The 144,179-nt window shown below is 42.1% G+C and overlaps 4 protein-coding genes across 5 annotated transcripts; 3 read left to right on the forward strand and 1 right to left on the reverse strand.

Annotated features, from left to right (window-relative positions):
* Positions 1-26,910: 26,910 nt before the first annotated feature.
* slc8a2a (solute carrier family 8 member 2a) lies at positions 26,911-45,426 on the forward strand (the record flags this gene model as incomplete). The annotated part of the gene is made up of 12 exons (XM_083986233.1): positions 26,911-27,252; positions 28,587-28,724; positions 30,740-30,967; positions 31,054-31,323; positions 32,906-33,340; positions 33,443-33,804; positions 37,483-37,586; positions 37,934-37,951; positions 39,851-39,963; positions 40,748-40,847; positions 43,632-43,889; positions 45,050-45,426. 12 exons carry the CDS (start codon positions 26,911-26,913, stop codon positions 45,424-45,426), a joined length of 2,745 nt encoding a protein of 914 aa, XP_083842359.1.
* A 4,527-nt stretch (positions 45,427-49,953) lies between these two features.
* Positions 49,954-68,717, forward strand: hnrnpl (heterogeneous nuclear ribonucleoprotein L). 2 transcript variants are annotated; one of them, XM_083987156.1, is made up of 14 exons: positions 49,954-50,042; positions 50,510-50,628; positions 52,027-52,264; positions 54,194-54,279; positions 54,400-54,496; positions 54,601-54,673; positions 59,745-59,780; positions 60,022-60,090; positions 60,196-60,452; positions 65,348-65,469; positions 66,921-67,122; positions 67,207-67,264; positions 68,194-68,289; positions 68,365-68,717. In XM_083987156.1, the coding sequence occupies exons 1-14, from the start codon at positions 49,959-49,961 to the stop codon at positions 68,442-68,444; spliced, it is 1,617 nt and encodes a 538-aa protein (XP_083843282.1). In that variant the 5' UTR covers positions 49,954-49,958; the 3' UTR covers positions 68,445-68,717. The 2 variants fall into 2 exon arrangements, with proteins under 2 accessions (XP_083843282.1, XP_083843283.1); XM_083987157.1 differs by having other exon boundaries at positions 68,386-68,716.
* A 1,771-nt stretch (positions 68,718-70,488) lies between these two features.
* On the forward strand, positions 70,489-74,937 carry LOC310996973 (interferon regulatory factor 2-binding protein 1-like). Its single transcript, XM_083986534.1, has 2 exons — positions 70,489-72,529; positions 74,044-74,937. The coding sequence occupies exon 1, from the start codon at positions 70,720-70,722 to the stop codon at positions 72,502-72,504; it is 1,785 nt and encodes a 594-aa protein (XP_083842660.1). The 5' UTR covers positions 70,489-70,719; the 3' UTR covers positions 72,505-72,529; positions 74,044-74,937.
* A 100-nt stretch (positions 74,938-75,037) lies between these two features.
* Positions 75,038-84,556, reverse strand: micu2 (mitochondrial calcium uptake 2). Its single transcript, XM_083986535.1, has 12 exons — positions 84,338-84,556; positions 83,980-84,109; positions 82,065-82,096; positions 81,889-81,964; positions 80,615-80,662; positions 80,415-80,497; positions 79,784-79,837; positions 79,036-79,133; positions 77,879-78,050; positions 77,670-77,778; positions 77,430-77,587; positions 75,038-75,543 (listed from the first exon to the last, which is right to left on the reverse strand). Exons 1-12 carry the CDS (start codon positions 84,533-84,535, stop codon positions 75,442-75,444), a joined length of 1,260 nt encoding a protein of 419 aa, XP_083842661.1. The 5' UTR covers positions 84,536-84,556; the 3' UTR covers positions 75,038-75,441.
* Between the last annotated feature and the right edge of the window lie 59,623 nt (positions 84,557-144,179).

A 144,179-nucleotide genomic window follows, 5' to 3' on the forward strand; every position in this document is an offset into this window, starting at 1 on the left:
TGTTTCAATTAATTTCCTATAGGACCAAAATTGCAGAAAAAGTTAAATATTTTAAAAAGTATAAACAGTTGAAAAGAGGAAAGATATAGCCATATTGTCCTGAAAAAGCTACACGTTTTGATATATGAATTGTTGAAAAAGCACAAAGTATGAAGAACGAGTTAAAGGACAAAAAAGAGCGGAAGGCCCAATTCCAATCCGACCCCTCACGGACTCACTGACTTAGGCGCGTTCACGAGAAGTCCGTGAGAGTGTGAGGGCTGTTCCGTTGTCAGATCATCAAGTCAGTGAGTCAGTGAATGAGCCCTTACTGCCCCCTTACCGTAAGTCAGCACCGATGCTGACTTTGAGTAGGGGAATTACCCACAGTTCATAGCGTTGTGAAGTCAAACACATGGGATGCCGTCGGAACGCGAGTGTAAAAAAAAAAGAAAAGAAAAGTAAATTAACACACATAGTCAGAGAGAGCTCCGCCAGTCTGTTTATTGTTAATGGACAGGAGCAACAACAACAAAAAGAAAGAAAGAAAGAAAAAAAAGTTTACTGTCAGTATTAACGTGCAGTTTGTGATTATTGATGATAATTTGATCAGATCTGATCCAGGACCATTTAGTTTTGAGTCTGCGTCCCTCACACACGTTGTGAGTGTTGAAAGTACGGTAAATTATCGGCCCAAGACCGGAGTCAACAACATTTTGTTGTCAAGGTAACGTGAGAGTGGGTAAGTGCTGTTCCATTCATGTTTACAGCATCTGGACCCTCACAGACTCTCACAGGGTTCAGGGCTTGAGTCTTTAGGGGGCGGATTGGAATTGGGCTCAAAAATCTCAAAATTGATCAGTGCATGAAAAAACAGTGTTTTTGCCTGTAGTGTGTTGCCTTATTAACAGAGAGAGACTGAGGGACGGACTATAACATCTATAGTATATATAGATATTGATGTATATCTATGATATGACGGAATATTTTGACACCACTTTACCTATCAATACTTTTATATTGGGCCACCTTATATCCTTATATCCTCCTTTCTGTCTGTTGAGTTGTGTTGTGTTTGTGTTTTTTTTTTTTTTTTTAGCCCTCTCTACTTTCTTTCTTAATTTGGCTGATGTAACAACTAAATTTCCCTGTTGTGGGATGAATAAAGTATCGAATCTAATCTGAAACTGCAAGAAAGGAACAGACAAACACTCACTCACTCATCTCCACAAGAATCTGTGAACGTCCACATTAACTAACGCTAAAAATTCACTTATATAGGCTACTTGTCAGATCATGAACGAGTGTGTAAACACATTAACATGTATTGTGTGTGTAGTGTGAGTATTGTGTTTGTGTGTGTGTGTGTGTGTGTGTGTGTGTGTGTGTGTGTGTGTGTGTGTGTGTGTGTGTGTGTGTGTGTGTGTGTTTCTGTCAGTCACTTCAGTGTGTGTGTTCACTCTGACCGTCAACAACAACAGAGGAAACTCTTCCACTACTTCTCTCTCACTGACCAGATGAGTCCAGTCCAATTACCACAGCAGCCGCTCCGCGCACGCGCACTGCACTCCACCGGTGCTGCGTTCACTTTTCACGCGTAAAATACAAACTCAACCACTTTGTAACTACATCACCATCAATAACCCGCGGTTCAAATTGCACTTATTCTCTTCCGTACATCACGTGCCACTCACACGATGACTTCATTATGACTCCAGCCTACAAACACTCCGACCGGAGCGCTGACATCCTCCCAGTATGCCGGTTTGGAGAAAAGTTGGGAGGAGACAGTGAAGGCAGCACGCAGTCCTCCCCTCCCTCCCCCCACCCTCCACGTGAGCTCGCCTCGCAGCATCACCGCTGTTTGTTAACGGCTATGTTGAGTTAACGGGAAAGTTCATTGTGTGAGTTGAGCCGTGCGTCGGGGACGGGGATAGTTTTTACCGGGCGTGTGTTTTCCAGACGTTCAGAGGCGATGCCAGCCCGTGGTGGAGCTGTGCCATAACGCAGAAGGTAAGAGACAGAAACAGAGGAGAGGAGAGGCGCACTGGAACTAAGTGCTGCTCAGAAACTGGGCTTTGATGGGGCTGCTGGTTGTGAGAGGGAGGGAGGAGGGGGGGCTCTGCTTTGGATTGGTGTGAAATAGATGATTTATATAGAAATAAAGTCACTGCTTTAGAACCATGCACAGGAGGAGATGTAGAAGTTGTGGTGATCTGATCTCTTGGTTCTGTAGAGATTCAACATGGACACCAACTTTGAAGTCCAGTACTACTTTACTACTACTACTACTACTCTTAAACTCATTGCTTCTATCCTGAAAGCTAACACCCTGAACAGCAGAGTTGACATTTACCTGACAGGTTCATATCATTCATTCAGCAGAGGCCTACACTGTCTGTCCCCCACAGCCACCCATCTCTTTGTGACTGCTTACAGCTGTGTTAGGAGCTAGTGATGTGTGAGAGGGGAGGTGTTGACTGCAGATACACCCCCAGTGCCAGTCCATTATATTTGATCGTGCACATGATATGGTTTGTATCACTTTTCACATCCCAAGAACTAACTGGCTTCACATTCTGTCCTCTTGTATGTCTCCATTCAAGGCAAGAGTGGATTATAGTAACAGAACTCCGCAAGAAACTTTATTTATAATCATTGAATAGAACAAAGGTAATAGACGGTGTCTTTATTGAACTAATACAGAATGTATATTGTTGATTATTCATAGATTTTCACATAAAGTTCCAGTTGTATGAGGAATGACTGATTAGACTGTAGTAGGGATGTCACGATTACTTGTTTTCACAATTAATCGCGGTATTAAACGCCACAATTAATTAATTAATCATAAAGATTCCTAAATACCGTCACTTCCCAAAAAAGATTGTCGGAACCACATCAACAGATGTGCGCCAAAGTAAAGGTAAACACACAGATACTGGTCCCTAACGTAACATTGAATTGGTAGGAATTTAAATGTTAGCGTGTCATTTGTATTTTTAAAAAACAACAAAATAAAACAAAAAAACATTAAAATAGACATAAACATTTGGTATAGAAGACAATTTATGACCTGAATATTTCAAACGCTTTCCCTGGGGAGTTAAAATTGGTCATATATTACTTGAAATACTTTGTGTAAACAATGAGAAATGTAATTATATTTTGACTATATTTGATTTTACACATTCATAGTGTTGTGAAATTAATTAAAGCAGAAGTAAGCAGAATGTTTGTGTTAATATAAGTCTTAAATAGTTCTATCTTCCGACAGCAATCACTTACATAGAGTGTCTGGTCTGAAACACGGGTCTGTCAGTCACTCTGCTCTGCTGTAAGCCTAGGAGAAAACTTTCCTTGTATCCTACAACTTTTATCCAATGAGGAGAGAGAACGGCATAAAGGGGCGGTCCTCTCTGTGTGTGCAGCCAAGGGATGCGCGTGAATGTGGTGACGTAGGGACGAGGGCGGGGACTGCTAACTCCATCGGCTGACAGGAAGTTAGCCAAAACCACCGGATCGCTTACTTCTGCTTTAATTAATGCATAATAATTGTGATAATTGTAATACCGTGATTATTTCTTTGACAATAATCGTACTAAGATTTGTAATCGTGACATCCCTTAGACTGTAGATGATCACACTATCACCGCTTCAGTGAGAGGAATTTGACTTTTATTTTATTGGACTATTGACATTGTATAAGGTGCCTTAGTATTTGAAAACTACAATGGGAAAAATTTCACACAAAAGAAACACAAATCAAGAACATGTTTGCAGGGTTGGGTTTTTCTATACATGGAGAAGAGTATGTGTTATTCATAGGCTAAATCCAGGCGCTCCACCACCAGCACCGGCCTTCACTGACACTCACCCTGAAATGCAACCTCCTCCCCACGTCTGCCACGGCACAAGTAAACCAACGCTGCAGTATTGTCTGCAGCCACCGGCGTGCTCGCCAATCACAGGTGCCACGGGACAAAGGGGGCCACTCTACACCTCACGTTTCTCTCACATATCCCCACCATCAATCAGTAGCACCGTTCATTCAATCAGACCGGCCTCCTCAAAACCTTTTCGCCCTATACCACGTCGGTGGACGACGCGTCCCCGTTCATTTTGTTAGTGATGTGTAAACGCTGCTGTAACTCCCATCTTAGTGTTGTTTTAATTTCTCTATCTCATTATCTCTGTAGCGGTGGACGACGTGCAGTAATGGATCATATTCAGCCCGTCTCCCTGTGAATCCCTGTGTGTGTTTATGTGTGTGTCTGTGTGGGAGAGGAGAGTGGCTGCTGCTGCGGGGGTCTGCTTTGTTTTCATTGACTCTGCTGCTCCATTGTGTGGTCGGTCGGGCCCGCTGGCTGTCTCTGCACATTTTGTTAACATTTTGTTGGTGTGAACTAGATTGTTGCCCCCGGATTCAAGCTGTTGTGGTCAAGACTAAACAGACAGGCTCATCCGCAGCCACCGCAGTGTTTCAGTCAGTGGTTTGTGTGTTTGTTCATGGAGTTAACTGGGTAATGTGTAGAGGTTTTCTCCTTAATGTGTCACATCGGGGGGAAAAAAGCAAGTTTCAGAGATTAAGGATTGTTCACAGGGTTCAGTAGTGACAGTCTGGATGTAGTGTGATGGCTGCAAAGTGCAAGATGTGTCTGTGCATAAGTGAGTGGCAGTGCTTATACTCATTGAATAGTTAAGTATGAGTCGGAAGTACTTTACTTTTGCTTTATGTCTCACATCGTCTCAGCTCTCTGTTCATTTTAGATATTAAAATGTAATCATAATTCATTTTATTTATAGGCATCTAACAACACAGTAAAAGATGAAATGCAATTATAAGGCTTAAAATTCCAAATAAACCAGATTAAGTGTAATTGAATAAAAACAAAAAAGTAACAGAACAAAATACTTGTGTGTTGGAGGAGAGTTTGATGAGGTGTTGAAAGGTGGGATTTGAAAACAGGAAGACAATATAAAAAATGTTTTAAGTGAGTTCCAGAGTGAGGAGGTGACATTGGACACCACAGCAATCAATCTGTGAGGATGGAGATCAGACAGATATGTATTGTAGGTGCTAGGTTGTGAAGTTACTTTTTTCCTTTCTTTTTTTTAATTGAACACAAAATAAGTATTTACAGAAAGAAAGAGATGAACAAGGAAAAATAACATTTTGCTAGCTACTGTATCATTAAACCATAATAACCAGACAAAACGTGAGCTTAGAATTATAAGGTTTTATCTCCGTTTAGGGTAGTTCCGAGATATTGAGCATCAAAGTTCCAACTCGGCTTGTGTTTTGGTTGATAGAACCTCTGTATTTTATGAATAACTAATCAAAAAATGTTGAAATTTTAAAAATAACACCACACAGGCATTAACAGACCACTAATGGATGATATTATGCAAAAAACTAAATTTTGAAAAAAATGGAGATAGAACCGTATAATTCTAAGCTCACGATAATGTCATGAGACTTCAAAATTCAGGCAGAACATTTATACATCACACCTTTTCACAACTCAGCATGTGATTCAAACAAATAAAACAAAACAAAAAAGCTGTAAAACATCAAACATGCAGGAGGGAGAAAATGAATATAGGAGAAGATGCGAGAAAAAGAATGCAGAAAAAGCTGTAGAAGTTATTGGTGTGTGAGTTACTGTAGCGTGTGTGCATGTGGGGAGGTGTGTGTTAGGACTGAATAACACAGACATCTGTATGATCTATTAGCAGGTTTTTCCTGTGGGTGATGTTGAGTTTATTTGTTGCTCTCCAGGAGGATCGCTTCTTCTCTTCCTTCTTTTTAAGTATATATTTTTTTAGGACAGCTGTAGAGACAGGAAATGGGGAGATAGAAGGAGGGGAAATGACATTCTTTTTCCCCCTTAACCTTGTCACCTCCACTCAGGTTTATCTGTATCTGAAGAGGTTGAGAAGTAAAATGCCTCTGAAGCACATATATATGTATATTAATAAATCAGTCATGTATCTCTACTTATGACACTTCAGTCAGACAACTCACGATTAAAAATGTTTATTGCAGCTTCATTATACATTTGAGTTTGGCATCAAGGCTCCGACTTCATGGGAGTGATGAGCGACTATCTTAAACCAACACTAAGGAACTTTTCAACCTTCATATATATTTTCATAACTTTTGTGATGGTACATCGACTTACAACAGGTTGAATGACACCTCTGTCATGGCCTGAGGGGGTCTGTATCATTATGGTCTGTCTCGCCTTCACTGGCACTAAGCAGCTTTGAGGAGCATGGTAGGAACCCGGCTCTCACTTAAGTTTCACTTTCACTTTTGCGAGTCACGACGAGGAGGGAGCAGCAATGCGGCACCTTTCTGTCGGATTGTGTATGTGTGTTTACTGAGAAATGATCCGCTGGTAACAGAAACTTAGTTTGGACGTCTTCTGTTAATTTCCATGCACCGGGAGATCAGGATGTTTACGGCGCTACGCGCTAGTGCTCATGGGAAATGGAGTCTTCCTTCAGGCAAAACACTACCGCTTTGGGCCACTGGTGCCGCCAAACTCAACCAAAACTGAAAGTTACTGCTTTAACCCGGAGCCTGCAGGTGGAAACTGGGGTGGTGGTGGGGCAGAAAATAGGGTAGCGCTGAGAGATGCTGCTGTGTCATAGACGAGCAAAGAAGGCGATGGGTAAAACGCCCATCTTAAATAGACCGCCAGATTGAGAGGGTGTGTGTATGATGTCATGAGAGTGATGCAGCGCAGCTCGAGTTGGCTGCCTGAAATAGCTCGCATGCTTCGCTCCATTTTGAGTACATTTTCATGAAAATGTATAAAAAAGTTAAACATTTCTTATCGTGATATTGTTTACACTGCAAAAACTCAAAATTTTTCCAAGAATATTTGTCTTATTTCTTGTCAAAATGTCTAATTTCTAGTCAAAACTAATTGCTTTCCACTTAAAATAAGACTCATCACCTAAAAATCAACTTGTTTTTAGATAATTCTCACTTGTCTGAAACAAATTTTCACTTGAAATAAGTAGAAAAATCTGCCAGTGAAAGCAAGTTTTTTTTGTGCTTGTAATAAGAAAGAAAAACTTGCTCCACTGTCAGATTTTTTTACTTATTTCAAGTGAAAATATCCTTGAAAGAATTGAAAAGTGTCTAAAAACAAGCTACTTTTTAATGTGATGAGTCTTATTTTAAGCATAATGAGATTTGTTTTGACTAGAAATTACATTTTGACTAGAAATAAGACAAATATTCTTGGTAAGATATTTGAGTTTTTGCAGTGTAGCCACAGTTAAATACATTTCATCCCTCAAATAGCCGCTGGAAACAGAAACATAGTTTGGACCCGTTGTCTGTTAATCAAACTCCACACGACCGGGAGATCTGGGGCCTCATTTATCATTGTGGATACATGCTTTTTTACACGCTCTTTCCCCCGTTTTGTGCGTACGCACTTTTCTCCGCCTAATTTGGGATCTATCAAACCAAAACCTGTCGGGAGAAAGTGTCGAAATTTACGACCAGTCCGACCATGGCGTACCGGCATTTACACGCTTTTTGAAGAACAGGAGGAATTGGCGACGCCGCTGCAGAGTCAGAGAACTGCAGTATGCGAGGGAGAGAGGAGCGCGGACACTGTTTGAAGTAGCAAGTGGTGGTGATGATGACCCCCCCCCGCACCCCCACCACCACCGCACACGTGTTGACGTCGGCACTTTACATGAAAAGCACAGCGACTCAGATTTTTCCCCTGTACATTTACACTAGTTTGCTCCTAAATATTGGCTTTATAAAACGAATTTCGTTTTCTTTTGATATCATATTGATATTTTTCCCCTGCATGTAGGCTACACCTCTTCCACAACCAGTCTGTCCAGTCTGGAAAATAATTTCTGCGACGTGCGTGTGTTACATAGCCAGACTGGACACACACAAGCAAGCAGCAAGCCCAATAATGTCGGCGCAAATCAAAGCAAATGAGAAAACATGATCGATATTTTTTGTGTGAATAATATTTATTGTATTTAACAAAAATGGGTGCTGCCCAACATCATTTTAGGAAAAGTCACAGACTGGTGGACTTCAATGTTTTTTTGTTTTTGTTTTTTTTTAATATATAGCTATGCACAAATGAAAATCAAAGGGGTGCAAAGTAGTACTAACTGGCAGTGGAAACCCTGCTTTAAATTATTATGACATAATCTAAAATAAGGGGCAGAATAAATATGATTCTTCTTCTTTCTGTTCTGTTTCATTTAGATTTTGGAGTTTTTTGTTTTTATTGTAGCCTTTCAATGCAAGATGATGTTTCTGACTGATATTGCCGTGTTACCGTGTATCTCGCTTTCAGAGAAATTCCGCTTCTTTCTCCGCTCTCCGTCCGTCTGTTGTCTTCACCGTCTTCCACTGACGTCATTCCACACGTTTCCAGAGTGCACATGGCTACTTAATATGCACGTAACTGATTTGCATTGACCATATATGGTTGTGTGGGGCCGTTTAGGGGGCTGGGTATGAGGTGTGTTCTCATCCATGCTTTTCTCAGGTCCGGTGTGATTTATCAAGAGAAATACCGTGCAGCCGTGTGTACGCGGAGTTTGATAGATCTGAAAAGAGTGTATATTTTTTGGTCGTACGCACATTTTGCCTTTCCGTCGTACTGAAAATTTAAGAGGACTTTTACACGCTCTTTGATAAATGAGGCCCCAGGATGTTAACGACGCTACGCGCTGGTGCTCATGGGAAATGGGGGTCTTCCGAAATGCCGGAACGCGTCCTAATCTGTATTGCTGCTGTGCATCTTATAGAGAAAGTGTAATCACTGAAACCTTAGAGTGAGCACGCCGAATCTACCTTTTGTCTTCCTTCAGGCAAAACACTACTGATTTGGGCCACAGGCACCGCCAAACTTAACCAAAAATGAAAGTTCTTTAGTATTGCTAAGAATTTGAATACAGGACGTCAGCGGAGTGTGTGTGTATCGTTGCACTGGTCCTTGTTGGTATTTAGTATTGTATGATACTGTGGCCTCCCTCCTCACAATGTTGACGTTTCCTGACGATACCTTGAATATTGAAGAGCCCGGTGTCCCTGTCTGGGTTCAGGCTGAAGTTGAGAATGCTGTTCCTTCTAAGGTGACAGGGCTGCCAGCGTCTGAGCAGGGTATCTCAGGTAATGGAAACCTCAGGAGCTGCTGTCTGCTGGCTGTCAGTCGTACGTCTGACGCCCCCCCTCTCTGTCTACCTCACCCCCCAAGGCCCCATGCAGCCTCTCTCCTCTCTCTGTCCACCTGCCTCCTCCTTTACACTGGACCTACCTGGGGGGGGGGGGGGGTCTCAGGAAAGAGGCAGCGAGTAGCAAAGGGGGAGACGAGACAATAATAGCTTTTACATGTCAGATAGATAATTTCCCTCAAAGTGAGTCAAACTGAAGATGCTGAACTTCCTCATCACCCACAAACAGGGCTAATGGAGGCATCAAGCAAAGTGTTGATGCCTCAAAAATAATACAATGAAGCTGAGTCTCTGTCTTCTGTTGTGTATTTGAGCTTGTTGCAGAGTGAATATGAGACCAATCAGATGATGGATAAGATTTTAAACATTAAAAGTTCCACTTGCGTCACTTTGTCAAAGATCTGCAGATGCAAAGAAAAGAAAAATCAGTTATCAAAGTACTTTCCAATTTATAAATATTAATAAATAATTATTTAAAAGAAAAAAACAAATTCAGCTTCAGTCAGAAAAATTAGAATACAAAGCATTATTTTCCAAGAAATAAAAATTGTACTTTCAAAATAAAAGTCAAAAAGAAATTCTCACAGGGTCTCTAGTGACAGAAGGAAACACTACGTCATGCTGTCACTCACTTCTTCTCGCTTAATTCATCAAGTGGAATTCTTGTTGCAGCACATGTTATCTTAGTTCTGGGGTCAGGGAAGTGGAGTTGAACGGTGGTCACTGAAAGCAGTTCACCATATGTGAGGAGCTGAGCAGAGCAGCGTGGCAGCGTGCCCGCGGTGCTGTAAACTAAACCCTATGTTCAGCCAGGCTTGTACTGCTGCGCTCCAGATTGATGGTAATTCTGACCCAGTGGACGTGGAGGGAACAGAGACTGTACACGGCTTGGCTCGTCTTACCCCTCGCTGCGTATGTAGAGCACATATCGTCTCTAAATCCAATCCATCCCTCTTGGAGTACTGATTGAACCAGTGGAGTTAATTGATACTGTACACAGAGCAGAGAGATGCTGGAGCACAGAGAGACTTTCTAATGGTGACGGTTACTCTGTCTCTACGTCACATGTGGAACATTTTCATCATGAAAATAATTAAATACTAGGACTGTCATAATTTAATGGAATTTTTTAATTGACGTTAAATAGCCGTATAAATAGTTGCGATTAACAGTTTAAAGGGGAAGTCCGGTCTCTTTTCCATTGTTTTGCTAACCCTCCTCTTGGCATTTGTTTTCAATGAAGCCAGTGAGAAATCCAGGGTTCTTATGGATCCTTAAAAAGTCTTAAAAGGCATTGAATTCATTAATCTAAAAACAAGGCCTTAATTGGCATTAAAATGTCTTAAATACATTTTTCAAATGTCTTAAAAATGTTAACACTTGGTAAATGGTATTTTATTATTGTAATTAGTCTAAAATCTCAAAATAATTGGTAACATTCCAACTAAATTTCTCACCGCCACCAGCTCCCGAGTCAGGTTTTTTTTCCCCCGGACTTTTTATGCATTTATTTTGAAAGGACAGCTGGAAAGAGACACAATCCAACCCAGGGTCACTGCAGCGGCCGTGCTCTACCAAGTGACCCTAACCCATCTTTCATGTAGCAGTCACTTTTTTGTGCGTTTGTGTTTATTGTGAAGTCGGTCTTAAATTTCATTTCAAGTGGCTTTAAAAACGTCTTAAAAAGTCTTAAATTTAACTTGGCTTAAGCTGCAGGAACCCTGGAAATCAATCAATGGAGCGGTGGATAACGTTAACTTACATATCATATACGCGTTATGTGTATATTTGTGTAGTCTTCTCTGTTATAAACAAGAGACTACAGGTTACGGGGCACGTTTGTGTCGCAGTGCACAGAGACGAAATGTGGCACACCGGGTTGGAGGCTCTGATCTTACAAGGTTGGTTTTCAGCCAAGAGACACTAGGTGGAAGGCAGAGAGCCTCCATTCTCCTTGGAATAAGTTACAAGTCATTTATTTGTTAACCAGCACTACTCTGAAGCTGTTTAAAAATGTAGCATAGTTAGGGTAAAAAATCATGCATAGTTCCTCTTTAATTGTCTTTTTCTGATCATTTTATAATACACACACACACACACACACACACACACACACACACACACACACACACCTGAAGAAGAAACATTTATTGGCTTTGTAACTAAATCCATGATGCTCATTTCAATAGATGTTCATCAAAATGCCGTCGTTGAATATTAGAAATGAAGCTCCTCCAGATAAACAGTTTGTGTTGCTCCACTCATGTGGAAGGGGGCCAAAGGAGATGATGTCAGTAAAAGAGGACCAGTCAAACCTCAAACCATGGAAAACAGCAAGGAAACAGTGATGAAGTGTAGCATTTCTGTTAGTTTCATCTAGATGTTTTTTATACAGATGAATGGAAACGACTGCAGTCAGCTCAAATAATTGCGATCAGGAGATTCTGTGATAATTGTGACGGGCCTATTTAGTGGCTTCTACCGAGACATGGCTCACAGAGAAAGAGACAGAGATCATAAAACCAGTTTATGTTTTGATTTGTAGTAAGTGCACTGCAAAAACTCACTTACCAAGAATATTTGTCTTATTTCTAGTCAAAACAATCTCATAATAAGACTAAAAAGTAGCTTGTTTTTAGACCCTTTTTACTTATTTCAAGCATATTTTCACTTGGAATAAGTAGAAAAATCTGATAGTGGAGCAAGCACAAAAAACTTGCTTTCACAGGCAGATTTTTCTACTTTTTTCAAGTGAAAATACATTTGAAACAAATGAAAATTATCTAAAAACAAGTTCATTTTTAGGTGATGAGTCTTATTTTAAGTGAAAAGAGTTTAGTTTTGACCAGAAATGAGACATTTTGACAAGAAATATGACAAATATTCAGGATCCATGGTTTGTGCTCCTGTGTGGGTCCAGTAGTAGAGGGTGTCCCACAAACTGTCTCATCAGCCTGTCTCATATCAAGGACATTCATAGATGTCCCGTCCTGTACCCAGTGACTGATCTAACATCACTAAACCTGTGTGTGAGAAGTGTTTTCACTGTTTAAACATTTGCGGAGACCGTGCCCTGGAAAATGGAACATAACGGAAACAACCTAACTAGATAACTCTTTAACAAAGCCTGGTGTGCTTTGCATTATGAGAGGGATCTGCTCCGTCAATGCAGGAAAATGCTGCAGTGCTTCATTTGTACAAATATAATAAGTCACATATTTCTATTTAATTCAGCCGATCAGCATTAAAAGATGATATCAAAATAATATTAGAGCTGAAAGATGATCTATTTTCTGATTTGGGCTGTTGTTTGTCTAAATGAATCATTTCTAAGACCAATTGCAGCCGTGTGGATATGTTACTGGGTTATAAGGTCAGTTTAATGATGCAGAAAAAGCAAGAAATATCATTTACATGTATGTTTACATCGAAACCACCTGAGATACTTCGATACACGTTTGCCATTTGGCACAGTCTTTGTCGGTCTGTCTGTGTGTGTCTGTGTGTGTGTGTGTGTGTGAGTGTGTGTGTGTGTGTCTGTGTGGCCCGGTGGATTATCTTACACTCTGATTCATCTGGTTCATTAACAAGCCCGTAGCATCCAGCCAAGGCCCTGTGTTACTTATTAAAGGGACAGATCCCTTGCCTTCCTTTTGCCCGGACTGAAAACAGAGAGACTGTCTAACAGAGCTGAACTCTCTAACTGTCTGACCTGGACTAGTCTGATAACATCATAACCAGCTGGAAATGAGCTAGTAAGACTCAGGTGTCCTCTGTTAAAGTCATTTGTCATCTTCAGTATGTTGGGCCACAGCCCAGCTCTAGCCTACATCTCTGGAAGTCTGAGTTGAGTTTATGAAGAAGTTAAGAGACTTTTTTTTTTTTAGCTACTTCCCACAGAAGAGAGAGTTGCCAATGTTGCCCCATGAGATCGAGTCAGACTTTCCTTCTGCAGGCACACCTCTCTGAAGATGTGTCTCAATTGTTTTTCAGTTCTATCTAATGGGACAACACTGCAAATAAAAGTGTGGTCCTCAGGCTGTTTGCTGAAAAATGAGTAATATAGTGGTATGTAGAGGTTTTAAACGGGAACTATGCCAGTCTGTTTGCTTTTTCATTGTTTTGGTCACTTTTGTAAAGTGTCGTAGAAACTCATTGCTAACCCTCCTCCGTTCCATGTGCATTTGTTTCCAATGCAGCCAGTGAGAAGGCAATCCATGGAGTGGTGTCTACCGAGGAGGGTAACGTTAACAAGAGATTACCTCCCGTGTTTGTGTTGTTGTAGGAGCTGATCTTGCAAGATTGGTTTTCAGCCAAGAGATGCTAGGTGGAAGGCCTCCATTCTCCCAGTAACAAGTCATTTAACCACCACAATTACTCCAAAGCTGTTTAATTAAGGTAAAAAAAAATATTGCATGGTTCCTCTTTAAAATGGGACAAGCTTGACAGCTCGAAGCATGAAAGCTGGCATAGACATGAATGACCTTCTTATCAAGCAGTACTTGACTATACATGGCTCAGTGACATACCTGGTCTTATTGAAATAACAATAGTTAGTTTTCTTGTAGTTTTTTTTAAAGAATGTTTTTTCTCTCTCGGTTCTAAAAAAAAAATGCAGTTATCAGAGCTATTATTATGTTATATGGTTATTGTGAGTCTCGTTGTAGCAATCTGTAGTAGCCACTGTCAAAAAACTAATGGGAGATAATAAAAAACTGACAGAGGATTAGGACCTTGAGATGAGAACATCTTCCAGCTCGTTGCTTAGTTTGGGTTGACTCCTTGTTTCAGCAATACTGAAGTAGATTCACCAGTGGCTAGAGACACACCTCCTCATAATGGGATAATGGGGTCATTCCTGTGTTCCCACAGCCCTATATTCCCACATTTCTAACTTTTGTTGTCAATTAGGCCCTATGTTCCCACAGCCCTTTGGTCCCACCATTGGTTGGGTTTAGGCAATGAAGAAAAGAGTTGGTTAAGTTTAGTAAAAAGACCCGGTAGAGGCTAGACAGGCCAGATAAAGAGAGTCTAGATAGGTAGAGAGAGTCCAGTAGGAACATAGGGCCTAATTTTGAGAAAAATCTTAGAACTGTGGGAACATAGGGCTGTGGGAACATAAGGCTCTGGGAACATAGGCATGGACCCATAGTAATAATAATGCTGCTGAGTCCATTGGATTTGTGCTCTGCAAATATCTGCTGACATATAAATGATATCAACTAATAGGTGATAACATGTCAGTGTGTTGTCCACATCTTGTTGCTCTGCCACCAAGCGAAACAAAAAACAATTCAGTTGTACATGTTATAGAAATGAATGTTCCTCTGGTACCAAAGAGATAAACATTATAGGTTTACAATAGTCTAAGGTTTTATTCTCAGGTTACCTTTGATACAATTTGATGTGAACTGCTCAGAGGTGTTGGCTCTATGGACTCCATATGTCTTCATGTATATTTAGAGAACATCAGGAAGGTTCTCCTCACAGGGCTGGAGGCTGTCAATGTTCCCTGAGTGAGTCACCTGCATTAAACTCAACGTTGTGTGTGTAGGGTAATGTTATACTGATGAGTGTGACCCCCCCTGCTCTGGGTTTTAGCACGGGGCTGCACTGGGTGACTGAGTGTTTAAGATTAGGTACAAACACGGGTTTTGATTGGCTGGCTGTGAAACCGATACGGGGCATGTTATTGGTTTACCTGTGCATGGAGGTTACATCCTGGAAAGGCGATCTTTGTCAATCTGTATACAGGTTAATGTTCAGCCTTCGTGCTCCATGCATTCCTCATGCTGATGGATTGGCGATTGAGGATGAGTGTGTGTGTGTGTGTGTCCTTACTTCAGAATACACTGTAAAATTATAACTAACTTCTGGTTTCTTTGAGTGAAACACTTCCGAAAATCAGACAGTTACTAACCTGCACCCTGGACTCTTTTCATCTTGCACTATTGAAATGCCATTTTTGCGCTAGTCACACAATTCTGTTTTTGTCTCTAATACCTGGGTTGTATTTATACAGTTTGCCTGTATTTTATTAATTTATTTCTGTCTATTTCTGTACAAACTGCACAGTTAACTCCTATACACCACTCCCCCCAACTGTGCAATATTTTCCAGCCTCTGAACAAGCAGTACCGCATATACAGCTCTGGAAAAAATTAAGAGAGCACTTTCACAAGTGTTTCTTAAAAGCATCTCTACATGTATGACAGTCATTCTTTTCTTTTCTTTTTTAAACACCAACACAAACACAACTCATTCTACTTAATGAGACACCGATGAGGTCATCACCTGAACCACATCTGGTTTTATAGGAAGATTATAAAAACCACTGCTGGGATTAAACATTGACATTATCCCACAAAAACTGATTTATAAACTCTTCCTGAGTTAAAATATTCTTGCTGTGTTCTTTAGGAATAAATATGAACATGTTTTCTTTGCATTATTATTATTATTCAAGGTCTGAAAAGACTTGATTTTTCTGTTATTTAGACTAGTTTAGTCATTAGCCAATAAAAGCTCAAAACATTTTTTTTTTTCAATTTTGGGAGAAATGTTGTCGGTAGTTGACAGAATAAAACAAAAAAAATGTAATTTAATTTTACTCAAACACATACCTATAAATAGTAAAACAGACACTGATCATTTTGGGAGTGGTCTCTTAATTTTTTCCAGAGCTGCATATATACAGTATATACTGTATATATAAATAGGCCTATATGTATATATGTATATATGTATATATGTATATATATATATATATATATATATATATATATATATATATATATATATATATATATATATATATATATATATATATAGAGAGAGAGAGAGAGAGAGAGAGAGAGAGAGAGAGAGAGAGAGATATACAGTATTTGCAAGTATGAAGAGAGAGAGAATTTCTGTACAGTTTTTCTAATGTACTTAAATAGTATATACAGCTAAATAGAATATATTCAGCTTTATACTAAATAGAATATATTTATTATATATATACACAGCTTTATACTAAATAGAATATATACAGTATATATATACAGTATATATATATATATATATATATATATATATATATATATATATATATATATATATATATATATATATATATATATATATATATGCTGTACGTATGCACATATATTCATCTACTACTAAATATTCTATTTAGTAGTAGATGAAGAGATAGAGAGAGAAGCTGTATTACTTGAATTTATACCTTGTTTACCTGTTTACCTTGTTGTATCAATAAATAGTCTTATTGTGTCATAGTTGAGCTGCAGGTTGCACTACTTTTACCTCTGAACTGGTGAAGCAGAGAAGCAGTAAAGCAGTAAAGCAGCACCCTGTCCTGTCTGTCAGACCTACTGGGATCATCTCCTCCACTATAAAAGTCCTCCAGTAAAACGTCGGCAGGTTAAATAAGAGAACGTTTATTTCCTGTTATTGCTGTCTGAATAATTCATGTCCGTCTTGCTCTCACACTCGAGTGCTCTGCATGTCAAGGTGGGGGGGGGCAGCCCTCATGAGACCCTACCCCACCATTAAGGTAAAGCAGGAAATATTAAACTGTTACAGGTGCTAAGTAACCTTTTTTAATGGAAGTCCTATGAGGGTAAGATAACCCCAGGCAATCACTTATCGGTGGTGCTGACTGATAGTGGCCGTGTCAGAGGCAGTAAGGGGAGATGAGCTATCACCCAGCTCACTGTTCCTGTGCGAGAAGTGGACACACAGACCTGTCAACGCCTCATGACCCCTTCCTCCACGCACAAGAAAGCCTTGTAAGAAGAGTGCACTTTTATTCTTTACATTTAACGCCCTCAACATTCACTGTGCTGGATGTCTGTTTTCTCCTTTTGGAGTAAAAGTCTGATCTTAAACTGAACAGTAAACATCACTTCATCACGTCTAAAAGAGTTGAATCAGTGTCCCTGCTCTGATCCGAGGCCTCACCTGCCAACTTATCGCCCTATTTACTCCACCTGTCAGCCTGAGAGACTCAGAAGTACGGCCCTTTATGTCCCGCTGATGAATCTACAGGGCCCGAGGATGTTTACAGCGCTGAAAGGAAAAGATCTGCTATATTTAGGTGAATGTGTTAATCAATAATGCATCCAGCTCTTCCAGCGTCTTGATCAGCCAGCCGTCATACACTGGACTGCCCACCTTGGCACGGCCGCCTCCTTCACATCTGACGAGTCGGGCCGTTCAGTCACTCAGGATCACAGCTCCTGCTACGGTGTGATACAGGATGTAACGCAGGATGTAACGCAGGATGTTAGGAAAGTCTGTGTCCTCTGGCCCAGGTAATGAGACTATGAAAAGGTGAAGGTGTTTAATTGATACTAATCAGTTTGCTGCTGTGCTCTGTGTTACTTGTTTGTGTCTCTGTTTGTTGTATATTGGAGATTTCATGTGGAAGTGTGGGCAGTTCCAGTGGAAACAAGGCTGGAGCTCTCATTACAGCCCAGTCATTTTAATGAGGCCTCATGTAAGATGCATTTTTTCCTATCCTGACTCCCTGCTTTGCTCTGCGCACCACAGTTTTATAAATATGGACACTGAAAGTTATTTTTCGAGCCTACCCCCCCCCCCCCCCCCCCCCCACCATTAGCAACCGCTGGTGTAAGGTGGCCCTCTGTCTGAGGTCGTGGTAACCATAGCAGGCCTTGGAAAGTGAAATGTGATGCGGTGGGCCCTCTGGGCTGTGTTTCTGAATCACAACTCCATAATGAGCTGGCAGAGCTCAAGCTGCATCAAAGATGCAGCACCCAAGTATCTGTTTCAACTCACAGTGCACAATAGTGCAGTGTCACCTGTACAGGTGGATGGAGGTGGTGGAGGAGTCAGAGGCTGAACGCTCTCCTCCGTCCTGCTGCACTCACATCCAATCAGGCTCCGCTCCGCTCGCACTGTGACAGAAGTGCTGGTGTGTCTGTGTTTCAGTATTCTTTAAACCAGAACACTCACACAAGCTCAGACGTTTCCCTGTTCTCCTACAGTCAGAGCATATTTTATTGTTAAAGGGGTAGTTCACCCAAAATTGAAATTTCACTCATTATCTACTCACCGTCATGTGGACTAAGGGCTGGGAGAAGTTTCAGAGTTATCCGTGGCTTCTCTGAGTTACAGGGGGTCTCGGCGTAGCAGTGCATGTCCATATAACGGTTGCAAATGGATACCAACTGTCTTCGTAACAAAAAGACATACCAAAAAACATCCAGATACCTCAATGCTGCTGGTATGTAATGTCCGTCTTGTATTGAAGCCCCGAAATGCGAAATTGTCCCGAAAAAAATTAAACAAGTCTATATTTCAAGCTTGTTTGCAGCGGAAGCTTCTCAAAGCTCCTCTTCCTGGTTCGTCAAATTTGGACAAACTGGGAAGAGGACAGACCCTGGTTCGTCCAAATTTTGTTTTATTTTTTTTTTTGCCTTTTTATTTGATAGCACACAGTATAGATAGACAGGAAAGGGGGAGGCAGAGAGAGGAGGAATGACATGCGGGAAAGGTCTGCCCGACGCGGGATTCGAACCGGGGACATCTGCGTTGAGGACTGTAGCCTCTACATGGGGCGGCTGCTTTAACTACTGCGCCACGCACCGCCCCGGTTTGTCCAAATTTGACGAACCGGGAAGAGGAGCTTCCACTACAAACAAGCTTGAAAAATAGACATATTTAATTTTTTTCGGGACAATTTTGCATTTCAGGGCTTTAATACAAGACGGACATTACATACAAGCACTATGGAAGTATTTGGTGTGTCTTTTTGTTACGAAGACAGTTGGTATCCATTTGCAACCATTATATGGACATGCACTGCTATGCCGAGACCCCCTGTAACTCAGAGAAGCCACGGAGGACTCTGAAACTTCTCCCAGCCCTTAGTCGACATGAGGGTGAGTAGATAATGAGTACAATTTCAATTTTGGGTGAACTATCCCTTTAATGGTTCAGTTGATATGAACACGGTTCAGTCAAAGTCTGTCTTTTTCATTCTGTCAAAATACTGGATGAAACTGTTGTTGTTGATGGGGAACAATGTCAGTGAGCTGTGTCTGTGGTACCAACAGAATGTGTGGTAACATCACATCCCATAAGACTTGTAATGTCAGTTGTTAACAAACACGTGGGTTTAGCAGTTCAGTAGTGGCAGGTGTCAGAGAGGAGAGATGGCAGAGATTAAAGCTGTTTGAATAAATGGTGTGGGTGAATGTTCAGTTCTGATTGGCTGCAGGGTGTCTGTTAAAGGGATATTTCAACATTTTAGCAAATTTGCCTATTGCCATAGTCCCTTTAGGAGTAGTGGGTTAATTACCTTTAATTGTCGGTGCACTTGTCATACAAATCAAATGTAGTACAACGTGCTTTACACCATAAAAGCAGACAAAACAAAGCAAAAGTAAAACCCAAAGTCATGCAACTACACACACAGACACACACACAGACACACACACACACACACACACACACACACACACACACACACACACACACACACACACACACACACACACACACACCCCACACACTTACTCTCAAAAATTTACTGTGAGAAACACCAGAAACTGGATAAAACCAAATAAATAAAAGGACTAAAAGTTAACATAAGTGCAAGGACATGATAAAAATAACTAAAAGTATACAATAAGTAGTCTAAAGACTAGAGTAAAAGACTAAAGACTGAAAGACTAAAGACTAAAAAATCAACGATAAAAAATCGGATAGGAAAAATAGTAAAACCTCTAAGTAAAATCCAAGTTTTCTGCAGCGCATCATGACCACTGGAGTCTGTAACAGACAAGTCTGAAGTAATACTTTGTGTGTCACGTAATGTTAAGCCATCGCCTCACTTCCCTTCACTGATCAACTATTAGGCTGCAGCAGAGTCTCTGTGACTCTGCCGTGGCCACAGTTTCCTTTTTCTCACCTGCAGACGAGAGATGTGTATGAAATAGTCTGCTCAACTGTGGCTTGAGGAAATACATTAAAATATAAGTAGCCTACATTAATGCCTGATAATCGCACACCTCGTCAGGTATATTTTCCTCTTCTCCTGTGTTTTGTTTGAAGTGTTAATCCAGAAGAAGATTTTTTTTTTTTTTTAAGAAAGACAAAAATTCAGTGTAGTTTTACATCTCCTCTCTCTTGCTTTACCCTGGAGATCTACTAACAACAGGTCAGCGAGCCAATCAGAAGAAAGGAGGCCAGAATCCCTCCCCTTTATACTTTATGGACCTTTGCTGTTGGCCTGAGGGGAGATGATTTGGACAATAGACAGAGCTGCTAGACTCCTTGGTGCATTGTAGGCTAATAGTACAATTACTTATTTTTTTTTAAAATAGGAATTTAGCCAGTTTGCACATGGCAATAGCACAATCCACTCATAAGTCTTTATTGATTTAAGGCGAGACACTACAGGCCAAAACATAGTTTTTTCATACAGTGATCAATTTTGCAAATGTTGGGCTATTTTTCTTCCTTAACATGTATTCTTTCAGAATAGCGGAAACAAATGGTAGAAAATCCACATGCACAACATATGCACACCCCCTCTAATGCGCAACATGGGTCTAAAATGACCCGCATTCATTTTCCATGTGAATTCATGCTGGGTGAGTGTTTCTTTGTGGTATCTTTTAAAATCAATATATTTTATGATTGAATCCTCCAAGTATAATTTGAATATCTTGTTTTTAATTAGTACAGGGTGTTATTTCCATTTTCACTTTCTTATTTTATGAACAAATAGACAAAAAGTCTCAGAGAGTGGACCAGTTAGCTAGCTAGCAGTTGACATTTCTACATTCTACTGTATTAGTTAACTACAGTAGAACATGTCACCAGCTAGCTAGCTAGGTAGCTGTTGACATGTTCTAGCTGGTGTCTACAATAGAATATTATTCTATTGTTGTCACCAGCTAGAACATGTCATCATGTTAACAGTTAGCTAACTTGCTAATATTAAGGTATTTCCCTTTATGACAAGTAATGTAGCTACTTATTCAAGGTAACTAAAACCTTATCAATTATGCACAATCTTTAATGAGTCATCAAATGTTTCTTTAGGTAAATTGGAATACTTGTAAAACAAGTAAATATGATTATATGTGCTTAAAAAAGAATATTTACTGAAGAAAATGATAAATACTGTGCAGTGATTTCAAAGATATAACATTGAAATAGCCTACTCAGATAGAATAAACTATGGCTAGCTGTTGACCACAGTAGAATATGTCAACAGAGCTATTAATGGGGAAAAAGGACAAGTAATGACTAGTCATTATTGTAATCAAGGAAACAATGGTCTGCTGTTGGTATAGATAGTGAGGGAATGCTAAAATTAAAGTATTCTTGCTATACTTGTTTTTTTAACTGGTCCACTCACTGAGACATTTTTGTTCACAAGTAAGAAATGAAAAATGGAAATAATGACCCCACTAATAAAAAACAAGATATGAAATAATAATTGGAACATTCAATCATAAAATAGATAGATTTCAAAAGTTACAGCAAATAAACTATCACTCAGCATGAAATCACATTGGAAATGAATGTGGGTCATTTTAGACCCATGTTGCGCATTAGAGGGGTAGTGATACAAAATGTGTTTTCATTAAAAAAGTGAAAAAGTAAAAAATAAAATAAGGATGTATTATGATCAAAAACAAGTTAATTGAGGAATACCTGGAATTCTATATGATGAAATAAATTTTTCGCAAAGATATAGCACAAAAAAACTCACTCGGGTCTATTTAGACCCATGTTGTGCATCAAAGGGTTAAGGTGGTAATTTTACTTCATTTTGTCAGTAGATTTCTCCTAAATTCACCAAAGGTTAACAACTATTGTGCTGTGCCTGTTGTCTGAGCCATGTCATGTCAGGGATCATTGTAAAGATCTCACTCTCCTGAACACTGATGGCTCCATGAATTGGTTCTATGCACAGCTCCACTACTTCCTGAACTTAAGGCAGCTCCTTTATTTCCTGTCTTACATTATTGGATAAATTGATTAATCCAGGTGTGTCTGACCATTGGGACTACTCAGACACACCTGGATTAATCAGTTTGTCCAATAATGAAAGACAGGAAATAAAAGAGCTGCCTTAAGTTCAGGAAGTAGTGGAGCTGTGCATAGAGCCCATTGTCATTTCCTCCGTAGCAGTAAAAGTATGATTTACATTAACAATCTATAGAATTTTACAGTACAAGTCTTTAAAGGCCGTTTTCTCGAAATTAGTTTTTCCTCAGACTCTGAGCCAGAAACCTCCACTTCAGCAGCACTTACAACGTTTTATCTCTAAAAACATGGTGAAATTTGATTTTAGGACTGGTATTTTCTCATTTACAAAGTGATAAAAAGAGATATCCAAAATCCCCTCTGTAAAGCCGTCGACTCTATGTCAACAAAATAAAACAAGAATTTTAAAAGTAGCTTTGTCCAATGTTTAGATTTCTGTTCTGGAAATGCAAATTAGGGCATATTTACTGAGACATTGCCTCGTTTACATATTTAAACATAAAATTTGACCAAACTTGTTGTAATACAAAAAAATAATTGTCTTACAGTTTTTCTCTGTTGGTTTGGCTCATTTCTTGAAACAGAAATTACATTCTTAAAACTATAAGACCATTTGGCCAAACAGTCTTACAGTTCTGCACAACATTACAGCTCACTAGCAAAAGCGCATATCTCTCCCAAAACTGTTCACACATGCTTCAAAACTAGATTCCTTTACCATGTAAAGTGTCAGTACCATCAAAATGGCAAAGATCTTTCTCAATTGCTTTTGGCTCATTTGCATTCACTTAGTGCTTTTACCAAAAATAAACTGGATGGTTCAGCATAACACCATGGATGAGCTGCAGAACCTCATATCTCTCCCAAAACAGTTTACTTATGTGTCAAAACCAAACTTCTTTCTCATGTAAGTAGTCAGTGCCCCCAAAATGCATCATCCCTGTGGCATTCTGTGAGCACTGCAAGTCAAAATGCTTAGATGTTTTGTCACTATGGCAGAGACGTATAAAACCTAAGAAAAGGACTTTACAGTAAGGGCAGCCTCCAAAGTTTGACATCACACACACTGCACTCATATTGCCAAGGAAATTGTAACCATTTTTATTCACATAGCCTACATAAAGTAACTCAAGATTATGTACTGTAAAAACAAAATGTATAGGCCTACAGTTCTCTGTACATGTATGAAATATGAACACAAAAAAAAACACCAAGCCTTTGGTGCAGTAAACAAAGTTTCACGAGTAGAGACATTTTCACTGGTCATCACTGTCATCGCCCTCTGTCTCCTGGCCACCATCTTCATCCTCCTGACCATCCATACGCTGCGCTCTGATTGGCCACATATTTTCATCAACATCACAGCGGATATTTTCCCTTGCGTGGTCTATAATTGTGGCCCGAATTTCATCAGGCACAACTCTGTGTCTTCTTGCTACTCGGCCTCTTCCGCCTATTCCACCACGCATCCGCACTCCTCCTCTTCTTCTTCTTCCTCCTCTTCCTCTTCCTTGAGCAGGGAGTTGCTCATGATAATTTTCTTGGCCAGGTACCTCCCTGTTTATACTGCAAAAGGTACAGGCCCTAGCCCTATATATACGCGTTTGGCAGCATTCACAATCATAGACAGCACCAGTCAGGTAGCTAAACAGCTGATCTGAACTCCTCCTTCGTTAGTCAAGTTCTAATTTCACCTGACTGTCAATTACTGTCATGAATTTATGTAATGCTGCAAGAAATTCATATGGTTTTCATGGTATTAGCCTACAGTATGTTGACTAATTTTGACAATTGAACAGACTATTGTGCATATGATGATTTACACAGTGAAATCATGCTGACATGTTTTGGAGAGAGCAACCATTAGACTGAGAATCAACTAATCAGCTTAGATCAGCAAGATCTATTCATTTGGAAAATGTGCTAAATGTATGCTCATTGTGCTAACTCTAGGGTACTTGTACATAACCATTTGCAAAGATGCACTAAGACACTTGAGACATGTACTAAGACATTTGCAATTTGATGAAATCAATGAGAAATGCCATTCTGTTGTGAACATTTGCAAGGTGGTTTGGAGATTTGTCCATGTTATTTTGAGAATGTAATTTCTGTTTCAAGAATTGAGCCAAACCAATAGAGAAAAACTGTAATGTAAGTGATAAACTTGGGAAGTTTCATGGTGATATCTATTAGTTAGATATTTACCCTATTCACCTGTAGTGTCTCACCTATGTGTAACATCCCAATAGTAACTGGTTTCATTAGTTTGGCTAAAATGTTAATGTCAGAGGTTGACGCAGTGATGCAGCAGATAAACTGTGTGACTGTAAAGTCGTGCTTAGTCACTCTTACCACCGATTAGTGGCAGATGATTCAACCACAGGAGCCGCTGGCTTTAGTTTCTAGAGGTGAGTTTAATATGCTATGAAGATGACTCAGAAGGCTCAGTTTACCATCCACTTCTCATGACAAGCCTTTGTTCTGGTGGTGGTGATGAAAAACAACACAGCTTGTATCGGAGCTGAACGTGAGGACTGGAGGGAGACTTCTGAGATAGAAAGGGGGAATAACTTTACCATGAGGAAGAGAAAAAGATCGGTCTATTTAGAATTAAGAAGGAAGGTTGTAATTACTGTAAATGCTTCACTAGCATTATAAAACATCAACCCTGTGTGCACACAGGCCATGCAGCCTTCTCTCCACACGTGTATCACTGAGCCTGGCCACTTCACCGCTGTTCCTTCCTTGCACATCACATGCCTTTACCTTCTCTAGAGTTGATTAGTGCAGTTCTCTCCTCACTGGTTCACCAAACCACTAGACAACTACAGCTTACTCAAATAGTAACTCAAACTAAGTAAAGGTATTACTCCTTAACTGGCCTTATAGCTCTCAGTCAGTTAAGGTTTTACTTACAGTATTGTCCAGAGGTCATTACTGTAAATGGTCTGCATATGAGCCCAATAGGTCTGTAACATCTGGAGCTGGTCAGTTAGTGGGAACAATGTGAGTAAAATAATCTGTATTTTATAATGATTTATAAAGAACACAGATTTATACAGTGTTTTATTGTGATACTACCTACTTTTAATATCTGTGTTATACTGTTTTGATATGCTTCTCTTATGCACCACCTCTATGTAGGATAATGTGTTTGAATGAAAACCATAAGCTAAATGCTAACATCAGCAGGCTTTCCTTCTTGCTAATATGCTGATGTTACTGTAAACAAGTACTAATCAGCACTGAACACAACATACAACTGAGACAGAGGAGAATTTGTTTTGGTAGATTTTGAGTTAGGTGTACACGTTGAACTTTTGACCTGAGGCTCTAAGGTCTGTCATTTACAGTAATTCAAAACTATAAATGTGAGCTGTTGGATCTTCAAAGACACCAGCATCATCATCCTCTGGCTGGAATTTCATGACAATCTATCCAATAGACTTACAGATATTCACATTGATGAAAATCTATTTCAATATCCAAATAATTTGTGTGTTTCTAGAAATGTTAAAGATTTTTAGACAGACATTATTACAGTAACAGTATAACACAAGCTGCCTGTTGCTATTTATTCAGATTGATAGATTGATGGATGGATGGATGGATGGATGGATGGATAGAGATAGATAGATAGATAGATAGATAGATAGATAGATAGATAGATAGATAGATAGATAGATAGATAGATAGATAGATAGATAGATAGATAGATAGATAGATAGATAGATAGATAGATAGATAGATAGATAGATAGATAGATAGATAGATAGATAGATAGATAGATAGATTGAACAACCTATTTTTAAAATGCACTTGTACCCGTGTTTCCAAATTCCAGTGTGCGTCACTGTCCGCAAAGTTCACCAGCACCAAAACAATTTGATTTTCAGAGTAATTTAGTCGACACATAAACTTTCTCAAAACAGTTTGAAGAGTGTTTACTTAGCAGTCACAAACATTTAACTGGCAATGATCCATCTGGGCCTTTTTAACAATATTCTTAGAGCATCACTGTATGACTGTATGCCACTTTTTATAGTTCGACCACAGATGTGCAGTGTACAATATACTTTTACTGTAACAGAGTCCTGTTCAGTCTGTCTAAAAACACAGTTTTTATTTGGACCTCCAACTCACGTATCCCTCCCGCCCAGGGATGTGAAAACTGTGTTTTTCCTGCACTTTGAGGGGCTGGACAAAAATTATATTATAGAACAATGGAACTGTGTATTTTTTTTCAGGTAAAACCTCTTTTAGGCCGCGAAAATAGGCCGTTTCTTTGGGTCTGTTCACAACACTGTATGTTGTAAATCTCTGGGCAGGGCTATGGGCTGGCGTTGCTAACGGGAGGAGTGCAGAGAGTCTTCTACTGCAATTAAAGTACTTAGGGGCTATTTGTAGATCATACAACCCCACTTTAAAAAAAAATGCTACTATCCCTTTAATTTGATGTTATAGTAAGGAGAGAAGACATGGTAATGTTATATTTTTTAAATTACATATTCATTTGTTGTTATCGTAATTTTATGACTGATTACTTCTTGGGGACACAAAACTTACCGATTTGATGTGCCTCTGTGTCTATAGGAGAGTCTTTTGCCCCAGCTGCTCCCCCAGTGACCACCGTGCCCCTCCTGACTCTGGGACATGATGGGATCCCTCCCTCTCCAGCTCTCCCTGCTCCCCCTGCTCCTCCTCTCCCTGCTGCTCCTGGCCCCCCCCTGCACCTCCTTCAGGCCACAGCTGGTGGAGCGGGCGTCCGGCCCCGAGCCGCCTCAGACCACCGGCAACTCCACGGCCACTGGAAAGTGTGCGGACGCTGTGGTGTGTAGACCTGGTATCCTGCTGCCGGTGTGGCTGCCACTCAACCCTCCACTGGGGGAGCAGGCGGGGAGGGCCATCCTCTACTTCATGGGTCTCATGTACTTATTCCTGGGTGTGTCTATCATCGCTGACCGCTTCATGGCATCCATAGAAGTCATCACCTCCCAGGTATTACTCAACAAATATCTCAATAGCTTGAAAGCATCACAGTTTCAAAGAGTTCTTTTTAAAATAAAAGTATAGCTACTATTGTATTTATATAGTATTGAAGTTTGTATATCAGAACAAATATATATATATTAAAATGTATAATTTGCCACATTAAATCACACATTTATTCAGTCAAATAAAATAAAATAAATAAAATAGAATTTGCCAAAATTATATTTGACCTCAAAATATCAAAAAAATTGAAAATGTTAGTGTTAAAACTCCTGAAAAAATCATTCTGTGCAGTCATTGGTGTAAACTGTTCGTATGTAAAGAGAGGGAACATGATATAGTGACCAGTCATTATAATATTCCCATACAAAACAGCAAACACCAGCTATCAGCCTCAGGAAGGACAGGACAGAATTCAACTGAATTGTAAAAAATTATAAAAACTCCTTTCAAACATAAACTGTAGCCTACCTGTCCAGTAACTCCTGATGATAACAGCCTGTTGCTAGAATGGGCTAATATGTCCTACAATCATCAGGCTGGTTGATCAGGGGAAGCCCCTCCCACATATGGAGATAACATTTGAAATAGGGAATTAAGTTGCTGAACGTAATTTATTCATTAATGTAGCACAGTTGTATTCGCTGCTGTGATTTTACAAAAAGTTATGAAAATTTAATTCACACATGCTGTTATGTGCACCATTAATTAAATATGTATGTGTATGTGTTCATTATATGTATGAGAACACAAATTTAATGTCTTTACATTTTCTGGCTGATTTCACCACCTCACCATCTACATTGCTAATTTCTAAGATTTATAAAATTAAACTTGACGGGAGAGTGTAGCCTGTATGCCAACTCTCACTCGTGAATATTTTGGTGTCAGGGGAAGTTTAGCAGAAGAGAGGAATTCAAGCTTCATTTTGTGTATGTGTGCAGTGGTTAGAAATAAGGTCCCTAGTTTCCACTTGGGCACCTTTAAAGAAGGAGAGAGAGCAGCAGCCACATGAGAAACCATCTCTGATCTCTGAAATATGGAAACTTCCATGTTCATGATGAAACTGCATAAAACTGCTGAACTAACCACACAAATACAGCACTGGTGACTCCTAATAGACATGAATCAACAGGAGTTAACAAGGCCAAAATGTCAAAATACAAAACAGAAATTGGGTGACATATAATCCTGTTACACAAAAATTCAGATACTGTCATTTTTACTCTCTAGACTCATAACCATCTAATTACTGTTATTAAATCTGGTTTCCAGGTTACAGCATCACTTAGTTCTGGTTGTGTTGTGTTGACCTCTGTCCCAAATGTTTATCTGTGCAGGAGAAGGAGGTGACCATCACTACACCCAACGGTGAAACTACTGTAACGACAGTGAGAATATGGAACGAGACTGTGTCCAATCTGACTCTCATGGCCCTGGGCTCCTCTGCACCTGAGATCCTGCTCTCTGTGATCGAGGTACATCAACCGTCACGCGACACACAGCTTCCTTTAAATTTGAATGTGGTGTTCTATTGAAAAGTTCTTCAAACATGTGCAGTGTTGGGGAGACTTAAAGCAGAAATAAGCGATCCGGTCGTTTTGGCTAACTTCCTGTCAGCGGATGGAGTTAGCAGTCCCCGCCCCCGCCCCCGTCCCTACGTCACCACATTCACGCGCATCGTCCTCAGTCTATGCAACTGTCCCCTTGGCTGCACACACAGAGAGGACCGCCCCTTTATGCCGTTCTCTCTCCTCATTGGATAAAGGTTGTAGGATACAAGGAAAGTTTTCTCCTCGGCTTACAGCAGAGCAGAGTGACTGACAGACCCGTGTTTCAGGCCAAACACTCTATATAAGTGATTGCTGTCGGAAGATATAACTATTTAAGACTTATATTAAAGCAGAAGTAAGCAGAATGTTTGTGTTAATATAAGTCTTAAATAGTTCTATCTTCCGACAGCAATCACTTATATAGAGTGTTTGGTCTGAAACACGGGTCACTCTGCTCTGCTGTAAGCCGAGGAGAAAACTTTCCTTGTATCCTACAACCTTTATCCAATGAGGAGAGAGAACGGCATAAAGGGGCAGTCCTCTCTATGTGTGCAGCCAAGGGATGCGCGTGAATGTGGTGACGTAGGGACGAGGACCAATAGATCCATGACGAGGGCGGGGACCGCTAACTCCATTGGCTGACAAGAAGTTAGTCAAAACGACCGGATCGCTTACTTCTGCTTTAACCTTGTTGAACTACATAGCTTAACTACGATTTGCTGTAACTTGCTGGTAGTAACATTGCGGAGTTTTTCGGCCTTAAAATAATGTTTCCAGACTCACTGCAATGGTAGAAAAATGGTTAATAGGATGAATGGTGCTGCCGCCGCAGCCTGTAACTTCCCTGCACGGGTACGAATCACCGCCCCCCCTCCCCTCTGCGTCGAGGGAGAGACGTGGAGGGTAAAGGCGAAACTTACGGTTCCCCTCCGGTCGTCGTCGCCGCCGCCGCATCCCCCCCCCCTCCCCCCTCCCCTGACCACCCGCCACACAGTCTCCTTGCAAACATGTTTGAAATACTGTCCTTTATTAATGGGAATAAACGCTGGATGCGCTGGCTGATAAGTTTAGTTTTCGTCAAGTTTCGTTTTTCCCACCAGATGGTGGAAGCACTGAGCTGAAACTCCGCAATGTTGCTTTAAACTTCATTCATATTTTGTGCTGCGTATTTCAACTACTTTTTGTAGTTTAACTACTCAATTTACAAACTACAATTTTGGCCAATAACATGAAATATTTTCTATATTAAAAAAAGAACTATATAAATTGTTCCAGAATTCTCTTTGAAAAAAGGCATGCATCATGTCATGACATGCCAAGCCACTGCCTCTGATTGGCTGGTCCTGGCGTTCCTGTCATGGTTTTAAACATTGTTGTTCAAGACACAGCGATCTAGAATATGTCGACCTCTTGGTATTTTTTATTACGTTTTTTGTCGACTGATTTACATTTCTGATTTACCAGTGGGTATTGGGGTAGGATTTAATTTTCTCTTTATATTACCCAACATGTCTATGGTGGTGGACCTACAGTATGTTGACCAACAATGTCAGCATTTTTTCTTTAAAAAAAATTAAACTGAGTTGAGAGGCATATTTCTGCTGGCATGTGAATTTTTTGTAGGCTATTATATTTTGTTTCATTTACACCACATGTAGATTTATTTAACACTGAGTTCAGTGAGTATAATTAGTAGAAGTAGTTGCTAAAGCTACTTTTTTACAAAATACATTTCTCCAGGGGTAGACATTTAGTTGGTTCAAACTCATTTAAGCTACACTTGCAAAGCAGCTTCCCCAGCACTGGTCACCAGATACTTTTACTAGTGAATAAATGAAATATATAATAGTGTAAAGTTAAAACCAGGGTGAATAAAATCTTTGATTTCTTCTTTGTAATGGTTGTTCTGTCTTTGTTCCTGTAATGTTTCACTCTGACAGGTGTGTGGGCACAACTTTAATGCGGGGGAGCTGGGCCCCGGCACCATCGTGGGCAGTGCTGCGTTCAACATGTTTGTGATCCTCGGTCTGTGTGTGTGGGTGATCCCTAATGGAGAGTCGCGCAAGATCAAACACCTGCGTGTGTTTTTCATCACGGCTTTCTGGAGTATTTTTGCCTACGTTTGGCTCTACCTCATACTGGCTGTCATCTCACCCGGGGTCGTAGAGGTGCGTTTGTGCCGACTGTATAATATATTTTTCTAATCAGTCACATGTGTAAATGATGGGATGCTCACACTTGCCTGTGTCAGCAGGTGTGGGAAGCCATAGTGACGCTGCTGTACTTCCCCGTGTGTGTGATCTTGGCTTGGATCGCTGACCGTCGCCTGCTCTTCTACAAGTACATGCACAAACGTTACCGTGCCGACAAGAGGCACGGCATCGTGGTGGAGATCGAAGGGGACCTCGCGCCCAAAGGCATCGACGTGATCATGGATGGAAAGCTGTCGGACAGCCCCGGAAACTCCTCCAGTGTCACCGTGTCTGTGCAGACAGGAAACGACCTGGACCAGAACAAAGACGAGGTAAGACGTGTGGAATGCTGCTGCACACGATACAAGACTGAGTCATATGGGATATGGGATATTGGTTTAAGGGGTTATTTGCAAGTTTGGCTATTGCTATTGCTACGTATATCCAGAGGGCCAATAGAATAGTGCGCCAAACCGATCACGTGCTTCACAGCAAATTCAGAAAAAACAACATCTTTATGCAAACTTTTTTATTACTTCAGCCGTTAAAGGGATATTTCAACATTTTGGCAAATTCACCCATTGCCATAATCCCTATAGCCATAGCAGTAGGTTCAATACCTTTAATTGTCGGTGCAAGCTGTTTTTCGATTGGCGGGGCAGAGATACGAACTGCTCAGAGCTACGCTACGGAGGCATATGGTATTTCCGGCTTTCCCTCATCAAACTCATCAAATATACAATCCAACAACTCCAAAACACTCTCGTAGGAAAGTTGTGACCTGCACATTCACTACGCTATGAGATAATAATGGAACGTTACGAGACAGAGTCGTTTTCGAGGCAAATGCGTAGCCGGAACTACATTCCAGACACGGCTGCTGGGTGGAGTGATATCAAAAGCGCAAGTGATTCTGAGTATTTGCTTCATGTGTCGTGATGTTACATAATTATATGTTATGTATTATGTGCAGGTCACAACTTGTCCACGAGAGCATTTTGGAGTTGTTGGATTGTGTATTTAGTTTGATGAGGGAAACCTGGAAATACCGTGCTGGTCTATGCAGCTCATGTAGGCTACTCCCCCGCCAATCAAAAACCAGCTTGCACCAGCAATAGGCAAATTTGCCAAAATGTTAAAATATCCCTTTAAATGCACAAAATGCATAACAAGCATAACCCACTGATCTCGGTTCTGGCATCTCGCTTTTTACTGTCTGTCATTGGTTGGTGCTGATGTTGTTGTTTGGATGACAATGCTGTTAGGATGCTTGATTGTAGATTGATGTATTTATTGTTGTTGTCTTTTTTTATTATATCTACTATTTATGAATGGGCTGACTGGAGAAATGAATTGCCCTTTTGGGATTAATAAAGTATTCTGACTTAGCATGTTAGCTTCAGGTGGAGAAAAGAAGCGCTAGAAATGAAAGTAATGATGTTTGTAAGAATGTAGTTTGAATGTTTCTTCTAGACAGGTAAGAATATGCTAACAACTTAGACTAAAGCTCCTTTATGTTTTGTTTGGGTGACGTAATTAGAAAAAAAAAAGATTCTTGTTTTTTTTGGTTTCACTAAATTGTTTTTTTATAAAGAGGAAGGAGAACCTCTGTATTCTGAGGAAAGGACAAAACCGCAGAGAAACATGTTCTACCCTGACAGGAGCACTGCTGGTTCTATGTTTTTATGATTTTAAGTTACTTAATGGATCAGCTTTCCCAAGGCTGGTAGGATTCAGTCCTTGAATGGTGGGAGTGCAGAACGTCTTGATGTTAGTTTAGTCCAATGCCAGTAGACTACTTTTGTCATTATAAACTGGTTTGTTCAAATTCTAATGTGAACTGAAACTGCTCTGCATCTACATCTCTTATGGACGCGGTGTGTAACTTAACCATCAGTCTTCTGCCTTGGACAGGTGGTCCGCATCCTTAAAGATCTGAAGGAAAAACATCCGGACAAGGACCTGGACCAGCTGATCGAGATGGCCAACTACTCTGCCCTGGTCCACCAGAAGAAGAGCCGAGCCTTCTACCGCGTCCAGGCGACGCGCATGTTGATCGGCGCCGGTAACATATTAAGGAAACACGCCGCTGAGCACACGCGCCGTCCGCCGGGCGACGAGGCCGACAAGGCCACGTGCTCACACATTTGTTTTGAAAGCGCCCAGTACCAGTGCACTGAGAACTGTGGCTCTCTGAGCCTCTGGGTGATCCTGGATGGAGGCACGGGTCAGAACACTTTCTATGTAGACTACTGTACAGAAAACGGCTCTGCCAACGCCGGGGCAGACTATGAATTCACTGAGGGATCCCTGGTGTTTAAGCCAGGGGAGACCCGCAAGGAGATCAAGGTGAGCAAGTAAAGAGGAAATGAATGGTGATCATCTGCTGTTATATTTTACATCCTGACTCTCCGTAGTGTCCATTCAAACAGTTTCTGCTTCTCCCTCTAGGTCGGTATCTTGGATGACGACGTCTTTGAGGAGGACGAGCATTTCTTTGTGCGTCTCCAGAAAGTGAGAGTAGAAGAAGGCGGCGCCGAGGGGGCGGGAAATCCACCCAAGGGCCGATTAGTGGAACCGTTGGTCGCCACCATCACCATCCTGGACGACGACCACGCCGGCATCTTCACCTTCGGCCAGCGGGTGCTGCGGGTGAGCGAGAGCACGGGCATTTTGACGGTGACCGTGGTGAGGAACTCGGGCTCCAGAGGCACCGTCGCTGTGCCATACCATACAGAAGATGGCAGTGCCAAGGCCGGGGTGGACTACGAGGAGACCAGAGGGGAGCTGGAGTTCACCAATGAACAGACCAGGTGAGACAGTGACAGTAGTCGGTTAGTCTCTTTTCCAGGAAGGAGGCAGTGTAGACTCTGTGTTTCTGCTGCTTTCAGTCCGTTCTGATCCAAACCCCGGGTTTCACTGTAGATATAAACTTTAAAATGGTCTACCTATCCACAAGTTTCTGAATGTCATCTATGGTCAAAACCGGACCGTTTACGTTTCCATGGTTTTCAGTCGTTGTCATAGTTGCGGTAAACGCATGGATCTATTAACGCTGGCTTTTAACACGGATGTCAATTTGTGTGATATGATATCCACTGTTAAAAGCTGGTGTGATGATCCATGCGTTTCACAGATTTTCATTGTAAAGAGAGAAAAAAAAGAAATTCATTCATTTACCAAGACTACCGAAACCATGGAAACGTAAACATAAAATTCCACAGGAAGAGCAAAACCGGCAAAACAAGCTTACGTTTTTGACGTTCGGAAAAAGGTGGATAGCCATGCACACATCATTCCATGGAACTTTGTCAAATTTGGCTCAAACATTCACTAGTGCTGTGTCTCAGTTCGAATACTTCCATACTTAAACTAACTATTTTGAGTATGTAGGTATGTCAAAATGCAGTGTACTGTAAGAACCCGGATGGCGCACTCAAAACGGTCCAAAAGTTGAAAGATCACACCCTCAATGATCGCCATCTCGGCTACGTAGCAGAGTATGTAAATCAACATCCCGTATGTTGATTTACATACTCTGCTACGTAGCCGAGATGGCGATACTGGCAGATGTTTTCCGCCGGTAAGTGGAGCATTAAACAGGTGGCACACACGAGCAAAAAAAAAGAAAAGTTAAAAAAAAAGGATGAGTTAAGCATTCATTAGCTGTCGCTAATGGAAATAACAAACAAACCAACGTAGATGTGTTGACGGACGATAATAGCGGTTGATTGGGAGTAAAAGCTCAAAGGTCAAGGTCAGTGACCTCAGAAAACATGATTTTGGCCCTGCTGTGAATACAACTCATCCAGACTTACCTTAGGAATCCATTCAACTTTTATACAAATGTTCCCTTGGACTCAATGACCAGCTAATTAGAAGGTCAATCAAAAACACGGTTTACCCATAACTCAAGACTTAACACAAAACCACACCAGAGGTTCATATTTGGATAAGATAAAATAAGATAAGATGCCGTTACTATCACTGTATTTAAAATTCAATGAAATTGCTAGTGCCCAACACAGTGGTATTTATACACACATACAATCATGCCTGATCATAAAAAAATATACAACATAAAACAAAAAGGAGGTAGGTTGAAAATTTAAAAAGTTAAAGTGCTGAAAGTACAAAATGTTGCATTCGTAGGTACTGGAGTGGTGATATATATTGCACAATATGAATAGATAAAGAGGAGTTGCAGAGTCACTGTGTTTGGATGGGTTTGGGTAAAAAAAACTGTACAAAAATCTGTACATAAAGGGTAAAAGGATCACTATAGCAGGACACTAGAGTTTGGTTTGGAAGTTCAAAAGAATAAAAAAAAAACTAACAGCAGTTATTATATTGCAGTATAATGTGAACAGTAACAAAACAAAATACAGCTGCATCTTTATGTTTGGGCCAACATCTAATGGATTAGAAACTTATTTGCCAGCTCCAACATTGCATTCTTAAAGAGACTGCCTTCTGAAACCCAGCACCCCCACCGCTTTTATATTCATGAGTGTTTTTAGGAAAAGGCCACGTGAACGTGAATGAGAGATTACTATGGGATAGCAGTCACCCACTTTAGGTGGATGAGGTCCTTTTAGACTGAATTAGCTAACGACTTGACACCCAAACACAATCTAGCCCCCGATCAGGTGTGGGATCCTCCAGGCGCCCCATGTAAGCTGACAGATCCTTTTCACATTAAAGTTTCAGGTTATATAAGCTGTGTTTGCCCATGGACTAATGGTACACTTAGTGAGAGACCCTGTTATGTAACATGGACAACTGTTATGTCTGACGAAGAAGAACAAGAAGACAACAACGTGTAGATCGTGGTTAATGAGGAAGTGTATGTATGTATGTGTGGGTGTGGTTAGTTTTATATTTAATTCCTTTTTTTCCACAGTGATCATGACAAAGTGTTTCTCTTCTCTATAGCAAGTCATTCATATCTTCCAGGAATTAATCACACACTAAGTTGCAAGTCATTATTTTTGCACTGTTTCTTTGGCAAGCTGAGGAGCAGGAGCACACTATGTTTAGGCCTGAATTATTCACAGCTCCGTAGTGATGAATTATTTAAGTCACTCCAATTTGCGATGTGATTTAGAAGGTAGAGGAAATATTTAAAGGTCCAGTGTGTAAAATGGGAGGAAAACCGTTATCAACCAGTGTTCAGATTCTACTCGCTCGCTCGCACTAGCCCCTCCCATCGGCAAAGTGACGGTGGCCTCCGAGGACAAAAAACTTGTTTACCACGACTGGGATGTCTGCTTTTTCCTCCTCCTCCTTCTTTCCTTCAACCTTCTCCTTCATTGGGTTATTTATGAACGTGAAATTCGCAAAACATGCTCTCTGATTGGCTGGATTTTCTGTTTGAGCTGCCGTACCAACATGGCGGCACAAGATGGCGACACTCTCTAAAGCATGAGCCTTGCTATATGTATATAAAAGAAGAATTATAAGGCAACGAAAACCAAATTAATTTTATTTTATAGCGATTTTAAGTACGTGATCTAAATGACTCCTCGCAGCGATACATTCACGGCCCACACTTTGGGAATCACTGATGAAGGGATAAATTGACCCATGGCAACCCAGGTTTGAGTCCAACCCATGGCCCTTTGCCTCACATTTTTTTCTCCACTCTCCTGACACAAGAAGCAGACAGTTGATGAACACTGGGACGGATAACAAAGGGTCACAAATCCAGTTTAAAGGGATAGTTAAACATTTGGGCAAATTGGCCCATTGCCATAAGCCCTATAGTTTTAGGAGAAGGTTCGTTACCTTTAATCGTCGGTGCAAGCTATTTTTAGAACAGCGGAGCAGAGCCGCGAGCTGTTTAGAGCTAACGCTACAGAGGCTAATGGGATTTCTTGGTTTCCCTCATCAAATACACAATCCAACAACTCCAAAACCAGGGTACCCACGGGGTCTTAAAAACTTGAAAAAGTCTTAAATTTGATAACCATAAATTAAGGCCTTGAAAAGGTCTTACATTTAGTTTACAAGTCTTAAATTTCGTTCTCAAAGGTCTTATTTTTTAAAAATCTTTCTTATCTGCATGATACATCGCAACAACATAACTGTATACTAAGTAAACTGGTGGCGTTCCAATGCATGTTTCAACTAGGAGGTTGGAAAATCCAGATTTCCGAGTTTTCTAGAACGCAGCATTACTTTGGAGTGTGTGCAGTCCGCCGCTGACCCACTGAAGTGCCGCATATGACTGGGTTCAGTCATTTGAACACATTAGCAAGAAAACCGAACAAATCTTATTTTCTAGCGATTATACACTTATACAAATATATTCATGCGTAGTAGATTCAGATTTTGCAAATAAACCTTGCCAATTATTACACACTGAACCTTTAAGGTGTGAAGGTCTTTTGTTTTTATGCACCTTACCACCTATCAAACAGAACAATACTTACCTTGTTAAACAAAACTAATTGTGTGTATTGTGTGTGTTTGTGTTTGCATATCTGCAGTCAGACACTACAGGTGAAGATCATCAATGTGGAAGAGTACGAGAAGCAGGAAAACTTCTTCATCGTGCTGGAGGATCCCAAATGGCTGAAGCGAGGAATCTCAGGTGAGCGTGACATTTTCCCCTGTGTTGTCTGAATGACAGTAAAGCTGTGCAGCGTGAGACGGGAGTCAAATAAAAATAGTAAATCCTCATTGACATGAACATAATAAGGTACACAGTAAAGTAGTAAGGCCACGGCAACGACCGAGATCAAATGTCAAAACAATAACAGCGGCGGCGCAGGTGGGTTGAGGCCGGGCGCCTGCGTCACAGCCAGTAACCCAAGATCCCACGCTGTCATTCACCTCACTGCTGTCTCTGTTTCACTGTAGAACAGTATGACTTTAGTATCATGGAGCTGCCCCATGTGTTGCTGTGTGGTACTGAACAGTTGTCTGTTTTGTCCACAGCATTGCTGCTAAACCAAGGTAACGTCTGACTGTTAAAGGTGCAATGTGTAGCATTATTAAGTTTCTATCAGATCTTTATTCTTTGATTGTGCTGGTTGGGGGCGGAGCTTGTTACTGCATGACCATCTGACTGACCCCCCCCCCCAACCTGTTTGAACAGGAAGCACGTGACATTATGGATGCTACACACAGCACCTTTGAAATGTTCATTGCAGTGTGTGCATCTGTGTGTTTTAGGTTTGAGCCTGTACTCTGGGCTGAGGTGAAGTGTGTGTGTTTGTATGTTGTGTACATCAGTAATCCTGTGTCTCCAATGCATCTGTACCGGCTTCAAATGTTTATGTACGAGAGATGGTGCATGTGTCTATACATTGTATTTCATAGCTCATTTCAACACTTTTTAAGTGCGTGATCTAAATGACTCCTCGCAGCGATACATTCACAGCCCACACTTTGGGAATCACTGATGAAGGTATAAATTGGCCCATGGCAACCCAGGAGTCCAATCCATGGCTCTTTGCACCACATTTTCTTGGGAGAAGTAAACGCTCTCACATCTTGTAACAAAGGGTCACAAATCCAGTTTAAAGGGATAGTTAAACATTTGGCAAATTGGCCCATTGCCATAATTCCTATAGCCATAGCAGTAGGTTTGTTACATTTATTTGTCAGTGCAAGCTATTTTTAGATCGGCGGAGCAGAGCGGCGAGCTGCTCAGAGCTACGCTACGGAGGCTAATGGGATTTCTTGGTTTCCCTCATCAAACTCATCAAATACACAATCCAACAACTCCAAAACGCTCTGGTGGACATTGCACATTCTCCATGCTATATTGATAATAACGGACTGTCTCGTAACGTTCCATTATTATTTCCACCTTCCATCACCCCCTTGTTTCCTCCCATCTCTCACATGATAACTCTGCAAGTCTCGTCTATAATCAGAGCTGCACTCTAACAACCGCATCTGTGTCAGTTGTGTTTGTTCTGTTGGACCACTAATTTCCTCTGCCACTCCTTCGTTTGCTCTGCATGTTTACATTTAGAATCTCATATGATTCAAATGTAAAAAGCCCTACAGTGGCTGTCTCACTGTTAACAGTAAAAAAAAAAAAAAGTTTAAGGACAGGCTGAACACAGAACAATCTTTTATTAATGATCAGTTGGAAACCATAAAATGGAAGATTCAATTGAGTTCAAATGTCTTTATTGGCATGAACATAAACATATTGTTACCAAGATGAACCCAATATCACATATTAAATACAGTGGCATGAAAAACTCTGGGCACCCTGGTCAAAACTTCTGTTAATCTGAACAGTTAAAACAAGTGGAAGATGTTTTTTTCTTCAAAGGGCATGATGTTAAACAGAAAGCATTCCATAACTACACACTATTAAGCATTAGTTAAGCATTAAATACTGAATTCATCATTTATAACACATGAATACTCATTAGTATGCAGTTTATAAGCACAGTTAAAAATGTTTTACTCATCATTGATAAACACTAACTGTATTTATAGTGTGTACTTATTATAAAGTGTTACCAGAATTCCTTTTCAATATTTGAAGCAATATCAGTTCTTTTTTGTTTTGTTTTCAACAATGTTAAAATGAAAAAAATGGAAAGCAACACCCTGGTGTGCCCAAACTTTTTCATGCCACTGTACATCTGTCAATACTGATGCTGATATACTGATACAGTCCATTGGATTATATAAATGACTGTTTAATATCTATATAAATATTTTATATATTTCACATCATACAGAACTCTAATGTTGGGGATCTTGCTGTGAGTCTCTCAGACTGCGGCAGGCACTAAGCTGCAGGTTTATCCTCCAGGGTCAACATCTGGAAGTTATGCTTTGTATCCATAAACATGATGATTAAATATCTATGTGCTGTCCTGACAGGAAACCCCACCCCCGAGGAGGAGGAGGCCAGGAGGATCTCTGAGATGGGTAAACCCATCCTAGGAGAGCACAGCAGGCTGGAGGTGGTCATAGAGGAGGCCTGTGAGTTCAAGGTGTGTGAATGTTAATGCACAAATACAACACAGAATACAAGGAGCAGACAAGTGTTCATGTATTCACGGGTTTGTTAGTAAATAGTAGAGGTAACATTCAGTAGTTAAGTTGTTTTAATCCATTAACCACATGCTGCCCTCTCACACCTCAGACTCCCAATGGAGTACTGGACCAGGTACGCTCACTGCCTGCATGTCGTGTCAGTGTCACACGCTCACTTCACCTATTCTCATGTTTTAGATAGAGATTTACTGAGGTGATATGTGTGTGTGCCAGTGTATGTTTTTGAGTATAATGCAAATTCTAAGACTGTACATCACCCAAACTCACTCAATTATCATCTTTTATGTATCTATTTATGTATCTGGAATGTATCTCGACTCTGCATCCACTAGTCCATAGTAATCCTTGTGAGTGTGATGTGATATACAGGTGCATCAATTAGAATATGATGGAAAAGTTTGTTTATTTCAGTTGTTCAATTCATTACACACAGACCAAAATGTTTCATGTCTTTATGCCTTTTAATTGTAATGGTTAAGGATTACATTTAATGAAAACCCCAAATTTATTAAATCCAAAAATCTAAATCTAGTGAAAAAGTTCACACTCTAATCAGCTGATTAACTCCAAACACCTACAACGGTTTCCTGAGCCCCACTATCATGAAGACTGCTGACCTCCATCATATTCTACTTTACTGAGATGTGCCTGTAAATGTGTTCATCCATATGAGCTGTGATTGTCTCTGTCTCCTCACTGACCTGTCTCATGTGTCCTCAGAGCACCGTGGACAAACTCCTGAAGGACACAAACCTGGCTGTAGTGATTGGCACTCACTCATGGAGAGAGCAGTTCATTGATGCCGTCACCGTCAGCGCAGGTCAGTGGATATTTTAAATGAGATACTCAGTAAAAGTACATTAGGACTGGTTTTTTTTTGTTTTTTTTTTAGAAAATTCTGGCTTTTATTCTACTACACTTAAAGCAGAAGTAAGCGATCCGGTGGTTTTGGCTAACTTCCTGTCAGCCGATGGAGTTAGCAGTCCCCCGCCCTACGTCACCACATTCAGGCGCATCCCTTGGCTGCACACACAGAGAGGACCGCCCCTTTATGCCGTTCTCTCTCCTCAGTGGATAAAGGTTGTATGATACAAGGAAAGTTTTCTCCTCGGCTTACAGCAGAGCAGAGTGACTGACAGACCCGTGTTTCAGACCAAACACTCTATGTAAGTGATTGCTGTCGGAAGATATAACTATTTAAGACTTATATTAACATAAACATTCCGCTTACTTCTGCTTTAAAAGACAAATGTTTTCCTTTTTTTTTAATAATCAGATATTATTTTATTTTCTGAATTTACATATCAACAATGCTAACAATGCTCAACTAAGCATACATCATCATGTAGTGGTCTGAGCTAAGTGAATAAGCAAAATTCAAATAAAGTAGAATATGAAAAGAAAAGAATAAAGAGAAAAAAAAGAGACAAAAAAGAAAAGGAGGGGGGGAGAACAACCAAAAACAAAACAAGAAATATGTGTCCTTGTACCTATTAGGAAATATTTCTCATCACCAGTCAGTCTGGTACTTTCTAAGCCAGTGTTGAATGTTTTCCTTTTTAATTTCTGTTAAGCAAACTTATTCCTCCACTGTCAGTCGTGTTAGAGCTTGTCAGTGTTCTGATGATGCTGTTAGATGAAGATGAGACAATGATCTGATCTGAGGTCTGTGTTTGAAAGATTGCAAATAAGGAGAGATTCATTTAGTTTTAAATATTAATGTTTAAAGCAGAAGTAAGCGATCCGGTCGTTTTGGCTAATGCTGCGTTCCAGGCAGGCTTTTGAAACCGTAAGTTACAGCTTCAAGTCACAACTTACGACTTTGTAGCGTTCCAGGCAACCCGCAACTCGCGTTTCTCCGACCTGTTGGCTGTGAAAGTCACTATAACGGCCACTCGTAACTTCCGTCCCGTGAACTCGCACCAGATCGAACTGGTACGACTTCACAGGTCGGAAAAACACGAATTACGGGCTGCCCTGAACGCACCATAACGTCTTGTCAGCCGACGGAGTTAGCAGCCCCCGCCCTCGTCATGGATCTATTGGTCCTCGTCCCTACGTCACCACATTCAGGCGCGTCCCTTGGCTGCACACACAGCCCTTCATGCCGTTCTCTCTCCTCATTGGATAAAAATTGTAGGATACAAGAAAAGTTTTCTCCTCGGCTCAGAGCAGAGCAGAGTGACTGACAGACCCGTGTTTCAGACCAAACACTCTATGTAAGTGATTGCTGTCGGAAGATATAACTATTTAAGACTTAGCCTATATTAACACAAAAATATCGCTTACTTCTGCTTTAACATTACTAAACTAAGAGAAACAGCAATTTGTTGACTGTTTCAGTGGTATTTTATGGCTCTTTCTTTATCCTTTGAGGTTCATGCTGCAATCTGTTCACTCTGCAGGTTCTACAGTCAGTCAGTCAGTCAGTCAGTCAGTCAGTCAGTCAGTCAGTCGGTATGGTTCAGTAGATGTGGAATAATACAATGTGTTGCCATTAAAAAGAATATTCTAGTATTTCTATAATGAAGTACTCACACAACTTATAAAAACTATGAATTAGTGTTAGGTTTTGTAATTAATTTAAAATATTTAACCCATCAAAAAAAAAAACATTAACATGGCATGTTTTGTTCATGACATTCATGTGGTGTCTGGGCTGTAAACTGTCACTCACTCTGCTGCATTCATCAGTGACTCTAAAGAATGGGTGTGCGGTCTCTGTTGTGTGTTTGGTTTTGTTCATGTCAGGTTGAACCAGCTGAACATGTCTGACACCAAATATAAATACGGGTTTAACAGCATTGCATTGCAGGAAAGTATTTCTTACAAATTGCCGCAAAGTGAGTTAGCCTTGCATTAACAAGAAATGTGGTTTGCTGGTTTAAAGGAAGCGCTGAAAATACGCAAATCCCTTTTATTTCCAGTGTCTAATAAACTAAGCTCAGCATTTAAAGAGAAAAGTGTAAAACTGACAAGCTATAGTTGGACATGCTGGTTTCATTGAGCTTTGTATTAACTGCACAGACACAAGAGTGGTGATGATCTCCTCTACTCATTGCTAGAAAAGTGAATAATAGTGTTTTTTTGTATTTTAAAAAAATCCCATAATGCTGCCATAACAAGCAGAATCCTCTCAATGATTATTCACTTTATATGACTGAGCAACAAGAGCTGTTCTTATTCATCAATTCATCTTTTTTTTGCTGCTATTGCTATTTATTATCTGTGCTATACATTTCTTTGCTATTGTCTACTGCAACCTTGTAAATTTCCCCACTGTGGGACGAATTAAGTATTACCTGATCTGATCTGATCTTATCTGATCTGACCTTATCTTATCTTATCTAAAAAATATTGTTTATACTTTATGGTACGACCTTCTCCAGGTATGTTATTCATTAAGAATAGAAGTTCTCCACATGGTGAACACCTTGACCTGCCAGTCACCTGATCTCAAAGTCTGACTCACAGAAAAGATTGAGATATTTGCATCTTAATCATGACGTAACTAACTATCATGAAAAAATGTGATTGAATCATCTGTAACTGATGCCTTTTGTTGCTTTGTTTTATTTCTCTTCACTCTGCCTTCGTTAACCAGGTGATGAAGAGGAGCCACGAATGCCGAACTGCTTCGACTATTTCATGCACATATTGTGCATTTTTTGGAAGATTTTGTTTGCCTTTATCCCGCCTACTGAGTACTGGAACGGCTGGGCCTGCTTCGTAGTGTCAATCTCCCTCATCGGTCTCTTGACAGCCGTTATCGGAGACCTGGCCTCCCACTTCGGCTGCACGGTCGGCCTGAGAGATGCTGTCACTGCAGTCGTTTTTGTCGCACTTGGGACTTCACTTCCTGGTGAGTGGGTTTCAAGTTATCTTGAATTTAGATTTTTTAAATAATATATAATATAATATTATGCTGCCCTACAAAGGCAAAGTGCAGTATCTGCATTTTTTCTTTTTTTTTCGACCAATCAAAAGTGTGGCTTAGTTATTGGGCTTTTTATTTTGCTGTCCATCCAAAAAAGCACCGTGAAACCAAGGCAAAGTTCAGTATCTGCAAAGAGTAACTGTAACTGTAACTGTACTCCCTACATTCTAGAATTGACTCTATGATTCCATTGGAGTAAAACCAAGGCAAAGTGTCGTATCTGTAGCTAATACTGTACCAAGCCAAAGTGCAGCATCAGCCATAAAACGGTCAAAATTGGTCAGAAAGACAAACTGCAAAATACATTTAGGTCAGTCCACCTTTATCTAATCAATTATAGACTTGGTTGTTATTCATAATTGATGCTTAAACCTGACAATGAAAAACACAAAAAGCTGTTTTTCTCAGTTTGGTATTTTTACAGATAGGCTACTGCAATTTGCCTTTGTAGGGCAGTATGGATATCTTTATTCAACAGTGCAGTGTGTACATTTTCATGACAATATTACAAAATCTGAGCGTGAAATCAAGAAATCATGCCCTCGAATTGATCAAATATTTACTTGATGAATGAAAGGAAACAACTCCATAACTGGAGTAGGGCTGTTCGATTAATCGATTTAAAATCATAATCGCGATTATTTGGAAACGTATAAATCGATTTTTTGAAATCGTAAAAATCAATTTTTTACTCTAACTAGGGTAATTACGGTAAGCCCCCTACATTCATGAATCTGGGCTGCGCTGAATTATCGTAATGACTGCTGCCTCCTTCCTCCCATCACACTCTCCCACTGTTCTCCCCACACACTGTAAACAAGCATGTCGGCATTTTGCTAAGACCAGTGAGGATTTCGTTGCCAAAAAGACCAACGGCCCTTTTCCACTACACAGTTACAGCTCTCACGGTCCATTAGGTCCATTTAAAAAGACACAAACAGCACACAAAATAGTTTGTCATTTAACAAAAAAATCGTAATCGTAATTGGAAATCGATTTTTCAGAGAAGAAAATCGAGATTTTATTTTTGGGCAAAATCGAACAGCCCTACACTGGAGTTTCACTAACTTTCATTTATTTCCCAGATACCTTTGCTAGCAAAGTGGCTGCTACTCAGGACCAGTACGCTGATGCCTGTGTGGGAAACGTGACTGGCAGCAACGCGGTGAATGTATTCCTGGGCATCGGCGTGGCCTGGTCGGTGGCTGCCGTGTACTGGGAGGTGAAAGGCAAGGTGTTCCGCGTGGACCCCGGCTCGCTGGCCTTCTCCGTCACACTCTTCTGCATTTTTGCCTTCCTCAGCATGGGAGTGTTGATGCTACGCCGGAGGCCGTCGGTAGGCGGCGAGCTGGGAGGCCCGCGGATCACCAAAATCCTCACCTCCATGCTTTTCTTTGGACTCTGGTTTCTCTACATCCTCTTCGCCAGCTTGGAGGCCTATTGCCATATAAAAGGCTTCTAAGAGTGCGCACGGTCACAGTTAATTAACACACACACACACACATCACCAGGATGTCGACCTGGACGCTACTGTCGCAGTTACCCACTGAAAAGACCTGTCACCGCTCGACAACTGCTGCCATGGTTCATATCAATATGTACACTACACACACACTACATCAGTTCCACTCCAGGATAAATTCAAGACGTTGATTTTGACAGAACTGATGACTTTCACTTCAGTGAACTAAACCTACTGAGACTGTTTTTGGATAAAGGAGAGACATCCTGTGACTTCATAGACAGCGTGTCTGCGGAGTCGCTGGGTTTCCCTTCACAGTGGCTTCGCTTCACCTGGCAGCTCCTTTCATCTTGTGTCTCCTTGTGCTGACAGAGGCTGGATCTACACAACAGACTTTCTCCAAGTAACTACATTAAAAACAAGTGGCAAGTGACTCCAACGACTGTCGTTAGAAAACAATAGGGCACTAACGAAGTCGAAACCAACTTCCCACCAACGACTGTCACTCCAACGACTGTCGTTGGCACTTGGAGCACAAAAGGGAACCAGTGACATCATCACCCTTGTGAAACGCCCACACAAGAGGTTAAATAGTGAGTCTCCACACCAGATAGTTGGACCAGTCCCAGCCTGGTCAGCTGCGTACATGAACTGATGAAGCCTCTTGGATGAGAGGTGAAACGTCTTCCTAGACAAATAACTAAGTCCAGTTGCTTTCGATTTAACCTCCTTTGAAATACTATGACCTGGACAAATGAGAATATGCACCGGATTAAAAAAAGCAACGACGGCATCACACAGATATGAGCAACGTTTGGAGTGTTGATCCATTACAAAGTGTACTTGTGGTTTTAAAGGGATAGTTCAACATTTTGGCAAACTGGCCCATTGTACATAATCGCTATAGGTTCGTTACCTTTAAGTGTCGGTGCAAGCTATTTTTAGAACGGCGGAGCAGAGACGCGAGCTGCTCAGAGCTGCGGAGGCTAATGGGATTTCTTGGTTTCCCTCATCAAACTCATCAAATACAAAATCCCAAAACTCCAAAACGCTTTCGTGGACAAGTTGTGACCTGCACATTCACCACGATATGAGATAATAATGGAACGTTACGTTGAGGTAAATACAAAGTCTGCTTGCTGAAAAACTGTCCCTGAACACGCATCAGCGGTTTTGCATGAATTTACCTCTAAAACAACTCTGTCTTGTAACGTTCCATTATTATCTCATAGCGTGGTGAATGTGCAGGTCACAACTTGTCCACAACAGCATTTTGGAGTTGTTGGATTGTGTATTTGATGAATTTGATGAGGGAAACCAAGAAATCCCATTAGCCTCCGTAGCGTAGCTCTGAGTAGCTCGCCGCTCCGCTTGGTGGTTCTAAAAATAGCTTGCACTGACAATTAAAGGTAACGAACCTACTGCTATGACTATAGCGATTACGGCAATGGGCCAATTTGCCAAAATGTTGAACTATCCCTTTAAGAACCAAAAACCGTTTCAATGTACTTATTCATCTCCTCTCTCCGGCTTCTCTCTGGAGCTGTTGTAACAACAGGTTGGGGAGCCAATCAGAGGAGAGGAGCGTCTGAGTCACTCTTTTAATTGGCTGATTATTTTCTGAGTGATCCAATAAAAAAATAGAGCAGGTTTTAGGTAAAACAAAGTTACAAAAGTCCCGACGGCTGGTTTAAAGGCTCAGTTTCTGAATACAGGCTGTGTGCGTTTCTCTGTGGACTGAGGTTTTGGATACTTTCACAGTATTAATATAGAACCTAGACCTACATAAGTCAACACTAAAACACTGTTGTTCTGGCTACCTCCAGTTGTTTCTTATAGCTTTAAAAAAAAAAAAAAAAAAAAAAAAAGTCAAACTGTTGATGGGAAGTGGTTACAGTCTGCAGTCTGGGAGATAAGATGTCAGAAATTGATCAAATGTGATGCGTTTATGTGATATACTGCACCTGCTGAAGCTGATCTCACTGTGAATATTAATTATGGCAATGATCAGAAATGATCAGATCAGAAATATTTCAATGTATAGATGACACAATGAATTTCTAATAAGATGTGGAATGAAAAAGTACCTAGTATCTGCCATTTAGTGTTACTGTTTGAACGTGATTCATTCACCTCTGAAGTCTTATCTATTTATTTATCAATGGTGTAATTTAATGTCTTTATAATTTTATGTATTTGAACTGACATGAACAGAGATGTATTGTAATTTGTTAATTACATTGAAATTTGGGTGTCTGCATTGTATCCATAACCCACACTGGTTGTTTAAATGAATTCCTCATTAGAGCAGAATGAGGTCTGCAAACCCAAACACATTTGGCTTTGTGTCCTGAGAGTATCGTCAGTCTTCAAAGTAGATAGAAGTGAGGAACTGATGTTGAAGAATAATTTCTTTTAGAGGCTGTTTCCATTATCAACTGATCCACTGATTATGTCCACAATTATTTGATTTGAATCATCAGATAATAAAAAAAAACACAGATTATAATTATTATTAGCCAAAGGCAATTATTATCAAATACAGAAATGAATTAAATCCTCTTGTTTTTGTTTTTTGATGAAGAAAATGATAAATTGACTCATTATTCCAGCTCTGGTCAGTATTTTTCATTTACTTTTTGATCAAATTTAATTTAATTTGAATTTTGATAAAAATCCAGTCAGAGCTGAACACTACAGAGGAAGAGCGTCACCACTACTCAACTTCATGCTGTAGTTTGGGCTGTTTTTCCGCAGCCATGTTAGAAATGTGTTTCACAGTAATAAAAAGACACTTCATTTTCACAAAATGCACTGCTCTTTTTATTACACTGTTACCATAACAAAACTTCATGAAAAACATTAAGAGGAGAAAATCTGAATATTGTTCCATGTCTAATGAAGAATAAAAACACATCTTGATTTATGTTCATAATTTGTATGAAAGGCTACTGACAACATGTTTATAAATCGTATAGAGGTTGAAAATTTTAAGTTTTCATTTTTACAGTGTATGTGAACTCCAAGCAAGGTTGTGCTCTGTTCAAGCAACAATGTTTGCTTGATAAATGTGAGTCTACATTTTGTTTAATATTATTTTGATTTTGTGTGCCTGTTATTGGACATTAGTTTGTAATTGTCCCCAACCTGTCAGTAATGCACGGCTCATCCTGTGTTCAGGTAAGTGAGGAAGGTGAGTTTACTGTAGCGGGTGGGGTCATGAACTGTGCTTGCAGCAGTCAAACAAAGTTAACAATAACTTACAGGGAGGAGGGTATAATTACTAGCCCATCATGAATCCCCTCCATCTGCCTCTCAAAAATCTACATAATCAAACTAGAAAGTGTCCTACTTCTCAGCCCAGAGGTGTTAAATAACTACCACCCATTGGCTGCAAATTGTAGCTGGAAAGCTGATAGTGACCCCAATGGTGTAACATTCCTGCTGCTTTGAATATATGTTCCGTGGATGATGATTAATGCATTGTTTATTATTTAATTGTTATTTTTGGACATTTTCAATTTGTGATTAACTTTGTCATATTTATTTTGATAGTAGAGAGTTATGCATTAATACCTTATTTCATTTATCAATTACAGCAAAACTGAAACATGTTTGTGGGTTTCCATGATTATTGCAAGTGAACATGAGTCCAGAATGTATCTGGATGGTCCAGATGAAAGGATGCAGGCCGGACAACAAGCATAAAATACAAGATTGGAAACTACCACCCAAATGTGTGTAATGTGAGTAAACAATACAAGAGTGAGGGGCAATGAGTAGGTTCTCCCTTAAAACCTTTAGTCCAAACATAGAGTGACCTACATATAGCCTAGGCCTTTTGTCAGCACAGGCCCTGATAAATAATGTGGTCTTGTGAATACGTCATATTTAGTTTGACAAAATGACTCATTTCTCCAACTCAGACTGTTTCATTGCTGCTGTTTATTTCATGAAAAATGTGGATTCTCAATTCGGTGCACTTTGGTTCCTTTCAACTTTCAAACAATGAAACAATGACTCAATCATCCCATACAGTCTATGCTCAATCCCCTAACCATGATAGGCTATTTGGTATGTGTTACAGTTACAGGGCTGTAGGTTACAGGGCTAAAAGTAGCCAAAAATATTAGTGAAGGCATGTAGGGTCACATGACTTTAGGACATTTTTTTTTTAACATGGTTGTTTTTTCCTAAAAAAAAATGAACTGATTGAATTAACCCTGGTTAACTGCTGTGGGATCTACAGCTGAAAGTGTCCCATCAGGGCAGCAGGGGCCATGCGCTAAACTTTAGACTCTGAAGTCAGACTCAAACGCTAATGTCAGAACAGAGTTTATAAGATAAACGCATTCGTATGGTTCCCATAACTTATGTAATAATGTTAAGTATTATCCCCAACAACCAACGGGAGTCTTTAAAAAGGTTGAATTGTGGCATACTGGCTCTAAGCACAGAAGAGCTGTCAAATAGTATCCCGTTTTTCCCACACCCCGTGAACGCAGCAGCAGTGGTCTGGTTGACAGGACAACATGGCTGCGGCTGCGGGCCGATACTACGGAGAAGGTGGCAGAGCGACGAAAAGACAGAAAACTGAAGAGGGAGGGATGACGACGGTGAGGGTTCTTACATGCTTAAAGAGTCAGTAGTTGACAGCGTCAAAATGCACTAGGTTTAGCTTTTCCAGGAGAGGACGTTAGGCTGACAAGTAGTGCTTATCGCCCGCTTTACATGAAGAAGCTAACTTGCTAATTTAGTTCATTGAAGCAAACCGGCTCTCTTTAACGGCAGTTTGCTCGGGTTAAGACAGAAATACGTTTACTGTCTTCAGAGTTGTTTAATGAACGAGCTGCACAACGACACATAACTTGTGTGGGGGGAGAAAATATGTCGTTCATACTCTGTTTATATCAACATGAAATCCATCCACTTTCATGTCACGTTCAAGTCACGTTCATGACACTAGCTAGTCTGTGGTCTGGGTCTTACTCATCTCCAGCGGTGTGCGGCTGCTTCACCTCTCTCCACCAGCGTCCACAGGATCCTCTGAACCCACCAGCATCATCTTTGCTTTGCTTTGCAGGAGAGCTACGAGGACCCGCATAAGCCGCTGCCCTCCCCAGTGGTGCACATCAGGGGGTTGGTGGATGGTATAATGGAGGCTGACCTGGTGGAAGCCCTGCAGGAGTTCGGGGCCATCAGGTAATATCAGACCACCCAGGATCAGATATATTATTCAGATGGTTAGGCCCGATGCCATCTTAGCAAACTGTTAGTACTATGGCAGTTTTGATTGAGTTGGCAACAGTTATCAGTCCATTTTGTCTCTTGGTCTGTTAGGTGCTTTTGGGTGTTTTTCTTGAAATTTAACCACTTTTTTCTAGAATGTTTAAACTTTTTTTTTATTTTTTGAGAATTTTATTTATTAATTTTTTTTAGAAATGTACCACTTTTTATAGAATAAAAAAACTTTTTTTCTGGACATTTTTTTTACTTTCTTTTTTGAAACCATACCACTTTTTTTTCTAGAATTTGTTTTGAAACAGAACAAATATTTGTGTATTTCTGATGTTTGCTTCAAAATTTTGTCCAATAGGGGTCTGTGGTCTAATTTGTGTCAATTTAGGCGTCCTTGATGTTTGAGAAGCACTGGGATAGGCTACACAAGACTTGTACATCTCTGTTGGAAATAGCTTCCCATTATTTTAAATGAGCACTTGGATGAGTGGAGCCAAACTCCAAACTTAAAGGGACAGTATGGGACTTTATTGGCTTTTTATTGACAAAAATCAAATATCGCTTTCATAAATACGTATTTCACTGAAGTGGAATCGCGCCCGCATACAAACGAGCGCTTTCTCGTACCTTAGAATGAGATGTTACAAGTCGTTACAAACATACAGGGGGGGGGTTCACCGAACCTTCTCTGCCATGTTGAATCGCCATGTTTTACGTTCAGTGTCACCGTGGCTGTAAGTAACCTCAAACTCGGGCCGCCGGAGCTTCTCGGCTCGGGGAGAAAGTTTTCCAGACAGCGCCTGTTAAAACTGTCACCACCGTGTAGCTAGTGTGAGGAAGGACGGAGGCACTGGTGTTGCCTTCAGGTGCAGTCAGACACCTGAATGACGCCGTGAGTGACGCCGTCGGCAAACCAACTGGATGTTATTTTACTCGACGAGAGAAAGCCGGTAAAACGTGGGTCAGGTAAACAATACGACATCACCATGACAACATATTGTCACGCCTGTATTGTTTTGCCTCGTGCTGGCGGACCGTTTGTTTACATAGAGGCTTGTTTATCCTGATACATGCAGCGTGTGTTGTTTTTCTGACTTCTGCCCGAGTTTACGTAAACGCAACAGCAAGAATACGTGCCGACATGCAACCGCACCGCTAGATGGGGGTAAATCTCACATACTGTCCCTTTAACCAGTGAGCCAAAAAGTGTTATTTCAATGTTTTAGTATCATAAAGACAAATGATTATATTGCTCATTTATTATAGACAACGTCAGTGTAATTTGAATACAAAATCATAATGTCCAGCCAGGTAATTCTGACTGTAATACTGTAATTTTCCTCTTCAAATATGTATTTACAGTTACGTGGTCATGATGCCCAAGAAGCGGCAGGCGCTGGTGGAGTATGAGGACATGAACGGCTCCTGCAACGCCGTCACGTACGCTGCAGAGAACCAGGTTTACATCGCAGGCCACCCCGCCTTCATCAACTACTCCACCAGCCAGAAGATCTCCCGGCCTGGAGACTCGGACGACACCCGCAGCGTCAACAACGTGCTGCTGCTTACAATCATAAACCCCATCTATCCTATCACCACGGTAACGTGATTAGAAAAAAACATTCCTGTGTACCATGAGAGAGTCATTCATAAGGTCGCTTGTGAACTAATTTTCCATAATTTTCTGTTCCTCTTTAACTGCGCTTTATTGCAAGGAGCATTCAGGATACAATACAATACAATACAAATGTATTTATGAAGCACAGTGTTGACCAAAGGGCTGTACAATAACCCATTCAGAGCCTTAAAAGTAAACAGTAAAATCTCAAAATGAATCCTAAAAGATACAGGGAGTCAGTGTAGGGACCGTAAAATCGGGGGAATGTGCTCTTGTCTGTGTGCTCCAGTTAAAAGTCGAGCAGCTGCATTCTGGACTAATTAGAGTCGTGACAAGGAAGTCTGAGAGACACCAACGAGGAGGACATTATTAGTCCAGTCTTCCGGAGACAAACGCATGGATGACCCTCTCAAAATCATTAAAAGCAAGGAAGAGCTTTAACCTTTGATAAAGTCCTTGAAAATAGCTGGGTTTCACAACAGAATTGATCTGCTGATCCATTTTAAGATTGTCGTCAATTTTAACCCCAAGATTTGACACAGAAGTTTTAAGATATGGAGCAAGAGACACCAAGTCAAGAGGGGCTGTAGAGGTACTGGTGGGTCCAAACATTACAACATACAGTAGGTCAACATGGTCATTGACTCTATGGTTCCATGAAATGTTGTGCCTCACCATTGACACCTGTCCTTTGTCCAGTGAAGCACTTAGTTATTTAAGAAGAAAGCTATATTGTCCTAGCCAGGCTAGCGCCGCCTACTGGTTCCGGCAAATTTCATTTGCCTCAACAATGTAGTCAGGACACTAGCAATGCGTTTCGGTTTGCTCCGTCCGCCAGAGCGGAAGGACCAATCAGCGAACAGACGGGTAAGTGAAGGCGATGACGTTGAACTCAAGCGCTCAAGATTAACCTATGAGCTTAACCGGTGTATAGCACACGTGACCACCAAGCAGCAGCGATTAGTTGACGCAAATGTAAGCAACCGCCTCCCGGAAGCAAACGAATCCCTATGGCTCGTGTTCAGACCGCTATATGAAATGTAATGAAGTAAGCGGCTGATGCATCAGGCTAATATTGTCCCTCCTGTATCCACCTTTTTCCGAACGTCAAAAACGTAGCCTGTTTTGCCGGTTTTGCTCTTCCGGTGGAATTTTATGTTTACGTTTCCATGGTTTCAGTAGTCGCGGTAAATGCATGGATTTTTTTTTTTTTTTCCAATGAAAATCTGTAAAACGCATGGATCATCACACCAGCTTTTAACAGTGGATATCACACAAATTGACATCCGTGCGTTAATACTTTACCGCAACTATGACAACGACTGAAAACCATGGAAACGTAACCGTACAATTCCACCAAACCGGCAAAACCGGCTTTCGGGTTTGCCCATAGATGACGTTTGGAAACTTGTGGATATGAACAGGAATAGTGTAATTTACAGCTGTTTTCTTTTTTTTTTCTTTTTTTGTAAAAATATAAGTTACAAAATACTTCATTGTTGCCTTGGAAAGCAAAATGTCTTCAAATGTTTTTTTTAAAAAGCTGAACTACAAATGAATCTAAAATGTGTAACCTGTGTCCTCTGACTGAGCTCTGCCTCTCGAAGGAACGTTACTAACTAACATTATAATTGAAAACTGAGTTTTAAGAAAAAAAAATCACGGTGCTTAAATGCAAATGATTTTTTTTTTCACCCACATCGAATACGAGTTCTATTCATTCATATCATTTTTTGACCTAAAATACTTTCTCACAGCTACGTAGCTATTTCTAAATTTTTTATTGCAAGCTATTGCTAGCGCTTTTAAATATCACAGCAGTCATCAAAGTAATTCTAGCGCTTACTAGTTTGAAACGTGACGTGTGAGCTTTTGTTGTATAAATAAACATGTGTCCTTGTGTTTCCACAGGACGTCCTCTATACCATTTGTAACAACTGCGGCCCTGTACAGAGGATCGTCATCTTCAGAAAGAACGGTGTTCAGGCAATGGTTGAATATCCTTTTGAGAAACTGCCTTACCTTGTTTAACTGGAACATAACAAGCTTATGTTTAATTACACTTATCCTCCACAATCTTGTTATAATCAGACCTCCCTTTAACTCATTGCTGCCACATTTGATTCGGTCCAAAGTGCCCAGAGGGCTAAAGCCTCTCTGAATGGAGCAGACATCTATTCTGGCTGTTGCACCCTCAAGATCGAATATGCCAAGGTGAGTGTGTCATAATATCGGATCAAGATTTAGTAAATATGTTAGAATAATGTTAGTGACAGGAATTTGTGTTTTGTAAATTGTTCTTGCAATCCTGCCCGCAGCCAGCACGCCTTAATGTCTTCAAGAACGACCAGGACACGTGGGACTATACTAACCCCAACCTGAGTGGCCAAGGTAACACGAAGCCCCCCATCCCTTCCTCTCCCCATTTTTCTTCCTCTTCTCTTCTCATGCCACTGTATGGGATGGTTAGGGCTCTCTGCCTCTGGGAGTATTGCCTTTGATAACAGATGCATGGTTTTCCTCACCATGCTGCATACTTGTAGGTTTCACAGGCAGTATTCCTGCGATGCCAACACAGTCACAAAAAAAAAAAAAAAAAGGCACAAAGTAAGGGCATGAGGAACAACCTCAAGGGCAGCCAACCTCGATTACAGGCTCGTGCATGTGAACAGGCCAACGCACACATCACAATGGCGTAATGCAGGCGCACCATTCCTCACATAGGTTCACCTCCCCCCTTGTAGAGCATGGCACAGCTGCACAGTCTCACAGCCTCTCTGCTCACTCTGATCCAGACACTACAGACTATCACACCTGTTGGCATTCTTTCAAACATAGTGGAGATTTTAGCATAGCTCAAATTAGACGTGGTAATAGTCAGCTGAGTCGACTTCAGAGACTGGTAGGAACACGTCTGGTTAAAGGTCCCATCAAATGACTCCTAATAGTTGAAATATGCCCCCCAGCTATTATGGCTTGCATGAGGGCAGGGCCTTGGTGGAGCATAAAACAGTATAAAGAACATTCATTGTGATTCAATGATTCATTTAAAGGTCCAGTGTGTAAAATTGAGGGAAAACCGTGATATCTATCGGTAAGATTCTAGATTGTAGCGCTCACCCCTCCCGTCGGCAAAGTGACGGTGGCCTCGTTGGTTTATTTATGAACACGAAACCTGCTCTCTGATTGGCTGGATTTTCCATTCGGGCTAGCGACACTCTCTAAGCAAGACCCTTGCTATATGTACTGTATATAATAAAAAAAGAATTATAAGGCTTTGAAAACAATACTAATTTTATTTTATAGTGATTATACACTTATATAAATATATTCAAGGGTAGTATATTCAGATTTTGCCAATAAACGTTGTTAATTTTTACACACTGGACCTTTAAACTATGATGCCTTTATCACATCATTGGATTGATGGTTCTTTTTTTCACCTTAAGTTTATCATGATATACTAAAAACATGACACTTAAAACAAAGGAAAGGATGTGGTTTTAGTCTTTTCAACAATAATGCAGCTAAAGATACAGGGCTCAGGAGCATTTAGCATTTCATGGGATCTTTAATGATAATGTGTAATACAAATGCACTTTGTAGCTTTCAAATAAGTTGTTGTTGAGTCATTAATTTTGACTTTGTAGAAAAGTGTGTTTTTTAGGTTTTAAGTATTGGATGTGTTTCCTGTAATGGCAAAGCAGTGTTCACAAAAAAGAAAAAAGAATTTCATTATGTTGCTTCATCAGCCACTTCCACTAACTCAGCTGTCAGGTTGTCAGTAGGATTTGCTGGTGTTTCAAACCTCTTTACAGACTGGACATTAGCGTAGCTGTGTGGAGGAACTTTTGTATATTTTCTATAAAACATGTCTTGATTCTCTTGTAAACCACCAGTCCAAAAAAAAACATGTACCAGGTTAGGTACACTGCAGGCGTTGTGACATCCTGTCTAATCAAGAGCTGTTGTGATATTCTAGTTTGTGCTGCCTTATGAAACCAGAGGTACTCCTTGTGTCCTCACTGTGCAAAACCCCACACAGACTTTTTGCCTCAACCTCAAAGCAGACACATGCTGCAAAGATACAGTGGCTTTTTCTACATCTACAGCACCCACAGCCACAACTAGTGTACAGTAAATCGGCTGTGGCATCCATCGGACACAGTGGGGCAACAAAACACCGGGAACACAACCTCAACTCAGTACTTCCTTATTCCAAGTCCATCATCATCCCTATCTCCACCACCTTGACACGGGAGTTCCATTGTATTTCCGGTGGTGGAAGTGTAGCCACCATTTCATTTTGAGGGACAGAAATAACTTCCAGACACCCCCCCCCCCACCCGCATATCCACCACAGACTGACCATAGATTGATAACAGCATCTACTCAGAGCCCCCACGAGGAGCCGCCCCCCTACTTTTGACACAACACATTGATGATGAGGGGGGGCAGGAGACAGGTACGGTTGTTGCGGCCACGCCTCCTAAAAGCCTCGGGATGTGCCTTGCCATAACACAACCACAGGGAAGCGAGAGAGGAGTTTTCAGACACACTCCAGGGGACAGATGAGATGAGATGACACCATATACTGGGGCGGTAGAACAAAAAACAAAACAAACCAAAAAAAAGACGATAATACTGCTCCTCTCTACCCCATCCTGTGCTGAACACAACACGACAACACAACGAGCCGAACATCCACCGCCACGACAAGCACATCATCACGCAGACATCCCAGACGACTTATTTGTCGAGCACTAGACCGCCTTTTCACTTTGCAAGCGGCCGACAGCTATTAAACCCCAAAAACGTAAGCGAGCATCACGAGAACGACCATTTTTACATGAGAAGACGTATCCACGGGGGGGCCTATGAAGACACAAGCATCAGACACCTATCAAGCATATAAAGCACAGAGGCAAACAGATTAAAATCCTCTCCCAAAGCTTTTCTACATTTATGGACTCTGGTGTTCTGATTTTTTTCCCCCCCTGTGCCTTCCTTCCCATTTCCCTCCTCCTTCTCTCTGTGCTGTTTTGGTGTTGTTTCTGCATTATTTCATTTCCTTTTTTTTTCTTTATTTTTTCCTTTTTCCTTTTTTTTCTTTTTTTTTGCACTGGCCCATAGTGACGCCTTTAACGCCTCCCGTGTGATGCAGGTTTGGCTCAGTGTGTGTGGACTGACAGCCCACTCTCAAATGGTGCAAATGTCCCGCTTTGTGGTCAGAGCACGGTAAGCTGGAAATGAGCCCCGCCCCCTGCCCCCTCCCACACTCCCCTCCTAAAAAGCAACTTTGGAAAACAAGAAACAAGAAACAAAACCAAGCATGGAGCCCCTCTGGATGTACTTTTCTCTCTGGTGGTGGGGATGCAAAGGAAGGAAAAGAAGAAAGACTGAAGAGGGAGAATGAGTTGAGGCTGGAGTCAGAGGTTGGCGGGTAGCATCCTTGCTGAAGACTGCCCCCTACCTGCCCACTGTGTCCCATGCTCCATGTGTGGTGCTGTAAGTACTTGATAAATGAATGAATAATCTGACTTTATAGTTAAAAGGTTATTGTGAACCTCCATGTTAATACTACAGTGTCTTAGTAGGCCCATAGTAACACCAGCAAATGACAGTTTTTTGGGGCAATTGTCCATTAAAAATGATAAAAAGTGAGTGGCAGAAAATTCTTAACTGTGATTTCTGGGTAAAATGCATCTTGATTGGTGTTTAACAATCTGTGTATGCATCGTCCGCAGTAGTAGTAGTAGTAGTAGTAATTGATAGGATAGGAGCGTGGCTTTGGTGCTGTTTGTTTTAATTTGGTTTTTGTACTGTTCTTACATTGCTGTCATATCTGGAGGAGACGGTTATAGTGACATACTGTGAGCATAGGGAATATTGTTCTCTCAAGAGAGTATAATGGAACCAGGATAAATGTAGGGGTTTCTCTTCACTCATTTTATAATTATAAGAGAATGGGCCGTGGAAGTGGGGCCTGTACTTACAGTCCTCCCCCACTTATTGGTTTGTGTCATTACACAAGGAATTACAAACCTGAAAATCAATGCAAATTGTAAGCAGCCACTGATTTAATAGGTTATGATAAACTTTACACCTGTCTCAGTGCAGATACACCAGACAGTTCATGACAGTTAAAGGGATATTTCAACATTTTGGCAAATTTGCCATAATCCCTATAGTCACAGCAGTAGGTTTGTTACCTTTAATTGTCAGTGCAAGCTGTTTTTAGATCAGCGGGGCAGGGATACAAGCTGCTCACCTAACGCTACGGAGACATATGGTATTTCCCGGTTTCCCCATCAAACTCATCAAATACACAATCCAACAATAATAACGTATAATTATGTAACATTACGACACATGAAGCAAATACTCAAAACTACTTGTCACTCTGCGGAGGAGCCGTGTCTGAGATCCAAAGTTCCATTATTATCTCATAGCGTGGTGAATGTGCAGGTCACAACTTGTCCACCAGAGCATTTTGGAGTTGTTGGATTGTGTATTTGATGAGTTTGATGAGGGAAACCTGGAAATACCATTAGCCTCCGTAGCGTTAGCTGAGCAGCTTGTATCTCTGCTCCGCCGATCTAAAAACAGCTTGCACCGACAATTAAAGGTAATGAATCTACTGCTATGACTATAGGGATTATGGCAATGGGTGAATTTGCCAAAATGTTGAAACATCCCCCTTAATCTTCCAGTGGTGTGTACATGTGTAGCCCATTCACATCATAGATATTCTCTAGGTTCTAGTTATATCTAGGAAGTGAAACCTAAACCACTTTTCACATGACAGACCATCTTGTTTCTGGGAATAATTTACCTGCAGGAGTGTAATGTTGTCAATGTTAATTATTTCAGGGCTTCCAAAGATAGTTCAACATGAGATGATGCAGTTAATGCATCATTAAAAAAAACTTTCTTAGATTTTTCCAGTGTTCATAGTGTTCTAATAGCATGTATAACCAGAGTCAAGTATTAACTGAGAAATGGCTTGATTTTAAATGAGCACATTAAATGCTGTATGCACCGCAACAGCACAGATAGTTGATCTGCAAAATTTCAAATCTATCACTGCAAAACAGGAGGAGGCTGATGCAGACAGTTAACCCTTTGTTTGGGAAATCTTATGGCCAACGTCAGTACTTACCGGTACTTTTTGTCTTGATGAATTGAACCTGTTTACAATTAGATTACATTTTTTTCTCTTTCACAATGTAAACTGTGTCTGATCCTGGTTTATATTAACAATTTCTCATATTGTAGTTCTGATAGAACAAGTGCTAGTCACAGCACTGATGCATCCTTTAGTCTTTTATCCTCTTTTTAAAAACTTCTGTTTCCTGTCATGTCTGAGATAGAAAGGAATGTGTTAATACACTTGCCAAATTTATACTTTTTTATTCATTGTCAGTTTTGATTTGACGTGTGTGTATGTGTACTTGTACAGATGCTGATGGTGAAGGCAATTGGAACAATTCACAAGGTGTGTGTGTGTTTGTAGTAGGATGGCAGATATTGGAGGTCGTCCCGCCCTCTTTTCAAAATCGCTGTTAAAAATCTCCATTATGTCACGTATTACATTAGCAAACAGAGCCTGCAGACTTTTTTTTTAACACTTAGGATGTCTACCCTCTGTTGCATGTCAGTCACAGGCTTGTCCCGTAGCACTTAGCAGCTGCTGTAATGTAACTGTTTGATAGGCCACTTTGATTTTGCTGTTTTAGATCCAAATGGAAATCCCAACAAACGCCAGCGGCAGCCGGCTCTTCTGGGAGATCACCCGCCTGATTATGGTAAATAACTCGGCAAAGAAAGTAGTCCCTCATCAGGAATCATGGACAACATTCCAAAATTCTACCACTATCTATACCTTATGTTTTTGTTTTTTTTTAAATAAGGTGGCCCTCAAGGAGGTTATCATAGTTACAATGATGACAGCTACGGCCCCCCTCCACCCCACCGCGTGGGGCCAGGGATGGGTGGGGGTGGACGTGGCCGCGGTAACCAGCGCTACGGCCCTGGATACGGGCCGCCCCCCCCTGAGTACGGCCCTCACGCTGACTCCCCAGTTCTCATGGTGTACGGCCTGGAGCCCTCCAAGATAAACGCTGACAGGGTCTTCAACATCTTCTGCCTTTACGGCAACGTAGAGAGGGTAAGTGACACGAAGCCAATCAAACACTCTTTACTGTTTGTAATATTCCATGCTATGCTTTTATTCTGAAACTCCAGTACGGAGTAGAATGTTACAAATGTATGTCCATGGTTACTGTTGCCAGGGAGACGGGGAAATAAAGAGTAGCGGAGCTACAGACAGCTACAAAGTTACGGTGCTGGTATCCGGTTTGTCGTACAGGATAGATTATTAACAGTGTGAGTAGTCTATCACAACATGGTGTCAGAGATTAGTCGCTAGACTACGGACCCGCCGCGTAGAAAAAAAGAGAGAAAGGAAGACGTGAAAAGTGTCGGTGAAAGTGCGTCGCTGAAAAGAAAAAAACCAACGGTAAGAAGAAATGGAAGCCTTCGGTGTTCCTACTCCCAAAATGGATTGGGACTCAACCAATTTACCGGATGGATGGCGGAGATTTCGACAACACGTCGAGCTCATGTTTACCGGACCACTTAAAGCAAAGTCAGAAGAGGAGAAATGTAGCTTTCTTCTGCTGTGGATCGGTGATAAAGGACGCGACATCAGCAACACTTGGACACTAACGGCTGACGAGGCGAAGACGTTAAAGACGTACTACGACAGATTCACGGAGTACCTCACCCCTAAAGCAAACCCCATCTTTGCCAGATACAAGTTCCATGAGAAGACACAAGGAAGCAGTGAGTCTTTTGAACATTTTGTGACTGAACTGAAGTTGCTTGTGAAGGACTGTGGCTACACAAACAGTGATGAAATGGTCAGGGACCGCATAGTGTTCGCCACCAACTCACCTAGAGTGCGAGAGAAGTTGCTTAGCAACGGACCGGAGCTGACGCTGGAGAAAGCAATAGACATAGCGCGCTCCCATGAATTATCACAAGCACAGTTAAAGGCTATGGCAAATGAATGTCAAGTGCATGCAGTCCACCACAAGATGGCAAAGCCAGGCGCCAGGAGAGGTGCTGTTAACAAGGTAAATGACTACCAGAAGAATCAGGAGAGAGCCTGTAGTATGTGTGGAGGAAACCACAACTACACAGCAGAGTGCCCTGCAAAAGGCAAGCAGTGTATGAAGTGCAAGAAGTTCAACCACTATGCAAGAGTGTGTAAAACAAAGCCTCAGACTCAGAATAGAGGAAGATACAAGAACGTTCACACCGTTGAAGAGGTCGACGAGGACTACGATTCTGAGCTGTATGTGGACACTGTTACTGCAGAGGAAGAGGATGAGGAAAGCGCATATGCAGACATCGGACTGGGACCACAGAACCGACAGCTGAAGTTCAAGCTGGACACCGGAGCTCAAGCCAGCATAATCCCAGCCACTGCCTTTGCCACACTCATGCCAAAAACACAGTTAAAAGCCCCAGATCATAGGTTAACAGGCTATGGGGGACACTCACTTGAAGTGAAAGGCTACTGCAACATAGAAGGGAGGTATAAAGAGAAGTCAACCATCCAGAAGTTCTATGTAGTGAACTGTAATGGGCCCCCTATCCTAGGCTTCAGAGCATGTAAAGCGCTAGGGCTAATTAAAGTAATATATGCAGTGAGCAGTGACAAAGAGAGAACCACTCAGTCAGACAACATTTTAAGTGAGTATGCAGATGTTTTTAAAGGCATCGGCACATTCCCAGGTGAATGCAGTTTCACTATTGACCAAGAGGTAGCACCAGTGGTTTGTCCACCACGCAGAGTACCATTTGCACTAAAAGATCGTCTAAAAACAGAGTTAGACAACATGGAAAGAGAAGGCATAATCTGTAAGGTAACTGAGCCAACACAGTGGGTTAATGCCTTAGTAGTGTGTGAAAAACCAAAGACAGGCAAGCTTAGAATATGCCTAGACCCAAGACCCTTAAATAAGGCAATAATGAGGCCACACTACCCCCTACCCACACTTGAGGATGTAACATCCAAGTTAGCAGGGGCAAAGTTTTTCAGCATCTTAGATGCGAGATCAGGCTATTGGGCTATTAAGTTAAGCGAGGAGTCATCGCTACTCACCACATTTAACACTACATGTGGTAGATATCGCTTTCTCAGGCTGCCCTTTGGCATTGTATCAGCCCAAGATGAGTTTCAGAGGCGAGTAGATGAGACATATGAAGGCCTTAGGGGCGTGGCTGGGATAGTTGATGACATCGTTGTTTTTGGAAAAACAAAGGAGGAGCACGACCGCAACCTCAGAGCAATGCTCAGCAGGACCAGAGAGCGAGGGATGAGACTGAATCCTGAGAAGTGTCGCATCTGCGTTCCTGAAGTGAGCTACTTTGGACATAGGCTGACAGCAGACGGCCTAAGACCAGACCCACTTAAGGTGAAAGCAATCAGAGAGATGTCACCGCCCAAAAGTGAGGCAGAGTTGGACACTGTTCTTGGCATGGTGACTTACCTAGCTAGGTTTGCTCCCAATCTATCTGAGGTAACAGCACCACTAAGACAGCTACTGAAGAAGGACACAGAGTTCAAGTGGAACAATACACACGAGAGTGCATTCCAGCGGATGAAGGAGATCATCACAGCGGAGCCAGTGTTGGCCTACTTCGATCCTGAAAAAGAAGTGACACTGCAAGTAGATGCATCAAAAAATGGCCTGGGTGCAACCATCATGCAGGAAGGCAGGCCAGTTACATATGCATCAAAGCTGCTTAATAAGACAGAGCAGAATTACGCCCAAATAGAGAAAGAACTGTATGCAGTTTTATTTGGGTGTAGGAGGTTTCACGAGTACCTCTATGGACGAAATGTAACTGTGGAGTCAGACCACAAACCACTGGAGTCCATACTCCGAAAACCACTAGCCCTTGCACCACCACGTTTACAGCGCATGATGCTGGCACTGCAGAAATACAGCATCACTCTCATCCACAAGCCGGGCAAGGAAATCCCGGTGGCCGACACATTGTCCAGGAAGTCCATGGATGATGAGGACAGCTCACTATCTGAAGCTATGGAGACTCAGATACACACAGTCATCAGTGCAGCACCTGTAAGCGCAGACAGGATGAACGACATCAGAACAGCAACTGCTCAAGACGAGCAACTGTCCACTCTCAAGCAGGTCATCTGGTCAGGCTGGCCGGAGACAAGAAAAAAGTGCCACCCACATGTCAGTGAGTATTGGAACCACCGTGATGAAATCACTGAGGCTGACGGCATCCTTCTAAAAGGTGAGAAGATCATCATTCCACACAGCCTCAGACCTCACATGTTACGCTGCATACACACTGGACACTTTGGAGTGGAGAAAAGCAAGCACAGAGCACGGGACGTTATGTTTTGGCCAGGCATGAGTCAGCAGATAGAAGAAATGGTAAAACAATGTGACATCTGCCAAACACACCGCAGCGCCAACACAAAGGAGCCCATGCTCTCACATGAGATTCCAGAGAACCCATGGGAGACTGTAGGAACAGACCTATTCTCATGGAACTCAGAGAACTATATCGTGATCTGTGACTACCTCAGCAGGTACTTTGAGGTGGAACGCCTAACACACATCACCACCAATGCTGTCATTCACAGAATGAAAGCAGTATTTGCAAGGCATGGCATCCCAAAGAAAGTGATTAGTGACAACGGGCCATGCTACCGCTCACATGAGTTTAAACAGTTTGCAGACTCATGGGGATTCCAGCATGTCACCTCAAGCCCACATTACCCGCAGAGCAACGGCCTTGCAGAAAAGACTGTTCAGACTGCAAAGCGGATCTTCACCAAGGCCAAGGAGGACAAGAGAGACCCGTACCTCAGCCTGCTGGAGTACAGAAACACTCCAGTTGATGGACTCAAATCACCAGCTCAAATCCTGATGAGTCGCAGACTACGCTCCATCCTGCCCAACACAACTCAACAACTACGACCTCAGGTAACCCCCCAGGACACTGTACGAGCAAGGAGAGAGAGCTGCCAACAGCGCCAAAAAGAGCACTACAGCAGATCTACAAAACCCTTATCACCACTACATGCCGGGGCACCCATCCGTTTCCAGCAAGGAGATGGCACATGGAAACCAGCAACAGTCATCCAACCAGCTGAAACACCACGTAGCTACCACATCAGAACTGGCGATGGACAGACTTTCAGACGCAACCGACGTCATCTGATCAACAACAACACACCTGTCATACAGCAGCCAGAGATCAGTGAGGACGACGCTGGACGAGACACAGAAAATGAACAGCAACAACCTGTGTCTGTGAGTGAGCCAGATCACTCTGGGCCTTATCGTACCAGATACGGCCGTGTGATTAAGCCAAGGAAAGCCTTTGACTTATAAACGTTCTTATGAAAAAAAAAAAAAAAAAAAAGTATGTCATGTTGCTGTGAAAATTGAATATTGCATTTTGAATGAAAATTGAATTTGAATATGCATTTAAATGAAAATGAATGAATTTTAAACTTAACTTATTTGAAAAAAAAATGTTTGCACTATGGAACACTTGAGATAGCAGCATAGGCTACTGTGTTATTTGATGTAGTCAAAGTATCTATTATATTTGTTATTTGTGACTTGCATAAGCACATCTTATTTTTTCTGTTGAAGGGAGATGTAATATTCCATGCTATGCTTTTATTCTGAAACTCCAGTACGGAGTAGAATGTTACAAATGTATGTCCATGGTTACTGTTGCCAGGGAGACGGGGAAATAAAGAGTAGCGGAGCTACAGACAGCTACAAAGTTACGGTGCTGGTATCCGGTTTGTCGTACAGGATAGATTATTAACAGTGTGAGTAGTCTATCACAACACTGTTGTCGCTGCTGCCTTCATCCGGCTTCGCTTTCACATGGTGAAACGGTAACAACTGATTCAACCAGTTCCTGAAGTTGCAGAGCTGTTTGAAGTGATGTGTTGTCTGTCTGTGTAGTCAGCCGGATGCTTTTCCTCTTCAGGTGAAATTCATGAAGAGTAAACCTGGAGCAGCGATGGTGGAGATGGGAGACTGTTACTCTGTGGACAGAGCCATCACACACCTCAACAACAACTTCCTGTTTGGGCAGAAACTCAACGTTTGGTAAGAGCAGCACAGGTTATTAAAAAAAACAACCTTTTTTTTTTTATTTACATTTTAATTTTAAAACTTATAACCAAGACAATACATACACACACCACAAAGACATTTCAGCAGGTATTACAGACTTATTCAGGCAATCAACATTCACAAGAGAGAGTTTGATTTTCTACCTACAAAACTCATTCATATTCATGTACCGGCATATCAACATTTACAGTCATTCTTACAGTACTTTCCTCACATTTATGTATTCTTTCATAAGTGTCCTAGGTCCATCTCTAGGCCATCTCTATACAGATCCTATAGGGCTGAGGCTGCACACTCTGTCATTGTTAATTCTATAAAGTCCTTTAGCCAGTTATTCAATCAAAAGCAATTATGTTTCTGTATTTTGCAGTTCATGAGTATAATCCTTTTCACAGAGAGGAATGCCAATGTTAAAGACGAACTAGGCAGGATTTCTCCCGTGGCTGTGCTACATTTTTACCTTAATTAAAAAGCTCTGGAATAATTGTGATAGTTACAGTAACTACATCACTTGTTATGAGTGAGAACGGAGGCTGAAAACCAACCCTGCAACATCACTGTAGTTACTAGGTGTCCCAGCTCTCGTCTCTGCACACCGCGACACAAACACGCTCTGTAACCCGTAATATTTTGTTTATGATGGTTAAGACTACACAAACACACACGCCATAACACTGTATATGTTATGTAACGTTATCCACCGCTCCATTTATTAATTTTTCGCCGGCTTCGTTGTAAACAAATGCACGTGGCTGAGAGGAGCGTAACTAAAACAGCGGAAAAGCGAGCAGACTTGCCTAGCAACAGTTGCTGTACTACACCAAATATCTGTACTGCACCTTTATAATGTATGCATTAAAGATCCACAACCGTGCCAGCACAAATCTGACATCCGTTCATTTTATTTAGTTTGTATGGGGTTATGTATGTTCAGTGTAAATTCTTCGTCTGTATAATTTTATATCTATAACACATTTTGATTAATAGTTTGTATGTCGTATTATGGGGTGCCGTTGGTCAGGAGGTTGGTGTTTTCCAAGATCATGTCCCGTGGTTTGTCTTTGTCCATGTTACTATAGAAGGGAAGAGAAATAAATGTGTAAGGTTTGGATACTGTACCTCTCTCTATTTGTTAAAATAAACAACATTTCTCATCTAAATCTTTATCTTTTGCCACAGTGGTGCCCAAAGATAAACATAACTGCAGTATATATTTCAATTGTAAATATTATATGATTGATTCAAATTCAAACTCAAATTATCTTTAACATCATTAAATGTGTCACACAATGTGCTCCACAATTTGTTCCATGCCTATTCCACTCCCTCCCACAGTGAACATAAAAAAAAGCGTGATGATGAAACAGTGATGACGCAGAGCTGGGTATACAGACGTATGACCTCTGGCCGTCTTCCCTCCGCAGTGTGTCCAAGCAGCAGGCCATCGTGCCAGGCCAGTGTTACCAGTTAGAGGACAACACCAGCAGCTTCAAGGACTTCCACGGATCCCGCAACAACCGCTTTACCTCCCCAGAGCAGGCGGCCAAAAACCGCATCCAGCACCCCAGCAACGTCCTTCACTTCTTCAACGCACAGCCGGATATATCTGCAGAGATCTTCAACCAGGTAAAGAAAACCACCAGAGTCCCATCTGAGGGAGAGGTTCTTCTTGTCTTGATTTACACCTAAGTCTCTGCTCTCCTCCACCAGGTCTGTGATGAACTTGGAATCAAGAGTCCCACAAGTGTAAAACTCTTCAGTGGAAAGAGTGAGTACTGAGTTACACCCTGACGTGTTGTCATTAATAAGATCCATGAAGAAACTGAAGTAATAGACAAGTGTGTGTAAGAAAATACAAAATACCCAACCAGAATATAAAATATATATACTTTTTAAAGTGAATTATTTAGGATTTTAATGTCATTTGTGTGTGTTTTTTCTCATCAGAAAGTCTGTACCACAATCCAGTTGAACTTAACTCATAGTTATTTTGAAATCAGACTAGTGATATATTATGATGAACAGACTGTTGTGAACATGTGTCAGAAGGTAAAAGCTGAAGTTAACATCAGACTCTTTCTATTTCTATAATCATAGAAAGCTCGGATCAATGTAAGGATCATCATTCTACAGCTTGATTCTAAAATCAAGCTATAACAGATGTGATACATTTATTTACTGTGATAAACTTTGATAGCTCTAAATTCAGTTTTATTACTTTGAGATTTTTTGTTAAAATGTGTGTTACAAATAAAATGTATTATTATTATTATTATTATAAAACTCTCCATGTAGCTCTGTTTTAAAACAGAGTGAACACATGCAAGGTCAGGAACGGCAAAACAACTCCACTTATTGATATGAATGCACTGATCATTACTAATTATCATGTAATTGTTAAGTTTTTATATTCATAGTAATGATGACCAAGTTTTTTGTCTAGTGATCTGATTGGTCAGTAGTTTGGCTGATTCTCTGAAGTTAACCAGGTTAGGAATTTGGTGTATGTTACCATGGTGATTTACTCTACAAGTGAGCCTCCTTCGTAGGACTGAAAAACCTAGAGTTACGTTGTTGACCTTAGAACCTGCTCCGTGGTGCAGGCCTCAGGGTGTCAGAACCAGAACCTGGTTTAGTTCAATGCAGTAACACAGTATATGATGTGAATCTAATCAGTGTTCTTGTGTGGGATCAAAGGTGAGCGGAGTTCATCTGGACTTCTGGAGTGGGAATCTATCAACGATGCCATGGAGGCTCTAGCTATGATGAACCATTTCCAGATGAAAAACCCCAGTAAGTACTGAACTCATCACCTGAACTTCCTCAAGTGGTTCTTCCTGTGTACTGTTCCTAATCTTTATCCTTAAGGTGTGTTCTTATCTCCCACAGGTGGGCCTTACCCCTACACACTGAAGCTGTGTTTCTCAACCACACACCACGCCAACTAAATATTTTCCCCTCAACTTATTTGTAACGTTTTGTGTCTTTACATAGTATACTGCAGTTCTTTTGCCATGTTCCATTAAACATTCAAGCAGTATTGACTAGGATTAACGTGGTTGAGAGCGTTTTACTTAAACTATAGTTTTGTATGATTTATTTACTTCTCTCATGTTTTTTTTTCAATCAATTGTTTATTTTATATGTTCACAACATTAGATTTGAATAATTCCCCACTACCGTGAAAAAAACATTAAATGTGAATCTCTGTTTTTTTGGTTTTTAAATAAAGAGAGCAGTAACCATCATGTGACGTCTGATTTAACCAGTGTGGACATCGTGTGTGTGTGTGTGTGTGTGTGTGTGTGTGTGTGTGTGTGTGTGTGTGTGTGTGTGTGTGTGTGTGTGTGTGTGTGTGTGTTGTATGCCTTCATTTCTTCTTGACAGGGAGACCTCAGTCTGTCACTAGGTATCATAATCAGGGAGGAGGGCAGGGATGGGTCATATCAGGTTGCTGTTTAATCATGTCACCAACTTTTCATAAAAATGTAGTGAGTACTTCTTTGGTTGGAATGGATTAAAAGTTTCATTTCTCACATGATAAAGCATTAGAAAACCTGGATCACCCAGACGGCACATCAACACACTGGATCATAAATATCATATTCAGACCTGCATTACTTACTCTCAGTTTTATGGTTTGTATTCAAGAGTGCTGTAGTTATTAAAAATGGGTGATTGCCCCAATAAACCATTTTTCTTAGCTGCTCATTTTAATTCTTTGGTATTACACACTAACCCAACCACCCACTTATCTGTAACCAACCAACTCACTCAGTATTCCTCTGCACAGGCAAGGTTCTTTTTTGTTTAAAAAAAAAATCATTTGATACCCTGGATCATAAAATATTTAATCTCAAAATTATATACATATGGAGTGAGAGGAGTCGTTCTTGATTGGTTGAAAAATTATTTGTGAAGTGTCGTTCATTCCAAAATGCAGACAAAACATTTTTTTTCCAGGAAGTGATTTAAAAACTGAAAATATAAATTATGATATGGTCACACTTTAAAGGTGGTTTGATGAAAACAAGTTATTTTTGAATCTGAATAAGACTTAAGTTCATGTTTTTTACTAATCCAAAAAAAGGATGACAACATCTCATTGTCCATTGATGGAGTTTCTCAGGAAAGTGTCCAAATTTCAGTTTGTAGGTGTTATCATTGATGTAAACATTAGCCTACATGGAAAGCTCAAATAGCACAGGTAAAACTGAAAATGTCTAAGAACACATTTATTTTGAATAAAGCAAAGTTTGTTTTTGATTGTAAAGTCATGAGGATTTTGTACTGTTCCTTTATCCTAGCATATTTAATATGGAAATCTGGAAACATGTAGGCCTACTCAAGCAATATAAAACCATTATTATCAATACAAAAAAGATAAGAACAATTCATGAAGTGAGAACACACATGGTTATGGAAAATGAAATAGCCTAATTGAATTACACTCTGGAGAGCACAGGAGGAAATATAATTTTAAAGAAGAAATTGCATGAACAACTCCAAAGCAAAAAAGTGTATTTACATGATGATATAATAGTCTGTAAGGAAATTCTGAGAAGGTAGCTACAAAGAACAGTTTATTTAATTTTATGGGAAGTCATTGGCCATAAGTTGCTTGTGTTTTCTTTTTTTGTCAGTAGTGCTATTAAAAAAAAAGATTAGGACGGGGGAAATAGGCTTTCTTCATCCTGCTCCTTTCCATGGGATGTGTAAAATATCATTTTGTCAGTAATGTATGAATCGAAAATGTCAACACATGGAACAAATAAAAATGAAATGAAATTACTTTTTTGATTAGGCTACTAGTTACTTTAAAAAGTAGCGCCGTTAGTAACGCTGTTTATTAATATCGCCGTTGTTCCCATCACTGGAAAACAGCACCGGAAAATCGTTCTGTCCTTCTCCTGCGTCTCCCTGAGACAAAAAACTACACTTCCCATGTTCCCCGCGCCGCGGTCGCGTAGGTGTTTCCGGTGTCTTAAAACATTTTACTTCCTTCCACACAGACCGACGCGAACAAATCGAGAAAGAAGACATCGCTAACTTCTAAATGCTGTCGCCAATAGCAACGTTTCGACGTTAGTTTCCGTTTAATTCCCGTCGATAAATCCGCGGCATGTGTCGAGTTGTGTCCGAGAACTGAAGAATCGTTGAGAAACGTACGACCGCAGCGTGTAGGCCTCCCGAAGAAAGTTTGGTCGAGGGCCTGTAAACAACATGTCCTCCGCCTCGCAGTCTTCTTCCAGACGGCAATGGTGCTACCTCTGTGATCTGCCCAAGATGCCCTGGGCCATGCTGTGGGAGTTCAGCGAGGCCGTGTGTCGGGGATGCGTCAACTACGACGGAGCAGACCGAATAGAGCTGCTCATCGAGACGGCCAGGCAGCTGAAAAGCACGCATGGGGTCTTAGACGGCCGGTCCCCCGGTCCGCAGCAGGGCAAACCCAGCTCGTCTGGGTCCATGGAAGCGGGGCGGCAACACGGGGAGCGGATAGACAGGGGGAGGGGTGAGTATGGGGTGTCTTCTCGCCTCCCCAACGGCCTGCACAGAGCTGAGGATGTGGCCTTGTCAGAGGGCAGCAGACAGAGCCCCAACACCCGCCGGGCTATAGCTGGGACAGTTCCAGGTCTCCACAGCACCATATCCCATGCCTTGATAGCCCAGGGGTTGGTAGCAGCCCCTCATGGGCTTCTAACCCCGTTATCGGGCTCCAGGGCCGGAGCCACACCTATCGCGGTTTCAGCTGGCCCCATAATGGGGGATGCTGGCAGAAGACAGGCCGTGTCTCTGGGCGTGGGACCCAGCACCTCCGCCCTGGTGGGCATCGACCCTGCTGTGTGGAGGAACAATGAGGTGATGTCCGAACTGAACGAGATTTCTCGCAGCAGGGTCGAGGGCTGGCCCAACCGCCCCAAGGCGGTGCGGGACGTCCTGGTGGCCCTCAGCAGCTGCGTCCCCTTTAACGTGCGCTTCAGAAAAGACCACAACCTGATGGGTCGGGTCCTGGCCTTCGACGCCAGCTCGACCCCGGAGTTCGAGCTCAAAGTGTTTGTGGAGTATCCCGCCGGGTCCGGGATGATCTTCTCGGGGGTCCCGGACCTGGTCAGGCAGATGTTCCGCGACTCGGCCAAAGACGCGGGCAAAGCGGTGAACTCCGGGCTGCGGTACGTGGAGTACGAGAAGCGGCAGGGCACGGGGGACTGGCGCGGGCTGTCGGAGCTCTTGAACGACGGCGTGCGCATGTTCAAAGAGCCCCCGATCCCGGAGGTCCTGCCCCAGCCGGACGCCGTGCTGCCCATGGCGGCGGGAGGAAGGCCGATGTCGGCGAAGAGCACCGCCCGGCGCCGCAAGGCCTCCCCCGGCTCAGAAAACGGAGAGAGCGACGGCAGACCTGACCACCCGGCCAGAGAGCCCTGGCCCCGAGGCGCCTACTCGGGCATGGAGCCCCTCCCCGGCATGGCCAACCCTCAGGACGGCCCGCCCCGTTTACACAGCCAGCCCTCGCCCATCTCGGCGCTAATGGGAGTGGCGGACAGTCTGAGCTCCAACCAGATGGCCAGAGACAGCCCCAGCATGTCGGCGGCCCACTCCTCCTCCTCGGCGGGACGTCCCACCAGCAGCAGCCCCTCCACCGCCTCCACCTCCGTCTCCCAGGTATCCATGGGGCAGGGCCTGAGCGCGGTGGGGCCCAGCGGCAGCGCCGGCGGCGGGGAGTCCTCGAGCGGCGCCCAGGGCACCCTGCTCTGCTGTACCCTCTGCAGGGAGCGCCTGGAGGACACTCATTTTGTCCAGTGTCCCTCCGTCCCGCACCACAAGTTCTGCTTCCCCTGCACCCGGGGCTTCATCCGCAGCCAAGGTCAAGGAGGCGAGGTGTACTGCCCCAGCGGAGAGCGCTGTCCCCTGGCCGGGTCCACCGTGCCTTGGGCCTTCATGCAGGGAGAGATCTCGACGATCCTGGCCGGAGACGGAGACGTGACGGTAAAGAAGGAGAGCGACCCTTGACGTCTCCATCCTGTTCTGGTGAATGGTAAGACGCTGACGGATGCTGCACTTCACACTGACCACAATCTGTGAATACAGGAGGTGTATCTGTCCTGAAGGCCGTAGGCGCGTCACCACCATGTCCTCAGCTTTCACAGGAAGAAAAAGTAGAAAACAGACAAGAATCCAAAATTCAAATTTTCTAATTTTTCTGACATTGATGGGGTTTTCTTTTTTGGCTTGAAAGGACACAACAGATCAAAGTGTAGTTGATTGTGGTCCTCTTAGTCTCTTCACTGTAAAACACAATCATCCATACTACACAAAACAATATTAAAAAGTCTTGAAAGTTGTAGGCAGCAGTGAAGGTGTGTTGTCACTGAGGTAGTGTGTGATTGTTTAACATTCAGATTTACTACAGCAAATAATCAGTGTTAATAATACCCAGACTAACGTTTTTTTTTCTAGGATAGTGGATCCAAACTTAAAATTTAAGAAGCCAGCAAAAAAAATATAGGGGTGCACAACTGCACACTGTAAATTGACCTGCAAAGCAAATCAGGAAATTCACATTTCCTTTTCATTCTGGATCCTCTCACACATCGGCCTGACACCTGTAATGACATATTCCAGATTCTTTGAGTTGTCCCTTCCATGTTTCACCAGTAAAACAAAACAAAAAAAACAGCTAATTTACTGGTTGCACATGCGCAATCAGGTGAAAACTTTACTTGCACAGTCTCAAATTTTAGTGGCAAAATACCCACATCGAGGGGCAGATGGAGCGCTGATACAAAACCTACAGAGCTACAGCTCCTGTATGTTACAGTGGAGAAGAGGCCCAGTGTCAAACTGTGGCTCTGCTGCAATTTACCTATTTACCTAGTAAATAAATATCCCAAGTTGTGGTTTTGTGCTGTAAAGAAAATGATCTGCTGACTTCATTCATCAGCTGGGCGACACCTCCCCATCCCACCCTGTGTTTACAGTGCAGTTTAACACAGACACACTTTTAATTAACTGTGGAAATGTGCCATAAATAGACCCATGCAGGAGGATCAGGATCAGAGCTGAACTGATGCTGCTGTGAGATTTTCAGCTTTTCTTAGAAAATGGTGAAACATAATATTTGACTTTCAGACGTTTGGCCCAACAGTGTCACCAAAGATGTAAACATGTACTAACAATTAATAATGGTTAATGAATGATATGTAGAGTTTTTTTTTTCTTCCTTTCTTTCTTTCTCATTAATTTTTTTTTCCATTCTAAGAAAAGAAAAGACACAACAATCAGGTGGCAGTAACATAAAAACCCATCAACACCATAAAACATAAGGGAGGACAGAATACAAACAGACCAAAAAAAAAAAAGTTGAGTTATTTTCTGGTTTCCTCAAACAGCTAAGACTAGTCAACAGAATACATTTTTCACATTTCATGAAAACAAGCAGCTGAGGAATCAATGATCAAACTGTCAGATTGAAGAGCACAATGTGAACTGCCTGCTGTTTGTTTGAAGTGTATCCTGATACTAACATGTCCTTTTCTTCTTTTTCCACAGTGGATCAAACACTTTGAAAGCACTTCCCTATAATCTCAAGCAGAAGTCCTCTTTGGCTGCAGTTCATCATTTGTGCCTCTGAGAACAGAGCAACTCTGGACTCCATGAGGACAACTACATACACACACACACACACCATTAACTAGAGACACGTCAAGACTCGGTCATGAGAAGAGGGACATGTCCTTGTGTCCGGGCTTGGCTCACCTGTTCAGGCTGAACTGCAGCGTCACGACCGAATGTCGAGTCCCCACCACAGGTTCCCCCCTCTCTCTTTCTCTCCCTCCTTCCCTCTTCCCTCTATCTCTGTCTCTCTCTCTCGTGAGGCCTCGACTCAAAAGCCCAGGATTGAAAGCACATGCTTGTTTTAAGAACGACAATCTATTTTGTCTTTCATTTGTGATTTTTTTTGTTATATATGTTGTATACTGTCCTATACAGATGGGTAACGGCGACGATTGATAGATGGTTTAAACAGAATCATGCAATTTTCTGAAAAAACAGATGAATGTTCAAAATGTGGCAAAACCATTGGGTCCTTAAAGCCAAGGATTGAAAAAAAATGTAATCCAACAATAGGTCTCTTAGGTATTCTCCTTATATTGTATGTCAAAAATGTGAATTTACTTTCAATATGGCTATGTAATTTCTATTTTTGATACAATACAAATTTATATGTATTTGTTTATAGTGATAAGAAGACCAAAGATGGCTTCATGCGCAATGTAATTTTATTGTATTGTAGCTGTGTATGCTGTATTCACTGATAACCTTGGCATCACTCACTAAGTTGTTCATCTATCACAGAGGTAAGCTTGTTTTGTCTATTTACTTTTTGACTTGTATGTATGGTAAGATAATTAGCACCACAATCTTCAATGGTTAACCCACATACTCATGTGATCTTGAACAGGTCAATTCTACAATAAATTGCAAAATAGTTAAACAGCTGGAGTCGTTTGAGTCCATTCAACAAAAGCCCGAAGCCTGCTGCTCTTTTTAAAAATATTTATTTGATATATATTTTGAAAAAAGGCACAATTCCCACACCAGTTAAAAATATAAAAGTCCTTGAAAATATGAATGTGATGAAATGAACAGCATCTTAAACCACAATTAACCAGCTGCTAACACAGCCGGTGAGCATTGGAGTGAGTAAAGTGCAAGAATAATTCAAAAGTCAGCCATTGTGAACATTGCATGCATAATGTGGAAATTATTGTTACACCACCACAACCAGACCCACAGTAAACGTGTCAGAAAACAGACTTTGTAAACACATAATCATACACAAGATAGTGGTGTAAATCCTTAGTTCTTTTTTTTTTTTTTCCTTGTGGTTTCTTTTCTGCTTTTGTTCACACCACTTGTTTGAAGATGAGCAGTGGCGTTCCTGGTTCAGATGGGAGTCCCGTTTTCTCGGAGGGCCTCCTGAGCTCCCTTCAGAGTCTCCTGCTTCACACACTTCCAGAAGCCAGAGAAGCCGTTCTGAGGCTGCACCTGAGGAGACACACAGCAGCATCAGTCACAGCTGGACACAGTGGGACAGTCAAAGGAGACACCAAGGACACACAAAGGGTGGTAGTGATGTTACTGACAATTTCCAGAATGTTTCCAATGGAAAGTGAAGCTGGGGAATTTTGAAAATATTCTAAAAATTGGGAACTTTCCATGGGAATTATAGGAATTTATGGGAATTAACTGGAAATTGGAGTAATCGAAACTAACTATCATATCCAAACATAAACATTTTGTTTTGTCATAAGCAGACATCCGTCAAAACTTAAAGGGATAGTAGCATATTTTTAAAGTGGGGTTGTATGATCTACAAATAGCCCCTAAGTACTTTAATTGCAGTAGAAGACGCAGTTTTTATTTGGACCTAACTAACTGCTGATCGGCGGGCGCTAACCCTGGGCGGAGAGGGATACGTGAGTTGGTTGGGTCCAAATGAAAACTGTGTTTTTCCTGCACTTTGAAGGGCTGGAAAAAATGATATTATAGCGAACAATGGAACTGTGTATTTCTTTTTCAGGTAAAACCTCTTTTAGGCCGTGAAAATAGGCCGTTTCTTTGGGTCTATTCACAACACTGTATGTTGTAAATCTCTGGGCAGGGCTATGGGCTGGCGTTGCTAACGGGAGGAGTGCAGAGAGTCTTCTACTGCAATTAAAGTACTTAGGGGCTATTTGTAGATCATACAACCCCACTTTAAAAAAATGCTACTATCCCTTTAAAGTCTGATATTGAACAATCAATGCTTTCCTTGGGCAACAAATACAGAGTAAATTGAGTAAAATATTACTCATCCCCCCTCCCACACCCAATCAAAAAGTACTCCAGGGTTCTAGAACCTATCAGTGCATGTAGGGGGCGTGGCCTCAGCAGCCCTGCAGTAAGCAGTGATTGAGGAATAGCAGAGATATTCAAGTGTTCTTGCAATAAATCTGGTTGTTTTCAGCCACGATTATGCTACAATATATTTTTCCCAACTATATTCCCTGAAATTCCCTGCTATGGACCAACCTGCCCAAAAAATCTGGTTTATTCCCATATATTCCTGTTAATTCCCATGGAAAGATTCCAACTCTGAAAATTCCTGGAATATTGCAACCCAGGTGTCCATCACCCTGTTTTCACCTGGCATTAACATGCCTCTTGTATCCAGACTGTATCTGGATACAATTTGACCGGATAGCTTTTACACCTGGTATTAAAGGGATAGTTCCTTTTTTTTTCGAAGTGGGGTTATATGAGGTACAAATGTCCATTTAGTATAATATCTGCAGTAGAAAGGTCTCTGCTGTCCCCCACTGAGAAACAGCGGCGCATCACGCTGCACCGAGACACAGACAGTACACTGTTGTGAATGGGGGACGATTAATCAGCATATTTTGGCCCAGTCCCATCTCAAAATAATACACCAGTTCAAGAGTATGATCTAAAGTAAAATGCATCAGCTGGTCGGAAAAAAAGTTTGTCTATCTGGAACTAACAAACTAAGGCAAATTGATCCAGTGCGCCAGGAAGCCGACCTGCACTCAGTGAGTTGGTTAGTTACAGTTACCCTAACCGTTTACTGCCTGGGTCTCAGTGCAGCAAAAACAATATTCCTGCATTTTTTTTTCCTTTTAGTTTTTAGTATGTTTTTATTTGAACTTGTATTATAAGTATTTTAAACTATTTATTGCACCCCGCACTTCTTTCTCTTTTCTTGGATATGTTTGCATTTGTTACTGTTTTAGTGTATGTATTGTGTATGTACAGTATATATTGCATGTACAAGGCAGCTGTTACGCCACTTGCCCAAGACAAATTTCGCCTTGCGGGACACATAAAGTTAATTTGATTTTGATTTCGGAGACATAAAAAGATGGAGACCTCACCTTCAGCCCTCGGAGCACTCTGTCTTGCATCACACCGAGGAATTCCTTATGGCTCAGACAGTTGTCCCCGTCCATGTCGAAGAGTTTGAACACGGTGTCCAGCACGTTCTCAGACAGGTCGTGGCCGGTGGCGATCCTCACTGCTCTCTTGAACTGGGCTGCGGTCAGAGAAGGGGAAAAGGGTCATGTACTGTACGGTGAGGTAAGAACAGACCATCCTGAGCAGAAGAGAGCCGTTACCCATTCCAACAGGACGGTGTGCTTCGGTGACCATGCTCATTGAGAAGGCAAAGTCCTCCAGGTTGTTGGTGAACAGGCAGAAGGCTTTGAACTCATCGAACGTGATGCTCTGCCACACAAAGAACACACAACGTCAGGTTCATGTTATATGATGAAACATGATGTTTTTAAAGAGGCAGTAGCAGCAGAGGAGGAGGAGGAGGAGTCACCTGGCCGGCAGGGATCTTCTTCCTCATGTTCTCCCAGTACATTTCGTTGTCTTCTTCGTTGGTGTAGTGTAGCAGCCACTCTGCGAAGTCTTCTCTCCGCATGGTGTCCATGCCTTTGGAAAACTGCAGGAACTCCATCTCCTGGACCTCGGCCTGCAGGTCCTCCATGAACCTGACGGACACATAGGCTTTATTAGAGTCCTGCTGGTCCTACTTGTTGACATGGCAATACACTTTTGAATCTTGAATCTTGTGGGAAATAACTGGTCCAGCCACTTACAGGACAACACAACACACACAAGAAAACACAACAAATACACACAATTTATATATACACATTAAACCCATTCTTTTGCAAACGACTCTGAAGAAGTGAAAGTATCCTACCATGGTCTATTGAACCACCTATATTTAATCAGTGGGTAGATACTTCATTTATACCCTTGTGGAAATTCAACACATCAGCCACTTCCTCTGGCTGAGGTGTTGAACAGTGTGACAAATGATCTACTGAACCTCTGCAACAATGTTGTGGAGAGGGTGGTTGGTATTGTTGAAGATATCCTAGTGCAGTGGTGTCAAACTCAATCATACAAGGGGCCAAAATGTAAAACACTAAGCATGTCGCAAGCCGACCAGTATTGACATTTATTGAACAGACTGAAACTGACATTGTTGTAATCAGATATATGAATTTGAACAGCCAGCATACTGTAAATGTTCTCAATAAAATTAAAATAAATTATTAATGAAAATAAAAATAACTTTGTTTTTCATTAACGGTGCCTGAAAGCAAAATGAGAATAGATCAGATATGAACAAGCTGGTGAAAACTGTGTTGTGATTTCAGAAAAGGGTGTAAAAAAAACACATAGCCTAATTTCTCTCCTATGCCATTTTGTCCATACCAGATTGATAATCAATCTATTGCTTGGTCATAATCATACAGTAGCTGTTGCAGTGTATTGTGGGATTTGTACTGTGAGCACTATATCGGAGGGCCATTAATAAAAGAAATTTTCTCGTGGGTCACATAAGATTGTATCGCAGGGCGGATCTGGCCCCTGGACCTTGAGTTTGACATGTGTGACATATAGCAGATATCCCTATAGGTGTATTGTGGTTTGACCGTGGGGACACAGAGGACGTCTTCTGACCTGTGGAACTCCTTATACTGCAGCTTGTTCTGTCCTTTCCTTCCAAAGAAGTAGGCCTGTAGTGACGTGATCACACCTTCCCCTTCCACTGCTGGTTTCTGTCAACATCATGTAGCACATTGTTACCAGTGAAGATGCACATGCAGATGTTATAATACTGTATTAGTGATAGATAAAGGGATATTTCAACATTTTGGCAAATTCGCCATAATTGCCATAATCCCTATAGTCATAGCAGTAAATTTGTTACCTTTAATTGTCGGTGCAAGCTGTTTTTAGAATGGCGGAGCAGAGGCGTGAGCTGCTCAGCTAACGCTACAGAGGCATATGGTATTTCTAGCTTTCCCTCATCAAACTCATCAAATACACAATCCAACAACTCCAAAACACTCTGGTGGACAAGTTGTGACCTGCACATTCACCACGCTATGAGATAATAATGGGACGTTATAAGAGTTATTTTCGAGGCAAATGTGAAGCCGGAACTACATCCCAGACACGACAGAGTGACTTCAAAAGCGCAAGTAGTTCAGAGTATTTGCTTTGTGTGTCGTAATGTTACATAAATATACGTTATCTCATAGAGTGGTGAATGTGCAGGTCACAACTTGTCCACAGGAGCGTTTTGGAGTTGTTGGATTGTGTATTTGATGAGCGAAACCCAGAAATACCATATGCCTCCGTAGCGTATCTCTTCGAATTTGCCAAAATGTTGAAATATCCCTTTAAGTCGAGTGTGAATACCCACCTCAGTGCTCTCCTTAAGAACTCTCTTTTTACTTTTCCCGATGATTTTCTTCAGCTTCAGCAACAAAAGAAAAAAACTCAAGTTAACTTTTAACAAGACAACAAATGTTATTTTATACACAGGCTTTTACTCGGAATAAACACTGAACACTGTCACTGATCTGAGTCACAACCTCCATCTAGGTCACACACAGCTGATAAATAAACTCATGCGCTAACTATTATTTTCCTGAATGCTCTAGGCCCGCGCACCAAGTCACAACATGAGAATACAAATACACGGTGCATGACATGCCAGCATGCAGGCTACAAGTCCAGGCCTGATCTAGACAAAACGTGTCCTCTCTAAGTTCACCACAGTCTGACTGGAGGAAGACAGACTGAACTCAGGCTGCAAACAACATGACAGGTAGACAACAGAGTGGAGCAGGTGGATGTGCAGCTTGGGCCTCACCTTCACGCGGCTCCACGGCTTCATACTTACAACTCCGGCAGCGTAGGAGCTTGAGGCAGCATTAAAAGTGGTAATAATTTGACATTTAAGTGCAACACACAGCAATGGATACAGCTCTGACTGTTTAATATGACCTGTGATCTGCTCTGTTGTTGTTGTGACAGGTCAGGGGTCTCACCTTGAGGAACTCCTTCTTGTCCACTTGCTCGTTGCCATCCACGTCAAGCATTTTGAAAGCGATATGAAATCCTGTGTGAGGCTCTGCAACAGCAAAAGCATTGATCGTTATCTGAACTCTTCCTCAACACAGTGTTATTGCTGAAAAAGAATGCAGCACATGCAAATCCATTCAGCACATTATTACAGCATGCAACTTACTGGTCAGGATGGTCAGCAGGAACAGGTACTCTGTGTAGGATATCAGACCTGGAAGACACACACAGACACAGTCTCTATCTTGTATTCATCATGTAAGGATCACACTGATTTTCTCTGATGTTGGCACATCCACATGTCTTCATACAGATGTGTACACTGTTGTTGTTACCCAACAATTTCATCACTGTGTCTTGTCCTGTCTAGACATTCATCACCACTGTTGTATACAGATCTTACACCAGGGGTGAGGGGGGGGGCACACACATTTTTGTCACCCTGTACCTTAAAGGTCCAGTGTGTAAAATGGGGATAAAACCGTGATATCTATCATTCAGACTCTAGATCGCAGCGCTCACTCACTCGCATTCACGCCTCCCGTCGGCAAAGTGACGGTGGCCTCTGAGGACAAAAAACTTGTTTACCCCGACTGGGTTGACTGGGAGTATTTCAGGAGCATGAAGCGATGAGGTGAAGATCTAAACCAATTTACGATATGTCAGCTGTTTCCTACTCCTCCTTCTTCGTTGGTTTATTTATGAACACGAAACTTGTGAAACGTGCTCTCTGGTTGGCTGGATTTTCCGTTCGGGCTGCCGTACAAACATGGCAGCGCAAGATGGCGACACTCTCTAAAGCAAAACCCTTGCTATACAGTATATAAAATAATAATTATAAGGCTAAGAAATCCAAATAAACTTTATTTTATAGCAATTATACACTTATATATTCTCAATATATTCATGTGTAGTATATTCAGATTTTGCCAGTAAATCTTGCCAATTATTACACACTGGACCTTTAATTTTTCTTACCGTTAAATATAAAAAAAACATAGTGTACTCACTCTTATTTTTATTATATCAAAAATGACTCCAAATCGCATCATTAAGAGCTATTATTACATTAATAAACAAATGTATAACAATAATCCAATCATCTCCATCACGTGTGACAGGGGGAAGCACAGTTGCGCTGGGAATTTCAAAATAAAAGCAAATTAAGATAATGTAATGCAGCTATAAAATAAACCTCATCAGTGAATGTGTCTGGTTTGTCTTTGATCTCACGGTCTGGATGGAAGAGTGTGATGGGACTTGTCCAGCCCGCGATCAGATGTGTCTAACACCATGATCTTGTACAGATAACGCTCCACCCCCACTCTGATGTCAATGACCTCAAGTCACTAACAGCTGGATCTAGTTGCTGTGTGACTAGATGTGGAATCAGATCTGAACTTCCTGTCTATTAAATCTGATCATAGATCAATAACTCACCTCTGTCCCCTAAGGTTCTGAACAGATCGTTACCAGCCCGGGCTCTAGAGGCAGCTTTCATCATGTCATTGACCTCCTGCAGAAAGAAACACACAACAGCACCACAAACTCAAACCAATGCTTGTGTTCTCACTGTGCCACTTGAAACCGTCTCATCAAGGAACATGTAAACATACCTCTGTCGTTAGAACCTTCTTCTGCAGCTTCCCTGCACGAGAGGAAAAAAGAAACGCAACAAAACGCTTAAATAATTTAAAGAGCACGAGCCCTGAGTTGGTTTGAGTCTTGGTTTTCTGGGTGTGAATAATATGTGCAGGGTCCAACACAGCAGCATCAGTGCAGCAGATACTTCCTGTCATCAAGTGATGCCATGATAAACAACAGCTCATAATCAAGAAGAGGAAATCTCTGTGACGATGCATCTGTGAGGTCTACAGTATTATACAATGTTGTCAGTGGAACCAGCAGCATTTATTCTGATCTAAAATGATCTGATGACGATGACGTACACCTGATCTGCCTGAATATAAAACTAACTGTCTGTCTTATGTTCTCATCACAGATCTATACAATATTAATTGCAGTAAGTAACATGTATTGATGTATGCATTAGGTTACAGTGATGAACTGATAAAAAAAAATCCCACAGTGGTGTTGTGGCTCTTTTGTGACACGTCCAAAAACTCCATGGGTCCACGATCAGTTTAAAGGGATAGTTCACCCAAAATTCAAATTTCACTCATTATCTACTCACCCTCATGTCGACTAAGAGCTGTGAGAATTTTCAGAGTCCTCCGTGCCTTCTCTGAGTTACGGGGGGTCCGTGCAGCAGTATTACAGACGAGCAGTATGGAGGATGTTTGGATGTTTTTTGGTGTGTCCTTTTGGACGAAGAAAAGTGGTATCCATTCACAACCATTATATGGACAAATACTGCTGCGCGGACCCCCCTGTAACTCAGAGAAGGCACGGAGGACTCTGAAAATTCTCACAGCTCTTAGTCGACATGAGGGTGAGTAGATAATGAGTGAAATCTGAATTTTGGGTGAACTATCCCTTTAAAATGTTTATTGTGACAAAAATCTAAAGGAGCCAACAAGCAGTTATAAAAATCAAAAAGGGAAAATAATACATGCCCTTTCAATAAATAATAATAATGATACTGGTGAGATGGTAAAGTGAAAATGACGGTGAATTGATGGTGAACAAAAAATATATGAGCTTAGTTCTCTCTCTCTCTCTCTTTGTGTTCAAAACTCCCGCCACCACACACAATAAGTAAAGAAAATAACCACACCCACTCAATGTGACAATGCAATGACGCCATCAACGCAATAACGTCAAACCTAAAGCAAAATGGCAGGCGGCAAAAATATATTTTAGCTTCTACAAGTGGCATGCAAAGGTTTGGGTGCTCCTGGTTAAAATGTCTGTTAATGTGAACAGTTAAGTGGAAGATGAAATGATCTCCAAAAGATATAAAGTTAAACATGAAACACTCTTTTGCAATATTTTAAGCAATATCGGTGTATTATTTTTAGTTTTCTACAGTTTTAGAGTGAAAAGAGGAAACAAAAGAATGGGAAACCCAGGAGACTGGAGCTCTCAGATAACTTTGACCAAGGTATCAGACAAGATATTTACATTTACATGCTGTGATTAGTTTCCAGAGGGGGGTTACTAGGTACTAACTATGCAGGGTGGCCAAACCATTTCCTTTTCGGTCATTTTGAAAATATAAAAGATGAAAATAAGTAGTTTAAAATGTAAAGGGAATGTGTCATCTGTAACTTCCTGCCTTTTGGAGATCATTCCATCTTCCACTTGCTGAACTGAACTGTTCACATTAACACAAGTTTTGACGACCACTTCACCCACTAACACATAGTCTTTTCTCCTTGAGTCGATGTGAGGGAGGATGTTGTTATGATGCCATGTAAACCTCTTTGAGACAAACTGCTTGTTAAACTGGGCTGTACCCATACAAATAAAGCTGCCTTGCCCTGCCCTTCTCTAGCCTATATGTGGCCTGTGTTATCAGACTGTCAACACTGTGGGTGTGTGCCGGGGACAGAGGTCAGAGCATCTTACGGTCCACGTTCTCCAGCATCACAGAGTACAGGAAGTCTCTGGGGGTCATGTAGGCCTCCTGCTCGTAGACCATGGAGGCGAACTTGATGAAACGGATCTTCCTGGCGGACATCTGAGGAGCCGGAGCCTCCTGGACCGGGGACAGAGACAGAGACAGACATAACTGTACACAGCTGCGTGTCCGGGAGCGACCGCTAGGGTGCGTTATTGTTGATATGACATGACTGGTGACTTTTTCGTCATAACTCAGCTGGTATTACAGTGATTTAACGCGCTGCTGTCTGTGTATTCGGACAGAGGAGACGTAATGTTAACTACACGTCTCACCTGTACGTGTGCGTCGACGTTTGTGACTCACCTTCTGCTCCTCTGCGTGGACAGCGAAGGACAGACTCCTGCTGTCTGAGCTGTAGGTGTAAAAACAGAAAGCTCCGGCTCCGACCACAGAGCCCAGCAGCCCGGGCCCCACCGCCCGGAGCACGGCCGGACTCCTCAGGCCGCGGGGCAGCCTCAACAAGGTCCTCGCCGCCGCTGCTACCTTTCCCCAGCTGGCCATTTTCAGGAAGTTAGCCTCGGAGCTGAGAGAGAGCTGTGACGCTTCCGGAGCTGCGCGCGTGAGAGCGGAGCGGAGCCCCGCCCCCAGCTGGGAGGCGCGAGCATAGATATATAAACGTAGATGCCGCGTTCCATACTGCCGAACAGCGCCTCCATGCGTCTGCTGGCCGCCATGTTGTGCAGGGCATAAGTTCTAAAGGACTGACGTTCTAAACGCTGTAACCATGGTTGTAACCCCAGATTTTGATTAAATCTATTCACAGGCGTCATTTACGCTGGGGACGTTAACTACATTATCCTAGAAGCAGCTGAAACACTGAGCACGGCGCAGAGCTTCCTGTACGCCGGAGCCAACTCGCAACAATGTAGCTTCAATTAAGTAGTTCTCAGACTCTTTCTGTCATCTCCCGCTTTGGACAAAGAGGGATTTCAAGACGCACCCATAGACTGTATAAAAAAGACGCACCACGGTGATATGGGTGCAACAAAGTCCCTGTTAACAAAATCAACATCTAATCTGTCCCTTCAAATTAAAGTTAGTGACTGTTTGGAGCAGCAGCTGACAGTGACAGTTTCCTCATCACTAACCTGAGCCATCAGATCCACTCACGTCGTGACGACCATAAATACGACGGGACAAAGTATCTTATTGTAGCTATATTCTGTGTTTTTCCTCTCTTTAACCGTCTCGTTTGAGTTTTTGCCCGGTCAACCTGCATCTGGTGCATCTGCTGTTTCTCTCGCGCTTGCTCACTCGCTCACTCTTGATCCGCATATGAATATTATATAAAAAATAAAAAGGAAAACACACAGACGCGCAAATTGAAATGACCTACTAGTCTAACAATTAAGTGACCTAGAGCTGTAGATCTGTAGATATCCCCAAAGAAATTTAAATCAAACGCAACTGGACTCAGTTATTTTGTCTAGGAAGACGTTTCACCTCTCATCTAAGAGGCTTCATCAGTTCATGTAGCAACTGATGAAGCCTCTTGGACCTGGACAAATGAGAATATTCACAGGCTTAGACGTTCTGTGTCCTGCACAATATGGCGGCCCCGCTGACGTATCGCCAGATATAGAACGCGGCATCTATGTTTATATATCTATGGGCGCGAGCATAGCGAGCACAGTTACATCCATGAGACCATAGACTGTAAAAGCATGAGGCCCGAGTCCTCCTGTCCTTGTTATCCACCTCTCTCTGTACCTCATTCCCGTGCCCCTACTTTTTCTTCTTCTTTTTTTGCACCAATAGTTATGTGCAAACATTCATGGCATAACATTTAAATAAAGGAACAGGTGCATGTGAGAACCCACAAACAAACAAACAAAGAAAAAAAACATTTAGCCTACACACACACATATTTGTAGCCTACACGTGTACTATGCCAAAGATACTCTATGGTTTATAAACCGTCTTTGATATGCCCCCACCTAAACAAGACCACTACAGACGTGAGGATGTCAGACGTCTTTTTTATTTTAGACCAAGACCATCACCTAAAGCGACGGCCGTTTCTGATGACGTAGGTAAAGCCGCATCCAGCTCCCAGCTCAGCTGCATCACAGGCGGATCAGCTGCTGTCAGACATTTCAACACTTTTAGGATATTGTCCAGTAGTCATCAGTATTTTATAAACGAAGGTTTAACAAGCATCTATTCATTAATGAATTCAATTCATAACTTAAGCAAAATTTTGTTGATGTTCAGTTTGGTAATTCATTGGGCTATTTGATAACCCATGCAGGCTGTGATTATTAAAATAGGCCTACTCATGATTATGTTTTTTTGTTTTGTTTTGTTTTTTTACATGGAAGTGCACCTAAGGTAAATATAGCTCTCAGATCAAATTGTCAAAATGATAATATCCAATTTTAATAATAAGAATAAGAATCAGACTCAGAATATTTGCCATGATAGGGACACGATTCTAATGACTGAAGACATGTTAGGTTGTTTTATTAATCTGACTGAGATCTGTCTTTAATTTGAAGTTGAATCTGACACACAAATCCCAAAGCTCAGGTGATGTTGTGATGTGGTTTTGGCTGCAGCCAGAATTCAGCCCATTTTAATAAACGTTCTGGTAAATCCCCAGAGCTTGAATAGGAGGCTCTGGGACTTCCTTCAAGATGGAGAATCAAGATGATTATTGGGTCACTCAATATGAGATATCACCGTGCTGCTCCATGATACATGTCCAGTGGTTAGGCAAAAACCATGGGACCTCCTACACTGCCTCAATGAGTCCAATGCTGTCATGTAGGCTGTATAACTGAATGAACAGCATAGTGATGTGTCATTAGCTTTTGTCTTCAGAACAAGACCTCAAGTCTGTCAACGAAACATGTGTAGTGCTTATCCACGACTCCTTCCTGCTGTTGCGCATGCCCAAGAAGCAGATACAGAGGAATAAACCAGGAAGACAAAATGACACTGTGGGGGAAGAGTGATGATCATATTCAGGATTCCCTCCTGACAGTTCAAAAAATATTACTCAGAATCAGCTTAATCATTTCACTGCTGTTCAAACACACAGAAGGGAGCACAAAAGGGTTAAAAAGGCAGTATACACGTGGAGCTCGCTAGCTGCTTTGACCTCAGGCAGCGTCCACCATCTTTTCTCTGCGTCATCATACTGTCTCATATATCACAGCACATGGTGTCCTGGGTGTGGAGGCTGCCAGATGAACTCTGCTCCCGCTGCAGGTTCACCTGCAGAGCAGCCACACGGAGGACAGGCACCGTGACATTCACATTCATCTGCTCCGTTAGTCAGTCTGAGGCAACAGCGTCATTCACCGTCATTCACACCTAAACACTGTAATCCCCTCACTGCAGAGAAGCTGCTCTCTGCTCACGATTCATTCAATGAATGACAAACTTGCAATTAGGTTTTTTTTCCTTCAGAGTGCTTCGATTTTTTTTTCTGATAAAGAAACAGGTGAATCATCAGAGGGGCAAAATGTCGCCTACTGTTTGTCCTGACATCCTGCAGCATCACACACTTTCATTGCTTTGACTGGACATACTTATTTGTTTTAAAAGGTTGGTGTTCGTATTGTTTCTTCTTTTTTTTTTTCTTTTTTTTTTTACAGTTTTTCTCACTCATTCTGGCAAATTTTTCAAAATAGTCTTAACATTATCTCACATAGGTGCAATTGTAACAACAATTTCATGACTCTACTGCCCTTTGTGAAAGGTCATAGGTCATCCAAAACATTTCATTCAAAGCCTATAGCCAAAAAGGAAAAGTTGTTCTGTTATTATTTTTAGCCAAACGTAAAGGTGCCTTTTCACCATGATATTCACAAATTACATTAGGATTATGACTGAAAAACAATCATTGTAAAAAAAGATGACCAGAGAGAAAAAAAAACTAAAACAAAACTTTATATCGCTTCAGACTTGGCTATGTTTCAGGACACTGAGAATCAAGTGATCAGTTTCGATCAATGAGCCATACACAAGTGATTATCGTGCAGATTTATAGAAACTTGTACGTTTTCTTTCACACACATGAACCGAACCTGATGAAAGAGAGATTCTGATCTGCTTTGAAGGACAAACTAATTGTTCAGAGATTTGAACTCAGTGTTTTCAAAAAATACTTTTCTCATTTGAGAATTCAACCAAAGTGAATGGGAAAAACTGTAAAAAAAAAAAAAAAAAAAAGACAAACTAATCAGATCTCTGCTGCAGAGGATTACATGAATACTTTGTGCTTCTCTGTTCTTTTCAATGGCTGGACAAACCCATAGAGAACATTACTATCAATCAGAGAGTTGAATTCATGTGCAGCTTAAGAGCACCCACTGGATATTTCACTTGAGTCTTGCTGTCACATTATTGTCCATCATTAGCTTGTGCTTTAGATGGGGAAAAAAGACAATGGCAAAATTAAGGGATGAAGAGATTTTATGAGACAATACCATATTTCATATTTCCACAGACAGATATTGGCAGATGTTATTCAATTCAATAAACAAATCATGATTAAAATGTACATTCTTAAAACATACATCAAGTTGTGCAGAATTTGTGCAATACTGTATACATGTATGTATGTTTTTTTTTCTCCTTTTTTTTTGTTGAAATGATAGAATAGACCCTGCGTCACCACTATTGTTTTACACTGTGCATGGGACTGTACCTTAGTGCATAACAAAAGTTTCATGTACCTTTATTTTTACTCACATAAATTATTCACATGTCCACTCACATTTTTTTTTTTTTTTTATTGGAATCTGCACATACGTAGCCTGGATTGAGATCCAGTGTTTTCATTGGTTGCAATAAGAAATGCCATAAATACAGCGCAAAAATGTTGTGTCGTACCAGTTACTGTATGTACAGAAGCAAGTGGGATGGATCTGAAGCATTTGGATAAACCCCTTTGACATGGATGGACACAGTTTTTGGGAAAACACCAGCCCTTCAGTTCAGTTCAGTTCCACCAGCCATTCAGTCCTGCAGTTATAAAGGCTAGTTCAGCTCTATAATATGTCCACCACATGGCACAAACACTCTGCTGTTTCTACAAGAGACATTCTCAACGTTTGTTAGTCCATCAGTCTGCCATGTCAGTGTTTGAGTATTATGTATATCATCATCTGCACTGTCTGACCCCCCCCAGGACTTGGTTGGTTCCATGAGGTTGGAAGCACCGAGGCTTTAGAACAGAGTGAATGCAGTCAATGCTAATCAGTGCTGCTGCTGCCTCATCATGATAATGTGTCCATTCAGCTGAAGTCTTCAACCTTTATACACAGTCATGATACTAAGACAGTTGCAGCCACGAGCAACCACACTACAGGTATGTGTAGCTGAAATCAATGTGATGGATAAAGTGTGTGTGTTTGTGTGTGTGTGTGTGAGAGAGAGAGAGAAAGAGAGAGACCAGCATGTATGTGTCTATATCAATTCCACGTCACGTTTGCATCAGCAGGGTTGGAGGTTTATTTAATGTCATAGCAGCAGGTTGTAATGTAAAGTAACAGACATACACACTTTAAGACCATCAATGAAGGAAAACAGAATTTGCACAATTTTTTCATATTTTTTTTCTTCAGTCATGGTTTATGCTGCCTATTTTAACTTTGACTGTTACTGTAATAACATAGTGGGGGGAAAAAAATCCTCTTGTGTTTCAGAAAAGTGATGAGAAGCAAACACTTAAAACACACATTGTGATGCAGGCTAAATATCTGTCATGAGCAATGATGAGTTAGAACAATTACAGCCACATAAAAATACTATAGCTCCTATTTTCAGTGATAAAAATATGTATTGCAAAGACAGGCCTTCTGTCAGATCAGATGAAACCTTAGCTCATTTCTCGTCTTCTACCACTCGCTCAGCAAAACTGCAAGAAACGGCATGTGCGTGAGGACGAACCATGAAAATGAATCAAATATGGAAGTAACATTTTTACATCATAACACAGCTCAGGTTCTCTGTGCAGGCTGCAGACAGTCACACTAGTTACCCAGCTCCGTCTGAGTTATGCTTTTGGTGACTTAATAGAAAGGAAGACTAAGTTTATTAAAAAGAAATAAAAAAAAACATATTTGAGTCTGACATAATGACAAAAAAAACAAAAAAACACCCTAACAGCCAGATGTAAAGGAAGCTTCAGCTGCCTTCCCTCCTCTTTCCTGTCATATAAGAAGGTACACATGTTACAGACAACTAGGGGAAGCTTAACTGGACTTATACATGTTGTTAAAAAAATAACCGACATATGTTACAAACAAAAACGTGAATCGATGCCCGTTCGTCTCTGTGATCCATGTCTCAATTATCCAGAGGAACGTGTGCGCGGACGCGTTAAGCGAGCAGATTTTTTTTTTGTTTCTCATTGGTAATACATAAATTTAGATTTAGCACACCTCTCACAGACACACCAACTACTCAATCAGCTATTATTACAAGTTCTTATTGGGGCTGCGGGGCAACTCCTGAATCTGATATGAATAAATATAGGCATATAAAAATACAACAAGCATACCTGCAGTATGTCCTGCTGCTCTTCCCTGGTAAAAGGTGTTTAATACAACTGGATACGGGTGTACCTATATACACTATGATAGTTAATAGTGACACCTAATTTGCATATTTTTCATTTAAATGTCATAAACATTAATATATTTGAATGATGTTTTTTTCTTATTTGTGGATTAATAGAAATGTTTTAATTTTTACCCATTTCAGTTCAGAGTATTGTTTTTATTAGAGCACAGGATTTATTGGTATACATACATACAAAGATAGATATATACAATTCTTGACCGGACTCATGTCAGTTTTACATTTACCTTTGCATTTGGTTGAGAGAGATCCCGATTGGTTTTTAAACGTCAAATGAAAAGACACAGGGTTACAGAGAGTTTCGGAGCTCTCGCTTTGAACTGCTTCAGGGTTTTTTACAATTTCGGGCACCACAGGCTCGGTGGTGATTGAACATTTCACGGCTGAGATCAGTTACATTCAGAGGAAAAAGAAAAACTGCAGTGGTACAGTACAAACAGTGGAGGGGGCCTTTTGGCATCTTGATTTATGATACAGATCAAAGAGTAGTCAATACTCTGGTACAAGTATGACCCCCCCACACACAACCCCCCCACCCCTCCCTCCCTTTATTGTCATGCTTACTGTGATAGAAGACAACCCTACTGTCAAACTTTTTGAGAAGTGGCCCTGAAACCACCCGTCCCTCCCTCCCCATCCCCCCTCGTAACGCTGAATTATTGCAATTCCATTTCTGCCCAACTTATTTCAAGAACACAAAAAATAAAGGCAAGTTTTAATAGGTGCACTAACAGACTATCTCATGCAATGTTCTGGTTTTTTGTCATGTATACAAAGGCATTGTGTCACACAGGCTTAGTGTTTACTGAGCATTGCCACTTTGAACAACACACCTCGGGTCGATGGATCAGAATGATGGAATATGATGGAGGGCTCTTCTCTTGTCATGGATCATTGTGGACAAATGATGATAATAATAATAAACAGAAAAGAATGTGTTGTCATGATAAGTATACAGATGTGTCAAGTGTCTAAGGTGCACGACTGCCTGGAGTAAGCTGACGTGGAAGTTTTTTTTTTTTCTCTCTCAAACAAAGAGAAGAAATAAAAAAGTATATTGCTTCAAAAAACATTTTTCCTTTTTTTTTTTTTTAATATTGTGAAACATTTTCATTCACCACTTCTTGGGTTTGTCTAGATCGACAGAGCATTACATTATCAGTCAAAGATACATACAGAAGGATGCTGTGAATCCAAGAGATTAAACGATCATCAATGGGACATGACAGTGACTAATTCCTGGGACCACTTGCTAAAGTCGGTCTTGTCTATCTGTCTGTCTGTCTTGTCTTGTCTTGTCTGTGGGTCTGTCTGTCGTGTCTCGTCTGTCTGTCTGGGCCAACCTCCTATCTACCAGCAGGTGGCACGATGCAAGCACTGATGTATTGCCTGGGTGAAGGGGAGGGGCTGAGAGATTTAGTCTGTCACAGTTACAATAGTCAGTCCAAGGACTGTGGCCTCAGTGTGTTCCAGCTCTGTGACTGAGGATCTGCAAACCTAGCTGCACATGCTCTTCATCCATCCATCCCTCCCACCCGCCGCTCCCTATACGCCTTTTCGTCAGTGAGTAGCATTAAAACGCAAAGGGGAGGGGAGGGGGGGGGGGCTCCTCATTTGCTGCTCTTTCCAGACGTGCTGGAACCCCCCGCCCCGCCCTCGTTCTTGTCTGCGATTTCGGACGTGTCTAACTTCTCGGAGGCGTCCCCTTTCTCTGACCTCTCCTTCTCGGACCTCTCCTCTCCTTCCACCAGCTCAGACCTCTCTGACCGGGCGTCGGCGTCCCCCTCCGATTTCTCCTTCCTCTCCGAGCAGTCGGGGTCCATGGAGGAGGTGCCGGGCTTGTCCCACTTGACCATGGACTCGTGCTCGGTTAGACAGTTGGTGATGTTTGAAGTCCAGGCCTTCAGGTCCTCCTACAGAGAGCAGCAAGAGAGACACAGCTCAGGGTGCGAACTACGGGGGAGCCAGGGGGGTCTCAGCCCCCCTTGATGAGTCATGAGCTCCCCTGAAAACATGATTTGTGAAATTTTGGGGGGGTCTCTAAAATATTGGCAAAATGCTGTCTTTTCCCATATATTTCCTCTTTGTTTTTTTTTTATGTCAATATAATGGATCATGTGTAAAATTAGGCTATTTTAATGTATTTGCGCATGGGGGTGATACAAACGTGTATCGCAAAAGTGTAATGGAAACACTTTTTTCACTTTTCTACACGTCACCGGCGTCACCGGAGTTGTGTGTGTCCACGCTGTGTTGGTTTATGTAACTTGAGGGGACAAATGAACCACATGTTTATTGTCATGCATTGCTGACCTGGGCATTGTTTCTCAATAAATTAGAAAAACCTTTCCTATCATTCCCCTTTTCTGTGCATGGTTGAAGGAGATTGGCTCGCATCCACGCTCCCACTCCCTCCTGTGCCGAAATGTCCCCTTTAGTCACATAAACCAGTACGGGTGTGTGGACACAACCACCTATATTGCATCTTCATTGTGTGATTTGGGACTTTCATAGACCTGAGCCGTATATACACTTTTCATTTATATTATAGAGTTTTCTTTGCTATAGACTGACTACCCAAACCAACTTGTCAGACCAGTCCTGGATTTAAAACAGGCCTGCCTCTGGGCTCGGACATGGGGGGTCAACGCCCCACCAGATGTCCTGACTACCCCACCAAATGGTCTGCTGCCTCAACATTTTATTAAACTAATAACTTAAAGGGATAGTTCACCCAAAATTTAAATTTCACTCATTATCTACTCACCCTCATGTGGACTAAGGGCTGGAAGAAGTTTCAGAGTCCTCCGTGGCTTCTCTGAGTTACAGGGGGTCTCGGTGTAGCAGTGCATGTCCATATAACGGTTGCAAATGGATACCAACTGTCTTCGTAACAAAAAGACACACCAAAAAACATCCAAATACCTCCATGCTGCTCGTATGTAATGTCCGTCTTGTATTGAAGCCCCAAAATGCTCTTCCCAGTTCGTCCAAATTTGACGAACCAAGAAGAGGAGCTTCCGCTACAAAACAAGCTTGAAATATAGAGTTATTTAATTTTTTCGGGACAATTTCGCATTCCGGGGCTTCAATACAAGACGGACATTACATACGAGCAGCATGGAGGTATTTGGATGTTTTTTGGTGTGTCTTTTTGTTACGAAGACAGTTGGTATCCATTTGCAACCGTTATATGGACATGCACTGCTACACCGAGACCCCCTGTAACTCAGAGAAGCCACGGATAACTCTGAAACTTCTTCCAGCCCTTAGTCGACATGAGGGTGAGTAGATAATGAGTGGCATTTCCATTTTGGGTGAACTATCCCTTTAATAACAAACTATGAAATTCAGAGTTTGTGGATATTTGATTGGTTGGTCTGACCAGATAAAAACTGTCTTCAGTTACTTCCTGTTCCCTGACCCAGTTGCACAAGAGGTTCACAGGCTTTTCAAATTCAAAACTCACAGTGTTAATTATACTGTAGCATTGCATTTAAATGGAGAATACATTTGGCTAAAAAATATACTGGATTAAGGGTGATATCTTATTTTTTAATATACCGCACTATAAGACTAATTACATTAAATTGTCTTCCTATGAGAGGAATGGGAATGGGTTTAAAATGAAACACATTATAACATTATGTATTGTTAGATACTATGATTTTAATTCTAGGTTTAGTGATATTGTTCCTCACAGTCCCCAGTAATGGGTTTTGAAGTCTGGCAGGTAGTGACCAGTCAACATCATAACATAGTTTTTCCTAACCTTTTGGCTCATTTGTCCAAACACTTTTAACATTCTCTCAAGTGCAGTTGTCACAACAGTTTGGTGGTTCATCAAAACTCTATTGCATATTTGCAAAAAAAGGTCATAAATCATCCAAACATTGCATGTACCTAGTTTTTGTGTCAGTTAGTTTGCTGATGCCACTAAAACGAGACGCTGTATAGTTATCGTCAAACTGGCCAAAATGCAAACAAGCTTCTTCACCATGTTACAAATTACATTATGATTGTGATTGACACAAAATGATGTCCTTGTAAAAAGATAAATCAGAAACAAAAAAGATCCACAACAACAAAAGAAAACCCGAAAAAACAAAAACCTTTGTTCCTCTTCACAGTCGTCTACGTAACACTATACAGTATGTTCATGGACATCCTGTCAGCCTGAACAGATATTTTTGTCAACATCACATCTGATGCTTTCCTTGTGATGCTTGAGGAGAGAAGATCTCCTTGCATGGTGCACCCAGCAGCCATAGCAAACACACTGTAAAGCTGAAGGTAATGGAGAGGAAAGCAAACGTAAAAATGATCAACTCTGCATCGGAACTAAGAAGATGACAGGATGGCCTTGATTATACAACAGTAAATTGATTTGTTCTAACTGCAGTGGTCAAGGTCTGAATCCAACCCACAGCCCTTTAAAGGGATAGTTCAACATTTTTTGCAAATTGGCCCATTGCCATAATCCCTATAGTTTTAGGATTAGGTTTGTTATCTTTAATTGTCGGTGCAAGCTGTTTTTAGAACGGCAGAGCAGAGCTGCAAGCTGCTCAGAGCTACGCTACGGAGGCTAATGGGATTTCTTGGTTTCCCTCATCAAACTCATCAAATACACAATCCAACAACTCCAAAACGCTCTGGTGGACAAGTTGTGACCTGCACATTCACCACGCTATTAGATAATAACAGAATGTTACAAGACAGAGTTGTTTTAGAGGTAAATTAATGTATCTGGTGTTTTTAGTTCTTGTTTGGGTAATTTATTCACAGTAGTAAAAGTACATACTGTTTACTGTGTTTACTCTTTTTTTTTTATGGCACAGAAGTTCTGGGTTCAGTTCCCTTGATTCTGTGTGGGGTTTGATGTTCTACCTGTGCCTGCCTGCTCCTATAGTCCAGACATGAACTTTTGGATAAAATATAAATCACTCATAGGTGTAAATATGAGTTTATGAGTTTTTTGTCTCTATGTGTCAGTGATAGACTAGCAACATGTCCAAGCCAGTTTGCTGTTAGAAGTGTGGATGGTGCAAAGGGCTTCTGTGGTGTTAAGAGGGGGATCTGTTAAATATAAGTGGTCTTACCTCATCTTTTGCGTGGAATACAAAGTTGTTCCCATCATTAATTCTGTTGCAAAGAGAATCAAGAAGGACAATTAATCCACAGTCCTTTATAATGATGAGTCTAACATGGTCTTTGTCAAATTTTCTATTCTCTTCCCTTTAGATTCTAACTTCATATTTTAAGTGTAAAAAAAATGTGCTTGGAAAATTACTATTTACTCATTCACAACAAATAGTTCTTACTTGAGAATGAAAACATTTTTCTTCTTCTTGTATCCCAGTGACGGATCAAACGAGCAGTTACTTAGGTCAACAGCATCCTCTCCGTTGTATGTGGCGGTTAGATTCCTGGCGTCCTTGTAGAAGGTCAGCATTCCCTCTTTCAGCACACAGTATACATTCACCCAGGACTTACTGTGAAATCAAAGGGGCACAATAAGTGGAAGTTGAAGGCTTTTTCTTTTAAAACAAATCAAGTGTCTTTAAAAAATCTTATCTCTCTTGTCTTAAATATAAGCTATGACACATTCATTACAAAGGTACAACATCAAGTTATAACCATTGCAGAGTTACACATTAACATAATGTGATGTGTACCTACATAGTCATGGAGGAGAAGTAAAAGGCTGAATGCCAATTAATGCAAATCTAATTTAAACAACTGACTGGTTTTGTTTGTAAAACAGTGAGCTGAACCATCTCTATAATCAAATGCATAAATCCTGGGTGATGTTGAATTGTCCAAGCACAGTTTGGTTTGTTTACATGGGACCTCTGCTTACACGCTAATGTTGCTAATGTGGCTAATGTTGCTAATGTTGGTCAGTGGTGTTTACCATTATGAAATATCCTACTCAGAACCCCAGCTCTGTGGTTGCTGTCGTTACTAATTCATTGTCATAAACTCCACCATTGATTTTGCCTGTGTGTTTCAACAGTGCAGTCATTCTGTTTAAGGGCTCGTAACCCTGAACACCTGCGTTTAGCCTCTGAACAGCACAACACAATGCCCAAGAGATCTTAACATGCACTTGGTATCTGTATACACAATACTGTGGTAGAAGACTGAGACTAAATCTATTTAACATAGAACACTACTTTGAGGGGTAACATCCCCTAATCCAAGGTAAAGGAAAGATGCTAACGTTAGCAGCATCCAGATTGGATTTCCAGGGGTAAATGCTGCTATGCACACTTTATTAATTTAACATAATCCCACAAACTACTGCATGTGGTTCATTATACTCTTTGCCCAATGTGGTAAGTTGACTGTGTCGCTAACAAGTTTACCCCATTTCTTATATCTTGGCTCTCGTGGTCTTGTAAAAGCTTTTAAAAAAGATACCAAATGCTTTACATGCTGGGTTGCTTATGTCAGAGGTGCATGCTCATCAACAGTCAGCTGTAAGCTGCATCCACTGTGTGATTGGCCACCGATGGCTGTACCTGTTGGGGCTCCTCTGCTGAGCCTCTAGATCAGTGCTGGAGGCCTTCTTGCGATAGAGGAAACCTTCGTTTTCGGCAGTGTGTGAGGGCGGCTGGGGTGTCGTTGGGGCTCCAGTTGCCGGGGCCGAGCGAGAGCGTCGGGTCTCCTCGGGCTCTTTAGGGCGGGGCCTCCTCCTTGGTTTCGGACGGTCCCGGGCACGAGGACGTCCATCAAAACGAGTCACCGGTGCTGAGAGGCTGCTGGAAGGCCGGTAGGGCTCTCCCCGTGCCTGAGACGGCACAGTGAAACAAGAATGTGACAAAGACACAGAAAACATGGAACATAGGCTACCAAACTGCAAGTATGCAACTCACATTTGCTGCCTCTCTCTCCTGGACCTGTTCTACAATCTCTGCCATGGTGGATCTCCCTGCTCCCTTCTCCCTGCAATGACAACAACCATGAGTCACCCAAACAGCAAACAAAATAATTATGCATCCTTAGGAAAATCATTAGGATGAGACTAGACGGTGCTGACTGGGCATTAACTCATTGAGTGCCGCGCTCCTTTCCAAAGTTTTAGTCAAGTGTACCGGCAATTTAGACCATTTTTGACGATTTTTGTAGAGCCACAGTGTATTCTATATTATTGCCACCAACACATACTGTGGCTCATTTGAAATGTGAAACTTTATGCTTCAAATGGCCACAAACCGTTTGTTTCTACGTGCCTCCGTTCCTGAGAAAAGTCAAGCTAAACATGGCTGGGTTTCACCAAAATCCCTCCTTTTTTTCTAGAAAAGGAGATACAGCGTCTTTTATGAAAGCTGCTCTGTTTGTGCCTGTCGCTCTTCTGACACTCGCATTTCTGGATCAAAGGGCTCGTGTAAGATAAATATATACAACAATTGTTGTTCTATTCCCAAATCCACCATCGGGGGCGGGGGGGGGGGGGGGCGCCACTAAACAACAATAACACAGACGCACCGTGCCGTGTCACAGCCTCTCGCCGCGGAACGTGATGGTCTCTCGGCCAGCGCAGGTCCGGAACACCGGCCCCAACGGTGGTCGCGGTCCTTCTGTGGTACGGGTCGGTGGTGCCGGCCTGCTTTGGCCGAGAGACCATTACATTTTACCGCGGGAGGACCTTGGGGAGGACACAGTGTTGCTCGAGATGAAGACGGGCGGGACTGTCGGCTGAGAGCTTCCTGTTCAGCTCTGAGCTGCTGGAGCCTCGCGGGTGAGAGCAGAGCAGCTGCTGCATCCACATGCAGAACTCCGTTTGCAAAAGCCGAGTTATGATAAAAACTTCCAGATCTATAAGATCAGCTGTCATGAGTTTTTGATCGTCATCTATTTCAGTTCTGCTCGTCGTAGAGTCCCCAAATTTACACATAAGGTGTGTTAAAAAAGGGTTTTCCATGGAGTTTTTCCTCAGTCGATGTGAGGGTCTAAGGACAGAGGATGTTGTTACGATGCCATGTAAAGCCCTTTGAGACAAACTGTTTGTAAAAACGGGCTATACAAATAAAATGGCCTTGCCTTGCCTTGCCTTAAAGTGTCTAGTTTCATAATTTAAAAAAAAGAGCAAAAAACGAGAAATCTCGTTTTTGGCACTCAACGCATGGGAATGAAAAACGAGAAATTACGTGGTTGGCACTCAATGAGTTAAGTGTGAAGATCATTTGAATTTCACAGTCACATACCCTGAGCGTTTGTCCGAGCCCTCCTTGATGGAGCCCTCCAGGTCACTTGAGTCTTGTCTCTGCAGCCTCTGCTTGCCGCTGCCCTCCTGCTCACTGGATGATTGCCTTTCCAAACGCCTCCGGTAGCGCTCCTGTCGCACGATCATCGGCAGCTCGTTCAGCCTGGCCTGGATCTCCTGCTCGCTGGAGGTCTGCCTGCCCAGCTTGTACTCCCTCTCTCGCCTCAGATGATCCATCTGAGGGTCCGAGCGGCTGCCGCGGGGATCCCTCTGGAGGCGGCCGTGCAGGAGCTCCAGTCCGGACTCTGGCCCCACCATATCTGCCATTGGGATGTCCCCGTACTGTTCCCGCTGCACTCTGCTGGCTTCTAGAAGGGGGTTCACAGCCTTGTGGATGTGGTTGATCCTGGGCTGCATGAAGTCAGCTTTAAGGTGCTGCCACGCATATGCCATTTTGGGGTCCATGATGCCACCGCTCTGAGCTAGGTAACCGGAACTGCCCAGACTTCCACTGCTGTAGTGATTTTGTGCCAGAAAGCCTGAGCTACCTAATCCCCCAGGGCTCTGATAATTCTGCGCTAAGTATCCAGAACTCCCCATATTAGGCTGCTGTGCCAAATATCCTGAACTCCCTAAATTAGGCTGTTGTCCCAGATATCCAGGACTTCCAACATTTTGTGGTTGGGCCAAATATCCAGAACTGCCCATATTCTGTTGAGGGAGAAAGCCAGGGCTTCCCATACCTCCACCGCTTGGCTGTTGGGCCAGGTTACCAGAACTTCCTAATCTGCCAGTGGTGTAATGGTTCTGCAGGCCACTCGCACACCCAGCGGTCAGTCCGAAGTACCCAGAGCTTTCTACACTGCCAACAGTTCGATGGTTTATCCCAAGGTAAGTAGAAGTGTCTACTCCAGCGCTCTGGGAGGTCAGCGCCGAGAAACCCGAGTCACTCCCCCCTCCAGCTGCCTGGTGGTTCATTCCGAGGTACGGCGAGGTCACCAACTTCGGACTGCACTGCTGCTCCAGTCCGTGGTAGCCCGATCCGTTTAAAACTGGGTTGTAGCTTGATAGTGTTGAGGCCAATCTCTGGGTTACAGGGCTGGCACCTAGATCCAGACTGGTCTGTAGGGGTTTGGGTTCTACATGCGCCTGTACTGTTTGCCTCAAGAAAGATGAGGTAGCACTGGTTGAGGGAACGTTCGGAGTCAGACAGGATAATGGGAACATCCTTCGGCTGGAGAGTGGGGTCGTCTTTTTCTCCTCCTCTTTTTTCTTCTCAGCCTAAAAGAAAGAGTTTAAATAAATAATAGCACGACACAAACAGAAATCAAAGGCGGGTGGATCCAATGGAACCGAGTTTTCAGGACTTTTTGTTTTACCGGCTTCTAAACAACACTGCATGTGAAGCAGTGAAGATACACCACATGCAGCATGCGTCATGAGACAGATTTAAACCCACTCACCCATAACTACTGAGCAAACACAACACGCCAAGGTCACTTTTTTTTTTCTCTAGCAGCATTAAACTGTGACTCCGGCAAACTGATTAAACATTTATCTACAGTCGGGCTTACTGCGGAGAGCTGGCGGAGGGAGCTGAAGCGCTCTTTCCAGGTTACAGCAGCCTTGCGGAAGGCCTCGTGGCGGAGGATGAGCTGCTCGGCCTCATCTGTTTGGGCCCGGGCCGCTCCTCCCTCTGGCTCCCTGGAGGTGATCAGCGGCTCCTTGGCTTTCAGCCAGGCTTCAGCCTTCACCGTCTCCTGGGCAAACTGGAACTTTTCCTGCTCTGGAGGCGACAGCAGACCCGACAGCATTTTAACGCACGCACCAACAGAAGCAGTTGAGCACCAGCGGTGGACAGTAACTTACAGTAAATTTACTTGAGTACTGTACTTAAAGGGATAGTTCACCCAAAATTCAAATTTCACTCATTATCTACTCACCCTCATGTCGACTAAGAGCTGTGAGAAGTTTCAGAGTCCTCTGTGCCTTCTCTGAGTTACGGGGGGGTCCGCGCAGCAGTATTTGTCCATATAATGGTTGTCAATGGATACCAACTTTCTTCGTCCAAAAAGACACACCAAAAAACATCCAAATACCTCCATACTGCTCGTCTGTAATGTCCCTCTTGTATTGAAGCCCCGACATGAGAAATTGTTCCGCCGGTCAGTGCAAATCACGCGAGATTTGCACGGACACAGGAAGAGCAGGGAACTCAGACACTGGGAGCTTCCGCTACAAACAAGCTTAAAATATAGACTTATTTAATTTTTTCCGGAACAATTTCTCATGTCGGGGCTTCAATACAAGAGGGACATTACAGACGAGCTGTGTGGAGGTATTTGGATGTTTTTTGGTGTGTCTTTTTGGACGAAGAAAGTTGGTATCCATTCACAACCATTATATGGACAAATACTGCTGCGCGGACCCCCCCGTAACTCAGAGAAGGCACAGAGGACTCTGAAACTTCTCACAGCTCTTAGTCGACATGAGGGTGAGTAGATAATGAGTGAAATTTGAATTTTGGGTGAACTATCCCTTTAAGTACATATCCAGAGGATTTGTACTTTACTTGAGTATTAGATTTCTTTGGTACTTATTACTCTTACTTGAATACATTTCCGAGACAAATATTTTTACTTTTACTCGAGTTAATTTCTAGGAAGGCTGAAAAGTACTCGTTACTTTCAGGTCTGCTCTTTTTTTTTTCTAAAATCCTATTGGACACAAGCTGTGTTTGTCAAAGAAGGAAACCCTAACCCATAAAAGCAGCACATCAGTGCAGCTGGTTTCAAAGAGTTCATTCTCAGAAACAAGAGTTAAAAGGTCCTTAAATGCATTTAGAAAAAATTATAGTAATTCATTGATGTGAAAAAAAAGAAATGTACTCTTACTCTTACTTTTACTTAAAGTAAATGTAAAAGCATGTACTTTTGGATACTTAAGTACCTTTAAAAGCAAGTACTTTTTTACTCTTACTCGAGTAACATGTCGACTGAGCTACTTTTACTTGTAACGGAGTAAATTTTGACCTGTAGTATTTGTACTCTTACTCAAGTACTGGGGTCGAGTACTCTGTCCATCTCTGTTGAGCACATGCTTGTGCGTTTATCATGTGGATGTTTTATGTGTTGGATGGCAGCCTGGATGTTTATCTTATTGCCGACTTCATGTTCGGAGAGAGTGCGTTACAACAAGAACAATAAGATTCATGCATGATTCATGGTACATTAACTGCACATAACAGGATGAAGGGGAGGAAGTGTTTGAGTCCATTTAACTTTTACATTGCGTTGTGTTAACATGCAGACATCTAGTGAGTTACTCACTGCGCTGTAGCCTGTCCTGGTGTTTGTCCCATTTTTCAACAAGGTCCTTCTGCTTAGTCAGAAGACTGTCCAGCTTCTCCTTTATCTGTGGTGACAGACACATCACAGTCACGACCACTGCATCTTAGTCAGGTACATGTTTTTATTTGTACAGCTCTTCAGCCTGACCTCCTCGGACGCAGGGTTGCCTGCAGCTATCAGGATCTTGCCGAGATCTGCACACTGCTGTATGGTCTTGCTGCGGCCGTCGATTTTGGCTTTCAGCTCTTGATGTTGTCTCATCATCCCCTCCAATGCCATCAAATCCCTGAGGAAGGATGGATCAGTTTGTCCAGATTAGTTAAGTAATGAACAGTTTTAAGGGGCCCCTACACCTGCAGAGTCTAAAATGTTTCACAAATATCAGTTTACACACTGCAGCGCAACAATGACTTCAACCTGGTAGTCCAGTAATTTTAAGCCAAAAAAGGGGTCAACGTTGAACAAATTGCAACAGAATCAAACTCAACTGAATTTGTAAGCCCCGAAGAATCCCATTAGGGGAAAGTTTCGAAAAATACCAAAATATAGCCCATTCATACACCTAGCCTAATTAGCCTAATTATTTTTCTCACGTGAATAGAGCAACATTTTTAACCTTTAGATATCTCCATGAAAATTACTGAGTTGATTACTTACATTAAGACAAACAAAAAATGTATTACAAGTTTTTTGAAATTCTTTGCTAACATGAGCAAATTTGCATAAATTCCACCGTTTTGACGGCACATGTATAAAGGTGCTGTGGTGGTACCAGCATGAAAATTGGAATGAGTTGACTCCATCGGTCAACCGACAAAAAACCACTTTAAATTTCAAGATGACTGCAATTTTTTCAAGAATCCGCCGCTGCGGGAAGCACTCGTTTTACATGGTAGCCTAAGCGCCCTAGCTCATTAAAGCTACAGTTGGTAAGCTGACGAAAGTGAAAGTAAACTTGGACTTGGTCCGAAATGTCAAGACAATACACAGGTCCCTTTATGAACCTCTGGAGTCAACTCATTCCAATTTTCATGCTGGTACCGCCACAGCAACTTTATGTTCCATCAAAACGGTGGAATTCATGCAAATTTATGCAAATTTGCTCATGTTAACAAAGAATTTCAAAAAACCTGTAATACATTTTTTGTTTGTCTTAATGTAAGTAATCAACTCAGTAATTTTCATGGTAATATCTAAAGGTTAAAAATGTTATCCTATTCACGTGAGAAAAAATAATAGGCGTATGAATGGGCTATATTTTCTTATATTTGTCTTTTTCTAAACTTTCCCCTAATGGGATTCTTTGGGGCTTTTTCCCCTCACTCAGGACATGTTGAGGATACAAAATCAGTTTAGTTTGCTTCTGTTGCAATTTGTTCAACCTATTTTCATAAAATGACTGGACTATGACATGGTAAGCCCACCAATCCCCAAAGAAAAAAGAGCAAAAAGACTCTTACCTGGGCTCATCCCATCCTATCTGACCCATGATCCCTTCCATCCACATCAGGTTCTCACGCACCACAGAGAAGAACTGCACCTTGTCGGTTACCGAGGTGACCTGGATGCGACTGGCCTCGCAGGAGCTCAGCAGCTCCTTCCACGCCTCCATCACTTGCTGCTCTTTGATCATGATGCCCTCAGCCTTCTCACCAGCATAGATGGTCCTCAGCTGGGCGGCGTTCTCCTGCAGCTGCCTCACCTGCACCCACACAGGAGGAGAGGAGACGGTGGCTTTATCACAACTTTAGTGGAGGAAGGGTGAGACTAAGCTGTTTCTGACTGTTGGTGAGACAGAATAAGCCAAGGGACTGGGTCAGGCCCAGTTTTTATTTATTTATTAGTTTATTTAACAGGGACAGCGCTCAATATATATTGTGCCAGATTTAGCTATACGCTAATTTTCATCTGCAGTCCCTGGGCATAGACAATGGTAAACAACATGAGAGCAAGGCTGGCATTAGTAAAAACTTCTAGAAACAGTTACATCCATACATGGTATTGTCAAAATGTGAGATTTCACACAGAAAATTAGAAAAAATAGCTAGTTAAAATACATATACTACAGTTTTATATCCTTGTCTATCATATTCACAATCATACATGCACGCAGGCCAGGCGCATCCACACCCATGCCCACACCCACACACAAACACATCCAATGCCACTTCACAAATACATTAGAGGTTCTAATTCAGTGGGTTCAGGACTGTTTTTCTTTCAGTCACTTTTTAATACCAGCTTTAAAGCTGCTCAGTGTTACTGTATGCACTCTCTGATACTGTTTGGCAAGGTGTTCCACTGTTCTGCTGCTTCAACTGAGAAGGCTGTCCTGGCAAATTTTGTTGATTGAGATTGTACACAGCAGTCTCTTCTTGTGGTAGATCTTGTGCCACTTTTAGAATAATGAACAATTTCTTTGAGTGGTGGTGATGTGAGGCAGTGGAGAACCTTATAGAGTAAACAGACATTAGACATAAATATAACATTTTCAAAGGTCAGTAAATTAAACTTTTGGATGATGTTACAATGGTGATAGCAGTTTTTTCCCCCAGTACCTTTAAAGGGATAGTTCAACATTTGGGCAAATTGGCCCATTGCCATAATCCCTATAGTCATAGCAGTAGGTTTGTTTCCTTTATTTGTCAGTGCAAGCTATTTTTAGAACGGTTGAGCAGAGCTGCGAGTTGCGAGCTGCTCAGAGCTACGCTACAGAGGCTAATGGGATTTCTTGGTTTCCCTCATCAAACTCATCAAATACACAATCCAACAACTCCAAAACGCTCTGGTGGACAAGTTATGACCTGCACATTCACCACGCTATGAGATAATAACAGAACGTTACGAGACAGAGTTGTTTTAGAGGTAAATTCATATAAAACCGCTGATGCACATTGCCTTCAGGGACAGTTTTTCATCAAGCAGTCTGAGCAGCTCGCGGCTCTGCTCTTCTTTTAAAAATTGCTTGCACCGACAATTACTGTAAAGGAAACAAACCTATTGCTAAGACTATAGGCATTATGGAAATGGGCCAATTTGCCAAAATGTTGAACTACCCCTTTAAATTCTGTTTAGGTCTGTTTTTTTCTGAGTTAATGAAGTGGCTGTACAGTTGTACCTTGCAGTTGTACAGTTTTCTGTCAAACGTATGTCTTTTGAAATTCAAATACAGTTAGTGACTTAGATAGATAGATAGATAGATAGATAGATAGATAGATAGATAGATAGATAGATAGATAGATAGATAGATAGATAGATAGATAGATAGATAGATAGATAGATAGATAGATAGATAGACAGAAATAAAAGTATGTGTGTGACTGATGGGTTTGGAGAAAAGTCACATCACTTACCTGTGCAACTAGCAGTTGAAGGGCATGCTCAAAGGAGTGCATGAGTCTCTGCAGGGTGGCTGGATTGGTGATGTTGGCTTGGCACGCCCTCACCTCTGGCAGCTGCTTCATTTTCCCTGCGATCTGAGCCAAGACCTACAAGACAGGACAACATCCTCATGATGAGAGCTTTAAAAATAGAAGCTGCATATCACGGGGCTAGACAGACAGTCCACCTCAGAAACGGCGATGATGAAGAACACCACCGCCACACGACAACACCTGAGTCAGACCCTGTTACCTCTTTGCAGTCGGTGAAGAACTTGTGCAGCTGGTGTGAGGCGGCCAGCATCTGCCTGCGGGTCTCCATGAGCTCCAGGAGGTCAGCCCAGGACTCGTTCAGCCCGTCCTTCCACTCGGCGATGGTGGCGGCGTCCGAGTGGCCGCAGTCGATCATCTCGTTCACCATCTTGTTCACCTGCTCCATGCGCTGCTGGCCGACGTTGTTGGTTTCTGAGGCAAACTTGGTGAACCTGTCCTCCAGCACCTGAAACACATAAACTACACAACACTACAGGGACTGGACACCACGACGTCAACTCGTCTGGTTCAACGGCCTGAAGTAAAATATCACCTTTAAAGGGATAGTTCACCCAAAATTCAAATTTCAGTTGGGGCTTCAATACAAGAAGGACATTACAGAGGAGCTGTGTGGAGGTATTTGGATGTTTTTTGGTGTGTCTTTTTAGACGAAGAAAGTTGGTATCCATTGACAACCATTATATGGACAAATACTGCTGCGCGGACCCCCCTGTAACTCAGAGAAGGCACGGAGGACTCTGAAAATTCTCACAGCTCTTAGTTGACATGAGGGTGAGTAGATAATGAGTGAAATTTGAATTTTGGGTGAACTATCCCTTTAATTTTATTTCAGATGATGTGAGATTTTACATTATTGTATTTCATCTGTGATTCAAATCAAAGCCCATTCAACCTATAGAATATTGGCAGATGCTATAATTTACCAACGTCCCCTGAATGCTTCGTGCAGACAATCAGAGGATACAGATACAGTACAGTATTTCCCTCTATCTCAGCATTCAGTTTAGATTTTTTTCATCATAATTGCAAGACACATTTGTCATAACCCAATATAGGCCTAGAAAATAGGTGAAAATATGACCAACAAATATAAAATTTTACTACAGTACCCTCTGTCTCCCCATCTTCATCATCTGCCTCCTCATCACCCCCTGCCTCTGTTCCTCTGTCTGAATCTGGATCCTCATTTTTACCCCTCACATTCATTTCCCTATTTCTATCAGTGCCGAAAATGTGACATACAGTTGAAAGGCCATCTTGGGCCCTGAGCATTTGCTTGGTCTACCTCTCCTGTGTAGGTCAGGTAAAATACTGCCATGTCCGGTCATCAGAGGCAGCTCCAGCTAACCTCAATGCACGGAAATTACTCAAAACCCCCTGAATGTTCCATGAACTACACCTGCTTGGGCTTGGTTTCCATGTCAACGTGACAGCTATCCTGAATTCTCCATGTATCACGCTCAGGTGATCATTTGCATGTCTACTACACAGGTAAAAGTCAATCTGTTGGAACGGCAGTATCATTGATAAACAAGCTGAATATAAACCGTTGTGTTGTTGCTGTTGTTGGTTGTGTCTGGTGTTTGTCAGTTAACTGTCTGTGAACCGACCGGGTCACCACTGTGTTGCATGTAACTTAATTCTAAAGATACAGAGACATTCTTAGTATTTCCTCATGCAAATTTACAGACTGTGTCGTGTATGTACAGTGGCATGAAAAAGATGGGACACCCCTTTTCAAAATATTTGTTAATGTGAACAGTTCAGCAAGTGGAAGATAAAATGATCTCCAAAAGACATAAAGTTAAACATGAAGCACACAATATTTTAAGCAATATCAGTGTATTATTTAAGTTTACTACAGTTTCAGAGTGAAAAAGGGAAACAAAGCAGCAGCCTGCAAAACAATGGGAAACCCAGGAGACTGGAGCTCTCAGATAACTTTGACCAAGGTATCAGGCAAGATATTTACTATTTACATGCTGTGATAGTTTCCAAAGGGGGGGGCTACTAACTATGCAGGGGGGGCAAACCTTTGCTACAGGCCCTTTTTCTTTTCTGTCATTAGTAAAATGTAAAAATGAAAATTACTTAAAGCAGATATCAGTGGAATGTTTTTGTTAATATAAGTCCTAAATAGTCCTATTTTCCGTCAGCAATCACTTACATGAAGTATTTCAGCCTAAACACGAGTCTCTCCGTCACTCTGCTCTGCTGTAACCCGAGGAGAAAATTTTCCTTGTGGGATACAAGTGTTATCCAATGAGGAGAGAGAACGGCATGAAGGGCTGTGTGTGCAGCCAAGGGATGCGCGTGAATGTGGTGACGTAGCACGAGGACCAATTGATGCCTGACAAGGGCGGGGGCTGCTAACTCATGGTGCGTTCAAAGAAACTCGTACTTTGTGTTTTTCCTTCCTGTGAAGTCATACCAGTTCGATCTGGTACGAGTTCACGGGTCGGAAGTTACGAGTGGCCGTTATAGGGAACTTTCACAGACAACAGGATGGTAAAAACACGAGCTACGGGTTACCTGGAACGCTACCAAGTCGTAGTTGTGACTTGAAGCTGTAACTTACGGTTTCAAAAGCCTGCCTTGAACGCAGCATTAGCCGAAACGGCCGTGAAGCTGATATCTGCTTTAAAACGTAAAGGGAATGTATCATCTGTGACTTTTTGGAGATCATTTCATCTTCCACTTCCACATTTAAACAAACAGAGATGACAACCCCCCCCCCAGCCACCCTCTCATTCATGAACATTCACTGTTGCACTTTCCATTTCTTGCACTTTCTGTATAGATGTTGTTGGTTTTATTTATTGTTTTATTGTTTTTACTATTTTACTTTATTGATTGTATTATACCTAGTGGAGTAGCAACATAATTTCGTTGTACTGATGTATAATGACAATAAAGGCTTTCAATTTCCAATTCACTTGCTGAGCTGTTCACATTAACAAAAAATTTGACCAGGGCGCCCAAATTTTTGCATGCCACTGTATGTGTGAGCATTTCAATAGAAATACAAATAGTAAAAATGTTACAGAAATAAAATTGAAAAATTGTGGAAAACTCTGCTTGACTGTTTGTAATTTTACAGTGTAGTAAATCACTGTAATCATTGTTTAGTAATTTGACTCTAATCCTGAGGGTTTCAGTCTCTGTCTTGTGGTGCGAGTGGTGCATCAGCTTAATGGAGCGTGCAGGGACTGACCGTGACATCCTCCAGGTCTTGGCCCAGCTCGGTGGAACTGGACACGGCCTCGCGCTCCGTGATCCACTTCTCCAGCTCCTCCACCTCCTTGTTGAGCTGGTAGAGCCAGTACTGCTGCTCCAGCTTCGTCTTCCTGTGCTCCACCATGTCTTTCAGAGACACATACAGCCGGTCTATGTGGGACTGCTGCTTGGTGATGTGCTCACTGGAAACAAAAAAAAAAAAAGCAAGCAAGATCATTAATGACAAATCACAGTAGATAGGAAATTGGAGAGGTGCATGTGTGGGTGAGGCTCATGCTGTACCTATCTGGGTGTCCCAGCTCCAGTAGACGCTGGCATTGCTGGGACAACATGCCGACCGTCTCCGCATATGTCTCCACTGTTTGCTCCAGAGCCAGATGTGCCTTCAGGAGCTGCAGAGTGCTCGACTCATCCTGAAACACATCAGTACACAAAGTCAGGGTGTGATGATGTGCGAGGCGTTTGCTGAGGTTTCATCGTGTCACCAGACACCGGCTCTGTCCCGTACCGTGCCTTTCTCCTCGCTGGCCAGGTGGAGCTTCTGACCCGACAGCCACGACTCAACTTTGGCCGCCTCGTTGTAGTACTGCTGAGACTGCAGGGTGGCGTCCAGCATCACGGACCTCCTCTCTGCCTCCAGCTGCAAAACCTCCCACAGCTGACGCACGTGCCCCGCCCCCTCACGCACAAACTCCACCTCCGGAGTCCTCAGAGACGCGATGATCCCCGCCCGGTCCAGAACCTCCTCCACGCGAGCCCGCCGCCCCGTCAGCTCCCTCTGGAGGGTCTGAAGGACCAATCGGAATGTGAGCTCTCAGATCTTGAGGCGAGGTGGCCATGCAGGGCCGTTGCTAGAAATTCTGGGCCCACTGAACGAATACTAAAGTGGGCCCCTGACTTTTCCACTTTTGTTTCTTAGACTACGTATGTATTATCATTTTTTATTTAGCCTACTTTGTTTTGATGCTAATGCAGCATTACAATAGACGCGCTTCCACTGCAGGAACTTCGGGGTAATTTTCCGGGTTCAGCCCCGTTGGTGCGTGTCTCCACTGCAGGAACCTCCCCCACAGGGCCACTTACAGGAACTTTTACAGGGCCGAACGGAGTCCCTGTCTGGGGGTAGGTACTCGGATCGGCCCTGAAGAAGTCCTGGTGGGGCTTGAGATTTTACTCTGTGCTGATTGGTCAGACTCAAAGCAGGATGTGACGCTAAGAGAAAGCCCCAAAATAAGATGCATTTTTACAACCCAACGTTACTAAAAACGGAAAAACGGACGGAAAAAAGAGAGAATAACTCAGTAAAAGAAGAGCGAGTTAGCAGTAGGCCTGGTAAAAAAAAAAAAAAAAAAAGAGTGGTAGCCTAAATAGGCGATCGCGGGATTACGTGACGATCGAGATGGCATTTTTTTTTTTTTTTTTAGGAAAGCGTCTATACTGACAAAAAAACAACAACAAGAGCAGTTAAAAAAAAAAGAAAAAGAAAAACGCTGCACAACAACCACGCAATGATCGAAACTGTTGCACGTCGCCATAAGACCCTGGTTCCTGTCTGCAGTGGAGACACGGCCACCCAGAGGGCCGAGTGAGAGGACGGTCCTGTAGAAGTTCCTACCCCCTCCTTTTACCAGGAACTCCTGCAGTGGAAACGCGGCTTATGAGAATTAGTCAGGGTCTTATGCAGAATAAATTGGTCATACAAAGATTAGACAACTGGGGTTTTTTTTTGTGGGCCCTACTGGGCGCTGGGCCCCCTTTCTCCCCTATACAACGGCCCTGTGGCCATGACCAAACATTATCTCTGACACTTACCTGGTTCTTTTTAACATGCTGCTGCGCACTCTGGAGGTTGTTCCCATAATCCTTACAGGAGGCCACAGGAAGCCTCTCCTGAATCCACAGCTATCAAATAACCAAAGTCAGGTCAATAGGAAAACATGTCTGCCATGGGAAGACCCAAATCACTCATTCTTACAATACATGGAACATGAGACCATGTTCTAGTGACTCTCAGTCATGTTACTATAAGAAACGGTGTGTATATGGAAGAGAGAATACATGAAAGGGAAGAACAGGGTCACTCACTATCTCATCCTCCAGGTCCTGGGCGACTTGGTGCATCTCTTTGGAAGCCAGCAGGATGCGGCGTCTCTCCTTCAGGGGCTCAATGAGGCGGACGATGCGCGTCTCTACCATGCCTGACTGCTCGCCGCCTTCCCTGTCACCTGCCATCAATCCTCGCTGGGGTAGACAGACCCCCTGCAAGCTCCCCAGCTCTCCCACATCCTTGTAAAAGTCCCCAATCTGAGACTCCATGGCCTGCGCCGAGGGAAGGGGAAGGTCACGTTATACAGGCATGGACAAAGGCATATATCAGCTTTTTCCTATCAGAACATTTCAGGGTTACGTAACGGGCTGCCTCACTTCAAGCAAAAAAAAAAAAAAAAAGCATATGATGCATTTTTTTTAATACCACTGAACCTTGTGTTTAAGAACATGCCACAACAGCAACCTCCATGGACACATGTCAGAGCTGGTAAAATTATATAAACCACAATGAGCTGAATGGTACAGTTAGTCAAAAACATTAGCTTCATCACTGCTGATCAGAGATAAACATTTATTCATCATGTGCTGCAGAGAGAGAACTCTCATTGGCTGAAATAAATGTCAAAGGGCGGAGTCATATAAGCAGAACACTGTTTATGGCAAAACTGAAGCCTTGTGGTAAGATGTACCAACGTACACACACTCATTCCTTATTGGTGATGGAATATATTTTGTTTTTGGAGTTATTTTGATAAAAGATCTCATTATTAGCACCACTTGCTGAAGCCCAGGGAAAAATATAATAGTGGCTAAAAATTATAGCTTAGTCACCTTTAAGGACAATTCCGACAATTCAACCTGGAGCTATAGTTTCCAAACATTTTAGGTCTAAAAGAATTAATCTGAGGATTTTCTTTTTAATGTCTCCTGTTCTGCAGTTACAGCTCTGTCTGTCCCTGCATCGCCATGGCAGTGTATAATGGGAGCGGACGGTAGGTAGGCTGTTTACATCCCACAAAACTGCATTTTTTTTCACAATGTCAGATGGCTATTTAAACATACACCGAGGGGTTTGTTTAATTCAAGAAAGCTGACATGTTTGTAAACAGAGCTGTAATACAAAGTCTCGCCAAGTCTTGCGTGATCTCGTGAAATCTCGCATGACAGTTGAGTTGACTGTCTCAGCCCCCCAAAAATATGTAAAAAAAAACAAAGAAAGAAAGCTGTCGGCTTTTCTTGAAGTAAACAAACCTCTCGGTGTATGTTTGAGGCCATCTGACGTTGTCTGTGGAAAACAATTGAGGTTTTGTGGGATGTAAACAGCATAAGATCTGTCCACTCCCATTATACGCTGCTGTGGCGATGCAGGGACAGACAGAACTACTGCATAGGAGACATTAAAAAGAAAATCTTCAGATTCATTCTTTTAGACCAAAAATATTAGGAAACTACAGCTCAAGCTGAATTTGCCCGGAATCGAAATCCCACAGAGTTTGTAGTTCATTAGCTATAAAATCATTAAAACAAAGAGCCATTCTTTTTATTATGACCCAGTTTTTCCTTCAGATTCAAGACTATTTGCTTTCAGGAATCTTTTTCCATTGATGAAAAGCAAAATAAATCTGGTCCTTACTCGGGCAACTGATCATATTGTGGCTCAATAGTCCTGGTTCTACAGTCCAAATCTGGCCCATATACAGCATGACTGTATATGCTGTACACACATATCTAGACCAGTTCTGGTGCCCATACAAGAACACACTGCATCTTCTCAGTCAACACTGGAGGATAACTGCTGGAATCTGTCCAGATGTGTGAGTATATGGGACAGACTGGGGCAGGCAGGACCCAGGCAGATGTTTTATTCTGCTGTCAGTCACATGCCCATACAGTATGTACAGGGTTAGGGTGAATGAATGCATTATAAAATTAGCCTAGAAATCTAGCTGCACCCTAGCGGCAGCAAATATATTTGCTCCGTAGGTGGGTCTAGAAACGAGCCATAGGAACTTTTTGAGTCTCGAACACCGTTTGTGTTCACCAATCACAGCGCTCTATCTGTTTAGAGAGTCGTTGGGCGGGCTTAACGCCATGACGACATACATTTTAATTGGCTTGTCAGGCTAACGTCATCCTGCTCTTTGCTCTGATTGGTCGTAGCGCTACCCTATTGCGTGCAGAGGCAGTTTGAAAGACAGCCTTCATCCCGCCCCCTGGATTGAGCCGAGGTCTACCGGTCGTTGCCAGACTAGACATGTTAATGATATAGTCTGGCCTGTCAGGCTATTATAAAATAACAGTTAGGAGAGAACTGCAAATAATTAGAAAAAGAAATATCATGGATATAAAATGGGAACTATTTAAAACAGAGATTTCTCTGTATATATGATAACATTATGATAAATAACAGGTACAGGTAAACAGCTGACATTGTGAAGGAGACCAATGATGTGTAGAGGTCAGACGGGGACCAATCAGTGGTGGTAACTGGAAATAATAAAATGCTCTTCTCAGAGTGACCCTGGAGTAGGGTTGCAAAGGGGTGGAAAATTTCCAGTAAATTTCCAGAAACTTTCCATGGGAAGTTAAACTGGGGGATTTTGGAAATATTCCAAATTGGAAACTTCCTATGGGAATTTATGGGAATTATTGGGAATTTATAGGAATTAACTGGAAATTGGGGGTAATTTAAACAAACTATATCATATCTAGGGTTGCAAAGGGGTGGAAAATTTCCAGTAAATTTCCAGAAACTGTCCGTGGGAAGTTAAGCTGGGGAATTTTGGAAATATTCCAAATTGGAAACTTTCTATGGGAATTATGGGAATTAACTGGAAGTTGGGGGTAATTTAAACAAACTATATCATATCTAAACATAATGTAAATTTTTCTGTTGTCATAAGCAGACATCCATGCAAAATAATACAATAAAAAAACATGATATTTCAACAGATTTATTTGTGAGTAAAACTTTATCAAGTTTTAATTCTTGTATGAACAATCAATTATTTTACTGAACAAGAGAAACATGAATGTTGAGTAAAATGTTACCCCCCCTCCACCCCCCCGCAAGTTCCCTGTTAAGGGCCAACCCTCAATTTTGTAAATTTCAGATTTATTCCCGTTTATTCCCATATATTCCCATTAATTCCCATATATTCCCGTTAATTCCCATGGAAAACTTCCAACTTTGAAAATTCCCAGAATTTTGCAACCCCACCCTGGAGACTTGCCTGGAATTTCTGGAGCTGCTCATTGAAGGTGGGCAGGTGGTGTGCTTGCTCCAGCTGGGGCGGCTGCTGCTCCAGGTGGGAGAGCTGGTTGTCCAGGTCCGAGTAGCTCTTCACCGCCGGCTCGGCCTTGTTGTTCTCGAAGAGCTGGCGGGCCTTGGCCTTGGTGGTAGTCTCCAGGTCGGACCAGCACTCCCGGATCTCCTCCAGCTTCTGCTGAATGACCGGACGTAGCTCCGGCTTCTCCTGGATCAGCTCCAGACCCTCCTGGTGTGACAGCGACAGAAGAAACCCACTGTTATAAACCAGTGACAATCAAAAACCCCTTGCATCAGTTTACTGTGCGTCAGTTAAAGCTCTCCTCTTTAATCACTGTGTGTTGGATGGTCATTTCCTGGCTCAGTCTCCTCCTCTCCGCTCCTTTAAAGTCAGCTCTTGCTTCGGGGATGTTCTTATGCTCTGAGATAATTGTTGCCTCAGAAACCTGCACAACCACAGCACAGAAACTGCCCGCCGCCATTTTTTTGAGCACAAATTAGGTTAGATTTTTATTTTGTGAAATCACATTTACTCATTATGAATCCATTTTCAGACAGCTGGTGACCTTGTGTGGCTTGTGTTTATCAAACAGACTTGGCACATAGAGAGGAGACACAGAGACGCACACCTCCAAGATACACCAACACACGACCCCCCGTTCTACACCGTGGACCCGTGACTCTCGTGTTTATGCATTATTTCAGATGTGTTCGGGAAAACAAGTGTCTAAATTCAGTGTTGTCCCCCATAATAGCCCGGGACGGCACAGCTGACTGCCAAGGCTCAGAGTCCCCTGCCTGCAGAGAGGCAGGTGGATGGAGCAAAGTTTTGGCCTCGGGCTGACCCAAAAATCCTGCATGGTAAGTCCAATAAAGCCCCCACTCTGTCCTCTCTGCTCCCCCCTTCCTTCCCTCCCCTAAATCTCAGGCTTTGTTCATGACGTGATCTGGATGAGGAGATGTGGTGAGATCAAAGCTGGTGGCATTTTCCCTTTGTGTCAATGAAGCTCTTCCCTGAAATAGATTATTACCAGTCTCCTCCCAAACCTCGACTTAGCCGTGTAAAAAAGGTGTTTTCCTTCTCTCACGGGATTGTGGATTTTTTTTTTTTTTTTTTTTGCACCATAGGTCCACAAAAGCTCATTTACAGCACCGGGACTTAAAAGCTTCTGATAATGTTGCTGATTTTTTATTTTTTATTTTAATGTTTTAAGAAGCACGTTCTTCTGCTAATGTATTTATGATAGTGGCTGATGTATTTATTATTTCCTCAGCTTGTATTGTAATAACAACTGTGCTCATGATGGATATTATCTTCCAAACGCTGCTTCTCTCCCTTTATCTTTCACAGAGAGCCGGACCTATATCCTACAGCTTTCATAATGCAGTGCTGCATTCCTCCTCTTGGCACAGGCTCACTGCTTAACTGCTGCTAGTGCTCACTCTCTCACACCCCCGCCCCCCCTCCCTCCCCATCCTCCCCTCCCCTCTCTCTCTCTCTCCTCCATCCTTCCTGAGCCTCCCTCTCCCTCTCATAATGCAGAGCCAGCAGAAAGCAGGTCTCTCACTCTGCTCTCTCTTGGCTTTACTGACACACAGAGTGAAGCAGAGGGAGAAGAAATAAGAGAGGGGGTGGAGAGAGGAGAGTAAAAAGGAAGGAGAGGAAGGAGGGAGGGAGGGAGGGAGGAATAAGAATCAAAGGTTTGTGGAACAGGAACAAGGCTGCGGGTGTGTGCGGGTGCCGTGCTACACCCTGGGCACAGTTGGATCCAAAGGGCATCTAGTGCGAAGTAAAAATTTTCAGACAGTCATGGCTGACTTAGTGTGATATTTTAATGGCCACCGCCACACGTGATTCATGTTATTATGGCAGCGTGGTTTTTTGCCAAATTCTGCAGGGTCTGGCGTAATGCTGATGCAGCATAGTGTACTAGTGGGTGGTGTTACAGTTTTCTCTCAGTGGCTTTGATGCAGTTCTCACATCAGAAACATCACAACTCTTAAACGCAGCTCTCAGAACTGCTAATGCGTTTGGCTAAAGCCTCTAAAACAATCAGAACCTGGTCCACGTGTGTAGAAACCTGCAAAGTCAACCAATCATGTCAGTATTGTCACCAATGAATTAAACCCTGTCACCAGAGCTGCAAGACTCAGACACCAGGATGTTTGGATGTTTTCGTACAGACCTAGCTGACTGACCTTAGAAAATGGAGAACTGCACAAAATAGAAAATGAAATAATATTCAGACACAAAAGTGTGATGGAGTTACGACATAGCATTTTGGGGAAATAACTACATTCTGTCAGCCTCTTGCAGCATTTTTATACTACACTATGGTAATATACTGTACATGTGAGGCTATAGAAGACAGAAAAGCTGCAGATTTAGATCCAGGTTTAAAAAAGTGTTTGACGTTGAAACAAATATTTGATTGATTGATTTTGGTTGATTTTTATGTTTTTATTGTGTGATATTTTCAGTGCAGTCTTTAATTTTGCAGCAGATTTGCGGTACAGTACATTCATTTTTTGATTTGTATGTATAGTGTTGGAAAAAATGAGACCTGGATGAGACCCGGATGGGAAAACGTATTATATTATCTAATTTGTGAATTAATTCTTTTAGGGGGTAGACAATATAAGTTCGCTTCTTTCTGCCCCCTTTCATTCAAGAGTTACAGAATTGTCATTTTTAATGAGTTTTATTTGTATTTATTTTGTTTTTATGCTCGATAAATGAATGAAATAAATAAACTAAACTAAAACGTGTGAGAACAGTTGTAAAGAAGTCTTTCTGTTAATTCAAAGAATAAACCATGACTAGAAAACTAATGAAAGCAAAATGATAAACAAATATGCATCAGAGGATAGACACACAAAATACAACAAATCAAAATTTGAAGAAGACATCAACTATAGTAAATTGACACACATATATGTACGTGTATATGTGTATGTGTATGCTGGCCTTGCTCTTTTATACATAGTATATGAAGAATGATTGCAAACACTGGTGGACTGTAGGACTGGATCAGAGAGTGAGAGTCTGTTATTCCGTCTGATGAAGGTACACATTGATTTCATGAGTTGTGAGTCAGATGAGAAACATATCAACACAATGAGAAAATGTCTTTAGTGAAACATGCGTGAATGAGAAATGCTGATGTGTGTGAAGGAAAGATGAACTGATCTGAGAACTGCATTAGTGAGTAGTGAGACTGATGTTTCTCTTCAAACTGCATCAAAGCGATTGAGGGAAAAAAAGCTGTAACTCTGTCAAACCCACTATCAAAGGTTTATCCAAAGAAACACCTGAGGCCTGAGCACAACTTCACATTCACACTCGGCTGATCACAGACTCATAATGGTGCCAGCGTCGCGCCATGATGTTTGGTATCTTTGTCAGAATGACCATGATGTACCACGGGTGTAGGCGTGCAAATGGACAGCAGGGACATGTCCCTACCAGTATTTGAGAGAAGGTGTTTGGTGCTAAGTCTTGAGTGAAGTCATTGTGGTGATCCTGCTGTGCATGCTAGCATTTCATTGGCTGGAATTCTGTTGGAAGACTTATGTCAATGTACAAATATCTCACTGCAGATCAGTGTGGATCCAGACCTCAAACACTGGTGAAAATCTAGTACCTCTACTGCTTCATGTTGTGCATGCTAACTTTGTATCACTTGTGCTTTCACCATCAAAGTGTAGTAATAGGTAGTAGAACTAAACACAGCAGCCAAAGTGAAACTGCTACTGCTACTCCATGTCACGAGCACATTATTAGATTATTACTCTTGGAATATTCCCCAACACGTTTTGAGACTGGAGAATATTCCCTCTCTTGCTGATTTTAAATGTATGGTGCAATTGTTTTTCAGTGTAACTGTATTTATGCTCGTCGTCCCTGTAAATGAGGGAAACCTCAGTGACCAATGAGTTAAAATAAAGATTTAAATAAATAAATTAGTAGGCCTATAGGCTGCTGGTCCAGATGGAGCTGGTTATAAATGTGAAATCAAATGATCTGTGTAGTTATCTTTTAAATGGTGTTGAGATCAAATGCTACACCATTTACATTGACTACCAACTTCCTCTGTTACCAGGTCAGCGTTTTCGGTAACCCTTTAATTTACATGCCGCTAATTACCTGATAATTACATGATGATGTCAAGAAATAGCCAAGAAATAACAATTGTGTAGTAATGTCAATTAAGAAATAGTCTAGAAAAACATGACATTACTAATGTCATGTTTTTCATAAAGGCAAAAGATTACACATGCTTTTCATGCTTTGGATTTTTTTGGAAAAGGCCAGAATTTTTCTCCACCAATTCCTTGCAATTGATCATTATGTCTGGGCTATTTCTATGCAATCAATCATTATTTCTTGGCTATATTTCTCGACATTATTCTGAAATTGACCGTTATTTCTAAGCTATTTCTATGACACAATTACTTATTTCTTGGCAATTTCTTGACATTATCATGTAATTAGCGGCCTGTAAATGAAAGGTATACCAGGTTTCCTTCGCTTCATGCAAACATTCAGCTAGAAGCACTCATGAGCTTTATGTAGATTTAATTTCAAAAGTTTCACTTTGTATCAATGTGTGAATAAAGAGACTCCACTGTTAAAATATATGTATATGCAAAAATATCACTGTACAACACAATGTGTCATGTTTTTTTTCTCTAAACTTTGGCCTCAGCTTTAATTTTTAAACTGTGATTGTAATAAATCATTAATGCAGGTGTGGTAGTACTAGTGGTAGTATGAAAGTAGCATTAGCATCAGGCAGATAAGATTGTCCATTTGGCAGTTACTCTGATGCAGTAACATCCTTTTCTGAAATATATTTTTATGGCCTAAGCTAAATCTTATCTACATCATGGGCCTGCAAGGGGCTATAAAGAAGTGTTCAAAACATATTTTGATTTACAATGAAAAAGAAAAGGAAGAAAGAAAAAACAGACACAAAAACAGACATGTAGGGGAGGGAAAAAATAAATAAAAAATCAACAACAAAACAAAAACAAAATCCTCAGTATGATGACTAAAGCAAATAAGGAACTGTAATTTCATAAAATACATTGAGCTGTGTTTTCACAGGGAGAGAAACAGTGTGTGAACTGCATGTGAAAACAGGAGGAAAGTTCATCATCATTAATAAAAAAAAATATAAAACATAAACTGTAGCAGCAAACACTGTTAAAGGTATTGACAATGACACCAGTGAGAGTTAATAATTTATGGCCAAAGCAATCTGATTGACTATAATAACTTTTTGAAGCATCACAATACACATGATTGTAGTATTTACTTCAAGTGCATTGTAAATGTACAACAAGCTGTACTGTTGCTGTCTGATACAGTAGCATACTATGTGATGTGATGGTCAGGACACAATACTGTACTAAATCTATGGTAAGGAAATAATGGGCCTTGAATCTGAGTGTCATTGTTGTCACTGATAACATGATTGTTGGTTTTGTTCAGAGGCTTCAGTCAGCTGACAGTGTGACACTGACACCTCTTTACTTTTGGTCTATTGAGCTTTTATTGTTCAGCCGTGGAATTTCCTGACAAAATGCAGAATATCATCAGCCAATATCATCACACACCGGCAAGCGTCATAAATGTGCTCTCAGTCCGACCAATCACATAAGAAGGAAGAGGATGAAGACAATTCAATTAGAACCGTCCAGTAACTACATGGAAACAGAAAAAATAGACATTTATATCGATTCCAGATGAGTGGAAAATGCACGAGGTCTGGTGCTTATGATAGAGGCAAGTGTTCTTATTATAACATACTGTATGTGGGATGGGTTGGATCTATGGACTCCATCTAGACAGGCCTTGCTTCATCTGTGTGTTTACAAAGCTTTGACCCCTGAGCCCACAGTGAGTCCTGGCACAAGGTCAGGCGGGACTGAGTCCTCCCGCTGTAACAGAGAAGCACCCACAGATCCTCCACATGCAGCAGCCGGCCTGGAGCTGCGTGCCTGGCTTCATGTGCTGAGTAAGTATTGAGAGAGAACAGAAGTAAGCGGCCGAGGCCGGAACCCTTCCAAAAGGACGCAGAGTTCTCTGCTTGTGGCAGGACGCAGCGTCATCTTTTCTCTCTGTCTCTCTCTGGGTTCTGACAGAGAGAAGTGTGGGGGTAGATTAAGTAATTTTACCGGGGCTGTGGAGACAGGAGGGCCACTGTGACTGTGTGACACAGGAACTTTAGGAAACCATCCCAGACAGTACAAGAAAGACAAGCTGCATGCAGCAGCCTTCATCTTTCAGAGACAATGTTTTCAGCTCATTTCTCTGCTATTTGAAAGGTTAGACAAATACGCTGACTATTTGCAAGTGAAGCAGGATCCTGTTACAGTCTGTTTTCATTTCAAGCTGGGAGGTCTTTCTGTTCACAGGGCCTGCACAGACCATCTAACCATCTAACTAATCGACCTACCGACCAACCGACCAACCATATAACCAACCAACCAACCAACCAACCAACCTTAACCATATAACCATCTAACCAACCAACCAACCAACCAACCAACCAACCAACCAACCATTTAACCATCTAACCAACCAACCAACCAACTAACCAACCAACCATTTAACCATATAACCATCTAAACAACCAACCAACCAGCCAACCAACCAACCAACCAACCAACCATTTAACCATATAACCATCTAACCAACCAACCAACCAAGCATCTAATAAACCAACCAACCATTTAACCAACCAACCAACAGCTGTATTTAGTCATGTAATAATAGTAATCAAGTCAGTTACTAATAATGCACAAATAATAGACTCCAAGCATGAATCTGTTAACGATAATATTAAATCTTTCACACCTTCAGCTTCATTCTGTCACAACTGAATGTCTGATTAGTAACACTCTCTGTACAGTTCATGGCATTAAAACTCATGTGTGTCCAAAGAATTGTAGCGATAGCCAGCACATGAGCACCATATTACGCTGCACCACAGGGCCTGTAGAGAAAACAAATGAAGATGGCTGAACCTGGAGTTCAAGAAAACTGGCCTACAGCTGAGAAAAATGAATTGCCATTTACTAAAAACAGAAACCTATAGCAATATGTGTATTCACCACAGTAGTGGAAGAAGCCATGAGTGAAATAAACCAATGTGGGAGGGTCTAGACCGTAGCATGATGAGCCTTAAAACGCATTTCACACATGGGCGACCAAGATGGTTCATAAAGATCTCCTCATTAGGTCATTCTGAGTAACAGGGCTTAATAACACACAACCATCTCATAAACAGTTCATAACAGTGTGTACAACAATGCTCTATTCAATGTCTTAATGTATTAAAAAAATAAATGAATAATTAAATGTCAACAAAACATCTCAGGATGTTAGCAGGATTTTTAAATTGATTTAAGCAAGGTCAAAGATTAAAGCTGAAACTAAACTACTACTACACACTCTAATCTAATCTAACATGTGTCTATGAGGACTTGTGATCAGAGCTTTATTCAGGAGCCACTCGACTGCTGTTAGTCAGAGGAAGCTAAATGTCAGACAGTCACAAACAGAGACTGCCTGAAAGAAAATGATTGATAATAATTAAAATATTCTTAATCGCAGGCTTCTATCTGCACACCTGCTTTCTGCCAAACATGTTGCTAATGTTCCTCAGATTTCAGAAGAGCACTTCCCTTTAACCACATCACTGTTTTCTCCCCCAAGATCTAATCAATTTGAATCAATTATCAGACATCATTATCCATTTACCAAGTCAGCAAAGACCCATCAGAGGATGTGATGCTGAACAAAACAGATCAACTACATATTTTTTACATTATCAGCAGAAATCATGGTTGCGACCCAATTGAGAATGACATTTCTGACATTTCTTATATATATTTGAAACATTAACAGGCCTGCTATGTGCCATCAGCAGAAATGGGGCCTGGGTGCATCTCAAAGAGCCCACCTTAGCTTCACCAAGGCAGAGGGCAAGGAGAACACTGGATGATGGGATGGTGCTCTCTGTCAGGGGGAGCAGAGCATGATGGGAAATGCAGGGCAAGCGAAGCAACCCTGATAATGTGATGTGAGTTGACTTCGTATCAGCTGTTGTGTTTGAAGCAGATGCCTTTTTGTAAATACAGGAGGATGAGAGGAGTGTGTGTGTGTGTGTGTGTGGGGGGGGGGTTCCTGTGTACGTTCAGACCTTTCGCTGCTGCAAAAGGTTCACGTGTCCTCTACATTATTCACTGTAACCTCCATAACCAGGCGGTTGAAATCCAGAGGCTCTGCTGTCGGTGCACAGGAGGAAAAACCATAGGGATCTCACCACCTGTGAGCCTGAACGCGGCGCAGCAGCCACCTCAACACTGTAACCTTGGCGATGTAATTCAGGATGTCCCTGAGCAAAGTGATGAAATGAAAACTGAGTGATGACACCTCTCTCCCACTTTCACCTATACTCTGTGTCACTGCCACCACACCCACCGTCAACAATGTGCCGTGGTCATGTGCTCTCTTTTTTTTTTTGGCATGGCGCGTCCATCCATGCCCGCCTCACCTCACCTCCTCTGACCATCTGTCCTCCCCCATCTGACCCATCTCTCTCTCTCTCGTCATGCCCCCCCCCCCCCCCCCCCCCCCCCCCCCCCAACTCCACTCACCTGTTCTATCTTGGCCAGCCATTCTTTATTGCGGGCCAGTTCTGCCATGAAGGCCTGGTGCTTCAGCCACTTCCTGTGTAGCTTTTGAGCCTCATCCCGCGCCGTGTCTCGGGCCATAAGCATCTTCTCCTCCACCCGCTGTCCCAATCACTCAGCTAGGGGAGACAAAAATAGCCACCATCAGGAGCCCAACGCTCGAGCCAGCCCTTCTTCCCACCTTTCCCACAGGACGTCCTGCCTGCCTCCTCAGCAGCGAGAGCCACCCGCTCTGCTCTGCAGGGGCCTGGGTACCTGTGCTGTCACCACCCTCCCCAACCCCCACCACCAGACACCCTTTTCTGGAGAAAAAAAAAAATCAAGATAAGCACCTCAGCAGCAGCAGTGGTAGCAATGGAAGCACTCAAGCCCTTCTGTTGGGTCGCCCCTGGGTCCTCATGCCCTACCACTTCGTGGGTCTTGCAGTCCTGATGCTGCAGTGCCTGCTAGCCAGTCTCAGAGAAGGCAAAAGCAACCAGCGAAAAAAGAGGAAATGCGCCAATGACAACACTGGTAAAGAATGACACACATCCAAGATTCCTTGTGGGGCCGCGAGTTATCTTCGAGCTCTCGAATGTCGATTAAAATCCAGCCGTCAGTGGAGATGTTAGATGGAACATAGCCACGGAAGAGTCTTTCAGCCAGGGCAACAAAAAAAAAAACCTGACCATTCACCACTCTCCAGTCCCGGTCAATCTGTAGTCCTGTCTAACGATGCTTTAGACAGGAGGAGGAGGAAGAGTTGGAGTGGGAGGAGCAGGGTGAATGGGATGCAGAGTCAGTGCAGAGCAGGCCTGATAACATAAGCTATCCGCTCCTGAAATATATCATCCCCGCCGCTGAAAAGATGCACACACAGGCTGGTGTGAAAATAGCACACTATTTTCTCTCCTCAGTTCCCCTTCCTCATGTCCCCGAACAGCTCAACCGCGGTTGGTGCATGCTGCTGCAGTCCTTGCCTCTCAGCTACGCTCCTGTGTGTGTGTGTGTGTGTGTGTGCTTATGTGAGCGTATGTATGTGCGAGTGTGTGTGCAATCACAATCAGCACTGCAGTGCCGGAGCAGAGAGAGAGAGAGAGGGAGAGGGAGCGAGAGGGAGGGTGGGAGGGGAGAGACAGAGAGAGGAGGGAGACAGCAAGAGAGAGCGAGAGAGGGAGACAGGCAGAGGAAATGGAGAAAGGGGGGAGCGTCAGAGCGAAAAAAAAAAAAAAAAAAAAAAAACGAAGGAGAGAGCGAGTCAAAAGAGGGAAAAGATGTAGAGGGTAGGGAGGTAGTGGAACAGAGAGAGGAAGAGAGAGTCTGCGTCATCCCTCAGTGTCACCAGGGACATTTCTCTGCACTAGAAATGACTGCACTCGGAGCAGGAGAAGGATTTGGGAAGGGGGGGTGGGGGCGGTTGTGGTGGTGGTGGTGGTGGTGGTGGTGATGAGGGGGTGTCGTTTTAAAACAGCTGAATGAGAGGGAAGGAGGACGCATGCACACATGGTCTACAGTGCAGCTGACTGATTCTGATCACTGTTAGCTCACCCTCTTTAAGGGGACCTGCCTGCTGCAATTACTCTATGTCATTTAGGTCCATGGGAGAGGAGGGGGGGGGGGTTACTGTGTTCAGCTCCATCCAACCTGGATTACAGACAAACGTCAAAATCAGTTGAGTCTGGTTCTAAATTTATTTATTTTATATTTTTACATACATATCGTTTTTTTTTTTTTCTTTATCAAATTGAACCATCACAGCATCCAGACATGATAAAAGTTTCATGAGTGGAGGATGAAGTGGAGCACCAAACCCTGAACAACAACCCTTCAACTCAGTGTGAACACTGCAGGTGTTCTCAATATTGTTATTTCTTTTTTTCCTCTCTCATTTGCTTAAGAATTTGATTAATTGTTTTTTTGTTTTTCAATTTCTAGATGTGCCAAACATCATAAAAAGACACCAAATTGTCAGTATGAACAATCAACTTTGATAAATAAAAATACACAGAATAAAAACAAATATCCACATGCATACACATAGGCTACATATCCAAGCACACACATAATGAAATACTTAATACTGTGTCCATACACCCTCAGCTATGAAATAAATACATTATACAATACATTAATAATAACATATGGGCATAATTTATGTAGAGGTTTTAGGGGTTATAATCCCCCCCAAAAAATCTAATCCAGCCAATGTAACACCCTAAATATATAATTGCAGTGAATACAAATATCTGCAAGTTGGTGTGAAGTGATACTGATTTCATTTCATTTCATTTGTAAGCAGCGGAGGAAAAAGGATGTGGCACCAAGGGGGCAGTTGTTGGTCTGAGAAGTGAAGCTCACTTCCGCGTTCAAAAAACTGCAATCCCCTCGGCTTCCTCTGGGGGCTGGTGTCAGAAAGCAGCATTCTCCATAGACCCCCATGTTAAAATCGCCGACTTTACATCCACAATAAACATGATCAAGGCCTGGTGTCAGCACGTTTTTTGGTCTCAACCGATAGTTTCTACCCCCGTACACACTCTGAAGGGGGTGAATTCTTTTTTTAACTCTACCGTTTTACTATTATTAGGTTAAAATTCTGGCCAATTAGGGTGCGGAAACATTGAGTGACAGGTCCGGAGCGGTCCGTGGACACCTGCTTCGAGGCCAGTGGGCGGGTACTCGGCCAGTACATGGCGCTGTTCAGCCTGCCATATTTGAGTCACAAAAACGACTCCCCAAAACCAATGGGTGACGTTACAGATGCTACGTCCATATTTTTTACAGTCTTTGTGTGGCACACTCGTAGCCTTAGATGCAGAAAAATTTATTAAAGCAATTCTTACCTTTCTGGAACTTTTGCACATTTCTTTGTCTAAGTTAAAATGCTATTAATAATCTGATGATTAAAATGTAAGAGAAACCCAACAGGGTTAAAAACTCATCATTTTTTCATTCTCATATAATTCTGAGAAAAGTCTGACCAATAATATTATTCGGTCCGATTAATAAGATTTGACGAGCGACCGAACCTACTTAATATGGGTTACATGCTGCTATTCCGACATGCCGCTATTTCGACATTGACTTCTAATTGTCGGAATAGCGGCATTAACATTATTTTTCAAGCGTCCCACTATTCCGACATTTTTTTTTTCATTGTCGGAGTAGCGGCACTTTACTATTTTTCAAACATTCCGCTTTTCCGACATTGATTGATTACCTTATAGTCAGACGTGTCCTTCTGATTTTATTTTATTTTTTCATCTGAGACACTGTTTCTCATACACAAATACATAGGCCTATTAGAGAAGAAAAAACAAACCCTCCAAGTTTAAAAACACACAGGCAGCTGAGATTTGGGAGGTTTATGTTTTTATTGTAGCTTATTAAAATGCAAGATCATTTTTCTGACTGGTTTATTGCCTGAGTTCTTTATTCAAACCTCTGGCAACGATAGGCAGCAGGTAAGGTAACACAGTCTTATAGGCTACCCCTAGACTGGGTATACCCATGCCCAATGCTGCCTTGTGTGCAAATTTATTCACTCTGCAAGTCAGCCTGGAAACCATGGACCCAATTTTTCCCTCAACGAGAGAGCCAATCACAGAACGGGGGAGGGGGCAGCAAGATGATGACGACACACCAAAGTGACTTTGTTGATGGCTTGTTGATCCAACATGGCGGCAGACGCATTACCTTTTGATGCAGCAGAAGAAAGTGTTTGAAGTAGTTTAGACCGCAAGTTTATTTTAAATAAAAGAGCAACGTTTAACGTTTTTTCCCTCATCTGATTTGTGTTGCTCTACATATGTCATCGGGTATGATTGATACGATTGGCTGAGCTACGTACAGACGCATTTGATAGACATTCGTAGCGCCCAATAAACAGCTCTGGGCTTTCGTAAACCACGCCTCAAATACAGAAAAATGAACGGGTGGTTCGAGTGGACACAAACCTGCAATCTTTTGTTTATGACAAGCACCAGACTTGCATAGTTTCCCTTTTATGATATAAGTGCTTATTACTTTGAGGAATTTAGAAATTATAAATCCCTTGAAGCTCACGGACACTTCTCCAATGGCCGGGTGCAAGATTTGTTCTCATTTCGAAGTAAAAGTAAGGTAACTGTCAGTGTATCAGCCTTCTCTGAACGTTCAACGTCAACGGTTTGAATAACGAGATAGGAGAGTCCGTGAGGTTTCTGAGATAGGAGAGCTTAGTATGATCCATGAGGATGTTCAGCGCCAGTGGACGGAACAAAACACTGACCACAGCTGTAGTGTTTATGTAGCGTTAGATGCTGTTCGAAGACGATCAGATACCTAGTGCTGTAATCAACCAAAGAAATTGTTGGTCGACCGAAGCCCTGAAATTTCGACTAAAAATCGCCTAATCGGGAGGGGGGGGGGGGGGGGGGCAGGTTTAGCAAAAACACGTTGGTATTGAAACTGATACCGTTGCTATTTTTAAACACCTGCAGTATACGGTATTACCGTAATACCGCCCAAGCCTGCCCTGGAGCGGAGGCAGTTTCTGATCAGCGGCCATGTTAACCTCTCTGACTGGCCGCACATCTCGGGTTGCAGGGCGGCCGCTGCAGCGCTTCAGTTCGGCGTCTGTTCTAGTTTTCACGCGAGTCTCGAGCTGGATAGAGCAGATCGTACCAGACAGGAAGTCGGCAGGGTTGGGAAGGTTACTTTAAAAATGTATTCCAGTACAATTACAAGTTACCTGTTAGAAAATGTAATTAGTAACTTACTCTAAGTATCACAAAATTGAAGTAATATAACGGATTACATTTACTTACTTTTGGATTACTTTAATACCAAACATGCAAATTCAGTCACGCATCCATCATGCATCAATCCACGCAGAGGAAACAGGAAATGAAACGCACCGAGCATCCGCTAAATTTCAAAATAAAACACAATGGTTAAACTCTCGATTATCATCACTTTATCAACATTAGTGACAGCCGCCGGCACAAACCACGAGTTTGGGGGGGGGGCTAGCTTATCACAGTTTATCACGCAAGAAAGTCACAACAAACAGGTTTTGCACAGTGGTTTACACTTTGCGCAGACAAGTCTTAAAATGTGTGCACTGCAACACCTTCTCATCACAATCCACGCCATCTACCGTACACAGATCAGCTGTTAAAACCCTCATCAACTCATCAATAACAGGATTGTGACATTGGGCCACCGCTCACATTATAGCTACACAACAAACCGTTAACAATTAATCCACACTCAAACCAAAGCAACAATAATGTTAACTGTACTCAACAAGCTAGTATTACAGATGTGACAGACAACCTGGGCTGTGTGTGTGTGCGCGCGCGTGTGTGTGTAAGAAAGAGAGGGAGAGAGAGAGAAAGTCTGTAACCTGCTAGCTGTTAGCTACCGTAGCTCAGGTGTTGGTCTCTCGTCAGGTAAAAGCTGCCGTTTATTCCTCAAATGAAGCTCGTGAAGTTGTTTAGCCTCTCCGGTACAGTTATCCATCACTGCAGTTGAATTAGCCGCTAAACTGCTGGACGCAAAAACCGAGGGGGCGTCTGTGTGTTTACAATTCACGAAAGCAACTTGAATTTACGTGCCGCTCACCTATGGGCAGAAGAGGCAGAGCAGCTCTGTGCCTCTCCTCTGAAATACAACTTCTGTGGCCGCTTTATAGCCTGTGGTTGATTTTAAAAATGTGAAGTAGGCTCAGCCAAGTAATCTCCGTTTTTATCAAATGTACCGGTAATGTGATTACAGGTTTTTTTTCTGTACTTGTAACGGACTACAGTTACCCTTTTTTTGTATCCTGATTACGTAACGCCGTTATATGTAGTCCGTTACTCCCCAAGCCTGGAAGTCGGGCACAGAAAAGGCGAGAGAATCCGGTCAATTTACGAAATAAAATACTTAAAGCGATAGTGCGTAACTTCTATCGCCCCCTAGAGGATTTCTGCGTTATAACAACGATACGGCCAGCACCTATGGCCCAGTGTAACCCTCCTCTCCCCTCTCCACCGCTACCCCTGTAGGGGGTCATTCCTATGTTCCCACAGCCCTATGTTCCCTCAGCCCTATGTTCCCTCATTTCTAACTTTTGTTGTCACTGAAAATTAGGCCCTATGTTCCCTCAGCCCTTCGGTCCCACCATTGGTTGGGTTTAGGCAATGAAGAAAGGAGTTGGTTAAGTTTAGTAAAAAGACCAGGTAGAGGCTAGACAGGCCAGATAGATAGAGTCCAGATAGGTAGAGAGAGTCCAGAGGGAACATAGGGCTGAGGGAACATAGGGCTGTAGGAACATAGGCACGCTCCCCCCCTGTAGCTCTCCATGGTACCAGTAATGCACATCACACACAGTAACACTCGCAACACACCACATGCTGCTGCACCACGGGCTACAACCTTGTAACTTACTGCTCGTTAGGCTAACGATGTGGCTAACACTAGGCTGCTACATATAGCCGTGTTGCTTCTAGCAGCGCTCTCCTCTCTCCTCCCTTCTCGTTGTCAGGTAAAACCAAGTAAAATGCGTCGTTTAGGTCGTTTCCTGTGAGCCAGAGCGGGAATGTCGCTCCAAGACAGTAAATACAAAAAGAACAAATACTGAAAAATACTGCGTTAGAGGAGCCGAACGGCTTAATCAGAAACGGATATTTACAGACACGTAGAAGTTACGCACTATAGCTTTAAATGATGATTAAAGGTGTACAGAAAAGAAAATTGAATTTGAGCCCACTCTGGGTCATAAAATTTGTGTAATAACTCATCTATCAGACGATGTAGGCCAAACTTTGTGCAAAATTCTATTTTTGAGTAAATTCGGGATGAAAGTGTGTTTGTTTTTTTCGCATTGGATAATGCAGACGCACGGATTATACGTCAGCCTGTACACGATTCACCAGCCACTGATATTGGATCCGTCATTCAAACGTCTGAGACACGCACACACACACCGAGCTCGGGCTCGCCCCAAGCTTTGAATATCCCGCCTGCTCGATAACGACCAATCAAATGCGTTTTCCTTACTCGGGTAAACTCGTGTTGCAGCTCGTGACAACTCGGCGCGACAAACAGGACAAACCATTTCTTTGCCATTTCTGTACACCTTTAATTAAGTTGATGCTTGTCCGTCTATAAATATTTGTCAGTTGCGTCTGCACACGAGACACACACACACATCCATACATACAGAGGGGTCATCCCTATGTTCCCCGGGTCCTATGTTCCCCGCTTTGTATGGGACCGGGGAACATAACCCTTTTTCTAACAGACCTGTGTGTGTGTGTGTGTGTGTGTGTGTGTGTGTGTGTGTGTGTGTGTGTGTGTGTAAAACCGAGTACAGACGGGTACAGATGCGAGTGGAGTCGATGAAGCACGCTCCCTGTGCGAGCAGCCAAGCGCCTGCTAGGACGCGCGCTGCGCTCCCGCGGGCAGTGCGTCCGGGCTGTGAGACCCAGGTCCGACAAAGCAGCAAGGAGAACAACACGTGAGGAAGATGAAGATGAGCTACTGAACGATGAGGAGGGATTTAGAAATAAAAGTCCCCCTCAGATAAAAGCCTGCCCCAATAAAGGCCGGGTCTCCTGAGCAATTTTGTAAATAAAGGCTCGGGTTTTGAAGTTTAGAGGCAAAACAGGTTGAAGTGTCAGTAGTCGCTGCAGGGACGATTGATACAGCTGTTTCATATGTCCCTCACACCACCGTGCATAGTGATTGTGGTCACATTGCGTGATCAATATCTGTATATAAATCACCAATTTGGGAGCGTGCCTATGTTCCCTCATCCCTATGTTCCCTCTGGACTCTCTCTACCTATCTGGGGTTACATGCTGCTATTCCGACATGCCGCTATTTCGACATTGACTTCTAATTGTCGGAATAGCGGCATTAACATTATTTTTCAAACGTCCCACTATTCCGACATTTTTTTTTTTCATTGTCGGAGTAGCAGCACTTTACTATTTTTCAAACATTCCGCTTTTCCGACATTGATTGATTACCTTATAGTCAGACGTGTCCTTCTGATTTTTTTTTTCTTTTCATCTGTTTCTCATACACAAATACATAGGCCTATTATGGCGCATTTCCACTAGCACGGTTCGGCTCGGTACGGCACGGCTCGGCGCGCTATTGCGTGTTTCCACTAGCACGCAGTACCTGCAACCGGGTACATTTTTGGTATCACCTCAGCCCTGGTTCCAAGCGAGCCGAAGCGTTACTAAAACGTGACGTCAGCCGACTGCCTTCCACTGATTGGCCGATGAGTGTCGTCACTGGAAGCGACGACCGACAACAGAAATGTTCCTGCTGAAGCCTGTTATTACCAGAGAATTTCTAATATTGGGACTGGCTCTGTTATTACGTGACTTTATTAAGTTTTAATATTTTTTCATGCGAGAAAGTAACTGTTTAGATCCCCATGTGCGGTTAGTTTATCCAAACGACGGCTGTTTAGAAGTTTGCCCCGATGTTTTTCGGAGAAGTGAAGCTCCAGGTCCGAGCAGCGACCGGTTCATCACAGAGGCAGCAGCCCGGCTCCTGACGTGCTCCGCCCGGCCAGCCTACCATCGTCACCCCGAGGAGAACAGACCGCTAATTAACTTCCCCGATGGCTTTTAGAGGTTTACCACCGGCTGGTTAAACTCTTAAATGTTGGTCTCATTGATGAAATCTAACAATTGTGGCTGTAGCAGAAGTTTGTTTGTGGTTAGACAGAAGAGCAGCACTGCCTTGGGGTCTGTACGCACATAAAACACCACATTTACATCAATAAATAAATGTTTTACAATGAACCAGGCCGATCTCAGAGCTGGTAGACTCTCCGGTAAGGCATATTGAACGGTTAAATGCCGTTAACGGGACGAGAGCATAGGAGTCAAAACGGCGGTTTAAAGCTAGCTACAGCGAGGGTAGGTTCACTTCCTGTTTACAAAGTAAAAGCACCAATTCTATCGTAATGGCTTTCCTTATGATAAAAGGCAACGGGTATTTTATTTTGTGAAAATAACCGGAAGTGCGTTGCTCACTACGGCTAGCTTTAGTAACGCCGACTTCGTTGAAACAAAATTGTAAACAGCTGGTATTTTGTCAGTTTTTCAACACGTTGGGGATCTAAACGACTACTTTCTCGCCTGAAAATGTTTCAAATGTTGCTAAAGTTATATATTTACAGAGTTTAGAGCGTTGCTCGGCGCCGTGTAAATGACGTCACGGCGGTACTAGTGATACTCAGTTGTAATGGAAACACAACCAAACCGAGCCGAGCCGTGCCGAGCCGTATCGAGCCGAGCCGTGCTAGTGGAAATGCGCCATTAGAGAAGAAAAAACAAACCCTCCAAGTTTAAAAACACACAGGCAGCTGAGATTTGGGAGTTTTTTTATTTTATTGTAGCTTATTAAAATGCAAGATCATTTTTCTGACTGATTTATTGCCCGATGCCGTGTATCTCGCTTTCTTTCCCCCACCCACCGCCCGTTGTCTTCGTTGTCACTTTGTTGCCGCTCCATAGAGCGCACATCGCTAATTAATATGCTCGTGCTGACCATATGGTTGTGTCTAGGCATTCCGGAGGCGGAGGTGTGTTCACGTGCGCAACTGCGCACCATTCTTGGATCCAGTTTGATTTATCAAAGAGAAATTGTGGAGAGTTGTGCACGCACAGTTTGATAGATCTGAAAAAGGTGTAAATATTTTGGGTGTCTTTTCGCCGTAGGCCTAAGCAAAAAAATTAGTAGCAGCAGTTTTACACTGCTTACTTACAGTTTTGATAAATGAGGCCCCAGGCCCTAAGCCCAGAGCCCAGACGCTTCTCCGCGGCTTATCCGCGGCGCTGTCCGTGGTGCTGAAGGTCACAGGTTAACTTGACAAACAAACTGCAGCATAGTTCTGTTTGTTTATCATGTGTGTCTGTTTTGTTTGTGACTTGATAGTTTAGTTGTTGAGATTAAGAACATCACTCCCTCATCAAACCAGTGATAGGCATGCTGAAAAGAAAAGAAAAGAGAGAGAGAGACGTGCCTGGGTATCGCAGCTGTAAAAAAAAAAAAAAAAAAAGACGATATGTCGGAATAGCGGTATCAAAAAGTGTCGGACTACCGGCATGTCTGGATAGAGGGATGTCGTAATAGCGGGATGTCTAAATAGAGACATGTCGGAATAGCGGGATGTCTGAATAGCGGGATGTCTGAATAGCGGGCGGACCCCCCTATCTGGACTCTACCTATCTGGCCTGTCTAGCCTCTACCTGGTCTTTTTACTAAACTTAACCAACTCCTTTCTTCATTGCCTAAACCCAACCAATGGTGGGACCAAAGGGCTGAGGGAACATAGGGCCTAATTTTCAGTGACAACAAAAGTTAGAAATGAGGGAACATAGGGCTGTGGGAACATAGGAATGACCCCACCAAATTAATAGCCTAATTGTTTTGCAATGAACAACAACTGATTTGAATGAACAACATGTATTTTTAATAAACACCACATATTTTTAATGAACAAAACATGTTTATGACATGAATCAACAGATATTCAGCAAAGTGAGGGAAAAATGACAATATGTTCAACTGTACATCCATAAACATGACTTAGGACAGGGAAATAAGTAAATGAAATGAAAATGCAGTCATCCAACAACTCGTACAAAAGAAGAAAGGTGAGTTTAATCGAAATGCGGATCTTGACAATTACGCACGGGACAAAAATATTTGTTTGACCTATTTATATTGTGAGAAATTATGTGAAATATTCTGTTTCAACCGTCCCTCCTATGTGTTTCAAACGACCCGCATAGGTGGGGCGTTTGAGACAAATGTCAACTTACGTTCAAAGTTAGAAAACAGCGCGATCATCCAACATATGTGTTAAATTACACTTGTAACTAAGAGAATACACATGTGAGTGGTTGATCACATGATAAAAATGTTTGTGTACATTACGTCATCTTTGAAAAAGACGTTTAACTGAAAAGTGTATCAATCGACCTGGCGCTCCCCTATCCCAAACCTTGGCAATAATTTTCCAAGCTACAGAAATCTCTCATTTTATTACAGTAGCCTAACACGTCGAGTCCTTTGTGTCACTTGAACCCTGTGCTGAACACTGTGTAACACAGTGCAGACAGAAGTTGCACACTCCGCAGCCAGCAGACACCCTAATCATTCTTGTTTTTCCCATTTGATGGTTTGCATCAGTCACTGTTATGGATCACATTATCTCATTACCAGGGTTTTTCCTCAGTGCCAGCCAGTGGCTTAACGTCCGGACATTAAAGCATCTCCACCCGGGGCCTCCAGCACTAACTGACATCCTGTGTCTGTCAGAGGAACGCATTATTGTGTTTCTCTTCTTGATTTTGATGGAAGATCTCTGTGGATCATGTGTTTAAAAAAAAAAAAAAAATTCCCAGCTCTGTGTCCATGAGTCTGTTGAATTTCTCTGTCCTCCCTGCTCCATGTGTGTGTGTGTGTGTGTGTGTGTGTGTGTGTGTGTGTGTGTGTGTGTGTGTAAAGTTTCACACAGACTTACACACACGAATGATTCAGATTACCCAAGTTGACACAATAGTTATCATAAATAAGTGCATCATAAAACCTTCACAAGTAAAAAGCCACAAAACTAAAATCTGGTGAACTCAGAGGAAGGGACGTGCTACTGTTTTCACACAGCTGGACATTGTACAAACCAGTGGAAAACCCTGTATTACCATGACACAATCCCCAAAAAGTGCAAGCGAACAGGTGAAAAAATCAGTCATGGGGCATCACTATGATCACTGGAGGAGTGCACTGGTTGCACTTATTGGTTCTTTAGTATTTACATTGAATTCTTATCATAACTCTGCATGGTTGATTTCTTTAAAGTAGCACAATTGCAAATTCCAATACTTTGTTCAGCCACTAGATGGGGCCAGTGGTGCAGTGTATCCGATATAAACATCCTTGTCCTCTTTACATAGCATGTCTCATAACACAAAGGAATTCTGCATTTGCTCCACAGGCACTACACCATTGGCTATATTTTGTGTACAGATAGTTATGGCTCCTCTGGACCTATTTATTGCATATTTCAGTTTTTTATTGCTATTACTGCTCTATTTGCGATAGTGCTACTTTAATGTGCTGCTTTTATATTTTCAGTATATTCCGACTATTACTAGTGTTCATATTGTGTAATATCTCAGCGTATTCATGTCAACATTTATAAAAGGTATTCATTTTAGAATATTAAGGTCTATTATTTTACACACACACACACAACCAACATAGTCATTATGTCCACATCACTGTAGTTGTGTTTTTTTGTTTTTTGAGTTTTTATGTAATACCATACAGTACATGATTTAATCATGGCAATCTTCATCCTCATGCCAAGACAAAAAGAAAATTTTTCATTTTCCCAGTCGAAAACCCAGGATGGCCACAAAAGATGGTCAAAAAAAATATGCATGGGTCAATAATTTGCGCTCAAAATTAATTTACTAGACACCTTAAGGATTACAAAAAGCTAAGTTAGAAAAATATATCTTTTGGGTGCATGCACTTCTCAGCTAAGTACATTCTATGTCATACACAAACTTTGAGTGGATTTCAATAAATGTGTTAATAGCCAATAGCTGATTTGACTGTGTCTTACTGAGTGAGTGTACGGCTGGAGCCCTTCAGTACAAAGCACTAAAATGATTCAAACCGAGGCTATAGGCAAAATGTAGAGGCCACATTAATATTTTTTGCTGTTTGTCAGTCACCTGAAAAAAATCACCTCAACTTACAGTTTCTCAACCCAGCCAGGGAACACACTCACTTATCTTGCTGCTGTTGTCTTGTTTACCAGCAGAGGGCGCACACACACTGAAGGAGTTCACTGGTGAGAAATAAATCAGCTGGTTTCCGAGGTCAGGAACTTCACAGCAGGACCCACTGATGTGCAGAAACACTGTCCCCGCCTCATGTGACAGCTCTGTCAACCAGGGACAGCAGTGAATGAGTGCAGCTTTTAGAAAGGACACTGCGTCTTAGAAAACTCCTTCTCATTGTGTGATGTTGGGAGATTTGGGAATAATCCTGTTGATTCTCAATCCTTAATGCACTAATGAGCTCCCAATTCACAGGCCAGAGAGCAAATTCTGCCAACTAACAAAAAATATAATTAAAATCATTTATATAAAATTTGATTCTCTTACATTTCACTTTTCCTTTTGTAGTAATATTGTAGTGCACTGCTGATTGCTGAAGAATTCTTGAGATGATAAAGAAACTGTAAAATTAGTAAAAACAAAATGCATTTTAAAGGACCAAAGTGTTGAGATTCAAGAGTCTTACGAAGTGTACACCAGAGTAGTTTTATGTCTATTCTGCAGAACTCCCAGGTTTATGTGCAGATGGAAGTTTCCATCTACAGTGCACAGAAGTAACATTAATGTCTGTGATTTCATTACATCTCATGTTTTAGAAGCAATGGAAACAAACTGCTAGAATTAACGTAAGGCATCATCAGTATTGTGTCAAGAGCAGAGCAGCTAACTACACTGTGCTATCGTGAATATCACTGTTCTGCAAGTGAAAGGTCACATTGCGCATTTGTGCTTTTCTGTCATTTTCTTGTTGTAGTTGTTTGTTTGTGATGTTTTACCAAATTACACATATTACCCAGGGGGCAAAATCCCAGTTTTTTTTTAAAACGGACACGGAGCGTTGTAAAAGGTTTGACACCAGAAATGATATCTAGGAACTTCAAGGATTAAAACCTGGATGGACAACCCGGTCAACTAGCTGCTGGAAAGCTACAGGGGCCAAAACCCCTTTCTTGGGTCATTTTGCTGGCGAAATGATGTAAATGCAAATATTTAGGTACTACAATGGCATACATAGTCATACAACTATAAAATTTGGCAGAGAGTATCTTGACACATAGGGGGAGGCATGAAAAAAAGATTCTGGGGTTTGTTGCAACTCGATTTTAAAGCAGAAGTAAGTGATATATTTGTGTTAATATAAGTCTTAAATAGTTATATCTTCCGACAGCAATCACTTACATAGAGTGTTTGGTCTGAAACACGGGTCTGTCAGTCCCTCTGCTCTGCTCTGAGCCGAAGAGAAAACATTTATCGTATCCTACAGTTTTTATCCAATGAGGAGAGAGAACGGCATGCAGGGCTGTGTGTGCAGCCAAGGGACGCCGTGAATGTGGCGACGTAGGGACGAGGACTGTTATGGTGCGTTCAAGGAAACTCGTATTTTTCCGACCGTGAAGTCGTACCAGTTTGATCTGGTACGAGTTCACAGGTCGGAAGTTACGAGTGGCCGTTATAGTGACTTTCACCGGTAAAACAGGTCGGAAAAACACGAGTGGGTTGCCTGGAATGCTACAAAGTCGTAAGTTGTGACTTGAAGCTGTAATTTACGATTTCAAAAGCCTGCCTGGAACGCAGCATTAGCGAAAACGACCGGACCACTTACTTCTGCTTTAAGATATCACCCTCAACATCCCAAAAAAGACCAAAAAAAGTACTGTTCGCCTGAGAAATTCTCATGAAAATTATTATTTTTCAGCACTTTATGGAGAATATCTATGCTTAACACGTATATAGAAAAATTCCTTAATTCATAATCTTCCATTTGAGTCTACAGGATTTTGTTGCAAACCATTTGATTGTCAAAATCATTGTCTTTGTACCACTGAGATCCAGCCACAACATCACAGGAGTAGTTGTATATTCATTATATGATGTAATGTTTCCATCACCCATGCTGTAGCCTGGTGTCCCACCTGCAGAGACACAGATAAATGAGAGCAAAGCAAAGTGTGAAGAAAGGTGATGCGTGTATGAGTGGACTGATTCAGCTGCTCCCTCCTGCTGCAGTCAGGAAATGTACTTCATCTTGTCAGTAAAGGTGCATGGGACAGTGAGGAACACTTCAGACTTGAAACTGTCTATTTTCACATTAATGTATTGACATAGTATACACATTATACACCAAGTATATGGATAAATACTGAGTATGTTGCTGAGTATTCAAAGTTTTTACCTCTGAAACTCCAGTAGTTTGAACCCTCATGTCCTACAGATATTCTGTCTGTACAAGGCTGGAAAGATGTGATCCATTCAAACAAGATCTTTAGCAGTTGAGGAAATAATAATAATGCATACACAGCACAAACAGTCCAGTGTTTCGTCTGAATGGAAGTCTACTTCACTGACCCTAAATGTCCTCACAGGTGTATAGCAGCAGAATACTATGATATTTGCCTCCAGGGATTGTCCACTTGTATGAGAGCTATGACCAACAGAGCTGCTGCATGCTGCATGTTTACTCTGAAGGATGAGTGTGATTAATGGTTGATTTCCCTGGCTGAGGCATTCCTTTCCTCTCTCAGACCTGGATATTAGATGAGCAGGGCAGAAAAAAAGGACCATGTGATTTACAAGAAACAGCAAGAAACAGCATTCAGATGGCCAAAATAACAACAAAAAATTGAAGATATTAAAACATGTAAAAAAAAATAATAATAATAAAAATTAAAATTAAAAAGTGAAAGTGAAAAAGAGTTAAACCCTTAAACCTAAGGGGTTAGGGTTAGGTTTATAGGAAGGTAATTGCTAGATCAATAAATTGAAACAGCGGGCTCAGGCACAGGCTGTCACCTACATCGGGTAATCCGAAATAGTAATATGTTTGATAACATGTATAGGGTTAGGGTTAGGGGGTTTTCGCGATCGTGGTTTGACGAACCACGAACATTATAACTCTTGATAGGAAGGTGGTAGAGACATGAAACCAAGCTCTACCCCCCTCAACCACGGTATGGGCTTTCGATTGGTGTGCGTCATTAGGCCCCACCCACTTCCGGTCCGGAAGTAGCATGATTATCTCTGGAATGGAAGGTCACGTGGGTGGTGTCTACGTGTCAGGCTGGCCAGGCAGGTTGTTGTTGAACCCTTTTCTCCACCAGTGACCTCGAAAAAAGGTGCTCCAACTTCCGAAACCACAGCGGTGGAGAGAAAGTGGTCTTGGAGACCTGTTTCATCACAGTTCCAGATATGATCTGGAACATTCTCTAAACCCAGTGCCTCAATTACTTGATGATATTTGTCAAACCACGCACTCACACAAGTGGGGTTGAATGCAGCTGCCCTCGCGACTGAGAGCCCCTCTGGTTTACGGATGCTTAGGGTGGGATTTCTCTTTAGAAATCCCTGAAACCATTTGTAGCCTGCTTTTTGTTTCAGTTCACTGAAACCTTGAATGCCCATTTTCTCAGCAAACTGGTATGCTAGAGTTTGCACATCATCCATCCTGAGTACGCTTCCCTAAGCTGGAGATCATCTGTGCCAGTTCTCCTTCATCTTTTACTGAGACGAACTGCTTCCTCCCAATGGTATGATTGTGGTGACCATCACCTGTGGCTCTCCGTTGAAGGGTGGATTTTGGGACATTCCAGGCCCTGGCTAAAAGCCTCAGCTGAGGGACTCCACCATCTTCTACAACCTGTCTATATTCATTAATGGCCCCTCTCATTCTTTCCTTCCTCCACTGATTGAGTTTTCGCCCCTCTTTTTTTTCCTGCCCCTTCCTCTCCCTCTGCCTCTGCCGCTCTCTCTCTCTCTGCTTCAGCCGTTTTCTCCCTGTCTTTCTCTCCACCATTGTGACCTGAAATACATTCCATCAATTGGATATTCAAATTAATTAATTAAAATTAAGTGGAAGGATTTTATTAAATTAATGTTGATGATCAATTATTTGTTTTTGAAATTAATTGCTATCCTGCTATCCTCTGAACTATGACATCAATCCCTAAAATTATCCCTTACTTAGCTTAGGACACTTAAATAATTTGCCCCTCACCTCAAATGTCTAAGTATTTGAAGACTGAAACCCTGTAAATAAGTTATAATATAATAAATAATAATTGTAATTGTGAAATACATGCTCATCCACACCCTTTTATTTGACTGGAATACTGTCCCACATTAGGCAAATCCTACTGTCCCACTTTTGGAAACCACATTTCCAAAAGTGGGACGATGGAAAATTTGATTTAAAATACAAATATAGAGAATATTTACACCATAAAATGATATTTTTATTATGAAAAAACAATTTATAAACACAAACTGATAAAAAAAAAAAATAGCAGGATCAATTCAGTTTTAAGAAGTTTATACCCTTAACATAAAGTTTGTCTAATTGCTAAGTAACTGACCTGTCACTGATCCTGGCATGTGGTGCTTCCTGTTTGACATTAGCTCCGCCCTGATCTATGATTGGACATCTGAGATGACATGTCATTTTGGTAATATGATACCACAGCTTGTATTAGCCCCCAGGTACATCAACTTTTTTTTGCTAGGAAGACCTATACCCACTTAAGCTTAAGTGTCCCACATTAGGCGAATCCACCCTACTTAAGAACTTTTTTGGAGAATATGACTTCTTCTCTTTTTTCTTCTTAAGACAGAAGTTAAGAAAAAAATGACACTTAAGAATTTTTTTTTTCTGAAGAACGTTTTGTGAATCTGGCCCCAGGTGATTTGGAGACGGACCGGAAATGCCGACCGGAAGTGGCCATATCTCGTCCCCTGAAGGTCCCAGAGCCACATTTTTGGTGTCTATGTGTCGGGCGTGGTCGAATTAGTGGGTGTAGACACCACTTGTAAGTTTGTGGGCGGTACCGTTGGTGAGTTATGGGCGTTGCAAAAATCCCCATAGGAATACATGTAAAATGTGAAAAATGTGTCAATGCCAAAAAGCACCCTCCAGAAAGTGGTTTAGAGCACGTTTCAGACCATTTGGAGTCGATAGGTACCTATAACAAAAGTTGAAATTTTCATGAAAAATATATGGGAAATTGTGAAAATTTTAAAGTGGGCGTGGTTAAGTTTAGTAAAAATGACATGTCCAGGTGCAAAAAGGTAAGTAAATCAGGTAAGTGGAGTTAGTGGGTCAGGTTTGCCTCAGGTATGTAAATTAGTGGGTCAGGTTTGCCTCAGGTAAGTAAATTAGTGGGTCAGGTTCGCATCAGGTAAGTAAAATAGGTCAGTTTTGCCTCGGGTAAGTAAAAGGGGGTCAGGTTTGCCTCAGGTAAGTAAATTAGTGGGTCAGGTTCGCATCAGGTAAGTAAAAGGGGGTCAGGTTTGCCTCAGGTAAGTAAATTATTGGGTCAGTTTTGCCTCAGGTAAGTAAAATGGGTCAGGCTCACATCAGGTAAGTATAATAGCGGGTCAGGTTTGCATCAGGTAAGTAAAAGGGGGTCTGGGTTCCAAGATTCCAGTGTCCAGCAAGGTATGCGGTATAAAGTTCATAACTTTGGACAGGAAAGTGGTAGAGACACTTAGTAGAGACAATAGCTGAGGGCGTTAGCTTTCCAACGATACCAAGTCCGCGGTCAGTTTCTCAAGACAAGGGGGCGTGGCCTCGAAAAGAAGGGCGAAAACGCGTGTATCTCGAGAACGGTAAGTCTGAAAAATTTGAGCCACACACCATCGTGTTCAGCGTGGTCGAATTATGGGGGAAAGACGTCCTGTCTGACAATGTTCGACCCCACCTTGGCGAGTTATGGCCGAAGACGCACCTATGCGGTCTAAAGTGGACCAAAATTGGTCTACATATGCTCACAAGTTCATATCTCTGGCTAGGAATGTGCTAGACACGTGGGACAAAGTTCTACGGAAAGCTACGGACCTCAGCTATCCAGAAAAAAAAAGTCCGCTAGCACTTTCTATATTTCCGCTAGTAGTTTTCTCAGAGGTGGCAAAAGTACTCATATTCTGTACTTAAGTAGAAGTACAGATACATGTATAAAAAAATACTCTGGTAAAAGTAGAAGTACTGATTCAACTCCTTTACTCAAGTAAAAGTAAAAAAGTACAGGCTCTGAAATGTACTTTAAAAGTAAAAGTAAAAAGTAAAAATGAATTTTTGCTGTTAATGAAACCTACATCATTTGATAATTTTGTTAAACAAAAAAAGTTCAGACAGAATAATCAAGATTGAACTGACCAGAGGCAGTGTTTCCCAACGTTTGGGCCGCCACAGACCTCACAAAATAATAATAATAACAATTTTTAAACAGCGTTTCATCACCTCTCATCTCTGCCAGTCAGTCCACCTGCCGTCTTCCTCGCGTACGTACGCGCACACACACACACACGCACGCGCACACACACACACACACAGCACGCGCGCGCACGTACACACAGACACGGGCACATGGACAGGTTGAGCTTTGCCGCTCGTAAACGGTAAATGCGCTGTATTGCGCTGATTGTACAGTGTTCAACCCCCCCGTCAGATAGTCCGACCACCATCGCTTCCTTCCTCCATGTCGCGGTTACACCCCGCCTTTCCGAAGCCCCGTCTTTCCGACAATAGACTTCCATTCATCGTAATAGCGGGGTTTTCTATTTTTTCTAAAGACCCCGCTACTCCGAAAAGGCTATTGGGGAAAACCCCCAGTGCGCAGTGCGCATTGATCCTTTTTTCCTTTTTGGGGTCAAACGGATCATGTGCATAATTAACTGCAAAACAAGCAAATACTTCATATTAATGACATATAATGTTCATTATGCTTAGCCTGTCTAGCCTCTACCTGGTCTTTTTACTAAACTTAACCAACTCCTTTCTTCATTGCCTAAGCCCAACCAAAGCATCTCCCTCAGTCAGCTGTCAGCGCGAGCGGCGGCTGCAGCAGCCTCGCGCCCCTGTGAGCTCAAGCCGGCTTCAGCCGCGCTCGAGCGGAGCAGAGGGGTGGAGAAAAAGAAAAAAAGTGTATTTCTTTTACTGTGTCGGGGAGAAAGTGGGACAGATCTGCCCAGTCTCTGAGCAGCACGTTTCACAGACAAGCCACAAAGCAGAATGTAAACAACGTCACGCGGTTCAGCACCTTGGACAGCTGCGGGGGGGAGGAGGGGGTGTCGGAGTAGCGGTGTTTCGAAGTGGGGGTATTTCGGAACAGCGGGGTGTCGAAGTGGAGGTGTGTCGGAGTGGAGAGCTGTCCCCCCATGTCGCTGCTACAGTACAAGTTGGTAACTCGGTTCTCTCTCTACCGCCCCTCCTACCTCCTCCCTCCCTCTTTCCCTCTCTAGTTAGTCTTTTACCGGTGCTTTTACGTCGTGTCAAAAAAAAAAGTAACGAGCCTGTTTTTACAATGTAAGGAGTAGAAAGTACATATTTTTGCGTATAAATGTAGGGAGTAAAAGTAAAAAGTCGTCAGAAAAATAAATACTCAAGTAAAGTACAGATACCTGAAAAATCTACTTAAGTACAGTAACGAAGTATTTGTACTTCGTTACTTGCCACCTCTGAGTTTTCTTCAGGTAAGTGATAAAAGGTAAGTATTTGGACTCTTTGGTTGTGCCCCAGTGGTCCTGTGAACTCTAGTTATTGTGTCTTACCAAACAGAGTCCACAGGACCACTGAGGCACTTAAGCCCCCACGCCACGTCAAGGCAGAGTCCATGTGGGGGTATTTTTTTTTTCTTTTGTATTTTTTAGTTTCTTTGTCTTTTGTATTTTTTGGATTTTTGTCTTTTGTTGTTTTTTGTTTTTTTTGTTAATTTTTATTTTTTACGCATAAATACACAGAGCACAAGTGCACCAAAACATGATTTCAACTGAAACATGATTTCAACTAAAAGCGTCATTTAAAAATCCAAATGAGGTAGAAAGAAAATTGCTGCCACTGTGAAAAAAAACCCTGCCCATGTAAAACAATCAGGGTCTGCGCAGGAAATCTCTCTTCCGCAGTCCCGGCGGCAAGGGCGGGCCTGGGCGGCACAGAGTCGGCCGTGCCCCCCCTGGACTGGAAGCTGTTTGTTTTATTTGGGTTTTGGTTTTTACCTCGGAGTGGCCAACTCTCTGTTAATCCTATCTTTATTAGCGACGATGACCGCAGGTGCTCGTCGTGTAGGATCTCAACTACTCTCTGATGCACACAGCCCAAGCCTACTAGCCCATCATCACCGCAGCACTGACTGAATCTCTGAGGTCCTGCTCATCAAGCCTGTAACGGGTCGATTAGTTTTGTTTTTGCTCTCCAGCCACAGCTCCACACTAAACCAGTTTTGAGTTCAGTTTCATACACTTAAGCCCTTGCAATTACAATGATACAGTCAGTAGGTAAATCTGCTTAAAAAAAAAAAAAAATCAGAAGCAATATTGTCATTTCCCTCTAGAGTACAACCAATGCCTCAAATGTGTAACCCCCCCCACAGTCGTTTAGTTTGCCAGTATGGTGTGTGTGTGTGTGTGTGTGTGTGTGTGTGTGTGTGTGTGTGTGTGTGTGTGTGTGTGTGTGTGAGTGTGTGTGTGAGTGTGTGAAAGGA

Source organism: Trachurus trachurus (assembly GCF_905171665.1).
Source record: "Trachurus trachurus genome assembly, chromosome: 14".
Lineage (NCBI taxonomy): Eukaryota > Metazoa > Chordata > Actinopteri > Carangiformes > Carangidae > Trachurus > Trachurus trachurus.

Bases quoted from the DNA above. Each gene is read 5' to 3' on its own strand.
- hnrnpl (XM_083987156.1), top strand. From the start codon at position 49,959: ATGGCTGCGGCTGCGGGCCGATACTACGGAGAAGGTGGCAGAGCGACG. The intron at 60,091-60,195 runs GTAAATAACTCG...TTTTTAAATAAG, and splicing joins AGATCACCCGCCTGATTATG to GTGGCCCTCAAGGAGGTTAT. The intron at 67,265-68,193 runs GTGAGTACTGAG...GTGGGATCAAAG, and splicing joins AAAACTCTTCAGTGGAAAGA to GTGAGCGGAGTTCATCTGGA.
- LOC310996973 (XM_083986534.1), top strand. From the start codon at position 70,720: ATGTCCTCCGCCTCGCAGTCTTCTTCCAGACGGCAATGGTGCTACCTC.
- micu2 (XM_083986535.1), bottom strand. From the start codon at position 84,535: ATGGCCAGCTGGGGAAAGGTAGCAGCGGCGGCGAGGACCTTGTTGAGG. The intron at 77,779-77,878 runs GTGACTCCTCCT...TTTGTGTGGCAG, and splicing joins AGAAGATCCCTGCCGGCCAG to AGCATCACGTTCGATGAGTT. The intron at 77,588-77,669 runs GTAACGGCTCTC...CTCTGACCGCAG, and splicing joins ACACCGTCCTGTTGGAATGG to CCCAGTTCAAGAGAGCAGTG.